Source organism: Amblyraja radiata, chromosome 18 (assembly GCF_010909765.2).
Source record: "Amblyraja radiata isolate CabotCenter1 chromosome 18, sAmbRad1.1.pri, whole genome shotgun sequence".
Classification (NCBI taxonomy): domain Eukaryota; kingdom Metazoa; phylum Chordata; class Chondrichthyes; order Rajiformes; family Rajidae; genus Amblyraja; species Amblyraja radiata.
In genome coordinates, this window is record NC_045973.1 from 33733782 (window position 1) to 33851605 (window position 117824).

The 117824-nt window shown below is 44.7% G+C and overlaps 1 protein-coding gene and 1 non-coding gene across 3 annotated transcripts; one reads left to right on the plus strand and one right to left on the minus strand.

The window, feature by feature from the left end:
- Positions 1 to 8187: 8187 nt before the first annotated feature.
- Positions 8188 to 115694, plus strand: slc38a3 (solute carrier family 38 member 3). 2 transcript variants are annotated; one of them, XM_033037085.1, is made up of 18 exons: positions 8188 to 8438; positions 11839 to 11848; positions 12014 to 12021; positions 33680 to 33826; positions 39967 to 40054; positions 40371 to 40486; positions 66294 to 66367; positions 68148 to 68240; positions 71568 to 71649; positions 88411 to 88493; positions 93020 to 93078; positions 94740 to 94907; positions 95591 to 95670; positions 96827 to 96927; positions 100304 to 100428; positions 101228 to 101372; positions 106310 to 106413; positions 110133 to 115694. In XM_033037085.1, exons 4-18 carry the CDS (start codon positions 33717 to 33719, stop codon positions 110235 to 110237), a joined length of 1533 nt encoding a protein of 510 aa, XP_032892976.1. In that variant the 5' UTR covers positions 8188 to 8438; positions 11839 to 11848; positions 12014 to 12021; positions 33680 to 33716; the 3' UTR covers positions 110238 to 115694. The 2 variants fall into 2 exon arrangements, with proteins under 2 accessions (XP_032892976.1, XP_032892977.1); XM_033037086.1 differs by lacking the exons at positions 8188 to 8438; positions 11839 to 11848; positions 12014 to 12021 and adding an exon at positions 26611 to 26704.
- Positions 29658 to 29729, minus strand: trnap-cgg. The gene has a single exon. It is a non-coding gene; the product is annotated as a tRNA-Pro (tRNA).
- Positions 115695 to 117824: the final 2130 nt, after the last annotated feature.

Below are 117824 nucleotides of genomic sequence, written 5' to 3' on the forward strand. Positions count from 1 at the left end.
TTCACCCAATCTATATGTAGATTGAAGTCACCCATTATAACTGTTTTACCTTTGTTGCACGCATTTCTAATTTCCTGTTTGATGCCATCCCCAACTCCACTACTACTGTTAGGTGGCCTGTACACAACTCCCACTAGCGATTTCTGCCCCTTAGTGTTTCGCAGCTCTACCCATATCGATTCCACATCCTCAAAGCTAATGTCCTTCCTTTCTATTGCATTAATCTGCTCTCTAACCAGCAACGCTACCCCACCTCCTTTCCCTTTCTGTCTACCCCTCCTGAATATTGAATATCCCTGGATGTTCAGCTCCCAGCCTTGGTCACCCTGGAGCCATGTCTCCGTGATCTCAACTATATCATAGTCATTAATAGCTATCTGCACATTCAACTCATCCACCTTATTACGAATGCTCCTTGCATTGAGACACAAAGCCTTCAGGCTTGTTTTTACAACACTCTTACCCCTTATACTATTATGCTGAAAAGTGGCCCTTTTTGATTTTTGCCCTGGATTTTCCGGCCTGCCACTTTTACTTTTCACCTTGCTACCTATTGCTTCTACCCTCATTTCACACCCCTCTGTCTCTACGCTCACACATTTAAGAAACCCTTTCCCTTTAACTCCATCCTCCACTATCCCATTCGACACCCCACCCCCCTTATTCAGTTTAAAACCACCCGTGTAGCAGTGCCAAACCTGCCTGCCAGAATGCTGGTCCCACACCTGTTAAGATGCAATCCGTCCCTTTTGTACAGTTCCCCCTTACGCCAAAACAGATCCCAGTGATCTAAGAATCTAAATCCCTGCCCCGTGCACCAGTTCCTCAGCCACACGTTCAGGTCCCGTATCTCCCTGTTCCTGCTCTCGCCAGCACGAGGAACTGGAAGCAAACCAGAGATAACAACCCTGGAGGTCCTGCTTTTCAGCATTTTTCCGAGCTCTCCAAAGTCACGCTGCAGAATATTCATCCCCTTCTTTCCGACATCGTTTGTGCCGACATGCACTACCACTTCCGGATGTTCACCTTCGCCCTTGAGGATTTTATGTACTCTGTCCGTGACATCCTGGATCCTGGCACCAGGAAGGCAGCACACCATCCTCGCATCCCGTCTGTTGCCGCAGAAACCCCTGTCCGTACCTCTCACAATGGAGTCTCCCACTACAATGGCTTTGCCTGCCTTAGGCCATTTTGGTTTTGGCTCAACAGCCCTATTCACATCGCAAGCCAGTCCTCCGCTCAGTGTAAACACGTCTTCTGTCCCGACAGCTTCTAAGTGGGTGAACCTGTTCACAAGAGGTACAACACCCGGGGACGTTGGCATTCCATGCTTCCCTCCCTTTCTCACTGTCTCCCACCTTCTCTCCTCCAGTACCTTAGGTGTAACAATCTTACTGTAGGACATGTCGAGGAACGACTCAGTTTCTCGGACGAACCGGAGGTCATCCACTTGCTTCTCCAGTTCCCCAACACGGTCCTTCAGGAGCTCTACCTGGATGCACTTCTCGCATTTGTAGCAGCCAGAGGCACCAGCGGTGTCCTTGACCTCCCACATACTGCAAGCATCGCACTGAATCAGCTTGCCTGACATCTCCTTCTTTCTTCTCTAACTCTCAAGCGTATTGCGTGGTCTCCTCTCCTCAGCCCCCTCGCCCCCAACAAGAAGTTCAATATATCAACACAAACAACACTATAGTGCAAAGACAAAAGCATTGCTCCAAGTCCCTAGAGCAATCATGACAGTTTGTCATTCGGCGTTTAATTGGAGGTCGTATTGTTCAATAGCCTGATGGGTGTTTTTGAAGGATAACCTTGGCTATGGACCAAGGGCTGGAGATTGCATCAATCTGTTCCCCTTCTGTGCAAGCTTGGTTGGATATATGCCTCAAACATGGGAAGGAATATAGCCCAACAGCCACGTGAGTGGCAAGGGTGTGTTACTTGAAGAGAGGTGCGAACACTACTGACTACGACAGTATTGAATATATTTAAATATATATTGTATGCCCAGCCCATTTTGAAATTTAAATAAATAAATAATGTATATATATATACACACACACATACATACATATATATATATATTTACACACACGCACACACATGCACATACACATGGGACAAGACAGCCCAACTCTTGTACTCAATGCACAGCTTCTGATTTGTGTATATATTTCTTACAATGAAGAAAGTTTTTTTTTTAATTTACAAAAAGTCTTTTCCAATTACAAGGCAAAACAAAAATAGATAGTCACAAAATGCTGCAGTAACTCAGTGGGTCCATGAGCATCTCTGGAGGGGGGGGGTGGGGTGGGTGGCGGGGTTGGCGTCGGCGGGGTGTGTGGGGGGTGTTTGGGGGGGGTTGGGTGGGTGGGGGGTGGGTTGGTCACTGGCCGTTCTCCACCGGGATCAGAGTCTCCGCTTTCCGACATTGGCGACATCTCCAACTGGGCTGGGTCTCCCACACTGGGCTGGGCTGGGCTGGGTCTCCAAAGCTGGGCTGCTGCTCGGGGCGGGGCTGCTGCTCGGGGCGGGGCTGCTGCTCGGGGCTGGGCTGCTTCGGGTCCCTCCGAAAGTCCGGTTGGAAACGTCCGCCGGCCATCCTCAGCTCCAGTAAAGACGCGATGGTGCAGGAAGTGGCGGACGGTCCTGGGGAGTGACAGGGGAAGAGACTAATCCGCGCGACGCTGACTGGCAGGAGAAGTGATCGATCTGCACACACTTGTTTTTTAAGATTTTTAAACCTCGCTAATTTTAACGACATTCAACCGATCGGAACGAAACTTGGTGCACTCGCAGCACAGGAGACCGGTGAGTGAACTGCCGAAAAATCGTAGCGCTATCGCGAACCGTTTTTACACAAATAGAAAGACCGGCAAACCGGAAGATAACAAGATAAGAGGTTTATAGATAGATAGATAGATAGATAGATAGATAGATAGATAGATAGATAGATAGATAGATAGATAGATAGATAGATAGATTAGAATATAGGATATATATATATATAGATGTGTGTGTGTGTGTGTGTGTGTGCGTGTGTGTGTGTGTGTGTGTGTGTGTGTGTGTGTGTGTGTGTGTGTGTGTGTATATATATATATATACGCATATATATAATATATATATATATATAAAGCAACACTGTGAATAAATGTTGCTGAAATTCTGCAAGGTTTTCTAAATTATGTGTACCTCTTAATTAGAAACAAAAGTGGTTCTGTTTAAGATTTCACTCAGCCAGCTGTTTATCATCTGTCCTGCCCCAGTCAAAAGGCTGGAATAGAGAACTTGCAGAATTCTTCCTGGAACTGGGGCCCTGACGTAACTTTCTGACAGAAAAAATTAGATTCTCTTCAACCAGCTTGTCTGCAATTGAAATGAAATGTAATGTGCCAAAGTAAATTTACGTAAAGGGAGGGAAATATACATGAATATAAATAGCATATATTTAACCACTGGATATATATTATTTATATATATATATATATTAACCCAATAGTAGACAGCCAACCAAACCATCTCTGGGTGCGCGCTCTACCACCCACCAAATGGAGCTCGGGTCCTGGCAGACATTGACACAGAGACAACAACCTGCCTGCTCAACACCCGGCTTGGGATCCAACTATTCCTTTGGTTTATGTTTAATTCGCAAGAAGAACCCAATATATTTTTATATAAGGACCATATAAATAAATTTTGCACACATATATTTATACACATTTCCAACCTCAACATAGACGGTCCTGAGGGATCTTGTCATCGTTGGTACAGAGAGAGCATGGAGAAACAAGGAACTGAAGACGCTGGTTCACGAAAATATACAGTGCCCTCCATAATGTTTGGGACAAAGACCCATCATTTATTTATTTGCCTCTGTACTCCACAATCTGAGATTTGCAATAGAAAAAAATCACATGTAGTTAAAGTGCACATTGTCAGATTTTAATAAAGGCCATTTTTATACATTTTGGTTTCACCATGTGGAAATTACAGCAGTGTTTATACATAGTCCCCCCCCCCACCTCACATAGCTTCACAGGCGTTTGTAATTGCTCAGGTGTGTTTAATTGCCTCCTTCATGCCAGTATAAGAGATCTCTCAGCACCTCGTCTTTCCTCCAGTCTTTCCATCACCTTTGGAAACTTTTATTGCTGTTTATCAACATGAGGACCAAAGTGGTGCCAATGAAAGTCAAAGTAGCCATTATGAGACTGAGAAACAAGAATAAAACTGTTAGAGACATCAGCCAAACCTTAGGCTTACCAAAATCAACTGTTTGGAACATCATTAAGTAGAAAGAGAGCACTGGTGAGCTTACTAATCATAAAGGGACTGGCAGGCCAAGGAAGACCTCCACAGCTGATGACAGAAGAATTCTCTCTATAATAAAGAAAACACCTGTCCAACAGATCAGAAACAATCTTCAGGAGTCAGGTGTGGATTTGTCAAAGACCACTGTCTGCAGAAGACTTCATGAACAAAAATACAGAGGCTACACTGCAAGATGCAAACCACTGGTTAGCTTCAAAAATAGAATGGCCAGGTTACAGTTTGCCAAGAAGTACTTAAAAGAGCAACCACTGTTCTAGGAAAAGGTCTTGTGGACAGATGAGATGAAGATTAACTTATATCAGAGTGATGGCAAGAGTAAAGTATGGAGAAGAGAAGGAACTGCCCAAGATCCAAAGCATACCACCTCATCTGTGAAACACGGTGATGAGGGTGTTATGGCCTGGGCATGTATGGCTGCTGAAGGTAAAAGGCAAATTTACTGGCCAAGGTACTGGCTCACTTATCTTCATTGATGATACAACTGCTGATGGTCGTAGCATAATGAATTCTGAAGTGTATAGACACATCCTATCTGCTCAATTTAAAAAAAACAAAAGCCTCAAAACACAATGATCCCAAACATACCGATAAAGCAACAAAGGAGATTTTCAATGCTAAAAAATTGTCATTTCTTGAGCTCCGTCAATCACCTGATCTGAACCCAATTGAGCATGCCTTTTATATGCTGAAGAGAAAACTGAAGGGAACTAGCCCCTAACTCAAGCATTAGCTAAAAATGGCCACAATACAGGCCTGGCAGAGCATCACCAGAGAAGACACCCAGCAACTGGTGATGTCCATGAATTGCAGACTTCAAGCAGTCAAATGATATGCAACATAATACTAAACATGACTACTTTCATTTACATGACATTGCTGTGTCCCAAACATTACAGTGCCCTGAAATGGGGGGACTATGTATAAACACTGCTGTAATTTCTACATGATGAAACCAAAATGTATAAAAATGGCCTTTATTAAAATCTGACAATGTGCACTTTAACCACATGTGATTTTTTTTCTATTACAAATCTCAAATTGTGGAGTACAGAGGCAAATTATTAAATAAAGGGTCTTTGTCCCAAGCATTATGGAAGGCACTGTATATACAATGTGCTGGAGTAACTCAGCAGGACAGGCAGCATCTCTGGGGAATATGGATAGGTGACGTGCAGAGGATGGATCCCTTTTGTGAGAATTTAAAACAGACCTTTTCAAAACAGGGGGTCGCCCACTTAAGACAGAGATGAGAGGATTTTTTCTTCCCCCAAATGGTCTTGAAAATTACACCACTCTCCTCAAAGGAAGATGAAAGCAGAATATTTGATTAATTCTAAAACAGAAGCAGACAGAAATCTTGCTAAGTAACCCAGTAAGATGTAGTCTGGTCGGCTATAATGCAAGAATTAAGACACAAGGAACTGCAGGTGCTGGAATCTTGAGCAAAACACAAAGTGCTGGAGAAACAAAGAACTGACAGAAGGTACACAAAAATGCTGGAGAATCTCAGCGGGTGCAGCAGCATCTATGGAGCGAAGGAAATAGGCAATGTTTCAGGCTGAAACCCTTCTTCAGGAAGCTGCTGCACCCGCTGAGTTTCTCCAGCATTTTTGTGTACCTTCGATTTTCCAGCATCTACAGTTCCTTCTTAAACAAAGAACTGACAGATGTTGGTTTATACCAAAGATAGACACAAAGCGCGGAGTAACTCAGTGGGTCAGGCAGCATCTCTGGAGAAAAACGGTGGGTGATGTTTCAGGTCGGGACCCTTCTTCGGACTCTGCAAACCGGGTTGGGTCGGAACTGGGAGGTGCAGAACCAAAGTTAGAACCACGAGGCCCAAGGTGGAGGTGTAGGCAAATGGCGAGTAAACCCATGTGGCAGGGGTAGCGAGTCCGGGTTAAAACATGGTCTAGGGTCAGAGAGCCGTGCGTCTCACAGAGGGGGAACAGCGAGAGAGGGTGTTGCAGAACTCCCATCGGAGAGAGGAGGAGAACTTCTTCAAAGTAGGCATACCAGGACTGTCTTATGAAGAAAGACTGGATAGACTTGGTTTATACTCTCTAGAATTTAGGAGATTGAGAGGGGATCTTATAGAAACTTACAAAATTCTTAAGGGGTTGGACAGGCTAGATGCAGGAAGATTGCTCCCGATGTTGGGGAAGTCCAGGACAAGGGGTCACAGCTTAAGGATAAGGGGGAAATCCTTTAAAACCGAGATGAGAAGAACTTTTTTCACACAGAGAGTGGTGAATCTCTGGAACTCCCTGCCACAGAGGGTAGTCGAGGCCAGTACATTGGCTATATTTAAGAGGGAGTTAGATGTGGCCCTTGTGGCTAAGGGGATCAGAGGGTATGGAGAGAAGGCAGGTACGGGATACTGAGTTGGATGATCAGCCATGATCATATTGAATGGCGGTGCAGGCTCGAAGGGCCGAATGGCCTACTCCTGCACCTAATTTCTATGTTTCTATGTTTCTATGTTGAGACAGGGGCGGTAAACCCGGGGGGGGGGGGCAGGGGGGACACGTCCCCCCTCTGTTGGAGAGGTGGGGGACATCCCCCCCAAGTTTTTGTAATCCGATCTTAAAACCCGGTGAAATCTCCGCTTTCCGCGAGACAGTGGGGGTGGGACTGCTGGTCGTGGGTGCCGATTGGACGAGAGAGACGTGGGTCAGCAGGCAATGGGGGTGGGACATGATGATTCAGCGCGATCATTGGAGGAGGGAGACGTGGCAAAACACTCTCGGCACAGACCTGCGCCTCATCGGCAGTCAGGATCAATCCCGGCACTCCGGCGCTGTCCCGTCCCCACCCGGGTGCCCCCACCCACCCACGCCCGGGGATGGCCAGAGACGTCGGGAGTCAGACGCGAGCTGTATCCCCAGGCCCACAGCCAGCGCAGAGAAGCAGCACTAAACCCAGCTCAACTCTGCCTGTCCCGCCAGGTGAACCTGCCTTGGCTTGCGGGAAATATGGCCAGCGCGGAGAAGCAGCGCCGGTGTCCAGGCAGTCCAGGCAGGACTATAGGTTAACCCGGCGAGACGGGCAGAGTTGAGCTGCATTTAACGCTGGATTGAGCCTCCGAAGCCTCGTGTGTGTGTGTGTGTGTGAGTGAGTGTGCGCATTCGCGCGGGGCCGACAAAAAATGGTGTTCCCCCTGTCCCCCGGTCCCCTCCATATTTTGATAGCAAGTTCCGTGCCTGCCTTGAGAAGACTTCACAGTGGAGCAGACAAAATGTAAAAACAAAGAACTGCAGATGCTGGTTTACACCAAAGATGGACACAAAAGTGGCAGAGGAACTCAGCGGGTCAAGCAGCATCTGCAGAGGGAAGTTCATACGTTTTATGAGCAGAATCAGGCCATTTGGCCCATCAAGTCAACTCTGCCATTCAATTATGGCTGATCTATCTTTCCCTCTCAACCCCATTCTCCTGCCTTCTCCCCACAACCCATGACATCGCACTAATCAAGGAATGAACTGGCGCATTTCGAGTGGGGTCCCTTTAGACGGGAATGGAGTTGGGAATGAGATCTGACAGCCTTTATTAAATGCTAGAATAGCCTTAAGGGGCCGAGTGGCCTACCCATGCGTATGCGTTTGTGTTTAGATAATATCGTTATATAAATAGTAATCACATTGTGAAAACACATATAATGATATATATATATTATATGAAGTGTAGATAAACGGTGCATTTGTATGCAATGACTTGCTACAGTGTTTCAGTAAGTGTGAGATTCCAGTGTGTAGTAATTGATTGGTGGGTGATGAATGATGTTACTGTGCTGTGGCTGGGCGTACGAAGAGGGGCTGGAGAGGGGATTGCCAGAGAGGGGGGCGTGACAGCCCACTGACAGGCATCGTGTGAAGGCTGGTGAACGCCGCTTCGCTCCTCACCCACTCTCTCTCTCACTCACTCACTCACTCCGCCGCTCAGACAGAGTCCGACTGCTCCCCTACACACACCAGCCGGGCTCCGGGAGACTCGCCCTCCACAGTCACACCGACCCTGACATCTGCAGAAGCAACAGCCCGACCATCCCTGGAGGTGGAACATAAAGAGACGAGGGAGAGATACAGAGAGACTCGGACAATCTCCAGTCCCGGTAAGAAACACATGTGGCAGCCACCAAACCTTGCATGCTTTTGTAGAGGGACGAGTGAGTTAAACGGAGGCGGTTTCTCGCCATGGACTGGAGAGGAGAGGAGAGGAGGGGAGAGTGTTTGCACACTGAAGCAGCTGGTGTTAAACTTTAGCCAGCTCCCCATGGTCTAGTTTCTCCTCGAGTTCTGCAACGTGAGCTGGTCTCGACAGCCTGCGAGCCACCGCCGGGCAGGGGGAGTGAGATGAACACTGAGCACCCGGCTGTGTCATCCGAAGGGGGGTTTGGTGACCATGGGGGGAACGGTGAGCTGTTTGCTCGCACCGTGGTCTCAGTCGTTAACTCTGGGCTGTGAGCAACTACTTGCATGCAGTGGCTGAAATCACAGCCAACCTGCGGTCCACTTGTCAAAGTGAACGGATGAAACTCAAACTGCAGATGCTGGTTTAAACCTAAGATTGACACAAAAAGCTGGAGGAACTCAACGGGTCAGGCAGCATCTCTGGAGAGAAGGAATGGGCGACGTTTCAGTTCGAGACCCTTCTTCAAACTCCAGTCTGAAGAAGGGTCTCGACCCGAAACGTCACCTATTCCTTCTCATCGGATATGCTGCCTGTCCCGCTGAGTTACTCCAGCATTTTGTGTCAATCTTGGCATAAAACGCAAATCTCCACACAACCCTTATCTCACCCTCGCTTTGTATCAGTGGACATTGTATGCATGTGTGTGTCCAAGTGCTGATATATGCATATATATATATATATATATATATATGCTTGTGTGTGTGTGTGTGCAGGTGTATTGCGTTATTGGTGTGTGTTGCATGGGACGTTCACCAGCCTTCGCACCGTGCCTGTCAGTGGGCTGTCACGCCCCCCTCTCTGGCAACCCCCTCTCCAGCCCCACTGCTCCTATGTGTGTCCATGTGTTTGTATGTGCACTGGTGTTCATGTGTGTCTCCACACATTGGTGTGCAGTGTGTGTTCCTCTGTTTTCTGTCCACATATAGACAGATTGCTATTTTTACTACGTGTTCATGTGTGATGTCACATGATTGTGTGTGTGCAAAATGTTGTGTGCGTTTCTGCCTCCATGTGTGTGCATGTGTCCATATGTTGTGTGTGTATCTGTCTGTGTTGTGTGTTTTTCACGTGTAGTGTGTGTGTCTACTTGTTGGGAGTGTGTTGTGTGTCTACATGTGTGTGTGTGTGAGGGTGTTTTGTATGGGTGTGTATGTGCGTGCATGTGAGTGAGTGTGTGTTTGTCCACATGTTGCATGTGTGCATGTGTGTGCATATCCACCTGTTGTGTATGTGTATCTGTACACATGTGTGAAAGTGTGGTCAGTCCATGTGTGTATGTGCACATATCAACCTGTTTGTGGGTGTGTGTCTGAGCACGTGTATGTTTCGGGTGTGTGTGTGTCGAGCTGTTGTGTGTGCGTGTGTTCACCTGTTTTGTGTGTGTACGTCCCTGCTAGTGTGTGCGTGTGTGTGTCCACCTTTTGTGAATGTGGGTGAAACTGGCCCCTCTCTCTTTTTTCTGTTCCCACCACGTGGCCACCACACGACACATGTTTGATCCCAGCTCCCCATCATGTTGTGTAACTGCTGCTCCATGAGATAGTCTGAAGCAGCAAAGCTCCCCGTCCCAGCCCTGGCACTGGTTGCAGGTTGACTCTGATATCTTCACCATACACGCTGTATTTTTAGTGTTGCTGCCATATTAAGATTTTTATTTGCTGTTTGTGCCAGCACCAAATGTGGAGTGTAAAATATGTCAGCCTGCCATTGCCAGTTTAATCTGGCCCACCGCAATGCTGATGAAATCTTCTCCATGAGATCTCTGCTGGAATTATTGGTGTAATTGTCAATTGTGTAAACATCACGCTGCTTGGCTGTCGTTAAAGTTGTCAATGCGAGATACTGTGCTACTCTTCGTTAGTTTAAAAGGGCAATAAAATATTTCCGAATAAGAAAAATGTACACAAGGGCGGCACAGTGGCGCAGCGGGTAGAGCTGCTGCCTCTCAGCGCCAGAGACCCGGGTTTAGTCCTGATCTCGGGTGTTGTCTGTGTGGAATTCCCTGTGACCGCGTGGGTTTCCTCCTGCATCCCAAAGACGTGGGGGTTTGTTGGTTAATTAGCCTCTGTAAAATTGCCCCTAATGTACAGGGAGTGGATGAGAAAGTGGGATAACATAGAAGTACGCCTCTACATTCTAATTTAGAAGCCAAACACTAATGAACACTCCAAGTGCACTTTAGATATATACGTGTGCAATATATAGCAAAGCTGCCCCTTTTTATTCTTGCGTTTTACTTTTACATTTTTAAATGATGTTATTTTTATTGAATGCAGTATATTGTGTTTTTACCACGTGCGAGCAAAGCACCGTCAAACTCCTTGTATGTGTACATACGTGGCCAATACATTGATTCTGGTTAAACTAATGTGGATGGATGATCGATGGTTGGCATGGACCAGGTTGAAGGGCCTGTTTCCCTGCTGTATCTCTAAACTTTCTGGGTATGCAGTAAAATTGGTTTGTAACTGTGCGTGAACACACTTAGATGTTTGTCAACCACCAGCGGTGGAAGCAGACAGTCTGAAAGAGCTCTGTTCTCATTGCGGGAGCTTTCCCAGTCAGATAGCTGCCATACGACCGCAGATTATCAATATATCTGTCAGCATGTTTAGCAGTCGTAGAGTCATACAGCGTGGAAACAGGCCCTTCGGCACAACTTGACCAACATTTCCCATCTACACTTATCCAGCCTGCCTGCATTTGACCCATATCCCTCTAAACCTTTTCTATCCATGTACCTGTCCAAACGTTTTATTAAACGTTGCGATAGTACTGCCTCAACTGCCTCCTCCAGCAGCTTGTTCCATACACCCACCACCCTTTGTGTTAAATAGTTACCCCTCAGATTCCTATAACATCTTTTCCTCCCTCACCGTAAACCTATTTTGACTGGTTCTCAATGTCCCTGCTCTGGGCTAGTGCGTCTACCTGATCTGTTCCTCTCATGATTTTGTGAGCCTTCCCTGCCTGTAGCTTCTCTCTCTATCTCTCATGGAACAGGCTCAGGGGCCAACTGGCCTGCTCCTGCTCCTGTTTCATTCCTCTTGAATCTCACAGAATCCATCACCCTGCCTCATTATCCTTTTCACCCAAGACTCTCTTCCTTCTAGTTGATTTTCTGATGCTTCTTTTCACAAGCACCTTCTCAGCTCATCCTCTCTGCTCCTTCATTAAGTCCTTTCACTGTCATTGTGATTTGAGGTCCTCTTGATTACCAGAAGAGCAATCGCACTTGTGGTGTAGAGTGGGCAATGGTAGAGTTGCTGCCTTATATCGCTAGAGACCCGGGTTTGATCCTGTCTCCGGGCCTTATCTGCACAGAGTTTGCACATTCTCCCCTTGACTGTGTGGGTTTTCTATGTGTACTCGGTTTCCTCCCACACTCCAAAGACGTACAGGTTTATAGGTCGCTTGGCTTCAGTAAAAATTGGAATTTGTCTCTAGTGTGTTCGATAGTGCATTTGTACGGGGTGATTGCTGGTTGGAGCAGACTCGGTGGGCTGAAGAGCTTGTTTCCACGCTGTATCTCTAAAGTAAAGAACAATCAATAACAGCGACTCTCCAAAATGCCTCGTTGATACTTACACACTTCCTCATCTCGTGTTTTTTGCTCTCTTCAAAGTAATGGGTTGCTTTCGAGTAGGTCAACTCTGGACTCATCCTGCCTACCTCTCACTCTGTCTGCTTTAAGTGAGTCATTTTCTCTATCTCAGCAAATTAGAAGCATCTTGTTGAAGCTCCTTCCATTGATATAGAAACGCATTCCCGTTAATTAAGTCACTTCACGTTTTTGCTTATTAATCTCGGTGGGTAGAAAATCAGCTCAAACAAGTAACAGATGATTATTAATCCAATATTTTGATTTAGGTGTCAGATTTACTGAGAATCTCCAGCATTGCCTATTTTTATACCAGTCAGTTTTTAACCATGTGATTGTATTTGTTTATAGAGATAAGCATGGACCACATAACTACACCATTGCTAAGAACGTATATTTCAACCCCTTAAGAAACACTTGTTCCTGCCTTAGTTCTGAACTTTTCCTCCATGTCTTTCTTACCCAAAATTTTAATTTAGGTATTGCACATGACATGCCTCCAACTTCTCATTTGTAACTCTATTCTCTCATGTCAGGTTTGACAAGTACATGGGTAGGGTAGGTTTAGAAGGATATGGGCCAAACGCGGGCAGGAGGGACTAGTGCAGATGGGGTATTTTGGTAAGCATGGGCAAGTTGGGCCAAAGGGCCTGTTTCCGTGCTGTATGACTCCATGAGCTAATTTCAATTAATTCATTAATTGCGTGTCCTTTCAATTATACTGGCTCGGTTAAATGGCGCCTTAGTGTTAAAAACCTTCTCATTTTCAAATCTCAAGGACTCAGCCCTCCATAGCTCTGTAATCTCCACACATTGCCATCTGGGGTATCTACATTTTCCATTCTTGGTCTCTCGTACACTGATATCTAACCTCCCCACCGTTGGTGGTCGTGCCTTCATCTGCCAAAAGCCCTGAGGTCTTCTCTTCCCTTCTTAAACTCCTCTCTTCATTCCTCATTTGACATCCCTGCAAAGCCCTTTGTCTAAGGCATATCCATTTGTAGCTTGGTGTCAAATGTCACGCGACCTACATCAGCGGCACTTTATAAATCCAAGTTGTCAGAACGCAGGAGGTTAAGGGGAGATTTAAGAAAGAATTTCACTGTCATGAAAGGTTTAGTTAGAGTAGTAATTGTTTTTATTGGCAGTGAGATTAGTAACTAGAGAGTAAAACCTTTACATAAATTGCCCAAAAAGCCGAGAGCATTGATGGGAAGAATATTATGTTGCTGATCTAGTTGAGGTAGTGTGGAATGTGCCACGTGAGAGTCGATGGAAACAGATACAAAACGCCTTACTAAAGCAAACATGTCACTTATTGATTGATTAAAATATGCAGTGGGGAAACCGGCTCTTCAGCCCACCAGGCCCAGGCCGACCATCAATGATCGTTCACACTACAGTGGCACAGCTGATAGAGTTGCTGCTGCCTCACAGCACCAGAGACCCAGGTTCAATCCTGACTTTGGCTGCTGACTTGTGTCCACGTGTGTGGAGTTTGCACGTTCTCCCTGTGACCTCATGGATTTCCTCTGTGTTTCTCCTCGCATCCCAAAGATGTGTGGGTTTGTAGGTTAATTGGTCTCTGTAAAATTCCCCCATGTGTGGATGAAAAAGTGGGTGAAAAAGTGGGATAACAAAGAACTAATGTGAACAGGTGATCGATGGTCAGCGCGGACTCAAGTGGGCCGAAGGGCCTGTTTCCATGCTGTATCTCTAAACTTTAGTCTGTGTTATTTAATAGCTTTATTCTATGTAATTTACACTAAATTCTATGTTATCCCACTTTCATATCCACTCCATACACGCTACGGAAACCTTATAGTGGCTAATTAGCCTCCAATCCCACACATGTTTGGGATGGTGGAGGAGTCCAGAGCACCCAGAGGAAACCTAAGTGGTCACAGGGAGAATGTGCAAACTCCACTCAGACAGAACCTGAGATCATGAGCAAACCAAGGTCTCGTGCTCTGTGAGGCAGCAGCTCTACCAGCTGTGCCACTGGAAAATAAGCTTATTTGGGGTGTCGGGAAGTGTGTTCAATGGATAGGTTTCGCATTGTCCTGCTCACAAGTGATGAGTTGAATTATTTCCTTCGTTGCCGACTGCCTCTGGTTTAAGTTTCTTCATCAATCTGGGATTGAGGTCCCACTATAAGGTGCACCCCGTTTTCCTCTGTAGTTACTGCTTGCTGACGATACCATGACTTTGAAGCATAGAAGGACAGAAATTCACCATTGACTGGATGATAAACCCATTCCATTTACACATTGTGCTTCTTGGACGATAGAGCAGTACAGCGCAGGAACAGGCCCTTCAGCTCATACTGTGCTGAACACGATGCTATGTTAAACCAATTTCCTTTGCCTGCCAGTGATCCATAACCCACCATTCCTTGCATATCCATTTGCTTAACTAACAGCATCACATCGGCCTCCACCACCAGCATATTCCTGGTACCCACCATAGTCTGTGTAAAAAAAACTTGCCCCACGCACCTCCTTTAAACTTTACCCCTTTCACCTTAAAGCTCTGCCCTCTAGTCTTTGACATTTCCATCCTGGGAGTAAAGGTTCTGACTGCCTAACTCTATTAATGCCTCTAATAAATGTATATACTTTTATCAAGTCTCCTCTCAACCTCCAGCGCTCCAGAGAAAACAATGGATCCAAAACTTGGTTCCGCTCACTTAAGTGTGCGGAGGACCTCTACCTGACAGCTTCAGTGGGTGCAACTTTAGTTGTGGCTAATAATGATGCTGGGTCTTCTCTCGCTTCTGCATCCGTCCCCTCAGGACTTGGTGTTTTCCCCTTTGGCCCTTTGCCCATTTCTATCTTTCTGAGCATAATCTTTCTCTCTCGCCATCCCTTCCATCTACATTCCTTCCTCTAGCTTCACAATTCACAACTACTCAGTCCTTTTGTCTCACACCTTCGGTCTTTTCATCTCTGGCCTTAGTCCAACCATCTGCCTTTTTGAAATCCCCCCCTCACCTGTATCAACGTATTAGCTTTCAGACTTTGGCCTGGAACTCCTCTCTCACAGCTATCTTCCCCACCTCCTACAGTCAGTCTGATGAAGGGTATCTTGACCCGAAACATAACCTATCCATGTTCTCCAGAGGTGCTGCTTGACCCGCTGAGTTACTCCAGAACCTTGTGTCTTCTCGTTGTCTCACTCTCTGTGTCTCCGATCCAACTCTCCTGATTTCTGCTTCTCCACCTTTGACTTTGGCATTTGTTGCCACTGGGTGGTATTTTCTGGCTTGCCTGTAACTTTGGAGTTGCAGGCAAGGACAGAGAGTTTGTTGGCCTGCCTGAAACTTCAGTTAAAGAGTAACAGAAGCGACAGGCACCTCACGATTTCACATTCGTTTTCCTGGGGCCTCTGTGACCTGGTAACAAGGATGTAAAACGAGTGGAGAACCAGCAGAAATTTGCCCCATGCTGCCTGTTTGTTTGTCTTCCCCAAGTCTAGCACTATCTTAATAACATTGTCCACCTTTGAATCTTTGTTTGTCCAACCTTGTTCCATCCTTGCCACATCAACTTCCATTTCTGAATTTGCAATAAACCTCAGAAGAAGAGCGGGAGAGTTCTCCTTGCTATTCAGACTTTATCCCCTAACCAATACCAATGAAATATCTTGGGTCAAAATCACATCAGTCTTTGTCCATAATTTGGCTGCTGCTTTTCACACATGACAATGGTCGCACCTCTTCAGAAGTATATCATTGATATGAAACACTTTGTGAAACCATGACATTATTAGTAGCATCGAGTGGAGTCGGCAGCACGGTGGTGCAGCGATAGAGTTGCTGCCTAATGCCCCTGTCCCACTTAGGAAACATGAACAGAAACCTCTGGAGACTTTGCGCCCCACCCAAGGTTTCCGTGCGGTTCCCGGAGGTCGCAGGTGGTTGCCGGAGGTTGCAGGTAGGGAGACTGACAAAAACCTCCGGAAACCTCCGGGAACCTTGGGTGGGGCGCAAAGTCTCCAGAGGTTTCCGTTCATGTTTCCTAAGTGGGACAGGGGCATTATACTGCCAGAGACCCGGCTTTGATCCTGACTACAGAAGCTGTCTGCACAAAGTTTGTATTTTCTTCCTGTGACCGCATGGGTTTTCTCCGGCTGCTCCGGATTCCTCCCACACTCCAAAGATGTACAGGTTTGTAGATTAATTGGCTTTGGTAAAAAATGTAAAATGTTCCTAGTGTGTAGTGTGTACTAGTGTACTGAGATCACTGGTTGGTGAGGACTCGATGGGCCGTGCTGTATCTCTAAACTAAAATATAGGTCAAGATGTCTCTTTGCTTTCTTTTAAATTGCCTCCAATAAGAAGGAGCTAAACTTTTAAACTTGCACTGAACTCTTTTGGCTGCTTAAATTGTCCCCTGTTTTTTTCGAAGTGCTTTGAGTCATACACTCCACTTTCCTTCCAAATCCTGGCTGTACCTGTCCCCTTTGGTCTGGTCCTTAATCACTGGAGCATTTCCATACGCCAAATGCAAGGATTCATGACCCTTTTCATGGGCTCTGGGCATTCACTTCGACAAATCAATAAGCATATAAATCCCAAACATTTCCATTTTGAGACTTAAATTAGAAACTTAAATGTCAGACCTAATCATTTGATAAAATCTTTGATGAGTCAAGCACTTGGAAATCCACTGAGGTTTTGTTCTTTTTCATTGCTGTTTGAACAGCGAGTGAAAGTTGTGTACTGTTTCGAGAGCGACTTGCATGTGACCATGTGGGTGATGTAGCACTTCTGGGAAATAGATTTGGGACAAAAGTTCATCTAAGGACCTTAATCCATTGGCGATATGTCTATAATCTATTGATAAACCCGTCTGATCTATTGGAGATTTAATTAAAGCACCATAGTAAGAAAGTAGTGATCACAATGGCCTTCTTTTTACACAAATGTGGAATGTCCTAAGTTTTGCATACACAGTGTACTTGTCATACAAAGTGTACATAACTGGATAATGCAAATCAGCAAGGGTTCAAATTGAGACGGAGCTTGTAAATTTATTTAAAATAAAACAAAGATAGGGTCAGACCCTCAGTCTATCTTTAATCGGGCTTTTCTGTTTTTTATCTTGTACTAAACATTATTCCCTTTATCATGTATCTGTACACTCTGGATGCCGCCTTTGCTCGGTGGCTCAATTGTAATCATGTATAGTCTTTCCGCTGACTGGTTAGCACGCAATAAAAAGCTTTTCACTGTACCTCGGTACATGTTGACAATGAACTAAAGTAAACAATACTTGCAGAGGGACAATAGGTTAATAAGCGTATAAAGAGTAAAATGGCCAGATTGTACATATGATGCAGAGTGGGTTGTTATGGTGATTGCAACACCAAAGGTTCTCATCTTTTACATAACTTTGCATTGAATCTTCAGAAAGCCGCAGATGCAAGGCTGCATTCAATGTGGTTCTCTTTCTCTGTGAATTAATTATAATTATAAATTTAGCTTATAAATGTCATGCTAAATACCAAGCACAAACATACTTACTTCTGCATCTGCAAATGTCCAACACATCTTTAAAGATATTCTGGTTTGTGGAATGGAGAGAAGTTACAGGACGGGACATTCTGTCCTTTCCTGATTACCACAGAACGGAGCAGTTTACCAGGGTATTTTCGAGAATAGTTAAATGTCCAACACATCGATGGGTCTGGAGTTGCTCAATAGTACAGATGAGATAACAAAAAGGCAGGTTTCCTTCACTAAAATACATAGATTTTATAACCCATTCAGGAGTTTTACAGTCACCATTTTTGATTTGAGCTTGTTTTGAATTTAAATTCTCCAGTTGCCTGATGCGATTTCAAATCACACCTCTAGATTAGTTATCTGTCCCTCTGGATACTAATCCATGAACGAACCTCTATGCTGCCGAGCTTCTTTGGGACTGCTTCTCTTTGTGAAGTTTTTAATCCTCCACAAATCTCCTTCATGTTACTGAAGTACTGGACAGTTGCTGTCCTGTTCAGCAATTTCCTCTACAAACTCTCACGATCTCCTACTCGGGGAACTCCAAGTGGATCAAGGGGACAGAAACAAACGGGACATTAGCTCAAAGATAGACACAAAAAACTGGTGTAACTCAGTGGGACAGGCAGCATCTGAGGAGAGAAGGAATGGGTGACGTTTCGGGTCGAGACCCTTCTTCAGCTTCAACTCAGTTGTTCAGGAGCACGAGGCAAGCAGCTATAAATCTAAAGAGGTCGGGAAGCTAAAGGTGTTACAGGTACCATTAAATATAGATCTTTTAATCTTGTTCATTTGAATATGAATGTCATAATTTCGGGTGGAACGGTGGCGCAGCGGTAGAGTTGCTGCCTTACAGCGCCAGAGACCCGGGTGTGATCCTGACTACAGGTGCTGTCTGTACGAAGTTTGTATGTTCTTCCTGTGACCGCCTGGGTTTGCCCCGGGTGCTCCGGTTTCCTCCCACACTCCAAAGACGTGCAGGTTTGTAGGTTAATTGGCTTAGTTCAAATTGTAAAATGTCCCTAGGGTGTCGGATAGTGTTAGTGTATGGGGATCACTGGTTGGCGTGGACCCAGTGGGCCAAAGGGCCTGTTTCTGTGCTGTATCTCTTCAGTCTAAATTCTAGTCTAAGTATCATTGGGACAGCACAGTGGTGCAGCTGGAAAAGCTGCTGTCCCACGGCACTAGAGACCCGGCTTTGATCCTGACTTCGGGTGTGGAGTTTGCACGTTTTCCCTGAGACCCAGTGTTTCCTCTGGGTGATCCGGTTTCCTCCCCCGTCACAAACATGTGCGGGTTTGTAGGTTAATTGACCTCTGTAAGGTGCCCTTAGTGTGCAGGGAGCAGATGAGAAAGTTGGATAACATTGGGACGACAGATGGCACAATGGGCTAAGTGTTCGGCTGGCAACCGGAAGGTGGCCGGTTCGAATCCCGCTTGGAGTGCATACTGTCGTTGTGTCCTTGGGCAAGACACTTCACCCACCTTTGCCTGTGTGTGAATGTGTGTGAATGTGTGTGAGTGATTGGTGGTGGTCGGAGGGGCCGTAGGCGCAGAATGGCAGCCACGCTTCCGTCAGTCTGCCCCAGGGCAGCTGTGGCTACAGAAGTAGCTTACCACCACCGAGTGTGACTGAGGAGTGAATGAATAATGCGATGTAAAGCGCCTTGAGTATTAGAAAGGCGCTATATAAATCCCATCCATTATACTGTTATCTAAGGTGAATAGGTGATCGATGGTCAGCGTGGACTGGGTAGGTGTTTCCATGTTGTATCTCTAATCTAATCTAACAACAATTGTATAAATCTACCATTTAATGAGTTGTGAGCTCTGCAAACAGAGTCTGCGATTACAAGCCTTGACTTTTTTGCAGAACAAGAACGGAAGGGGAATACTAAGATGGAATCCAGAGAAACCAAGAGCAAACAAACAAATGGGGCCACAGTGCAAAATCATGTGAAAGGAACTAAGAATGTTTAAAGCCAAACCTAAAAGCTGCGAGTTGTAATGTATAGAGCAAATTCATTAAAGTAGATTAATTAATTGTGCAAAAAGATGTAAACAGGTATGGTTTACTGGGCATTATGTCGACATGGCTGCAGGGAGACCAAGGAGTGGAATTGCAAATCGTGGTATATTCAATATTCAGGAGGGATAGGCAAAAAGGAAAATGAAGTGTGCAGCATTGCTGCTTAAGGAAGAGATGAATGCAACAATGGGGAAGGGTATTAGGTTAGATGATGTGGAATCTATATGGGTGGAATTAAGAAGTGCCAAGTTAAGGTTGTGGTAGTGGAAGTTGTTTACCGATCCCCAAACAGTGACAATGATGGTGGGAATGGCAATAAACATGCAAGGTGCATGCATTAAGGGTACAACTTAGAGACACATGCAATAAGGATACAATTTAGAGATGCATCCTCTAATTGTACAACTTAGAGATGCATGCAATAAGGGTATAACTGTAATCACAGGTGACTTGAATCTGTGTCCAGGTTGGCTTGTGCAATTAGTAACAGGTAGATACCAGGAACTGCGTGCGGGTGCTGGTTTACGAAATAAAGACACAAAGTGCCAGAGTAACTCAGTGGGTCAGGTAGCATCGCTGGAGAAGATGGAATAGTGATGCTTTGGTTGGGACCCTTCTTCAGACTGAACGTGGGTGTGGGGAGGAGGGGGGGCGACAGGAGGAGGAGTTTCAGGAGTACATCAGGGATGCTGAGGAACTAACTGGAGAGTTGGCCATTCTAGACTGGGGGATTTCCAACCACCAGGGCAGAAGAGGCAGGTGATGTTTGTGGAATCAGGATAAACCCCATCTGTGGAACATCATAACCAGAGATCAGCATATCTCTGCTCACCTAACTGGGGAAGCATTTCATCAATGAAGAGCAGAGGAAAAAGATGAACAAATCCTATTCACCTATTTTGGCTGAACTTGCTTGTGTGCGAGCACATTTTAAAGTTTGTGTTGCTGCTGGAATAACTACTATCTTGAAAGCAGCCTCCACTATTGACAGCACTGCGACGATGATGTTCCGAGAATTATTGCTTTAAGGGATTAAAAGGAGGATTTCTCCCGGTTTGTATTACTGGCGCAGCCTTTACTTTGAAAGAACATCAAACTGAGCAGATTAGAGCTACAGCGCATCTGCTTATAGGTTGACCCAGTTTCACAGGCACGTCGACAGGAGAACAGCTCATTGGCACGACTGCTACTGGGTGTGTGAGGAGACGGCATGTTGTGGAAGGAAACAGACACTTCAGTTGACAGGGACAAATGAACCATAACCCGTTAGGCAGAGTTTAACTCTTCTTTCACAGGGTGCACTTAACATCAGATATATAACACGTGTTATGTGTTATTTTACTCCTGCAATAACAACATTAAAAAGACATTTACACAATACACAATACACACAATACAATTTATTTGTCACTTGAACCTCATAGAGGCTCAAATGAAATGTTGTTTCTACAGTGATACACACAAGAAAAAAAGACCCAAGACACAACACAATTTACACAGACATCCATCACAGCGCATCTCCTCCTCGCTGTGATGGAAGGCAAAAAAACGTATCTCTCCCCTGCACTCCTCAGTCCCCTCCCGATGTCAGAGTCAAAGCCCCCGGCGGGCGATGGCAATTGTCCCGCGGCCATTAACGCCGCGCCGGGCGATGCAAGGCCGCGCTCCGGGTCTTGGTGTTGGAGCCCCCGGCGGGCGCTAGCAAAGTCCCGCAGCCGTTGAAGCCGCGCCGGGCGATGTCAGGCCCCGCTCCAGGTACTCTTCGACCCCGCGACTCGGGCGGGAGTATTTGGACACATACATGGATAGGAAAAGTTTAGGAGATATGAGCATTTTCTTTCTTTCTTTTAAAATCTTTTTATTGGGTTTTTTTTCAAAGAAAACATAAATAAAACATAAAGAACAGAGCAAAAAGAATAATGATAAACATAACAATGATATTGATACATAGGGATCAGGATTACATTAATAACAGGTATAACCTAATATGAGACCAGTGTCAAAATACACATTGAATATAGACCTCCCGGTCTCTATGTAAATATAGTTAAATCTTTAAAAGGAAACTTATAAATGCAGAAAAAAACACAAAGATAAAAAGACAAAAAGAAAAGGAAAAAACCAAACCCCCCTAAACTAAAGAAAAATAAATAAATAAATAAACGAGATGAAAATAAAAATTAAATAAATTAAAAAACAAAGCAAAGCAAAACAGAATCTGAACTGAGAATTTCAACAATTTAAGCATTTTCACATTTACTTTCACATTGTTCTCCCTGTGACCGCATGGGTTTCCTCTGAGTGCTCCATTCCAAAGACGTGCAGGTTTGTAGGTTAATTGGTTTCCGTAAATGATCCATGGAATGTAGGATTGAACTAGTGTAGGGGTGATTGTTGGTCGGCGCGGACTCGGTGGGCCAAAGGACCAGTTTCCACGCAGTACATCCAAACTAAATTAAAAATGAAACTTCATTTTCTGGTCAATTCCTCACAGGAGTTGCGAGTGTCTATAGTACCTGGTCTCTCTAGAAGTTCATCATAGTTAGTACTAGTAAAGAGTCTCGTGGTTTCTCTACCAGAAGAAAATGTAACTGGGTTGATGAAAGCAACTGGGAGGTTAAGGAACCAATTCATCCCAATCAAAGGGCAAACATCACCAACAACTTGTCCTGAATCATCCATATTGAAGCAATGGCCAAGATATTACACCAATGCCTCTACTTCCTTAGCAGGCTTAGGAAGCTCGGCAAGTCCCCAACAACTCTCACCAACTTCTTCAGTTGCACCATGGAAAGCATTTTATTGGGATATATCACAGCTTGGTTTGGGAACAGCTCCATCCAAGTCCGCAGGAAATTGCAGAGAATTGTGGACACAGCCCAGACCATCACACACGCCAACCTGCCTTCTTTGACTCCATTTATATCTCACGCTGCCTTGGCAAGGCCACCAGCATAATCAAGGACTTGTCGCACCCTGGTACAGAGTGTGAAAACACACACCTCCAGATTTAGGGACAGTATCTTCCCAGCTGTTATCAGGCTGCTGAACCATCCTACCAACAACTAGAGAGCAGTGCTGAGTTACCATCGACAGCCCTCAGAACATCTATGATCAGACTTTACTGAACTTTATCTTGCACTAAACGTTATTCAGGTTATTCCCTTAATCTTGTATCTGTACACTGTGGATAGCCAGATTGTAATCATGTATGGTCTTTCCGCTGACTGGTTAGCTCGCAACAAAAGCTTTTCACTGTAGCTCGGTACACGTGACAATATACTAAACTCAAACTCATTCCTGGACTGGAAACATCAGGGAAAGAAGCAGATACAGAGGCAACTGAAGGCCAAGGTCCAACAAAAACATCACCTAAAGTAGAGATGTAGAGAGCAGAACCAACCAATGTATATGGTATTTATTGACCTCACTGAAGCCTCCTATTTGGTCAACGGTGAGGGATTATGGAACATCCTTCTCAAATTTGAAAGTCCTCAGAAATTCAAAATGTCTACTACATGACCACATGCAAGCCATGATCTTAACCAAAAGGTCCACCACAGTGTTCCAAGCATGAGAATATAAACTAAAAGAATACTTGACATTGGTGTTTCTGACTCCTGTCATGTTATAAGCAGAGACCCCAAGGAAATACAGCGAGAGTGATGCACTAATGTGTAAACTCTTGGATGAAATGTTAAGCCGAGGCTGGGTTTGTCCTTTGAAGTGTTCCTGAAAAGTGCCAAGACACCAGTTCAAAGTACTGACGGGAAATATTCCCCTGCATCTGGGTCAATATTTATCCCGCATTCAGTTTAACCAAAAGAAATGACACAACCATGACAATGCTGTTTATAGGATCTAGCTGTGTGTAAAATTGGTTGCCACAACAGTGACCATACTTCACTGAAGCTGTGAAAATAGCTGAATGAATACAAAAGGGATCGTTTATCAATCTGCAATCCACAGCAGCCAATGCACATTTCCTAGTATCAATGTTATGAAGTAGTTCGGGCAGCGTATTACTAATTGGGTCTTCCACTAGAAATTAGTGTAGAATTACAAAGAAGAAATGTGTTTGTAAAATCTTTCATTGTAATGTAATGGAAACTGTCCTTTTCCCAATTTGGATATTTCTATGAAGGCTTCTCCAAGGAATTGAACCTGCCGAAATACTCACTGGTGCTGCAGTGTTAATCAGTGCTCATCGCGTTTTTTTTGTATATCACAGGTTATACTTTGTCATTTTCTAATGGTGGTTATCATGATTATTTTTCCAGCTCTATATGTCATGGCAGAAAAGGGAAAGGAAAATAGCATGTATCTTGAAAGACAAATACAGATCTTTAGTCCTGTGCAACAGGGCATTGAAGTTTATGAATAGTGCCCACTATTCAAGGGCTACAGATTAAATGCAGCTCTTTCATGCTGTTGCTCCATTTTAAATACTTCCATTGTTTTTACTGGAGCCTTAAAATCATTAGTAATCACTCCATCCTCCCAACCTGTTCCGTTCAACCCAGTGAAGGGCATATTTGCAGAGAGACCGAGAATTTATTTTATAAGAAAAAAAAAATTCTGTGCCTGGGCCAACTTTAGCTCGTGCTGTGTAGGACGTTCTTAGTCAGGGCACGGACACATGATGATCAGTTAGGCCTCTCGCCATTGCGTGGAGCCTTTATGTGTCACGTCAAGGAATTCCCACCACCCATCGCCTCTTCTCTGCCCTCATCAGGTCAATCAGAGTAACCCAGCAGGTTGCCTCTACTGACATCCGTGAGACTCTAGCCAAGAGGTGCTGTGTAGAATTATTTTAAAAACAAAGCCCCTAGTCTGTATAAATATCACCGTCTCCGGAGTCTGGCAATCGTTTCCTGATTCTCTTTTCCGTCCACCTTTCATCAGAAGCCTCCTCAAAGCTAACTCTGTGTCCCATCACCTTCCCAAAGATGCGACCTACTCCCCCCAGCTGAGTTCCCATCACTATGCTGGTGGAGTGTCTCAGGAAGCCTTGCTGTGTGTTAAAGGTGCTGCACAACTGTCAAGTTGCTTTTGTTGACCAGCTGGGCCTTAATGGAAGACTTGTGGGAAGACATTTCAGGAGGAAACAAAGCTAAATATGCCATTGTGAGTGTGCATCCGCTGAGAGTTGGCAGTGTGAGCCTAGTGTTATTGGCAATTAGAAGCCGCAACAATAAACACTTGTATAATGGCTGGTTGACCACCCACCGACAGTGTGCAAGCAACAATTACACATGAGTTTCTTCGCCATTGTGCGGGTTTACTGAGAGCAGAGTGGCAGCTCTTTTTCCTCTCTCAACAAAGAGTTCTAGCAACTTAACAAGTCGCAAGTAAGACTTTGGGGTGAAGACAAAGAAGAGATGTTGAGGCCAGCCAGGCCTTGCTCTTCCCACAAAACAGTAATGGAGCTCACCTAGACAGACACAAAGTGCTGGAGTAACTGAGCGGGTCAGGCAGCATCTCTGGAGTAAAGGGACAAGTGACTTTTCCGGTTGGGTCCCTTCTTCAGACTCGCCTATTAGTGGGTTATAATTAATACTGAAATAATGGAATGTAATTAATACTAATGGACAGTAATTAGTTTAGAGATACATCGCAGAAACAGGCTCTTCGGCCCATCGAGTCCATCCTGACCAGTGACCCCCGCACACTAGCACTATCCTACACACTAGGGACAATGTACAATTTTACCGAAGCCAATTAACCTACAAACCTGTACGTCTTTGGAGTGTGGGTGGAAACTGGAGCACCTGAAGAAAACCCACGCGGTCACAGGGAGAATGGACAAACTCCGTATAGACAGTAAGTATAGTCAGGATTGAACTCTGGTGCTGTAAGGCAGCAACTCTACTGCTGTGCCACTGTGCCACCCGTTTTCACTCCAATACTTTGACAGGCAGTGCATTCCATATGCCCACCGCCATCTGCGGAGAAGGTTGTCTTTCATGTTGAACTGAGGGACAACTTCGAACTGAGGGACTGTCATTGTTGAACTGAGTGAAGCAACAGACTGAGAAGAGTGAATGAGCGAATGACTTCTTGACTTCCCACAGGGAGTAACAGATCTCTGAAAGTCCACAGTGAATGCTGACAAGCCTCAACTTGCAGAGACGCTGTGGGTGGCACAGTGGCGCAGCGGCAGAGCTGCTGCCGTAGAGTGCGAGAGACTCTGGTTCGATCCTGACTACAGATGCTGTTTGTACGAAGTTTGTACATTCTTCCTGTGACCGCATGTGTTTTTTTTTCCCGTTGCTCTGATTTCCTCCGACATTCCAAAGACGTGCAGGTTTGTTGGTTAATTGGCTTCTGTAAATTGTCCCTAGTGTGGAGGATAGAACTGGGTGATCGCTGGTCAGCGTGGACTCGGTGGGGCGAAGGGCCTGTCTCAATGCTGTTGTCTCTAAACTAACCTAAACTAAAAAAGAGGAAGCATATAAGAAGTTTCTTTCTGACTATCTCCCCAAATCAAAAGGAACAGGGTAGGAACATACGAAGCCATAGTCACATAAAATGCAAATTCGGAATGAATCCACTTGGAGTTTGAATACACAGTTTTATTAAAATAAATTGACAGGCATAAACCAAGACAAACTTAGCTGCAGAAAGATATTTTTTTTATCTTTATGAATGCGCAGAGCTTGAGAAATCTCGGAAACTCTATCGTGTTCCGAATAAGAAAAATAAATTGTAGGTTAAAAAAATGCATTGCAGCATTAATGGAAAGTAGATTCATGATGATTAGATGCTTGAGGTTGCATAGGAGGTCAAGGCCCATGCTGACATTGGTAGGCAAAAGCCATTTTGTGTTTAACGTATTTTTGAAAGAAAGTAAACAAACAGCTTCAGGCAAAGGCTGATAAGTGAGCGCCAATACTGCCCAGCGCTGGCGTCCGCTGGAATTCCAGCGCAGAGCAAGGAGATGGTCGCATCAGCACTTTGCCTTCGAAATATTCAGCTGCACACAGCGGTCTCTGTTCCCATGGCTTAACTCTGCAGAGAAGTATAATGGACACGCGGGAGTGTGAGTCACGGGGTTGAGATTTAATTGAGGGGTTCACTTGGGAAGTGGAGCAATGGCATTCTCCCAGCAGTGGCGTTGACATGACAGGGCGTCATGGTCGGAGATGGAGCTGCTGATTTGCTATCTGATGGTTTGGCCACAAGCATCTCCTCATTCAGCGCTGAGGGAGTACAACACAGGAAGTATAGTCATCCTGACTCCACTGAGGAAGTACCACATGGAAACAGGCCATTTGTCCCATCTGGTCTGTGCTGGTTCCCAGTTTCTGCACAAGCTGTATCCAATCTACTACTTTTCACAATGTTCTTCCAATTCTTCTATCAATTCTTCTTGTTTAGATTCACCATAAATGATTCACCATAAATGCATCAATTGGATTCATGTGACAATTGTGCCTAGAGAAAAACTACAAATTTTGTTTTTCCTGGAAGTGAAAACATATCGGGTTGTTGTCATATGATAACATATCAGCTTCTCACCTTTCTTTTCTAGCTTTCTCCTCCCAACTCCAATCAGTCTGAAGAAGTGTCCCGACCCAAATTGTCACCTGTCCATTCCCTCCCCAGATGCTGCCTGAGCCACTGAGTTCCTCCAGCACTTTGTGTTTTGCTTAAGATTCCACCATCTTTGTATCTTGATTTGTTCTCCGTTGCCTTGTAGTTGCTTCCCTTTCACATATTATTACTATTCTTTCCTGAATCACACAGTGAATCTGTCACCTATCTAGATCATAGCCACAAACAATTAGCTCCACATCACCTCGAGCACACATTGCAGACAAATGCTAGGCACCGGTTTCAAGTCTACTATCCTGTGAAGGCTAAAATTTACAATCAGAAAATACCTCCACATCTCTTAATCTAAGTGTGGTCCTTGTAATATTTTATTTTCAGTGTCCATATTCGTTTGGGGGAATAATGGTAGGAAAACTTTTGTGTGGGATATTAACTGTAATTAAACTAAACTTGTTAAAATTAAGACAATCTAACTTTGGAAAAAATACCTGTGAATGACTTAATTTCATAGAGTTGTGTATTGATGTTGTGTAATTATGCATTGTATAATGATATACGAGAACAGATTAAGAATCGGAGTAATAGAGTCATAGATCTAACACAGAAACAGGCCCTTCAGCCCTCCTTGTCCATGCCGGCCATGTTGGTAGACTAGCTGAGTCCCATTTGCCTGTATTTGACCACATCCTCTAAACCGATCCTATCCACATATCTGTCCAAATGTCTTTTAAAAGTCGTAATTGTAGCCACGTAGGTCATAATTGTAAACTTATTCTAAGGTATGGATGACTAGATTTAGAATGCAGAACATAGAAAAAAACAGCACAGACCTTGCCAAGCATAATAAACCACTCTGATCTTCCTTCACATGATCCATTTCCCTCCTTTCCCTGCATATCCACGTGCTCATCTAAAAACCACTTAAACACCATGATTGTATCTGCCTCCACTACCACACCTGGCAGACCCTTCCAAACCCCAATACCCTCTGTGTAAAATAACTTGCCCCACATATCTCGTAGTCATAGAGTCATAGAGCATGGAAACATGCCCTTTGGTTCAACTTGCCCATGCTGATTAACTTTCCCCATCTACACTAGTCCCACCTGCCTGCATTTGTCCCATATCCTTCTAAACCTTTCCTATCCATGTACCTATCCAAATGTATTTTAAATGTTGTGATAGTACCTGCCTTAACTACCTCTTTGATCCATACCCTCACCCCACTCTGTGTGGACAAAGTTGCATCTCAGGTTCCTATTGAATCGTTCCCCTCTCACCTTAAGCTTATGTCCTCTAATTCCTTTAAACTTTGCACCTCTCACCTTAAGGCTTTCTGTACAAAGAGGTAATATAGTCTCAAAGGGCTGAATGGTCTCTTTCAGTGTTGCGATGGTGCTGATTTTACATGTGATCCAAAGTAGCATACAAGCATTCAGGGTCATGACTCTCAATGGCCCATTGTTAATATTCCATGGTTCAGGAATTCATCGTCTATGGAATTGAAGTCCTTCCTTTCCTGCTCTCCCACCACATTCTCATCAGTTTCACAATTTGTATGTACAAATACTCTCCCATAAATTAAGCAAAAGAATGAAACAAAAGTGGTCTTTGAATGAAAGAAACTTCGACCTAAGCTAATTTTTCATTGTTAATTATTTGGTCCTGGAATGAGGTCTTGCTAGTTGATGTTTTCAGTAGTGGGAGAGGGCACAGAGGGCACAGCCTCGGAATAAAAGGACTTACCTTTAGAATGGAGACGGGGAGGAATTTCTTTAGCCAGAGGGTGGTGAATCTGAGGAATTCATTGCCACGGACGGCTGTGGAGGCCAAGTCATTGAGTATTTTTAAGGCGGAGATTGACAGGTTCTTGAATAGTAAGGGTGCCAAAGGTTACGGGGAGAAGGCAGGAGAATGTGGCTAAGATGGAAAACTAAGTCAGCCATGATTGAATGGTGGAGTAGACTCGATGGTCCAAAAATCCTAATTCTGCTCCTATGTCTCATGAACTTAGATGTGAGGGTTTTGACAACTTTATTACAAATGCTACAGACTTGCTGGGATCATGGTCCACATCTTTATATTGAGTCCTTCACTTTTCATTCGCCTCCATTTCCAGCTCCCAGCTGGTAAATTCTGCTCTCAATGCTGTAGGAATCTTTCACCCAATATGTACACACCAAACGCACACCCATAGCAATAAGATAATGACTGCATAATCTGTGTGGATTGATCGACTGAATGATACAGCACAGAAACAGGCCCTTCGGCCCACCAAGTCCATGCGACCATCGATCACCCGATCACACTAGTTCCACCTGAGCATCCACTCCCGTCACACCAGGAAACTGGAGCCACTCAGAGGAAACTCATGCGGTCACAGGGAGAACGTACCAACTCCACATGGACAAGACCCAAGGGTCGAACTCTTAAAATGTGGGCTCGTCCGGGATTTGAACCCGGGACCTCTTGCACCCGAAGCGAGAATCATACCTCTAGACCAACGAGCCACTTTAATCAATGGGTGTTGATTGAGGGATGAGTACTCGGGGTAATTTTCCTGTTTTTCTGGAATCATTAATATCTTCCACAGAAGTCAGAATGTTGATTTAAAAGATTCTGTCAGAAGATTGCACTTCAATCAATACAACATTCCTTTGGTAAAGGATTCCAATCACAGCTCAACTAGATTCATGACAACTCAGACGGCACAGTGGCACAGCAGTAGAGTTGCTGCCTTACAGTGCCAGAGACACAGATTTGAACCTGACTGTGGGTACCATCTGTACGGAGTTTGTACGTTCTCGCTGTGACCGCGTGGATTTTCTCCGGGTGCTCCTATTTCCTCCCACTTTCCAAAGACGAGCATGTGTGTAGGATAATTGACTTCTTCAAAAAACATTGTCCCTAGTGTATAGGGGGTACTAATGTACTAGTGTATGGGGGTAATTCTTGGATGTCGTGGACTCGGTGGGCTGTAGTTCATGTTTCCACACTATATCTCTAAACTATACTATACTAAACTAAACTCAGAGGGTCCTGAATTGACAAATTTCTGTCACAGAAACGGGCCCTACAACCCACCAAGTCCATGCCGCCAAATAGACCACTTTATTAAGATGAGACCTGGACCATTTGCTTTTTTCTCGGGAGCAACCTTCCAATGAAGGCAGATACTAATCATTCCATTTCTACCGTGAAGCAGATGTAAGATGGAGATGAATTTGTGCAGGTAAGCCTGTGGAGAGCGCTCCACAGACACTCCTAGTTGATAAGGTCAACGGGTTCAGTGAGGTTGAGAAAGACACTGGTTGTTGCTGCTCTTGCGTTTCACTTGAAGTTGTCACAGGTCCATTGTGCTTCTAGATGTATGGAATCCTTCAGCAATTTTGCAAGCAGCACTTTGGACAATGGGAGGAGGGAGTTGATAATAATAATAATAATACATTTTATTTAATGGGCGCCTTTCAGACATCTCAAGGACACATTACATAGTAATCGGAATAAAAACATATAATCGGAATAGAACAGGTAAAAAATACATCACAGAGACACAAATTAAAAACAGAATTCAATCCAAAAACAGAAAATCATAAACACAGTGTGATAGGACTCTGGCCATGGCTTTCCCTGTGGCTGCCTTCCATCTCACCAAGAATGAATGAGAAGTGGTATGGTAGGGATGTTAACAGTGAGCATTCTCACTTGCAGGCAGCATGTCAGTGAGGAGAAGAGAAGTTGTCAGAAAATGGATGGTTGTGTGGGAAGGAACTGCAGATGCTGATTTATTCCAAAGAGAGACACAAAGTACTGGAGTAACTCAGCGGGTCAGGCAGCATCTCTGGAGAAAAAGGATGGATTACGTTTTGGGTTGGAACCCTTGTTCAGACTTTGTGTCTATCCTACCCTAATAGATTTATGGAGATTTGTTTGTATTCTTCACCACCACACAATCATTAATTTTTATGTATGTAGTTCTTTGCTTCGGGTGACCGCACTCTTAGTCGAAGGTTTGTTAGTTCAATTCCCGCTCCAGAGACTTGATCCCAATAATCTAGTTGAATGGATTCAATAAAAGACCATTTTAATGTGACTTTTAACTCTACCTCATCTCCTACATTATCAAACAAAAGATTGGACTCCAAGAACATAAATCAGAAATGCCTGCCTTTCCGGCATTTTCTAATTTTGGTTTTCAACTAACAGTGGTCCAACCTCAAAATTGTGTTGCAAATCTCTATGATTGTGAGGTCTTAAAATATTGTGGCCTGTGATGGCAGGCAAGGAGCTGAGAATTCCTGATGTTCAGATTGTAAACCAAGCCCAAGTTGGCCTACTTCAACATACCTTAGCAACAGTAGACCAAGTACATGTTCTCCAGAGATGCTGCCTGATCCTCTGAGTTACTCCAGCATTTTGTGTCTATCTCAAGTACATCATATCAAGCTATGGGACCAATTGTTAGCACTCCAACTCTGAAGTGGTGGCACCATGAAAAGGTTGTGTCGTTTATTGTTTTAATCTACAAAGCGGCGCAATTTTTAGTTTATTAATTTCCCAGGCATTGCAGTTCCTTCCAATGTTCTACATGTAGTTGAGTTGAACATTTGTTGAATGAGATTTGAATGTATAATCCAACCAGGTAATCTGTTCTCCGCTCATAGTCATTGTGATGATTTGGTTTTGACAACTGTATTTATGCTATGAATTTCCTTAATTATACAGTCTATCGGGAGTAGTTTTCATAGACTGAAGACGAATGTAAGAAAAGATAAACTTTGAATAACAGGCAAGTGCAGATGTAAACACCCATCTTCCTTCAGGTTATTCTGCAAGTGAGGTTACCAGATACCAAACCTAAGCCCATCTACATGGTACACATTTATGACAAGTCAAGAACCTGAGGACATTGGTTTAAGATGAGGGGGGGAAAGATTTAATAGGATCCCGAGGGGCAACTTATTTACAAGAACGGTGGTAGGTACACGGAATGAGTTGCCGGAGGAGATGGTCGAGGCTGGTGCTATCACGATTTTTACTAAACATTTGGACAAGTACATGGATAGGATAGGTTTAGAAGGATAAGGGCCAAACACAGGCAGGTGGGACTAATGTAGATGGGGTCTGTTGGTCGACATGGCCAAGTTGGGCTGAAGGGCCAGTTTAGAGGCCGTATGACTTTATGACTCTATAACATGGATCTATCTGTGCACGCATTCTGAATCTCCTTCACTCACTTTAAAAGCACTGAAATTCTTCTCTAATGCGTGTAGTACATCTGAAGAGGCCAAGAAGTTTGTTGACTATAATTTTCAATAATGGTAAGAATGTAAGTGGAGGGGGAGGGAAAACGGGTGAAAACGGGTGCAGAAAGGTCACCGTTGCTTTACCTGCTCCCTGGTATTCAGATCCCCAGTGGAGGACACCAGACTGTTCACTCTTCCAACCACAGCTCTTGATTGAAAGTCACAGTATGGAAACAGGCCTTTGTCCTACCAAGCGCATGCTGACCATTGACCATCCGTTCACACTGGGTCTATTTTATCCAACTTTCACGTTCTTGGAGTCCAATACATTAGGGAAAATTTTACAGAAGCCAATTAACGCATGGGTTTCGCTGAACACCTCCACTCAGTCCGCCTAAATCTACCTGATCTACTGGTTGCAAAACGCTAACTCCCCCTCCCATTCCCACACTGACCTTTCTGTCCTGGGCCTCCTCCATTGTCAGAGTGAGGCCCAGCACTAATTGGAGGAACAACACCTCATATTTCGCTTGGGAGGCTTAAACCCCAGCGGTATGCATTTTGACTTCTCTAACTTCAAGTAACTCTTGCCTTCCCTCGCTCTCCATCCTTCCCCCATTCCCAGTTCTCCGAGTAGTCTGACTGTCCTCGTTTACATTTTATCTCCGTTTGCTTTGTTGTTGCCGTCTCCTAGCTAGCAATAACCTTCTACATTTCCCTTGAGCTCCGTTCCCCTTTGTCTTGTTTTCACATCTTACACTTCCTTATCTCTGTATCTCCCTCTCCCCTGACTCAGTCTGAAGAAGGGTCTCGACCCGAAATGTCACCCATTCCTTCTATCCAGAGGTGCTGCCTGTCCCGCTGAGTTACTCCAGCATTTTGTGTCCATCTTCGGTTTACACCCGCATCTGCAGTTCCTTCCTATAACCTATAAGCCTGTGCCTCTTTGGAGTATAGGAGGTAGCCAGAGCACCCGGAGGAATCCCACGCGGTCCCAGGGAGAACACGCAAACTCCGTATAGACAGTACTCATAGTCAGGATTGAACCTGGGTCTGTGACACTGTGAGGCACGGCTCTACCACTGTGCTGCCTTTTTCCTAGTGCAGACGTCACAGTGCGAGCGGGTGACGAGGACTGCTCCCGTTGTCTACGTATCATAGTCGTGAAACTGAGATCAATACTTTTCTTCAATATTTTATCTTTTTATTTGCAGTAACATCTACACCCTTTTTGACAAGAAGTGAGACAACATGGAGTGCGTACAAGTAAATAAAGAGGCGGAAATGGTGGAGATTATTCCAAATGGGAATCATGTGGAAGATCTGACGGTGCCGATTAAAACCTCCACAGAGGAGGACAGGTGGGTGAATGCTGATTTCTATCCTCATTGAACATGGTCAGGGGTTCTAAGTTTCTATGAAGAGTAATGGGTCACCAACCTGACACAATGGGCTCCATTGCTCAATGCCAGGAGTAACACACATTGGGATATATATGCTGTGCACTTTCTCTACTTCTTTCCATGGTACGCATCAGCGTCTGAGGGTAGAGATAGCACAGTCACAGGAAATATGTGGTGACTTGAGCAGAGAGGGCAATAATGCCAAGGGCTGCCCCTCCTTCAGTCTCGTCTCTTCTGCAGGAGATAGCAGAGTGATGCCTGGAGATCAAACAGAGGCCAAGTTACATCAAGCTAGTTGGAAAACAGAGCAGGCGCACAAAATGCTGTGGCGGGAATCTGAAACGGAGAAAGATTATGCTAGAACTCAGCGGTACAGGAGGGAGTAAGAGTTGATATCGTTAAAAGACCACAAAATGCTGAACTAACTCAATGGGTCAGGCAGCATCTCTGGAGAACATGGATAGGTGACTTCTCAGGGCAGTACCCTTCTTCAGACTCAGTCTGACCAAGGGTCCCAGCCCGAAATATCACCTATACCTGTTCTCCAGAGATGCTGCCTGACCCGCTGAGTTACTCCAGGACTTTGTGTCCTTTTGTGTAAACCAGCATCTGCAGTTCCACATTTCCTCTTTCTCCCCTCTACCATCGGGCAAAAGTTACAGAAGTGTGAAACACACATATCTCCAGTTTCTTCCCAGCTGTTACCAGGCAACTGAACCATCCTACCAACAATTAAAGAGTGGGCCTGAGCTACTATCTACCTTATTGGAGACCCTTGGACTATGTTTCATCCAGCTTTACTGGACTTTATCTTGCACTAAACATTATTCACGTCATTCCCTTTATCAACTATCTGTACACTGTGGACGGCTTGTTGTAATCATGTTTTGCCTTTCCATTGACTGGTTGAAAGAAGCTTTTCACTGTACCTCAGTACATGTTGACAATAAACTAAATTAAACAACTTAATATCAAGTCAAGAGAGTTTATTGTCATGTGTCGCAGACAGGACAATGAAATTCTTGCTTTGCTGCAGCACAACAGAATATTGTAAGCATAAATACAGTACAGTTCATTGTGTCTATATACCATAGACCATATATATACACATAAATAAGCAGATAAAGTGCAATAGGCTGTTATAGTTCAGAGTTTGTTTGATGGCGAATTTAATAGCCTGACGGCTGTGGGGAAGAAGCTGTTCCTGAACCTGGATGTACCAGATTTCAGGCTCCTGTACCTTCTACCTGATGGCAGTGGAGAGATGAGTGTGTGGCCAGGATGGTGTGGGTCCTTGATGATGTTGGCAACCTTTTCGAGGTAGCGACTGCGATAGATCCCTAGGTCAGAGCCGATGATGGACTGGGCAGTGGTCACAACTTTCTGCATTCTTTTCCGCTCCTGGGCGCTCAAGTTGCCGAACCAAGCCACGCTGCAACCAGTCAGCATGCTCTCTACGGTGCACCTGTAGAAGTTCGAGGGAGTCCTCTTTGACATACCGACTAATCTTCTCATGGATTACTTCACGTCACAACTCAGACGTCATTCCACCAGACATAAATCAACCTTGCGATGCATCTAAAGTGCATTTGGTAGAGCAGGTCTGTGCTGTGGTAGTCAGCATGGTTCAGAAGACATGCATGTTGCTTTCTTTAGTATGCAAAGTCACAGGATACAAGGATGGGCAGGTCATGCTAAAACTCTGTTTATTGGGGGCCATTGTTAGATTGTGGAGATTTTTGTCAGCATTTACAGGAGAAATGCGATTGGACAAGAGAGGTATAAAAGAGATTTATGAGGACGTTTCCAGAACTGGAACATTTTATCAATGAGGAATATTAAATAATCAGGGTTATTTTCTTTGGAATAGAAGTTTATGAGGGATCTAACATTATGAGGAGCCTCAATTGAGGAAATAGAAAGAGCCTACTTCCCGTAGTTATATCAAAAACATGGGGCATGGGTTTAGCGGGAAGAGTTATAGAGCTGCATAGCATGAAAACTGGCCCTTTAGCCCAACAGGTCATGCTGGTCATATTGGCATTCTGGGCTAGTCCCGTTTATTTGTGTTTGCCCCAAATCCCTCTGAACTGTTCCTATCCAATGTCTTTTAAATGTTGAAATTGTTAAATGTCATAGATGCGGACTAACCTTTGAGTTAAAAATTGCCTCTGAGGACTGTTAAATTTCTCTTCACTCACATTACGCCTATGGCCTCTAGTTTTAGAGTACCCTGGGAAAAAGACAGTAAGCGATCACGATTTTGCAGGAGGAAAGAGTGTTTTCACCTGCAGTTATTTGATGCTCGCTGTTTTAAAGGGCAGAAGTCCTCGACCTTTAGGAAGTATCCGGAGGTATACTTGAAGAGCAGTGACCACAGGACCACAGATCAAGTGTCGGGCGGTGGGATTGAGTGGATATTTCTCAACTAGCACAGAGACAGTGGGCCAAATGGACTCCTCCATCTTGGTGTGACTCAGTGGCCTTTCCATTGTCAACTCCATGCTTGGAGGATCTTTCCTCGGAGATCCAGAGATTTATTTCTTAGATGAGAACGACTTGCTCAGGGTAGGGGAATCGAGAACCAGAGGACATGGGTTTAAGGTGAGGGGGGAATATTTAATAGAACCTGAGGGGTAACTTTTTCACACAAAGGTTGGTGGGTGGGTGTTTGGAACGAGAAGCCGGAGGAGGTAGTCGAGGCAGGTACTATCGCAACATTTAAGAAACATTTAGACAGGTCGATGGATAGGGCAAGTTTAGAGGGATGGATATGGGCCAAACGCAGGCAGGTGGAACTAGTGTAGATGGATATGTTGATCGGCGTGGGAAGTTGGGCTGAAGAGCCTGTTTCCATAATCTATGACTCAATAACTCTCTGACTTTCAATTGGACCAGTCCATTTTGGAAACCTTGGACTGCAGCTGAAATTGTGCTTCAATCACTTAGTGCTATATCTTTCTCGCGTATATTGTATTGTATTGTATTGTATTGTATTCAAATTTATTGTCATTGTCTCAGTTAGAGACAACGAAATGAATTTCCCTTACAGGCAGTATCATAAAAATAAAAATAAAAATAAATAAATAATAATAAATAATAAAACATATTAAAAATAAAATAGAATTTAAAAATCCAGCACATAACTGTTTTAGGCATTACAAGTGTGCTCTGCAGAGCCCTCCATCCCAGCTACACTGAGATATAAGGCGTTCTTCACTTCTATTCAATTAGTTTGGAAACAATTCACTCTGACATCATTTAGTGACAGTGGAACACACCAGCCCTTTTCATTTCTTTCATTAGAATTACACTTTCCTTGCATCTGCTCCAGAAAACCACTCGGACTATTTATTTTGGAAAGTATTATCAAAAATAGTGTCAATGAGCCAAAGTTAAAATTGACATTTTAAAGGATTTTTCTGCTCTATTTTAAAGTTCCTAACATAAATATTTATTCCTGCCCTTCAAAGAGTCACTTATGTAGAAATGTCGTATTTGAATAAATTTCCTTTTAAAAGCAAATGATTCTTTAAACTTTAGACTTTAGCGATACAGCACAGAAACAGGCCCTTGCGGCCCACCAACCTGCGCCAACCAGCGATCCCCATACGCTAGCACTGTCCTACACACTAGGGACAATTTACAATTTTACTGAAGCCAATTAACCAACAAGCCTGTGTGTCTTTGGAATGTGGGAGGAAACTGGAACACCCGGAGGAAACCCACGCGGTCACAGGGAGAATGTACAAAGTCCGTACAGACAGCACCTGTAGTCAGGATCAAACACGGGTGTCTGGCGCTGTAAGACAGCAACTCTACCGCTGTGCCACTGTGTTGTCCGTCCACTTGTTCTGTGAGTTTTCCCCTTGATTCAAACTCGAAGAATGTTCGTAACGGGTCCGTAGGAGGCTGTCGGAGTCCTCAGATATATCGTAGCGGCTCGTTATATCAGCCGTAGGTACTCGGGGCATTAAATGTTGCTTTTTTTTTGCCTCCTGACTATCTTTTTACTCGTGGACATTTTTTGTCATGCTGGAAAAAACGTCCTGACTTACCTGATGCCCTGAGTACCTACGGCTGACATAACGAGCAGCTACGATATATCTACAGACTCCTACGGACCCGTTACGAACATTCTCCGGGTTTGAATCAAGGGTAAAACTCGGGAGAATTTGTGAGCAGCTCGGGAAAGTGGGACATGCCCTTAAGTGTCTAGGGATTGTTTTTCAACTGCTTGTGCTGTTCTCCTAATGAAGAATATATCACTGTGTGATTAGGAACTCTCAGTTCCTTCCAGGCTTCATGATAGCACACTAGTTTCTGAAGTGGAAGGTTGTGGGTTCATGTCTTGGTTCCATCGGCTGGAACAAAGATTCCCAGCTGACATTCCCAGTGCAGTGTTGTGGGAGTGCTACAGTGTCACAGATGCAGCCAATTGGATGAGAGTCAAGCGTGTTTAATTATATGTACTGTCAACAGAACAATGAAATTCTTACTTGCAGCAGCTTAATAGGTCCATCAACCTAATACACACAGATAATATATATAATTATTACAAAACGTTCAATAAGTTAATAGCTGTAAAACTGGTGCAAAAAACGAAGTTGTTAGTACAACCAAAGACAGTCGATAGTAGATCATAGATAGAGACAAAATGGTGGAGTAACTCAGCGGGTCAGGCAGCTTCTCTGGAGAAAACAAATAGGTGATGGTTCGAATTGAAACCTTTCTTCACACTGAGTCGGGGGAAGGAAACCAGAGGTATGAAAAGGTTCAGAACAAATCAGAACCAGCACCTACGAACAAGGAAAGATGGAGCCCACAATGGGTCTATTGTTGGCTGCGGAAGAGGTGATACCGAAGAGATATATGGATGCGAACAGTGGAACTGGCTAGGGCGGGGGAGGGGTGGCGATAGAACATCACAGTTGCTGAGGTTAGTGTGGTGTCCTGTTCAACAGCCTGATGGTTGTTGGGAAGAAGCTTTTCTTGAGCCAGTTGGTCACTGTTTTCAGGCTCTCTACCTTATTCCTGATGGTAGGAGCGTGGCCAGGGTGGTGTGGCTTTGATGATATTGGCTGCCTTTTGCCTACAGATCCCTTTGGTGGTGAGGACAGTACATGTGATGGCCCAGCGTGTGTCTACCAATTTCTGTAATCTCCTCTGTTTCTGGAGTTGATCTCTTAAATTCCTTTGAAGGAGAATTTTCCCTGAAATCCTGGCCAATACTTACCCTTGTCCAATAGACTCAAAGGAGGTTAGCTACAAGGCTGCATCACATGTTGGGGAGCTTAGAATTGGAACAGGTAATAGTAATGACTCTGAAATCCCAGCTTGACCCGTGGAGAAATTAAATTCAAATAATTAAATAAAGTTTGAATAAAAAGCTGGAATCACTGGAGATGTAGCACATGAACAGGCCCTTCGGCCACCGAGTCTGTACTGACCATTAACTACCTATTTTTGCATTATTCTTAGATTAACTATACTAAATTTGAATAGTTGAATAAAGTAAGAATAAAAAGTTGGAAGCACCAGAGATATAGCACAGAAACAGGCCCTCAGCCAACTGAGTCTGCTGACTATCAACTACAGTATGTAGGAAGAAACTGCAGATGCTGGTTTAAATCGAAGATAGGCACAAAATGCTGGAGTAATTTAGCAGGGCAGGCAGACTGAAGTCTGAAGAAGGGTCTCAATCTGAAGCGACACCCATTGCTTTTCTTCAGAGATGCTGTTTGTCCCGCTGAGTTACTCCAGCGTTTTGTGTCTATCTTGTGACTATCGGCTACTATTTAGCTATTGTTACATTAATTCATGTAATTTATTCATGTTTTTCAGAGAAGAAAATTTGTCATCATTATGAAGTCTGGTCATGACGTGACTTTAGACCCAAACAAAATGGTTACTTAAAATAGTCGACACTCTGAAGTCTGAGATGACACTCTGATATGGCCAAACACATTGTTAATTTCAGATACAATTAGAAATAGTATCTTCCTAGCTTTCTCCTAATCCCACAAGATTGGAGGTTGACAGAAAAAAAACTAGTTTATAGACCTTTTAATATATTTACTCATTGTGCGACCCGACAGGTATGAAGAAAATGAAGGTCATTCAGCCGAGTGTGATGAATTTCTGCCTCACTTGAATACTGAGAAGAAGCCAACTCGATTTACAGATGTAAGTTTCATTGGTGTTTGTCAAGAGAGCTGTGTTCCTTCCTGATTGTTGATTAGTACGGGTGTCAGGGTTAATGGGGAGAAGACAGGAGAATGGGGTTGAGAGGGAAAGATAGATCTGCCATGAATGAATGGCGGAGTAGACTCTAAGGGCCGGATGGCTTAATTCTGCTCCTGGAACTTATGGAAGTGCTGATGTGGTCAGTTGGATCGAAGCAGATCTTTGGTAAAAGATTGCCTCTTGGTAGAAGATTATCAATCAGTAGATTTGCTTTCCCTTTTGGTTCTCCATGCTTACGACACTTCTTCCATTGCAGTTTGAAGGAAAAACCTCCATTGGAATGTCAGTGTTCAACTTGAGTAATGCCATCATGGGTAGTGGTATCCTGGGACTGGCGTATGCGATGGCCAACACGGGCATTGTCCTCTTCCTGTAAGTACACCGTTCATCTATTTTAATATTTTTGCATGCTCGGGGTCACGTGCCGCCCATGCTAACGAGAATAGGCTGTTCTCCACTGTTTTGTGTATTGACTGTTCCAAGAACATTGTTATGTTTCCAACAATATGCTGTTGTAAAGTGTTCTTCTCTAAAGAGTAACTCTTCCTCTTTTCCTCTTCTTCCTGTGTGGAGAAACCTCACTACTTTCCACCAAAGTCAACAGCTCTATCCCCTGTCAGCCATAGGTCAGTGCTGCATCAATGCCAAACATAATATTTTGAAGACTCAAGGAATTGCAGATGCTGGTTTTACAAAAAAGACACAAAGTACTGGAGTAACTCAGCAGGCCAGGCAGCATCTCCAGAGAACACAGATAGATGGTGTTTCAGGTCTTCTTCAGACTGAAAATGGGTCCTAACCCGAAATGTCACTCCAGAGATGCTGCCTCACCCATTGAGTTATCCAGCGCTTGTCTTCTGATATTTTGGGAGATTTTCTTAAAAAATGCAATGAATAATTGAACTGGATCTTTCAAGTTCACAAGTGAATCTAAAGCTTAATATAATAACAAGGAACTGCAGAAGCTGATTTATAACAAAGATGGACACAAGGTGCTGGTGCAACTCAGCGGGTCAGACAGCATCTCTGGAGAACATGGATAGGTGATATTTCAGGTCGGAACCCTTAACTGCCACTATCATATCTTCCTCTGTCACCACCCCTTAACATTGCCCCTCTCAACTTAAAGCTATGCTCTCTAGTCTTTGAAATGTCCACACTGGGTAAAGTGTTCTGACTATCTAACCTCGTGTTCTCAATACGATTCTTAAGGGGACCTTGTATCAGAAGATACAAAATGTTGGAACAGAAAGGTCTATCCCCTTGTATTTTGTGCAAGCAATGCTTAGCCTGCCTCAGCGCTCTGTGTGTGTGTGTGTGCCTATGCCTTGCATTCGGACAACTGGAATGCAATGCAGCAAACCGCATGATCACAGATTCAATTATATTAAATAAAGTCACAATACAGGGCGGCCACAATGGTGCAGTGGTAGAGTTGCTGCCTGACAGTGCTTGCAGCGCCGGAGACCCGGGTTCGATCCCGACTATGGGTGCTGTCTGTACGTAGTCTGTACGTTCTCCCCGTGACCGCGTGGTTTTTCACCGAGATCGGTTTCCTCCCACACTCCAAAGACGTACAGGTTTGTAGGTGAATTGGCTTGGTAAATGTAAAAATTGTCCCTAGTGTGTGTAGGATAGTGTTCATATGCGGGGATCGCTGGTTGGCGTGGACTCAGTGGGTCGAAGGGTCTGTTTCCGTATCTGTATCTTGAAACCAAACAAAACTAATCTAAACATGCAAGACTCTCTTGGCGTTTAATTTTGATGTTGAATGTCTGCTCCTATAGCAGTACACACAGCGTCAGTTTTGAATTCAGTGGCAGCATTTCAAACATTTGCTGTATTCTAAAAATGGGTCAGTCTCTAGTCTTGGAATGGATACAGTGTCAGATCGCCAGTTTGTCACAGTCAGCAGGGAATCTCTTCCCGAGTTGAAGTTGCAGTCACGCTGAGAGTGTCCCTAATGCAGAGGGAACAGTTGGCTTTTGCTTGGGTATCTTGGGAGGAGAGTCAGAGTAAGAAGTTAACCAATAACAGATAGTGTCCTGTCCCATTGCAAGCCACCTGATTTACATCACAGTCTTTGAAGTATTATTGAGGTGCTTTAAGGACGAGTATACTTTAGTTTGGAGATACAGCGTGGAAACTGGTCCTTCAGCTCACTGAATCCACACTGCCTAGTGATCATTGTACATTAGCACTATCCTACACACAAGAGACAATTTACAATTTTTACTCAAGCCAATTAACCTACAAAACCTGTACGTCTTTGGAATGTGGGAGGAAACCGGAGCGCCTGGGGAAAAACCTTGCGGTAACAGGGAGAATGTACAAACTCTGTACAGACAGCACCCGTAGTCAGGATTGAACCCGTGACTCTGGCACTGGAAGGCAGCAACTCTACGTCTGTGCCTCCGTGCCTCTTCCAACAAAGACACCATGTAACTACAGAGGGAGAAATAAAGATACGATTCATTAAGAGCTGGTGCAACTTCTGTAAATCATATTTATTCTCCGGCTTAGTTTATACAGGGCTGTACTTAAAAAAACAGTACAGTGATCTGACAAACAGAAAAATACCAATTTACAATGGTACAATGGTGTTTTATTTCAAGTTCGTTCAAGTTCGAGTTCACATTTATTGTCACATGCACAAGTTGGTACAGTGAAATTTGAGTTACCATCCAGCCATATGAATAAAAAGAACACAATACACAATATAATTTAACATAAACATCCACCACCGTGGAATCAACATTTCTAACTGTGATGGAAGGCAATACCATTCAGTCACTCTTCCTCCTTTGTTCACCGTGGTCGGGGGCCTTGAATCCTCCGCAGTCGCCGCTACGGATGGCCCAAAGTACAAGCCCTCTCGTCGGGATGATCGAAACTCCGATGTTGGGACAGATCGGAACACACTCTGCAGCTTGGAGTTCCCTAATCGGCCGCTTCTTACCGGAGACCGCGGCTTCGGATGTCCACAGGCCCCGCTGGATGGAGCTCCAACACTGGCGATCCTCGGCAAAAGATCCCAGGCTCCGCGATGTTAAAGTCAGCACCGCACCCGCGGCTAGAAGCTCTGCACATCGCAGCCCCATGTACCAAGCTACAGTGAAATTCATTTTTTTATACGGTTCAGCACGAGTATCACTATACATAAGCACTTAGTTACATCTTAGATACGCATCTCAGATACAGTACAAGTATATAGCAGTAGTACACTGAGACAGTATACAGAGTCACCAGATTTGGCACCAATATCAAGACCCCTCACATCTTAATTTAGTTCAGAGATACAGCGCAGAAACAGGCCCTTCGCCCCTCCAAGTCCACGCCAACCTGCGATCTCCGTACACTAGCACTATCCTACACACTAGGGGCAATTTACAATTTTTACTGAAGCCAATCAACAAATCTGTACGTCTTTGGAGTGTGGGAAGACACGGAGCACCCAGGGAAAACCCACGCAGTCACTGGGAGCACATACAAACTCCGTACGGGCAGCACCCGTAGTCGGGATCAAACCTGAGTCGCTGGTGCTGTAAGGCAGCAACTCTACTGCTGCGCCACCGTGCCGTCACATATATCTCCACATAGGTGTGTGCTGATTTAAATTGGGAACAAAAGATTTCGAAGCAGCTGTCTAGATTCTGAAATGTATTAAATGCAACAAACTGTCACCCATGAAAAATAGCAGGCAAAGTGTAATGTGCAGTGAAATGAAACCAGGTGCTTGGTTTTGTTCGAATCCCATTTGAAGTATGTTTGAATTGATGATACTCTAGCAAGAACGAAATTGGGTAAATGCGATTAGTGTCAGGGGGTAAAATAGTCAGCATAAATGTTCATAAGTTATAGAAGAAGAATAAGGCCATTCGGCCCATCATGGCTGATCTATCATTCCCTCTAAACTTTTCATTCTCCTGCCTTCGCCCTATAGATCCTGACAACCATACTAATCAACAATCTATCAATCTCTGCCTTAAATATATCCATTGGCTTGGCCTCCAGAGCAGTCTGTGGCAATGAATTCCTCAGATTCACCACCCTCTGACTAAATGGCCTCTGGTCCTAGACTCTCCCACAATGTGTTGGACTGAAGGCCCCATGTCTCTGCCGTACAGAACTGTGACTGTGACGCTACGAAGGTCTTTGAGTTCAAACCACGGACGATCATGTGATTCCAATCCAATTCCCATACAGAGATTCCAGTTTTAACACCATTTATACTGGTTCATGGTGCTGACACCTATAACAGTGCAACACAGAATAGAATAGGTCCTGTAAATAAGTTGTCATCAGAGAAGTCAGCAGCTGCTCTCCACATGAAACCTCTTTAGGACAGAAAGGATATGAATTAGTTCTGCCACAGAAACTATGATGCCTTTCAGTATAATTGCACTTAGTATTTTTTGTTTGCAGCTGAAGACAAGCCATTCTATGAGAGGAGGATCAAAGGGATTACATTCCTGTCAAGTCCCAAGACTAAATAATTGGATTAGGGAAAATCTAAAGTCATTTTTGTTGTGTGCGTCAGTGTGATTTTCGGCTTGTTTTACACACATTTCACACAATGGGAAGTCCCATTAACAGATCAGTTTAGTTTAGTTTATTGTCACGTGCACTGAGGTACAGCGAACAGCTTCTTTGTTGTGTGCTATCAGTCAGCGGAAAAACAATACGATTACAATCGAGCTGTCCACACTGTACAGATACAGGATGAAGGGAATAACGTGTAATGCCTGATAACATCCGATTAAAGATAATCTGAAGGTCTCCAATGAGGTAGATGGTCGCTCAGGACCGCTCTCTATTTGGTGATAGGATGGTTCAGTAGCCTGATAGCAGCTGGGAGGAAACTGTCCCCGAATCTGGAGGTGTGCAGGTATTTCACACATCTGTACCTCAGAATGACGGGGGTGAGACTGGTCCTTGGTTATGCTGGTGCCTTTGATGAGGCAGCATGAAGTGTGGATGGAGTAAATGGAAGAGAGGTTGGTTTTCGTGTGATGGTCTGGGCTGCGTCCACAATTCTTGTAATTTCTTGCGCTCTCGTGTGATGCTGTTGTCAAACCATGCTGATTGCACTGAACACTTTGTGTGATCCACGCCACTCCTAATATCATCCTTGACGTTTGTTTCACACCATCATTGGTGTGTACAGTCCATATTATTTACCAAACAGCAAAAGCTGGGTGAAAAGGTCTGGTCTACAGTTAGCGTTTTAACAGAGTTCATGTGAGTTTAGTTTAGAGATACAGTGCGGAAACAGGCCCTTTGGCCCACCAAGGCCGCACCGATCAACGATCCCCGTACACTAACACTATCCTACACATACTAGGGACAATTTACAATTATTACCAAAGCCAATTAGCCTAGAGACCTGCACGTCTTTGGAGTGTGGGAGGAAACCCACGCAGGTCACGGGGAGAACGTACAAACTCCACACAGACTGCACCCATAGTCAGGATCAAATCCGGGTCTCTGTCGCTGTGAGGCAGCAACTCTACCGCTGCGCCACCGTGCCGCCCAGCAAGAGAACATCGGGCTTAAAATAGTGAAACCTGTGTGACTTTGTCCCCGTGACATTGTTTTCATGTGTTCATCTTGTGATCGGCATGTGCGTGATTTTTATTTTCATACAGGTCCATTGCTGGCAGCCACCAGTATTGGTCAAGGCATCTATGCACTGATTAGAGCTGTTAGTAGACCCCTTGAACTGACGCTGATTGTCAGGGTCTCGGGACCACCCACAGATTTGCTGCATGCATCTACGACATATGTGCTATCATCCAGCTACTGTGTCCCCTCTGCCTGTATTTTTCTACATCTCCACCCCCCCCCCTCCCCCCCTCCCCCCCCCACTCCCATTTGACCTCATCTCCACGGCACTCCGAGGCTGCTATGGGGAAGTTAATTTAAATTTGCCAACCCGTTTCTCATGGGCCAGCGTGTGAATGATTTTGCTTCTGCCTGTTTACTATGCAGAAGTCTGTGTAAAACTTGCCAGTCACGTTTTAACCGGACAAAGCAGGCAAGCCATGAAAACGCTTTTTTAAAGGAAGGACGTCACAATATTGTAGCTTAAAGTCACAGTGCCATAGGGTACAGAAAGATGCCCTTGGCCCAACTTGTCCTGCCAATCAAGCTGCCCATCTACATCAGCCCCATTGACATGATGGCGCAGTGGTAGAGTTGCTGCCTTACAGCGCCAGAGACCCAGGTTCTGTCTTGACTACGGGCGCTGTCTGTGTGGAGTTTGTACATTCTCCCCAAGACCTGCGTGGGATTTCTCTGGGTGCTCTGGTTTGAAGTTGACATAATGGGAAGAATAAAGAGCATCAATGAGTTAAATGGGTTTAAAATCCTCTTTATGTTTCAATGGTTCTGTTATTATCACGTGTGCCAAGCTACAGTTTTTGCATACAGATCAGTAAGAATATTACCATACATAAGTACAATTCCCAATTAAATACCGTATGCATAGAAACAGCCGACTATTCGTAAGAATCATCAGGATTTTGGCGCCATTTTCACACCCCCAGCTGCGGCTGGCCATAAAGGCCCATTGCAGCCGTCACCTCCATCTGGATCGTCCGTGAACCGTTGTCCCTCTCCTTGCCCGGCCACCTTCAGCATTCGTGCCCCACGGACGCCGCCCGCAGCCGACCTTGAAGGCGCGGAAGGTAAGACCCCCAGTTCTCACTGGACCAGGGTCCACTGCCATTGCCGACTCTCTCCACCCCCTGGTTCCCGGTAGTGGGGGTCAAGCAGGAGATTGTCATAAGTGATAGGAGTAGAATTAGGCCATTCAGCCCATCATGCCAACTCCACCATTCAATCATGGCTGATCTATCTCTCCATCCTAACCCCATTCTTCTGACTTCTCCCCATTGCGCCTTTTGGGAGCCCTTCGTATGTGATGTATAGAAAAGGAGAGATTCTGAGGTAGACACAAAATGCTGGAGAAACTCAGCGGGTGAGGCAGCATCTATGGAGAGAAGGAATTGGTGACATTTCAGGTCAAGACCCTTCTTTCGACTGATGTCAGGGGAGGGGGTGGAACAAAGAAAGAAAGTGGGCGGAGACAGTGGGACTAGTGGGAGGACTGGGAAGGGGGAGGGGAAGGAGAGAGAGAGCAAGGGCTACCTGAAGTTAGAGACTCAACGTTCATACCGCTGGGGTGTAAACTACCCAAGTGAAATATGAGGTGCTGTTCCTCCAGTTTGCGGTGGGCCTCACTCTGACAATGGAGGAGGCCCAGGACAGAAAGGTCAGATTGGGAATGGGAGGGAGAGTTGAAGTGCTGAGCCACCGGGAGATCAGCTTGGATAAGGCGGACTGAGCGGAGGTGTTCAGCGAAACGATCGCCGAGCCTGTGCTTGGTCTCGCCGATGTAGAGAAGCTTCTGAGCGTTGATTTCAATGAGTGATTAGGTCTGATGAGTTTGGGCAGATTATTTAACGTCACCAAGCAAAGTAATATGTGTCACTGAATGTGAGGCTATTTAATTACCCAGTAGATCCCAACCTAATGGTGAAAAGAAAGGACATAAAGTGCTGAAGTAACTCAGTGGGTCAGGCAGCATCTCTGGAGAACAGTGACAGGTAACGTTTCGTGTCGAGACCCTCTTCACAAAAGGTGTCATTTGAAATTAAAGCCAAGGATATCTTTCCTGGGAGAAAGAAAACAAAAGATAGACACAAAATGCTGGAGTAACTCAGCGGGACTTGCAGCATCTCTGGAGAGAAGGAATGGGTAACGTTTAGTCCATTGAACTAAATTCTAGTCGTTGAAACTTCCAAACTAATTATGATTAATGGTGTGAGGCAAGTGAAAAAGCAAAACCTGTCAACGTTGTAGTAAAGGTTGAATTTGAGAAATGGCCAAATTGAGAAGATAGGCACACAATGCTGGAGTAACCCATTCCTTCTCTCCAGAGATGCTGCCTGACCAGCTGAGGTACTCCAGCGTTTTGTGTCTATCTTCGGTGTAAACCAGCAACTGCAGTTCCTTCCTACATGGCCAAATATAGAAGTTGCTTGTGGCTGTCGACATATCTTGACAAAGAGTGATCATGTAGAAATGATCCACACCAGGGAGGCAGAGTGGTGCAGCTGGACAAGTTGCTGCTCACAATGACAGAGATCCAGGTTCGATCCTGATCTTTAGTTTAGTTTAGTTTATCGTCACATGTACTGAGGTACTTTGTTGCTAACCAGTCAGTGAAAAGACTAGGGACACAAAAATGCTGGAGAAACTCAGCTGGAGAAACTCAGCGGGTGCAGCAGCATCTATGGAGCGAAGGAAATAGGTAACGTTTCGGGCCGAAACCCTTCTTCAGACCCTTCTTTCAGTGAAAAGACTAGTTTTGATTTGGACAAATCAGTGTAAAGGGAAGAATATTCATTGCAAGATAAAGTCCAGAAAAGTCTGATTAAAGATAGTCCCAGGGTCTCCAATGAGGTAGATAATAGCCCAGGACTGATTGTTGATAGGATCTAGAGTGCTGTCTGTGTGGAGTTTGCACGTTCTCCCTGTGACCACGTGGGTTTCCTCCAGGTGCTTTGGTTTCCTCCCACATCCCAAAGTCATGGGTTTTAGTAGGTTAATTGGCTGCTGTAAATTCCCCTTGGGAGAATGAATGAGAAAGTTGGGCAATGTAGAATTCACCTAAACGGGAGATCAATGTTTGGCACGGACTCGATGGGCAGTAGAGCCTGTTTGCATATTGTATCTTTCAATGAGTCAGGGATTTTCAGAAGGGGTTTAATTGGTGCCAATAATCAGGTATAAACAGTACCAATTAGACTGCAAATTTCCTGATCTTTGTCAATAGAAGGCTCATACAAATTAAGCTTTGATCAATTATGCACAGAACCTTATTTGTGACCTGTTGACTATCTTAACTAATTTCTCATTATTTAGTTTAGTTTAGTTTTGTTTTGTTTAGTTTATAGATACAGGGTGGAAACAGGCCCTTCGTCCCACCGAGTCCGCGCTGACCAGTGATCCCCGTACACTAGCACTATCCTACACACTAAGGACAATTGATAAATTTACAGAAGCCAATTGACCTACAAACCTGTACATCTTTAAAATGTGGGAGGAAATTGGAGCACCTGGGGAAAACCCACGCAGCCACGGGGAGAACATGCAAACTCCGTACAGACTGCACCCGTAGTCAGGATCAAAACCGGGTCTCTGGTGTTGCAAGGCAACAACTCTACCACTGCACCACCATGCCGCATCTCATTTCTTTCCTACAATCTTTGAGGAAATGTTTTTAAAAATGGGGTGTAGGAGCACCAGCTGGATCAGGGCCAGTGCAGTATCAAAAATGGAGCCGAGTATCATGTTTCTCTTTGCAGTATTAGAAGCAACTTGAATCAGTAGAAGACATTTATCAATAATAATGCATCCCTAGCAATATCAAACAAAATTTGACACCAAACCAAATAAAGAGATTCGGGTGTAAAAAGGGACTGCAGATGCTGGTTTCTATTGAAGATAGACACAAAGTGCTGAAGTAACTGCAATATCTCTGGAGAAAAAGGATGGGTGATATTTCGGATTAGCACCCTTCTTCAGATTCAAAACGGTCACAGGGAGAATGTACAAACTGCACACGGACAGCACCCGAAGTCAGGATTGTACCAGACACTCCCGCTGTGCCACCATGCTGCCCAGTTCCTCCAGTTTTGCTGTAGTTACGCCTATTATTTGGACTCAGATCTCGACCTGTCACATCTTTTGAAATCAATAGGTGTCATTGAACCATCTTCTCCAATATTGCCATCTGTTACTAAATCTGACAGCTGTTTTGAGGAAAAGAATTCAAAAGACAATTCTCTGGTGGGGGAAATAATTGACTTAATCTCTGCACTTCCTGTTAAACCTTTATTTTAATGCAGTGCTTCTCCAGCTAGATTCTATAGGAAGGGTTTAGGGCTAAGTCGCTAAGGGCCAAATGCAGGCGAAAGGGACTAGGATATGTTCTGGTGGACTCAGAATTCATTCCTCAAATCTTAAGCATTTGAACAGGGCAAAGATTGTTCGTACTTATGGGCTACGTGCATAGAACCTCGTCGTTAGCAGTGACGGCATTGCTGTACAACTCAACAACACTTCTTTATGTAAAGCTACCTGTTCCAAGTCAGAGCAGACCCATGTTCAATATTAACCTGATTTAGAGGCATAGCGTCGTAGAGCTGTACAGCACAGAAACTGGCCCACCTCGTCTACGCCAACCACGTCAGGACCCTTCTTCAGACTGTAGCTGTCCCGACCCGAAACATCACCTGTCCTTTTTCTCCAGAGATGCTGCCTGATCCGCTGAGTTACTCCACCACTTTGTGTATCTACAGCACCAAGTATCGTCTGAAGAAGGGTCCCGACCCAAAACGTCACCTATCCACATTTTCCAGCGATGCTGCCAGACCTGCTCAGATACTCCAGCACTTTGTGCCTGATTCTAAATCTAGGGTAACATTTTCCTCTTCTACATTTCATGGAATCATTAACTTTTATTAGGATTGTGCAACCGAGAATCAAATTTACAATGAAGCACTCCCGACTCCATTTGAAGCGTTGCCGTAGAACTTGTCCCGTGTTGTTCAGAGGCAACCACCACCATAATGTCCCAGAATATCCCATCAAATTATCAGCATTTGAATGAATGGCTCAGTGGAATAACCGGTCAACACCACTGTAGAATATAATGTGGTTAAAATTTAAAAAGAACTGCAGATGCTGGAAATCTGAACGATGTGTGTGTGTCTACAGCTTCAGCTTTGAAATGGAGAAAGTGAATGGAGTTGAAGTTGGGCGGCGCAGGGCGCAGTGCGTAGCAGTAGAGTTGCAGCTGACGGAGGATTTGTTCATTCCACACGAGTGACCCTGTGCATTCAGTACCTGCCCCTGTCATTCTCCATGCCACCTCCACTCTGACCTACGGCTTTTACCCTCCCACGCTGTTACAATGAAGTTTGGGGCCCGATCCTTACAAGGTTAATTCCCTGGATGGCGGGACTGTCATATGTTGAGAGAATGGAGCGGCTGGGCTTGTACACTCTGGAGTTTAGAAGGATGAGAGGCTATCTTATTGAAACATATAAGATTATTAAGGGTTTGGACATGCTAGGGGCAAGGGGCCACTGTTTAAGATTAAGGGGTAAGCCATTTAGAACGGAGATGAGGATACGCTTTTTCACACAGAGAGTTGTGAGTCTGTGGAATCCTCTGCCTCAGAGGGTGGTGGAGGCCGGTTCTCTGGATACTTTCAAGAGGGAGCTAGATAGAGCTCTTAAAGATAGCGGAGTCAGGGGATATAGTAGCTCTGGCATTTTCTGTTTTTATTAAGCATATTTTATTCTTCTCATTGATGTTGGTGGAAACTCGTGTACAAATTGTACCCATCACATTGTCTGGATGGCGTCAATGACTAAACTGAGAAGTGCATCTTAAAGGGAATCTCATGAACAATAATTTTTCATGTAAAATTACAGCACATTCTTGACCAGCCAGGCACGTGGGCAGAGGAGCGGCAAAAGGTGTTTAATGCAAATAGGTGCGATGTGTTGCATTTTGGGAAGTCAGACCATATAAGGGCAGGACTTTCACAGTGAATGGCAGGCCTTGGGGTGTATTGTAGAGCAGAGATATCTAGGAGTACAAAAAGCTGGGGTAACTCAGCGGGTCAGGCAGCGTCTCTGGGGAGCAGGAATGGGTGACGTTTCGGGTCAAGACCCTTTTTCAGATCTAGGAGTACAAGTACATAGTTCCCTGGAAGTGGTGCCACGGGTAGATAAGGTCAAGAAAGATTGAGTATAGAAGTTGGATGTCATGTTACAGTTGTACAAACCTGAGCCAATATGCAGATGGATGACTTAAATCAGAACTGGCCAATTTTCATACAGAGAAAACAACTTAGCTTATGCCATTAAGCTGGAAACGGTTCAGAGAAAATTTACGAGGATGTTGCCAGAGCCCGAGGCCCTGAACTATAGGGAGAGGTTGAGCAGGCTGGGACACTAATTTTTGGAGCCCAAGGGGGTTGAGGCGAGAACTTGTAGAAGTGTACGTCATGAGAGGAATAGATAAGGTAGACGCACAGTCTCTTGATCAGATTAGGGCAATTGAGAACAAGAGGACATAGGTTTAAGGTGAGGGGGGGAAGATTTAATATGAACCTGAGGGATAACCGTTTTGCTTAAAGGATGGTGGGTATATAGAATGAGCTGCCAGAGGAGGTAGTTGACGCAGGTATCATTGTTAAGTTTAAGAGACATTTGGACAGGTATATGGATACGACAGGTTTAGAAACATAGAAACATAGAAATTAGGTGCAGGAGTAGGCCATTCGGCCCTTCGAGCCTGCACCGCCATTCAATATGATCATGGCTGATCATCCAACTCAGTACCCCGTACCTGCCTTCTCTCCATACCCTCTGATCCCCTTAGCCACAAGGGCCACATCTAACTCCCTCTTAAATACAGCCAATGAACTGGCCTCGACTACCCTCTGTGGCAGAGAGTTCCAGAGATTCACCACTCTCTGTGTGAAAAAAGTTCTTCTCATCTCGGTTTTAAAGGATTTCCCCCTTATCCTTAAGCTGTGACCCCTTGTCCTGGACTTCCCCAACATCGGGAGCAATCTTCCTGCATCTAGCCTGTCCAACCCCTTAAGAATTTTATAAGTTTCTATAAGATATCCTCTCAATCTCCAAAATTCTAGAGAGTATAAACCAAGTCTATCCAGTCTTTCTTCATAAGACAGTCCTGACATCCCAGGAATCAGTCTGGTGAACCTTCTCTGCACTCCCTCTAGGGCAATAATGTCCTTCCTCAGATTTGGAGACCAAAACTGTACGCAATACTCCAGGTGTGGTCTCACCAAGACCCTGTACAACTGCAGTAGAACCTCCCTGCTCCTATACTCAAATCCTTTTGCTATGAAAGCTAACATACCATTCACTTTCTTCACTGCCTGCTGCACCTGCATGCCTACTTTCAAGTCTGAAGAAGGGTTTCGGCCCGAAACGTCGCCTATTTCCTTCGCTCCATAGATGCTGCTGCACCCGCTGAGTTTCCCCAGCAATTTTGTGTACCTTTGCCTACTTTCAATGACTGTTGTACCATGACACCCAGGTCTCGCTGCATCTCCCCTTTTCCTAGTCGGCCACCATTTAGATAATAGTCTGCTTTCCTGTTTTTGCCACCAAAATGGATAACCTCACATTTATCCACATTATACTGCATCTGCCAAATATTTGCCCACTCACCCAGCCTATCCAAGTCACCTTGCAGTCTCCTAGCATCCTCCTCACAGCTAACATTGCCCGCCAGCTTAGTGTCATCCGCAAACTTGGAGATATTGCCTTCAATTCCCTCATCCTGATCATTAATATAGAAGGTTATGGGTCAAGCGCGGGCAGGTGGGAGTAGTGTAGATGGGGGATGTTGGCTGGCGCGGGCTAGTTGGGCCGAAAGGCCTCTGTCCATGCTGTATGACTATGACTCTAATAAGAGATATATATACATGGATGTACGTCAAACTGCCAGTGCGATGGGCAAGGTGACAGGATGCTAATTTAAGACCATGACTACACGAAAGGTTCCTGTACCCTGTGATGCTGTTGGATGGGACAACCACAGTTCAGGCCAGCTGCTGAGCCACAGGGTGCAGAAGAAGCACGAGGCCAGGCCATTTTAGGCAGTGACAATATAACCTTGGCATGGGTCTGGTGGGGGTGTGGTGGGGACAGATAGGTCATCTGTGTCCCATTGGCTTGGCCCACAGATGGTGACTGAAGGGGGAAAATAATGACCTTCAAAAATAAAAAGCGACAGTCCATTTGCATGTGCCTTGTCAGGCCTTCATAAAGTGCGGCATGACCATGTTCAGGCAGGTGAGACCTCCTTGCCAGGAGAGCGGTGACACGGTAGTGCAGCGGTAGAGTTGCTGCCTCACAGCGCCAGAGACCCGGGTTTGATCCTGACTACTGGTGCTTGTCTGTATGGAGTTTGTATGTTCTCTCTGTGGTTGCGTGGGTTTTTCCTGGGTTCTCCGGTTTCCTCCCACACTCCAGGTTTGTAGGCTAATTGGCTTCTGTAAATTGTAAATTGTCCCTAGTGTGTAGGACAGTGGTTGTGTATGGGGTGATCACTGGTGGCGTGGACTTGGTGGGCCGAATGGCCTGTTTTCGCTTTGTATCTCTAAACAGTACTCTTTCCTGTGGTTATCTTTGAATTTATTTAATTAGATCTAAAGCTCTCTTCCATACTGCAGAGGCTGCGAATGCATCTGTGCTAATTACTTGGAGATATAGTGTGGAAACAGGCCCTTCGGCCCACCAATTCCATGCCGATCACCTGTACACTCATTCTATGTTATCCCACTTTCTCATCTGCTCCCTACACACCAGGGGAAATTTACAGAGGCTAATTAACCTACAGGCCCACATTCCTTTGGGATGTGGTAGGAAACGGAAGCACCCGGAGGAAACCCATGCAGTCACAAGAAGAATGTGCAAACTCCACACTGACAGCATCCGAGGTCAGGATCAAACCCAGGTCTCTGGCGTGGTGAGTCAGCAGCTCAACCAGCTGCCCCACCGTCTGTACATCTGTGTCTCTGTACTGGCCTGACAGGACACGTGAATCAACTGTTCTTTCACAAATTATTGACTGGTCAAAGGTAGTGGGCTACACCAATGTTTGCCCAACATCCTGCAAGATTCTGCAGGTAAATTAGGGGCGAGGAAAGAAGCCAGGCCTCCCTTGCAAGGCAGACCACTGAAGAGGATATATAATATTTCTTATCTGGGTGCGTCAATGGCAATGACCCACGGGTGCACGGAGAGAAGACAGAAGTTGTTTACCTCCACAAGCTGATCCTCATACTTTTAAGCCGTGTCTACGTGCTTGGCTGATGTGTGTGTCTGCAAGAGGAATGGGCAGGGATTCAAATCTGCACTGACGTCCTCCACCAGTCACCAGGTACAGTGCAGCCCTCTTTAGGTAATTGCATTAGCTAATCAGCTGAAATTAGCTGGAAGAAGAAGGGATTGACATCAGTCTAATGGTTCTTCGAAGGATTGCTTCAGAAACTTTACCCCTTCATTTGTGAAGACTCTTGCTGTCCTTTTCCTTCTCAGACTAATTCAATATGCAATATACACAAAGGTATCTTACTATTTACTGTTATTATTGGTTGACTTTAGACTTTAGAGATACAGCGTGGAAACAGGCCCTTCGGCCCACCGAGTTCATGCTGACCAACAATTACCCCGCACACTAGCACTATCCTACACATTAAAGACAATTTACAATTTATAGAAGATAGACACAAAAAGCTGGACTAACTCAACGGGCCAGGCAGCATCTCTGGAGAGAAAGAATGGGTGACGTTTCAGGTCGAGACCCTTCTTCAGACAAAGACAATTAACCTACAAACCTGTACGTCGTTGGACTGTGGGACGAAACCGGAGATCCCGGAGAAAACCCACACGGTTACAGGGAGAACAGACAAACTGTGTACAGACAGCACCCATAGCCAGGATCAAGGCCGGGTCTCTGGCGCTGTGAGGCAACAACTCTACCGCTGCGCTACTCTGCAACCCTTTTTTATTTTTACACACTAGGGAATTTTTTTAACCGTTTGAATTGAAAGATACAACATGGAAAAAGGCCCTTTGGCCCACTGAGTCCATGCCAATCACTTTCCCATACACTCCCGACACACTCGGGGCAATTCACAGAGGCCAATCAATCTACAAATGCACTCGTCTTTACAATGTGAAGGAAACTGGAGAACCCTGAGGAAACCCACGCAGTCACAGGGAGAATGTAGAAACTCCACACAGACAGCATCTGAGGTCAGGATTGAACCTGGGTCTCTGGTGCTATGAGGGAGCGGCTATACAAGCTGCATCACTCTGCCGCCTCTTACAGCAGCAGCGTGATGGTGAGCTATATGATACAATGATACAATGATACAATTTATTTGTTGTCCTCATTGAGGTTCAAACGGAATTTGGTTTCTGCAGTCATACACACAAGAAAAAGAGCCAAGACACAACACAATTTACACAAACATCCATCACAGTGAATCTCCTCCTCGCTGTGATGGAAGGCAAAGTCTTATCTCTCCCCTGCACTCCTCATTCTCCTCCCGATGTCAGAGTCAAAGCCCCCGGCAGGCGATGGTAAGTGTCCCGCAGCCATTAAAGCCGCGCCGGGCGATGCAAGGCCGCGCTCCGGGTCTTGGAGTTGGAGCCCCCGGCGGGCGCTAGCAAGCCCCGCGTCCATTTAAAGCCGCTTTGGGCGATGTAATGCCCTGCTCCAGGTACTTTTCAACCCCGCAACTCGGGCGGGAGAAGTCGCCGTTGCAGAAGCCCCGAAAAGCGGTCTCCCACCAGGGACCCGCGGGCTCCCGGTGTCACTGTCCACCAGACCTGCGGCTGGAGCCTCCGAATCTCCGGGGTCGGGTCGCAGCCGCGCGCCACCGCAGCTCCACCCGCCCTGAACTCGGCCAGCTCCGCGATGGTGGGTAAGTCCGCAGGCTCCGCGACTGGAGCCCAGGTCGTTCCGGTTGGAGGCCGCTCCACGGTGCTCGGCCCCAACGACAACGGAGACCCGGCAGAGAAAAGGTCGGGTTCTCTGTACAGGGAAAAGATTTTAAAAGTTCCCCCCCCCCCCCCCACACACATACCCAGTTAAAAAAACACACTAAAAACTACATTCAAACGAGACAAAAAATAAAAAAAGACAGACGGACTGCAGAGGCCGCTGCGACGTGCGTCGCGTCGCGCCGCCCACCCATGTTCTTGAATGACCACATTTCCCTGGTGAAGATACTCTTTCTGCTTTTGGGTAAGGAGTTCAAAGAATTAAATCCAGTGATGATGAAGGACTGATATACAGTATACATTTCAAAATCAAATTAGGGCCCCACAGTGGCGCAAAGGTAGAGTTGCTGCCTTACAGCACCAGGGTTCGATCCTGACCACGGGTGCTGTCTGTGCAGAGTTTGGACGTTCTCCCCATGACCGCGTGGGTTTTCGAATGCTCCAAAGACATACACTTTTGTAGGTTAATTGGCTTCGGTAAAAATTGTAAAATTGCCACTAGTGTGTAGGATGGTGCTGGTGCACAGGGTGGTCGCTGGTCGGCGCAAAACCGGTGGGCCAAAGGGCCGTTTTCAGCACTGTATCTCTAAAGACTACAGTAAAGTAAATCAGGATGGTGTACAACACGGAGGAACACCTCCAGGTGGTGGTGTGTCGAAGCACTTGCCACTTTTGTCCTGGATGGCGATCAAGATGACTGGTTTATGAGATGCTGTTATAGTGGATTTGTCTGTGGTAGGGCCATTATCATTTGGGCACCGGCCACCAGATATTTATGAGGGTTGACTGGGCTCGGATCAACTTTGTCATGTCCAGGTTTAGAGCCAAGGTTGATTTTCGGCGGTCTGCCCAGTTTTATTTCTTCATTTCTTTGAGAACATAGTGGCACTGGTACAATGAGTGAGTTGCCAGGTTATTTCAGACAGATGTGTCGATCTCATCGTGTGGGTCTGGAATTACATTTAGACCAGACAGGTTAGGGATGGCAAATGTTCTCCCTGGAAGAACATGATTGAACTTGATGGGGTTTTTTTGAATGAAAATCAGGTTATTTTTTGTGGTCATAATTACTGACTAGTTGTCTCTTATTTTTTTCAAATTCTGCAATATTAACCTGTAATTAAATTCCTGCAGAAAAGGGCAGAGAAAAGGCAGATGGAGTTTAAGCCAGGCAGATGTAAGGTGTTGCACTTTGGGAGGTTGAATGTAATGGGAGACTGCAGTTAATGGCAAGACCCTTAACAGCGTTGGTGTGCGGATCGACCTTGAAGTCCAAGTTCATAGCTCAATAAAGGTAGCATCACAAGTAGATAGGGTGGTAATGAAGGCATATGATATCATTGCTAGGAGCATTGGATATAAGAGATATAAGAGTCAAGAAGTCCTGACGCAGCTCGATAGTACCTTGGTGAGACCCCATTACTGGAAGACCGTGGAGGCTTTGGAGAGGGTACAGACAGAGGACTTTAACCAGAACGCTGCCTGGATTAGAGGGAGTCAGCTACAGGTTGGATAGACTATGATTGTTTTTTCTGGAACGTCAGACGATAAAATTGTATTAAATTATGAGAATCATAGATAGGGTAGACAGCTATTACCCAGGGTGGAAATGTCCAACAGTGGGGAGCACAGCTATATGGTGAGAGGGGGAAGGTTTAATGGAGATGTGTGGGGGCGAGCATTTTATATTGAGGGTAGTGGAGGCCTGGACTGCGTGTGTGTAGATGCTCGTTTATACCGAAGATAGACACAAAGTGCTCGAGTAACTCAGCGGGTCAGGCAGCATCTCTGGAGAAAAAGGAATGGGTGCCTTTTCAGATCGGGACCCTTCTTCAGACTGAATGTAGAGGGGAGGGAACTGGAGGTAAGAACAGGCCAGAACCCCTTTAATGCTTGGCATGGGTGTGGTGGAGGCAGATACAATAGTGGTGTTTAAGAGGCTTTTAGATAGGCACATGAAAGTGCAGGGTATAGAGGTTTGTGGATCATAAACAGACAGATGGGATCAATTTACATTTGGCATCATGTTCACCGCAAATATTGTGGGCCAAAAGGCCCGTCCCTGTGCTGTACTGCTTTCTGTTCTATGTCATAGTTGCCATGGTGGGATTTCAACTCGGGTCTCTGGATTACAAGTTCAGTAATTTACCTCTGTATCACTGCCAGGTGTAATTGCATCATATGGACATCTTTGTGTTTCGATAATAGAAGAACACCAGAAACAGAAGCAGGAATAGACCATACGTCATTCTGACTCATAGCCGATTTGAAGTGTACTTTCTCGTAGAGCTATATAGCATAGAAACAGGCCCTTTGGCCCAACTTGTCCATGCCGACCAAGTTGGCATTCTGAGCTGGTCCCATTTGCTTGCATTTGGCCCATATCCCTCTAAATCCTTTCTATCCATATACTAGTACAAATGTATTTTGAAAGCCAGAATCATCTAATTTCTCTGTCCCTTGAGCACCCAAGCATCTGTCTCTCTCATCCCTAAGTATTCTCAATGGCTGAGAATCTCTGACTAGATATACACAAATTACGTTGACAGCCTCTGCTGCCCATTGATAGTTGCTCCAGGATTAAGCAGACATGCATGTAAGTGATACATCTGCATTATTAAATGTTGCCCTGCTGTCTGAACCCTACTGAAATCAAGGTGCATTTGGGACTCAGACTCGAGAGTACCACACTGCCCAAGCTATTGACCTGAAACAATTCAGAATTAGGACAACAGAATGGACGAGTTACATAAAAACATTAAATACAGAGCAGGTTAGAAACTAAATGTACACGTTTTCAACTACTTTGCAATTTGCTTTTGTGATTTGGATTTAAGACATCTTTGCAATCCCGGGCTAATCAAAATATTTGCCAGATCAAAGGAATCGGAGACTATTACTTCCAATTTTGAAATATCTGGTTTTATTTGACGGTGGGAGAATAGAATATTTACATATTACCATAATAATAAATGTAAATTTCTCCAATGCAGAGATAGGTCTGACTAGCTCAAATGTCGGCTTACCATAGTGGTAAGGAGCAGCTTTATACAGGATCTAGATGCAAGAAATAATCAAACAAGCTACTGTTGCACTCGGCATGAAATCTTTTCCTGTGTCTCTAGCTGTTTTACAGGGTGAAGTGGAGATTTGCTATTTAAAGGCTGATGGGATTTAAATCCTCATTTTAGCTTTGAGTAAAGAGGGAGGATTTAATGATTATTTTCTCCTTCACTAATCCACGTCATTAATTCTCCCAGATGTTTCAGTCAGCCCAGTCTGTGATACACTGTGCTCAGTCCTTGCAGTATGTGAGTTGAGTTTATTGAATCGTTGAGTTTATTGATATGTGCAAATGTAAAGGTGAGGTACAGGTACGATGCCAATCTTGCTTGCAGCAATGTCACAGCCATTGGCACAGACAAACATGTTACACAAGACAGTGAAAAAGACTCTGGGCAGCACAGTGGCGCAGAGGTGGAGCTGCTGCCTCACAGTGCCAGAGACCCGGGTTCACTCCTCACCTCGGGTGCTGTCTGTGTGGAGTTTGCACGTTCTCTCTGTAACCGCGGGGGTTTCCTCCAGGTGCTCTGGTTTCCTCCCGTATTCCAAAGACGTACAGGTTTGTAGGTTAATTGGCTTCGGTAAATTGCCCCTAGTGTGCGGAATGCAAAAGTGGGATAACATGGAACTGGTGTATGGGTCAGCGTGGACTTGGGTGGTTGAAGGGTCTGTTTCAGCTAAACTGTGCAAAACAAGATAGTGCAAAAACACATTTAGAAATCAAGTCCAAGAGGTGGTCCATGATATTCCAGTGCCGAGGTGGGATTAGGGTTATGCAGGTCAATTCAAGAACCTGATAGTTGTAGGAATGTAGATGGTCCTGGACCTGGTGGTGTGTGACTTCAGGCTTCTGTACCTCCTGCCTGATGGTAGCATCATGAAGAGGTAACCAAACATATGGGATCAGGTTCGATGTGGCAACAGGATATGTTTCTAACAGTCAGCTTAGAAAAGTGTATACATAACACCTTAATAAATGGTTAAAAACATCTTGCGTCGTCTTAATGTCACAGTTGAAGATTAAAACGTTGAGACAAATTTAGGAACAAAAAAGTTCACTAGGATTAGGCTGGTAAAATATGAAGAAACACATATTGACGTAATATTTTCACAGCATTGCACAGCTTTTCACAGCCATTACAGTAGTCACTGTTCTATTCCAGGAAAAGTGGCAGCCAAACCTGTAGACAGCAAACACCCACATGCAGCAATGGAATAATGACTGGATGGGTTTATTTCAGTGACGTTTGTTCAGATATAAATATGTTTTAGACAGGATATCTGGGATAACTCCCCAACTATTAGGCGAAATAGTGCTGTGAGACTTTCTTTTAGATATGTGTGAGAGAAACTCATTAGGAAGGCAAGATTGTCTCACCATCAAAACTGCCTCACAAACCTCAGGAATACAAACCTTGATTGTTGTGCTTCATGGAATGGTACTTGCCTGCCTTCTGACTGTAGAAAGATCAGAATGCGTCCCAGTCGCTGTGCATGGGCCTATGCCTGTCTCCCTTCGTTGAACCCCTCCCCACCTCTTTCTGTGGGAGCTAGCTGTGTATGGAAGATAGACATAAAATGCTGGAGTAACTCAGCGGGTCAGGCAGCATCTCTGGAGAAAAGGTGATGTTTCGGGTCGAGACCGTTCTTCAGACTGAGAGTCATGGGCGAGGGAAACTAACGTATGAAAATGTACAGAGCAAATCAGAGCCGGCACCGATGACTCAGCTGTGCTCGAGTTGTACCTCTTACCTTATCTATAACCGTATAACAATTACAGCACGGAAACAGGCCATCTCGGCCCTACAAGTCCGTGCCGAACAATTATTTTCCCTTAGTCCCATCTGCCTGCACTCATACCATAACCCTCCATTCCCTTCTCATCCATATACCTATCCAATTTATTTTTAAATGATACCAACGAACCTGCCTCCACCACATCCACTGGAAGCTCACTACCACTCTCTGAGTAAAGAAGTTCCCCCTCATGTTACCCTTAAACTTCTGTCCCTTAATTCTGAAGTCATGTCCTCTTGTTTGAATCTTCCCTATTCTCAAAGGGAAAAGCTTGTCCACATCAACTCTGTCTATCCCTCTCATCATTTTAAAGACCTCTATCAAGTTATCTAGAAGCAGGGCTATGAATCTGAAAGCATCCCGTTCCCTTGTCCGACATAGACAAAAGATGATCAGAATTAATATTTCACCCAGATCACTAAAGAAAAACCGCGACTGGAATGTGCTGATGTCTGAAATTATTATGAATTATGTTCCTACACTGCTGCTTTGTTTTACTGTGAGAAGGGACCTTTTATCAATAGAACCTTGTTGACAATCAGGCTGGCACCACAGTAACCTGGGTTCGATCCTGATCTCTGGTACTGACTGTGCGGAGTATGCATGTTATCCCCGTGAAAGCAGGATGTTTAGTTTAGTTTAGAGATGCATCGTGGAAACAGGCCCTGTGGCTCACCGAGCCGACCATCGATCCCCCACACACTAGTTCTATGTTATGCCACTTTCACATGCTACACACTGGCGGCAATTTACAGAAGCCAATTACCTGCATGTCTTTGGAATGTGGGAGGAAATCGGAGTACCCGGAGAAAACCCACATGGTCACAGGGAGAACGTACAGGGGTGTGTGTAGCGCTTCGCTTCCTGAAGTGACACACAATCTCCTTTGTCTTGCTGACATTGAGAGAACCACTCCAGCCTTACACCCACACGTCTTAATTTATTGACCAAAGATTCAGTGAAACAGGAAGTGGATAATGAAAGGAATTAAAATTAAGGAAATAAAATTTGTTTTTCTGGAATTGGATTTGGTACAACATTCAAGAGCGGATTGGATGAATGTTTTCAGGTGAAGATATGTTAGGGCTTGGATTAGAATACAGGGGGGTGCAGCTAATTTGGTCACTTTTTCATAGAGCCAATAGAAGCGTAATAGGACAAATGACTTTCTCCTGATGGATTTCACACCTACACCCCCACACCTATCAATCTCCCACCCTGTCTGAGATAATTAGAGAGGGTTCCTGTGTCACTAGGGCAGTATGAACCCACGAGTACAGCAGACTAAATGTGTAGGAAGGAACTGCAAATGCTGGTGTCCACCCAAGATACACGTAAAATGCTGGGGTAACTCAGCGGGTCAGGCAGCATCTCTAGAGAAAAGGAACAGGCGACATTTCGGGTCGAGACCCTTCTTCGGGCTGAGATTCGGGGGGAGAGGGAAACTAGAGGTACGAAGATGTACAAAGAAGAAACAACTGACCATTGGTGGTGGGAGAGAGACCAAAGTGGAATGGTGATCAGTAGACACGCTTTTGGATAGATCAGAGCTCAATTGACTCCACAGCCTCCATGACCTTCCTGTAATGGGGCGAACCAGAACTGTATGAAATACTCCAAATGGGGTCTAGCCAAAGTATACGTCAATCTGTCCAGTTTTATCCACTAATCTGTCCGGCCTTTTTTTTTCGCTGGTCCGGAGTTATCCGTGGATCTTATGACAGCAGTATTCCGCATGCTTCAAAACACATGGGGCAAGTGGTTCCAATTCAGAGAGCATTCCAGTGTCATCACAGCACAAACAGCTGGTTACAGACCACGCGGAAACATTACTCATGCTGGGGAATTCCTGCGATTAAGGGGCAATTCACAGATGTTATCTCCGAAACAGAATCCGCTCTGCTTCCCGATCTCACAGCTGTGCTCTTCGCGCCTCGAGCAGGCGGAGGAGGTGAAATTATTTCACTGAGGTTGAAAGTTAATTTCATTTGCTTAACAAGGGAACAACCTGACTTTGATGTGATGCTTCTGCTTCCTTAGAAGGCTTAGGAGGTTCCTCACCAACTTCTACAGATGCGCCTTAGAAACCATGTCAGGGTCCATCACAGCCTGGCATGGGAACAGCTCAAAGGAGTTGTGAAGCAGCTCAGACCATCACGCAAACCAACTTCCCTTCCACTGGCTCCATCTACACTTCACGCTGCCTCGGCATATCAAGGACCAGCCTCACCCCAGTCACTCCCTCTTCTCCCCTCTCCTATCAGGCAAGAGGTAGAGAAATTTGTAAATGCATACCTCTAGATTCAGCGACAGTTTCTTCCCGGCTGTCATCAGCCAATTGAACTGTCCTCTCATCAGCTAGAGTGCAGTCCTGACTCCCCATCTACCTCATTGGATACCTTTGAATTATGTTTAGTAGAACTTTCTCTGACTTTTTCTTGTACTAAATGGTGCACACTTTATCTGTTATCTGTGCACTGTCAGCTTGATTGTAGTCATGTAGGTAGTCTTTTCTTTTACTGGATAGCACACAAACAATAGTTTTCACTGTACCTCGGTAATAAACTAAACTAAGCTAAACTCAGTAATACAGGAAAGACAGACATGTGGTGATTCAAAGGAAACTTCCAGGCTGTTATTACCAATCAACTGAGCTGAATAAGTTCATGTTCATTTCACAGACTGAATGGCCTAATTCTTCTCCTATCAAGTCTACTCCAACATTCAATCATGGCTCAACTGTCTTTCCCTCTCAACACCATTCTCCTGCCCTCTCGCTATGACTCTTGACACCTTTACTAATCAAGTATCAGTCAATCTCTGCCTTAAATATACTTAATGACTTGGCTTCCACAGCCGTTTGTGGCAATGAATTCCACAGCTTCACCACCCTCTGACTAAAGAAATTCCTTCTTATTTCCTTTCTAAAGATACAACCTTTTATTCTGAGGTTATGACCTCCAGGTTCACATTCTATACAGGCCTTTCACTATTCGGTAAGTTTCAATGAAGCCCCTCCTTATTCTTCTAAACTCCAGCGAGTACAGACCCAATGCCCAGTGCCATCAAACGCTCATCATATGTTGATCAACGTCACCCATTCCTTCTCTCCAGAGATGCTGCCTGTCCCGCTGAGTTACTCCAGCTTTTTGTGTCTATCTCATCGTATGTTAACCAACTCATCCCCGGGATCATTCTCGTAAACCTCTTCTGGACCCTCCCCCTACACCAGCACATCCTTCCTCAGATATGGGGCCCAAAACTGCTCACAATACTCGAGATGAGGTCTGAACAGGGCCTGAAAGCCTTAGCATTACATCCATGTTTTTTTATAATCTAGCCCTCTCAAAACAAATGCTAATATTGCATTTGCCTTCCTTACTGCCGATTCAACTTGCAAATTAACTTTTTGGAACCTGCACCAGCATTCCCAACTCCATTTGCGCATCCTCTCCCCATTTAGAAAATAGGCAACGCCTTTATTCCTACTACCGAAATACATGATGACTGCATGAATGGTGTTTTACGTGAGGTGGGTCCTGCTAGATTGTGTGAGAAAATGGGAAATTGAAAGAAGTAATTAATTAATGGCATGTTCTTACACTTTCAAATGGCCAGACCCAATACTCTGCTCAGACAACAACCTTGACAGGCATTCTGACGAAAGTGACTTGGTTGCCCACTTGGGTGTGAGGGGGCCAATAAACAAAGGACAGAACATTGACTCAGTGCTGTACAGCATTGATGAATAGTGTTGCAGATGGTCGGTCATGTCGCCAACTAACTGCAGCAAAGCAGAGTGCACATTGGAATTTGAGTCTACTGAGCTTCATCATCCTCAATGATACCCTTACAGAAACTTATAATTCAGTGTGAGGGATACAATTCCAAAAATATTGGAAGATGGAACATCCGGAAATGGAAGATAGACACAAAATGCTGGAGTAACTCAGCGGGACAGGCAGCATCTCTGGAGAGAAGTAATGGGTGATATTTTGGGTTGAGACCCTTCTTCAGACTAGTCAGGAGAATGCGAAACGAGAGATACAGACAGTGATAGAACAAATCAATGAAAAATATGCAAAAAAGTAACGATGATAAAGGAACAGGCCATTGTTAGCTGTTTGCTAGGTGAGAATGGGAACCTGGTGTGACTTGGGTGGGGGAGGGATGGGGAGAAAGGGAGTCCAGGGGTTGGAGAAATCAATATCATACCACTGGGTTGTAAGCTGCCCAAGTAAAATATGAGATGCTGTTCCTCCGATTTGCGATTAGCCTCACTGACGATGGAGGAGGCCTAGGACAGAAAGGTCAGTGTGGGAATGGGAAGGGGAATTAAAGTGTTTGGCAACTGGGAGATCAGGTTGGTCCAGGCGGACTGAGCGAAGGTGTTCAGCGGAAAATCAGAAAATGAAACTTGAAAATGCAACTTAATTGGGCACCTATTATGATTTCTGAAGGATATCCTCAAAAGGGACATGTTTCCAAAATCACCTTCTATTCTAGGCAAATTTCATGCTGCAGTGTGATTCCGTCAATTGTTATTTGAAATGTTAAGTCTCAAAAACTCCTAATGAAGCCAGGAGTTAGTAATTTAACACAATTGCTTAAACTTTCAACTGATCGGTTAAATTGATGATTTGTTGTTGAAGCTAATCATCTGCCTTTATCTTCTTTTGTTTCAGCTTTCTATTGTCAGCTGTGGCCCTCCTTTCCACCTATTCCATTCACTTGCTTCTGAAAGCCTCTGGAGTGGTTGGTAAGTGAAGTGGTTTCAGTACATTGTCCTTTCTGTGCTTTGCCTTGAACCATCTGTGCTTAGAGGGAATTCACTGAACAAATTCATTACTTTAATGCTTTGGGCATGGTCATGCTGAAATTTTCTGCTCTAGATATGCTAAAATCAAACACGTACATTGGAGATTGATGTTCCAGTCATGTTGAAAATGTTAAGACACCAGGATCAAAGGAAAATGACAAACCAAATTGATGGACATGGAAGACCAACCTGACCATCAAGCCTTCCCCTCACTGAGAGAGAGAGGAACTGAGATGGAGGGTGCTCAGAAGCTAGAGGGTATAGTGTCAAGATAAGGTGTCAGGGAGATAGGTAGGACTGGGAGGAGGGGGCATTTATTTGCATTATGTGTTGTCAACTTTTGCCATTCTCTGTCTTGGATGGTTTTGGATCCTTAGTTATTGCTTGTTGAAGGCTGAGGTTGGCAGATTTCTAGAACTGAGGGTGACGGTGAGATGACACAAAAGGAGACATGAGATGGGTAGTCTTATTGAAAGTTGTAGTGGGTTTGAGGAGCTGTATGGCCAATTCTTGTTTTTGGTATGATGGACTGATCATCTTGGCAAAAACATTCATTATTAGTGTCCATTTTGGCTATCTTTGTGATTCGTACGGGATTAAACAGGCTCTTCAGTCCACCATGTAGGTACTGGACTAAAGTGCTTATTGTCGGCATTGGCGTGACAGATCGAGAACAATTTTCACCCTCATTGCGAAGAGTACAGCACAGTAATAGGTCCGTTGACCCACAATGAATGTGCTGAACAGTGCAAAGATAACCTAATCTCCTCTGACTGCAAGTGATCCAAATCCCTTCATTCCCGGTCTATCCAAAAGCCTCTTAAACACCACTATCCTATATGCATCCACCACCACCCCTGGCAGCGCGTTCCAGGCACCCACCAACCTCTGTGTTAAAAAAAACGTTGCCCCTTTCACCTTAAAGCCATGCCCTCTAGTCTTTGACATTTCCAACCTGTGAAAAAAAGTTATCTCTCACAATCTCTTTGAAACCCAGCGCTTTGTCCAATCTATTCATCAATGGCCCTACTATAACATCATGCACTGCAAAGTAAACTTCTGTTTGTTGGCACTTCTGTAAAGCATGTTGGTGTGCCTCTGCTACGTTAAAGGTGACACTGAGCTGGTCCTGGTTGTTGTTAGTGTTTATTGGTCTTTAGTTTAGTGTATTGTCACGTGTACTGAGGTACACTGAAAAGCTTTTATTGCGAGCTAACCAGTCAGCGGAAAGACAATACATGATTACAATTGGGCCATCCGCAGTGTGCAGATACAGGATAATGTGTAGTGCAAGATAAAGTCCGATTAAAGATAGTCCGAGGGTCTTCAGCATGGTAGATAGTAGCTCAGGACCACTCTGATAGGATATTTCAGTTGCCTGATAACAACTGGGAAGAAACTATCCCTGAATCTGGTGGTGCGTGTTTTCACACTACTGTATCTCTTACCTGATGGGAGAAGGGAGAAGAGGAAGTGACCGGGATGAGACGTCCTTGATTATGCTGGTGGCCTCGCTGAGGCAGTGTGAAGTGTAGATGGAGTCAATGGAAGGGAGGTTGGTTTGTGTGATGGTCTGGGCTGCGTCTACAATTCTCTGCTGTTTCTTGTGGTCTTGGATGGAGCTGTTGTTAATGGACGCTTTTAAGGTATCCAAATATTAAACGTGAAAAATCTGGGCTTCAACTCTAGTGACTGATATCTCCCTTTTCCCAACTCCCAGGAATCCGCGCTTATGAACAGCTCGGCTATAGGGCATTTGGAACCCCTGGGAAATTAGCAGCTGCTATGGCAATCACCCTGCAGAATATTGGAGGTAAGAAGTCAAACTGAAGATATGAAAACTGTTGTTTTTTTTAATGAAGTATTTACCTTTGATGGTGTTTGTTCTGGCACGGGCACTGTCCTTGAAGAGATGTGGGGAATACTGAAGGGATATAGTTCTGCAATGACAGCATTAAAACTAGCTCACTTCAATTGTACCATTGTACACTGGGGATCCCTATAAACAGAAAGACAGGGTTCTGCCCGAGTCGACTGCCTGCCCCTTTTCCAGGGTTACGTCCAGGCCCGATGTCCCTTGAAAAATAACACACGGTGTCCACTGGCACTATGCGGGAGCTCATGGACCGCTGTGCACTGCGATAGACTGACTGAATCCTATAGTAATTTGAAATTTAGTTAGATATTTGGCAGTCTGATGTTATATTGGTAGGTGTTTTGTTATAGTACAATGTGTAAGTACTTCTATAAATAACTGAATAAATTCAATTTTGTTTATAAAAAATGCACAGAAAGCCAGTCCTAGGTAAACGGTACAATGCAAGAAAACCATTTTAATGTCGTCAGTGCAAAATGCCACTTTTCCCCAAAGTGAACTGAGACCAGAAATCTATGAAAGTCTCTACTTCAGACGACTAATGGATCTCTAGTTACTGGGTTTACTCAAGACAAAGATTTTCAAGAACAGAGGATGTCAAGAGTAGAAACAAGGAATTGCAGATGCTGGTTTACACAAATTTTCACAGAGTGCTGGAGTAACTCAGCGGGTCAGGCAGCATCTCTGGAGACCATGGCCAGGTGATGTTTTGGGTTGGGACCATTCAAGTTTACTTTAGTTTACTTTAGAGATACAGCATGGAAACAGGCCTGTACACTAACCTACACACTAGGGACAATTTATCATTTACAGAAGCCAATTAACCTACAAACCTGTGCGTCTTTGGAGTGTGGGAGGAAACCAGAGCATCCGGAGAAAACGCACGTAGTCATGGGGAGAATGCACAAGCTCCGTACAGACAGAACCCTGTAATCTGTAAGGCAGGAGCTCTACCCCTGTGCCACCGTGCCACCCTAAGTGTGATAGAAATTGGGAAGAATGTGATGTTCAGCTATGAATGAGACTCAGCATAAAGGCCACCAAGCCCTATTTCTTACTCCTAATATGGGCTCTTGTTCTATTTATCCTTGTACCATTAAGGCATCATTGAAATTAAATCCCTGTCTCACGTTCCCGCTACGTTAATTCTACGTGATTACCACGAGTTTGATTTGTTTTAAACTCGGGATCACTCGTGGGTGGACTCGCACCGTGAGACAGGGCCATTAGCAAGATTAAAATGACTTTTGTTGAGAACACAATTTAAGGCAAACTTTTCCCAGGCTACTAAGCACAGGCACAAGAAAAAAATAACTTTGTTTAATTAAAGGGACTATATTCTCAGTTCATAGAACCATTTATTTTCCTCATATGGAGTTTAAAACACAAGTCACCATGTCTTCCTTTATAACTATTATAACTTTGTAAGGAAGCGTTTCCTGGCATGAAATCCTGGTTTCCATGAAAAAATGCTCTATAATTGTTGATTTCCGTACGTATTTCTTTGATTTTGTTAAGCTATCAGGCATTCCAGAGAGGAAAAAAAACATCACCTTGTTTTTTTTTTAAATGTGTGGGATTTGGACCTTTCTTCCCCCTGTGCAAAACTGTTCTTCCATCCTGTGATGCGCAAAATGTCTGTATAATCCCTGCCAGGGTATAACTGCATTGTTCCTGATGCAGTATAACGCCTGCACCCACTACGTGCCCAGTCATTACTTTCAAGGTACCTAAAGCTGACAAACATCTGCTCATTAGTGATTCATCGCATTTAATGCTTCCTCATTGGTGTGAGCCAACATCACATTGCATCTGTGGCTTTCAAACATGAGTATAATTAATCTCAGTCTGATCACTGAATACCTATGTCCCTACCACATATTGGGGAGTCAAGGTGGCATGCTGGTAGAGTTGCTGCCTTACAACGCCAGTGACCCAGGTTCGATCCTGACCACGTGGACTTTCTCTGGAAGCTCCGGTTTCCTCCTACATTTCAGACGTACAGGTTTGTAGGTTAATTGGCTTTGGTAAAAATAGTATATTGTCCCTAGTGTGCAGGATAGTACCGGTGTACGGGGATCGCTGGTTGGCAGGGACTCGGTGGGCCGAATGGTCTGTTTCCGCGCTGTATCTCTAAACTAAATTAAACTACATCCATTATAATTTTGTTTTGTTTACTCTCCCAACCATGCATCATTAACAATGAACGTATTTAAGAATGCCAATGTTATCTTTAGACTCAGATTTGTGGGTGGCACAGGGACAGAGCTGGTGGAGCTGGAACCTAACTGCTCCATCATCCGTGGTTCAATCTGGACCTCTGGTGCTGCCTGTGTGGAGTTTGCAAGTTCTTAGAATCATCGCGTCATACAATATGAAAACAGGCCCATCTTGCCCACCATGCCCCATTTACTCTAGCCCCACCTGCCCCTCTAAACCTATCCTACCCACGTACCTGTCCAAATGTCTCTTAAATTTTATGATAGTTCCTGCCTCAACTAACTCCTCCGGCAGCTCATTTCATATACCCACAACCCTTTGTGTAAAAAAGTTACCCCGCAGGTGCCTATTACATTTTTTTCCCCCCTCACCATCTTCTGTGTTGGTTTCCCCAGAGTCCTCTGTTTTCCTCCTGCACCTCAACGATGCACAGATTGGCCATTGTAAATTGTCCCTAGTGTGCAGGTGAGTGGAGGAATCGTGAGCTGGGAGTAGGGAGGTTGGTGGAAATGTGAGGGAATCAAATAGGACGCTTGTGGGCTGAATGTGCTTCATTATCCAAGACTGTTTGTTGTAACCATCCACAGAAAGGATGTGTCAATGATATATAATACTGTTGGATATTTCTAAATTAATAGAAAAAAAAAGAAAGATTTGCATTCATAAAATATCTTTCACAACCTCAGAGCGTCACAGTAGCAAAATATTGGAATAGGGAATACTCAGTAGGAAATAATCAATTCTGATGATGCTCAATGACCTGAAACATTGATTTCTCCCTCCACAGATGCTACCTGGCCTGCCGAGTATTTCCAACTATTCCTGTTCTATTTCAGGATTTTCTAAAGCACTTAACAAATAAGTATACACGTCTGTCTGGCTTATTGTGACAGTTGTAATACAGGGACTAATGTTCCCAGAAATGTTTTGATATGGAACAATGTATTTGAAATGACCGAGGAACCAGTCTCCACTCGAAGTTTCCAGATTGAAGATTTGTCCATTGTTGGGGTTGAATCTTTAATGATCCTCTTCTCCTTTCAGCCATGTCCAGTTACCTTTATATCGTGAAGTATGAATTCCCACTGGTGATACAAGCCTTCCTCAACGTCGAGGAGAAATCTGGGTGAGTTGGAGCTCCTGTAAAGCAGAGAGGGTCCAATATTTGATATTGGGGAAGAGGTGGATCGAAATGCACAGAGCCTTTCCTCTTGATATTACTTTGGCTTGGTGGTCACCCATTCATCCATTGGACCCAGCTAATCAACCACCAGCAATAATGGACATGCTCTCCGAGCATTTCTGGCCCCTGAATGCTCAAGTTAAGGCATTAAATGTTGGTTACGCCAAGGGATATGTGATGGTATTTTCAAAACTCTCACCATTTTGGTCGCAAACTACACTAACACTGGCAATAGATGAAGTTTTAGAATCTTATTAGCAGCTTAACTGACTTAACCATACTGTATTTTGGACATACATAGATAGAAGACTGGAGGTAGAATTACCATGCGGTAATATCCAATGTCCCCAATTTAATTTAGGTGGAATTAATAAAACTTGGACAAATTGCATGGGTCGGGGTAGGTGATCAGTGAATTTACTTTCATAGGAAGAAAAGGCAGAAATTTGTCAACTATTTTTTTGTATGTTTATTTTTGAGATATGGGTGTTGTAGAGCCAGTATATATTGTCCATCCCTAATGATCTTGAATAGGTAGTGGTGAGATACATTCTTGAACTACTGCCGGCCTTGCGATCACTAACCCATTGATGAACAAAGCTACTGGGTGGGGAATTCCACCACTTACATTCAGCAACAACGAAACCGTCAATACTTTGCAAAATAAAGTACCCAGTACAACACACAATAGGTGCTGGAGGAGGCCATTTGGCCCTTTGAGCCAGCACCGCCATTCACTGTTATCATAGCTGATCATCCACAATCAGTACCCAGTACCAGCCTTCTCCCCATATCCGTTGACTCCGCCATCTTTAAGAGCTCTATCTAACTCTCTCTTGAAAGCATCCAGAGAATCGGCCTCCAGTGCCTTCTGAGGCAGAAAATTCCACATTCACAACTTTCTGTGTGAAAAAGGTTTTCCTCATCTCCTTTCTAAATGGCTTATCCACTCAGAGAGTGGTAGCGGTGTGGAATGAGCTTCCAGTGGAAGTGGTGGCGGCAGGTTCGTTGGTATCATTTAAGAATAAATTGGATAGGCATATGGATGAGAAGGGAATGGAGGGTTATGGTATGAGTGCAGGCAGGTGGGACTAAGGGAAAAAAATTGTTCGGCGCGGACTTGTAGGGCCGAGATGGCCTGTTTCCGTGCTGTAATTGTTATCCCTTATTCTTAAACTGTGACCCCTGGTTCTACACTCCCCCAACATTGGGAACATCTAGCATGTCCAATCCCTTAATAATCTTATATGTTTCAATATGATACCCTCTCATCCTTCTAAATTCCAGTGCATACATGGCCAGTCGCTCCATTCTTTTAACGTATGACAGTCCAGCCATCCCGAGAATTAACCTCGTGAACCTGCGCTGCACTCCCTCAATAGCAAGAATGTCCTTCCTCAAATTTGGAGACCAAAACTGCACACAATACTCCAGGTGTGGTCTCACCAGGGCCCTGTACAACTTGCAGAAGGACCTCTTTGCTCCTATATTCAACTCCTCTTGTCATGAAGGCCAACATGCCATTAGCTTTCTTCACTGCCTGTTATACCTTCATGCTTACTTTCAGTGACTGATGTACAGGGACACCCAGATCTCGTTGTACCTCCCCTTTTCCTAACTTGACAAAGTACTTTTCCAGTATTGGGAGAGTCTCGGACCAGAGGGCACAGCCTAAAAATAAAAGGACAACCCTTTAGAATGGAGATGAGGGGGAATTTCTTTAGGCGTAGGGTGGTGAACCTGTGGAATTTATTGCCACAGATGCCTGTCATGAGTACTTTTAAAGCAGAAATTTATAGTTTTTGTTTTGTAAGAGCTTCAAAGGTTATGTAGAGAAGGCAGGAGAATGGGGCTGAGGAAAAATAGAGGTACATGTTGTTCGGTGTGGGCAAGTTGGAAAGAAGGGCCTGTTTCCACGTTGTACAACATGACTCCATGATTCTATGTAGACATTCTTCTCAGAGAAAATGGTAGGGAAATTAAACTTGACTTCTGAATGAGTGAAATTTTCACGGAGTGAGGATTGTGCATAGCTTTTGTCCAGCGGATTGAGGGTTAGGCAATAATGCAATAGCTGGGAGCTGCTGTTGATTATCCAGGAGTGGGGTTATGCACTTTGCGACTGTGTTGATTTTGTGCGTGTTTAGCAGGTTGAGGGTCATGCACAGTTTATCCTTGTAGAACTTTTGCTTATTCACCAGAATGGAAATTAACTCAAGTATGGGTGAGGTTATGCAATTTTTCAAATGCAGATCCCTTGTTCTTTCAGCACTTTAACAGTTAAAGGAGAGTTACCGACGGTGGATGTGTCTTGGAGTTCCTGCAAGGGTTAGGAAAATTAAATATCAATCCCAGAGGGAGGCTCGGGGCTCCCCTTCATACATTTGTGAATGCAAGAAGAAACAGTGCCGCTCCTAAACATTTGTCAGTTGACCAGATGTACATAGAAGTTGCGCAATTGGCAGCAGGGCCTTGACAGTGAGGGGAAGAGGACAGCTGCAGGGATATAGAGACCAGTCTATTTGCAGATGCTTCTGGCTGGAACTGGCTCAGGTACTTGGAAGCTTTCTGTTACAGCAAGGGTCTCCATTGGTGGACAATTACCGATCCCCATTGGTAGTTTCAGCCCGTCTGATTATATCAGAGGAACAAATATAGAACCCAGGAGTAACTCTTAATAAAGATTGCGTCGGGAAAGGGAGCGAAGTGCTACTCACAGCGTCTGTGCTATAGGTCATAATGCTAACAAGACTTTGTCCATTTGAATCCACTTCCTTAGGGATACACACTAGTATTTATTAAACGGTTGGAGCTGAACCGCTGTATGGTTAGAAGCTCACAATTAGAGCAAAATTATTTTTATTTAATTTTTGTTCATTTTGTTCAAAATGAATGCACAGTGGCGCAGCGGTAAAGTTGCAGCCTTACAGCGCCAGAAACTCGGGTTCGATCCTGAATACGGGTGCTGTCTTGTACGAAGTTTGTACCTTCTCACTGTGACTACATGGGTTTTCTCCAGGTGCTCTGGTTTCCTCCCACACTCCAAAGGCGTAGAGGTTTGGAGGTTAATTGAGTTGAGTAAGAGTTGTAAATTGCCCTTGGTCTGTAGGATAGTGTTAGTGTACGTGGATCACCCGTCAGCACAGACCCGAAGGGCGTTTCCGCACTGCATCTCTGAACTAAACTAACATTTGGTTAAAGAATGGTATCAGCACAATATATAGAAGATCTTTCCAGAAATGGGGGAAATCAATCAGGAGAAAGACCAAAATAATGTTTAGTTTTAGTTTATTACTAGACTAAGTGGGACTCGTTGGGTCCCAGTCACTGGCCTGGTCCCCCAACGCAACCCATTCCCCAATGCAGTATTCCACCACTCACCTGTTCCCCAACAGCGGAAGCGTTCTGTAGCTGAGGGACGGGGACAGCTTCAGGTGGGGCCAGGGGTGTGGGGGAGGGGGATGTGGGGGAGGGGGCTGTGGGGGAGGGGGGAGGGGAGATGTGTAGGGGAGGGACATGTGGGGGAGAGGGGGTGTGTGGGGGAGAGGGGGTGTGGGGGAGGGGGCAGTGGGGGAGGTGGCTGTATGGGGGAGGTGGCTGTATGGGGAGGGGGGGGCTGTATGGGGGAGGGGGGGGCTGTATGGGGGAGGGGGCTGTATGGGGGAGAGGTGTGTGTGGGGGAGGTAGTGTGGGGGAGAGGGGGTGTGGGGGAGGGGGCTGTATGGGGGAGAGGTGTGTGTGGGGGAGGTAGTGTGTGGGAGAGGGGGTGTGGAGGAGGCGGGTGTGTGGGCTCACCGGATCCCGGCCCCAGCTCCGACCGCACTCACCGGCTCCAGGATCCGGCTCCGTACTCACTCAGCTGCTCCCGTCCCCAGCACCTTGGTGCGCTTGGAGCAGAGGAGAACGGTGAGTAAGGTGGCAAAAATCCTAGCGATATAACGTACAGTTTTTGCTGAAATTTTAAAATAACACAAACTGGAAGAGGACAAGATGAGAGTTTTAGTAATAGTATAGATTGTCACCTGTACTGAGACAATGAAAAACTTTTGTTCGTGTGCTATCCAGTCAAAGAGAAGGCTATACATGATTACATTAAGCTGTCCACAGTATACAGCTAAAGGATAAAGGGTACAACATTTAGTACAAGATAAAGTCCAATTAAAGATAGCCAAACATCTCCAATTGGGTATATTTAGTTTTAATTTTAGAGATACACTAGACCAAGTGCAGACCCGTTGGGTCTGATCGCGCAACGTTCCCTCCCCGTAGCCCCCACGGGAGGCGTGGTCCTCCAACTCAAGCCGTTTCCGAACGTAAGATTTCAGCACTCCCCTTGCCTTCCTCGGCAGTGATTTAAAAATGTTTTCCAATTGCACCTTCCCTGCATGTTGCAATAGCAATTCACCCTCCTCCTGCTATTCGAGCCATTGTGACATCATCATTTGAAGCTGGCCGGTTTGAAATTCAAGGTAATTAATCAGTAATAAGTCGAGAAATAAAGCATAAAATGTTCGGTGAAAATGATCTCTGCCTCGAGGGAAAACGTGTGAATCAGATTCAGAAAATCTTGGTAAATTGGCATTTTTTAAGTTTTAATCTCGAATAACGTTTCAAATATAGGATGAATTCCTCACTGAGGCTCAGCACTGCTAGCTGAGCCATTGTGATGTAATCATTTGAAGCTGATGAATTTAATTTCAAAGTCTTTTGACTTTTCCAGTAATCAGTCGAGACTAAATCGAGAAATAAAGCATGAAATGTTCAGATAAGGTGATCCCGGCCTCGACGGGATAAAGTCTACCGGAATATGTAAAAATGTAATCGTTACCGCATAGTGTGTTTGCAAAGATGTAAAGACAACCACATATACATATATACACACTAACAAGATCAGAGTTTTAATAAGTATATGATGGATGCATGGAAACAGGCCCTTCGGCCCACTGAATCCATGCCGATGAACGATCCTCATATACTAGCACTATCCTGCATACTAGGGACAATTTACAATATTTACTGAAGCCAATTAACCTACAAACCTGCGCGTCTTTGGAATGTGCGAGGAAACCGGAGCACCCGGACAAAACCCACGCAGTCACACCACCCATGCAAACTCCGTAAGTCAGGATCAAACCTGGGTCTCTGGCGCTGTAAGGCAACAACTCTACCGCTGTCCCACCGTGCCGCAGGGTGATGGAAGGCCAGTACTGCACTCTAGCTGATGAGGAGGTCAGGAACGCACTAGCTGCATTTAATCTGATTTTAGCCTATTCAAAATTTTTTAAGATTTTTGACAGCGAGAAAATCTTCCATATCAGAGGGCAAAAATTCAGGAGTTTGGGTTATGCTGACCACAATGAACTAGGAATATATGCCTTAAACTTCTCCTCTTTCAGCATCTGCAATGGATTGTAGGCAACAATGAGTTAATCAAGCAAACCAAACAATTACATGGAAGTCACAGACCACCTATCACCGATCAGTTTTTAACGTGTTTTTTAAAAACATTTTGCGTATGCAAAATCAAGATTCCAATGTGCACAAGAGCCTAAGGTAGAAGCTCAACAAATGACAAGAAAATAAGATGATTTTTTTAAATGTTAAACTCACAGAATTTTTGAAATATCATAGAGAATGACGCGTAAAATTGGTATTTTAAGAACAGGGAGTAAATCTAATTAAAAGCTCACTTATACCACATGCAACAGTGTTACGCTATCAGGATGTTTTTACTACAACATTAGTTTGCAACAGCCAGCCGTTTCTGCCAGTTCAATAATATATAAAAGTTAAATGCGAGAAAGTTTCAAATCTGTTCACCCTGTGGCAGTATAGAGCACCTTCAGAATGGAGATCAGTTTGGCTTCATTGCAGCTGGAAAGAAAAGCCAAGTGGAGAAGATAACAAATATTTTAAACAACTCTGTAATAGTGCACTGCTTAAAAGAGATTTGACAAATGGACTGAGAATTCATTCAATTGTAATTTTCATTTTTTTTAAATAGATGCATTTTGATAGGAAATGACAGTCTGTCGATTATTGCATATGGACTCAGTGGGCTGTGTTCATGCATGGGGTACTTAATCGGGGATTGTCTTTATGTATGGTAATAAGCGCACAGATCTATATGCAAAAAATGTACTTCACTGTACTTATGGTACACGGACAATGGAAGAAGCATTGAACATTTTTCAGTATTTCGAGAAATAAGCAGGGAAGAAGTAATTAGTTGACTGCTTGTTTAGAAAACCAATCCGGGCACAGTGGGCAATTGGCCTCGTTTTGCGGTGATAAAAACATTAATGGAGGAAATTACTATTGACACTAAAATAATCCTTAATCCTTGCCTATGTTTCAACGAGACATAATATTAAAAAATAAACTTAGACAACTACATACACACAAGCACACACACAATATTTTCCCCCTACGTTCCTTCCTCGAGCTCCACAGTTTGTAACTCATCAATCCTTTTGTCTCACACCTTATATCTTTTCATCTCTGATTTTGTCCAACCATTTGCCAATCAACCCCCCCCCCCCTCTCACCTTTTACAACCTGATTATATGTCAGGCCCCTCCTCTCCTCCAGCTTTCTGTCTCCCTCCCTGCAATCAGCCTTGAGAATGGTCCTGATCCATGTCCTCCAGAGATGCTGTCTGACCCGCTTAGTTTTATGTCCTTTGTTGTATTTACACACACATCTCCCTGATGAATTAACTAACTTGCACGTCTTTGGGCTGTGGGAGGAAACCGGAGCACCCAGAGAAAACCAATGTGGTGACGGGGAGAGTGTGCAAACTCCACACAGACAGCACCCAAGGTCAGGATCGAACCCAAGGTCAGGATTGAACCCGGTTTTCTGGCGCTGCGGGGCAGCAGCCCTACTAGCTGCGCCACTGTGCAGCCCGGTAACGGCCCAGTTATGGCAGCCTATGCAGGGGAAATTACCAAACGGATTCCACTCTCATGTGGTAAAGTTTTGGACTTAAAAAATGACCAAAACCACTGTATGTCAAATGATCATGATGCAGCTCATGTTAAAATTAGACAACAGGAAGCAGAGAGATGTGCAGGAAGGAGCTGTGCATGCTGGTTTAAACCGAAGATAGACACAACATGCTGGAGTAACTCAGCGGGACAGGTAGCATCTCTGGAGAGAAGGACTGGGTGACGTTTCGGGTCGAGACCCTTCTTCAGACTGATGTCAGGGGAGAGGGGGATATATAGATAAGGACATGTAAGGTGTGAAAACAGGACAAAGGGAATAGAGATCTAGGAACATGTAGAATAGATCATTGTTAGCTGGGGGAAAGTAACAACAAAGCAAACAGAGATAAAATGGTCAGAGAAATGGGAAGAGTTAGGGATGGAGAGAGAGGGAAATCAAGGGTTACTTGAAGTTAGAGGTAAATTTTCATACCGCTGGGGTGTAATGTTGAACATGTATTCCTAATCCCACCCAGACCCTTTCTCATGTCTTCTGCTGCTGATGCAGCCTCAGTGTTTGCCTTTTACTGGAGTGTGATCCTGCTGCATTTATATGGTGGTGTGACTCCCATAAGCAAGTTAAGATGCAGATATTTTACTGGGAACTGCAGTGTCATTTAAACTGCCTTCATATCTTTAAAAATAATTTCTTTCCTATCTTCCCCACTCAACCTTTTGGGTTTTGAATATCTAAGTCAGGGGTCGGCAACCTACGGCCCCCGGGCCTAAACCGAAATAATCCGGCCTACCAAGCGCCCTGAGCAGCGGCCGAGCTCTGTCTGTACCGCATCCTGCGCAAAGCCGCCGGCACGGCCGCGCATCTTCTGTGAACACGTTTAAGAAAGAACTGCAGATGCTGGAAAAATCGAATGTAGACAGAAATGCTGGAGAAACTCAGCGGGTGAGACATGCAAGGATTGCATGAGGCTGCCTCACCCGCTGAGTTACTCCAGCATTTTTGTCTACCTTCTGTGAACACGTGATTTGATGCCTGCCATCCGGGGTGGGAAGGGGGCGGGATCCATGTGTACACGTGAAAGATGTGGCCCGCCATCCGCTCACAGACATGCGTCCCGGCCCCTAAGCAGAACAAGGTTGTCGACCCCTGATCTAAGTAGAAGGAGATAGAGGGATTGGAACTTGCTTGAAAAGAGGAGTGCGCCCATATGCCTTACTGAAGTGGTTCACTAAGGACTGCACTAAGTCTTAGACCTAAAACGGACATTTAAAGAGGTCACAATGTAAGTGGAGTTTAGCTTAGTTTAGTTTTGAGATACAGCATTGAAACAGGCCCTTCGGCCCAATGTCCACGCCGACCATCGATCACACGTTCACATTAGTTCTACCTTAACCCACTTTCTCATCCACCTCCTATGAGAAATGAACCAATTAACATAATTGAGGCCAATTAACCCATAAACCTGTACATCTTTGGGCGTGAGAGGAAACCAGAGCGCCCGGAGGAAACCCATGCGGTCACCGGGAGAACGTGCAAACTCCACAGAGACAGCAAATGAGGTGTGGATCAAACTGGGGTCTCTGGCACTGTCCGGCAACAGCTTTACCAGCTGCGCCACTGTGCCGCTCTGAATACCTCCTGTATTTATAGTGAAACCATATGTCTGTTTTATACAAAAGAACCTTTAGTTCTAGTACACTGAAAATGTTCCACTGGAATCTCAAAAATCCAAGAAATGAACACGGCGCTTGGTGGAAACGATGGGTTTAAGGAATGAGCTGAGCGTGGCCGCAGACTGCCGTTACAGGCTCCATTCGAAGGTGTTGCAGATGCTGGCAACAGCAGCATCCATTCAGGGCCTGAGTCATAAAACTGAGCATCTGTAACAGGATCACGACGGCCAGTCCAAAGACTGCCACCGTCAGAGCCAGAGGGAATACTGAGTTCTTTCAGCCACGAAGATACTGAGAATGATTGCACAGTGGCGCATCGGTAGAGCTGTTTCCTAACAGCACCAGAGACCTGGGTTCGATGCTAAGTGCTGGGTGCTGTCCGTACAGAGTTTGTACGTTCTCCCCACGATGGTGAGGTTTTTTCTGGGTGCCCCCGAATCCCCCCACATTCCAAAGACGGGGTTAATTGCCTTTTATTAATTGTCCCTAGTGTGTGGAATAGAACTAATGTACGTGTGATCGTTGGTTGACGCGGACCCGTTGGGCTGTAGGGCCTGTTTCCACGCTATATTTCTAAAACAAAAAAAAGCAAACATTGGTGCCTCGATTCTTCCCTTGACCCCGAACAAGTCCTGCTTACCCTTCTTGGAGAGCGGCACAGTGTGCAGCAATAGAGATGTAGCCTCACAGCCTCAGAGACCCGGGTTCAATCCAAGGTGCACTCAGTACACAGTTTGTACGTTCTCCCTGTGTCGGTAAGGTTTTTTCTGGGTGTTCCTGTTTCCTCCCACATTCCAAAGATGTGCCGGTTTGCAGGTTAATTGCCTTCTGTAAATTGATCCTAGTGTGTAGAATGCGAAACTGGGAAAACATAGAACTAGTGTACAAGTGATCGTTGGTCGGTGCAGACCAGGTGGGCTGAAGGGCCTGTTTCCATGCTGTATCTCCAAACTAAACTAAACTAAACTAAATCCATGCAGTCACAGGGAGAACGTGGAAACTCCACACAGACAGCACCCGAGGTCTCTGACAATGTGAGGCAGCAGCTCACAAACGTCGTAAAAATCCATTATTAAGTTTGTAGACATCAATGGCAAGATCAACGTTTACCGTCCATCCCGGGTTGACCCAGAGCAGTAATTGAACTTCTTCTGGAACTGCTGTAGCATAGAGATGTAGTTCGTTGTAGACAATAGACAATAGGTGCAGGACTAGGCCATTTGGCCCTTCAAGCCAGCACCACCATTCACTGTGATCATGGCTGATCATCCACACTCAGTACCCCGTTCCTGCCTTTTCCCCATATCCCCTGACTCCGCTATTTTTAAGAGCGCTATCCAACTCTATCTAGATCTGAAGGTACACAAAAATGCTGGAGAAACTCAGCGGGTGCAGCAGCATCTATGGAGCGAAGGAGATAGGCAACGTTTCGGCCAAAACGTTGCCTATTTCCTTCGCTCCATAGATGCTGCTGCACCCGCTGAGTTTCTCCAGCATTTTTGTGTACCTTCGATTTTCCAGCATCTGCAGTTCCTTCTTAAACACTTTGTCTCTCTAGATCTGGGCAACTTCAGAGAGCAGTGAGGGACTCATCAGATACAGGTTTGGAATAGTATCACATGAAGCTCTGCTGGGGTAAGGCTAATAAGTTGCTTCCATTAAACAGACAGATTTATACAACAGTACATAACAAGGTATCCATTTTACACGGCAGAATGAAATCTATCCAACTGACCGATCATTCCAATACCTGACTCAATGGTAGTTTATTGTCACGTGTTCCTAGGTACTATGAAATTGTTTTTATATATACAAAATATATCCAAAAATTATTTTTGGATATGTTTCAGTAAAATCAGTAATATCTTCAGTAAAATCTTCATTAAAAACAGGTTCAATGATAGCCGTGTAAAGAGGGTAAGATTCGTAGTTTACGCTGAGGCAGTACACAAGAGTCGACACGTTTCCGATGCCATCTTGTGTCCTTCAAGTTTTAAAGTTCGTAAAAATGTAGAATGTTAAATTGGCCTCAGAGGCCCGTTGTCCTGGCTGACACTGGGTCGGAGTTGCAGGGGTCGTCCAGGCCTGGCGAGGATGTCGGTGCCCTCCACCATCTCGTCGTGTTGCTATAGGCCATGTCCGATACGCCTGCTCGCCTGACCTCTGCGGGGCCTCCAATGATCCCCTGGCTGCTGTTGGAACCTCCAGCAGGTCCTCTCCATGGACGCAGCGACCCGCGAACACGCCATCCCTCAGCTCCCGCGGCCATCGCTCCTTCTCCATGCCCCAGGGCATCTCCCACAGCCGACCTCAGAACCCCCGGTGCATCTCCAAGGCCTTGTGTACTGATTCACTGGCACAACACTAGGCGGGCAACGGTGTGGGTGCTGCCTTTGTGATTCTATTCATTGCTATGTTTCAGCAGAAGTGATTTATATTTGCTCCATCAAGCATCCTATCTACGATCATGCATCATTTAGTCTGTTAGAGGGGCAGTGAAAGGCAGACGAGTGCACATGTTAGCACAGACACACACACACACACACACACACACACACACACACACACACACACACACACACATGCATCTGATGTTGCAAGTGTGCTTATCTGTAATTCTATTCAAACAAGGCAGGCAATTAAAAATACATCATAAAAATACAAGAGTAAATATTAATTTGTGTAATGTTCTGTGCTAACTAATCGGTGTGCTCATATAACGTCACTACAAAGCTTGTTTGGTTTCCTCCACTTTCAGTCAAAAAGTCATCTCCATGAAAATATTAATAAATTGTTTAATTGACATTTCTGCTGTAATTTATAATTTCCCTCAGTTCTTTACAATCGGATTTAAGCCGCTTTATCTAGTTCACCCTGCTTAGATGTGTTTAGGTTCACATGCTGATTATCACCTAGTTACTAGGAGACAGAAGGAAGTAAGCTACTAAGGACTCTCGTATCAATGTATTTGTTTTAACTGTGTCTGGTTAACTGTGGCTGTTGCTAAGACCATCTATGGTCAGTGAGGTTTGGATGCTGTGTATCAGAACTTCTTTGGTGCTAGGAGAAATGTATTAAATAAGTAGTGAATTATATGCCAACACATGCTTTGAAAAATCTATTGTACATGGGACTCGACATGTTGTTTAGTTTAGTTTAGAGATACAGCGTGCAAGCAGGCCTTTCGGCCCACCGAGTCTGAGCCCACCAGCGATCACCTGTACACTAGTTCTATCCTAAACACTAGGGACAATTTACAGAAGCCAATTAACCTACAGACCTGCACATCTTTGGAAGGATAGTGGAGCACACGGAGAAAATCCTCGCAGTCACACACAAACGTGCAAACTCCACACAGACAGCACCCAGTAGTCAGGATTGAACCTGGGTGTCTGGCACTGTAAGGCAGCAACTCTACCGCCGTGCCACTGTGTCAACCTGAAGACGAGACAACAATTCAGGACGTGCACATTTAATCACTCTCCTGTTCGTCTATGGCACCTCCATCAGCAATTGTAACATCTGTCCCTACAACTTCTCCCTCACTAGATCTAAACACTCCTCCAGGTGAAACAGGAGTTCATCTGGACCTCTTCCACCATGGTCTATTGCATCTGGTGCTCGCAATATGGCCTCCTCGACCGGTATCCTTTGTCTTCTTGCACATTTAATGCTCAGAGATCTACTTTCTGCTCTGAAACCCACCACAGGTTGAACTGAGGAAGACAAATACACTCAGTGTGGTGGTGGAGTGCGGGATTTGTGGTTGGAATTGATCCGTGCAGAGATAAAGATCAATGCTGAGACTATATTTAAAAGACACTTGGATGGATACTTGGATAGGGGAGGTTTAGAGGGATATGGACCAAATGCAGGCAAATGGGTTGTCATGGATGAGTTGGGCCGAAGGGCCTATTTCCGTGCTGTGTGACTCTATGACTCTATAAAGGAGGTGAGGGGCCAAGGATGGGTAAAATTCATACTGTCCACTCACTGACATTTCAACACCGTGTAGATGCAGAGATGAATAGAACAATGGGTTGGAGTTTGTGGAAGAACCGCTCTGCTCTTAGGACTCTACCCAGTGTTGTTGGCTTGAGCTTGCCAAGCTTTGGCCCTGAGCCAGGAACTTGTGGTTAGATTTCCAGTCCTGGATCTGCAGATGTAATCTAAGCATAGGGCAAGACCTTAAATCACAGGTTTGTCTATTCTTGTATTTCCATTGCATGTTAAATATCTCTAGACAACACCAGCAGGAAATAGGTCAACTACTGGTTTGGCCGAAATGATTCCATGTTTCCTTATAGCATTGAAGGAAGCCATTTCATCTCATCATCAAGTCTATGCCAGTTCACGGCACGATCTTACTCTCCACTAATTTCTCCTCTAATTTATTCTCCCCATATTTCCCATAACTTCCCCTCAGAATCTACTGCTCACCTGCATGTTAGAGACAATTTACATTGACCAATTAACCTACCAACTCATAATGCTTGGGATGCAAGGGACTTTAGACTTTAGAGTTACACCGCGGAAACAGGCCCTTCGGCCCACCAAGTCCGCGCCGACCAGCGATCACCTATACTCTCGCACATACCAGGGACAATTTTACAACTTTACCCAAGCCAATTAACCTACAAACTTGGACGTCCTTGGGATGTGGGTGGAAACCAGAGCACCTGGAGAAAACCCACATGGTCACGGTGAGAATGTGCAATCTCTGTACAGACAGCACCTGCAGTCAGGATCGAACCCAGGTCTCTGGCGCTCTGAGGCTGCAACTCTACCGCTGTGCTGCCGTGCCGCCCTGAAGAGTAAACTGGGCTGCCGAGGAAAACTCACAAGGTCACGGGGAGAACATGCAAACTCATGAAAGACATCACTGGAGGTCAGAATTGAACGGGGTGCCTGGAGCTGTGGAAGCAACTCTGCTAGCTGCATCACAGTGCCGATGTAGGAAAGATTCTAGAACATTGATTGATTGAAGGATATAATTAATGAAGGCACAAGGAATTCACTGATTATGAAGTCCTCCGAGATATTTTTACATGTTACAGAAAACGGATAAATTATTTCTCAGACTGAATGTTGAAGCTCAAAAGTGTGCACCACCAGACTCAGGAACAGCCTCTTCCCCTTGAATGGTCCTTCCATAAGCTAGGTACTGTCCAATTCACCACCACCTCTTTGCAGGCATTGGACTTTGTCTATGGAACTGATGCTGAGACTGATATTCTGCACTCTGTATCTCCGCCCTTTGCTCTATTGCACCTGATCTATGATCTGATAGGATAGGATGCAAAACAAAGCTGTTCATTGTACCTCGGTACACATGACAACAATAAACCTAAACCTATTCGCATTGTGCCAAATGTCAATCGCTATTGTGTTGCACTGTTTCATTTATTTACAAGTGTTGTACAACCAACCTTAGCTTTTTGTGAACGACCAAAGTCCAATGCATCAGATCCCAGCAGGTTCCAATGCAAGGGTTCGATCATCTCTTTGCCTCCGCAGATGCTGCTGGACCTTCTGAGTACCTCCAGCAGTTTGTTTTAAGCGCAGACCAAACCTTGTGTGAAAAAGGTATAGAGGTGTACAAAATCTAGAGAGGACTAGATTGGGTAAACACACAGAGTCTTCTGCCCAGAGTTGGGGAATTGAGAACCAGAGGACATAGGTTTAAGAATGTAATAGATTTTATTAGCCAAATATGAGAACAAAACAAGTATGTAAATCATACAAGGAAGTTGATTTGCCATATAGTCATACCAAAAAAGCAACAAAACACGCAACCACATAAACATTTATCATAACCATCCATCACAGCGGCTTCTCCACATTCCTCACTGTGATGGAAGGAAGTAAAGTCTTATCTTCTTTCCTCCTTTTTCTCCCGTGGTCGGGGGAGTCGAACCATCCGCAGTTGGGGCGATTGAAGCTCCCGCAGCCGGAGATCGGGGCGATCGAAGCTCCTATGATTGGGGTGGTCGAAGCTCCTGCGGCTTGAAGCTCCTGAAGCCAGTCCCTAACAAAGGAATCGCGAGTTCCATGATGTTAAGTCCGCAGGGTCCTGCGGTTGGAGCTTCCGAGGTCGATCCCCGGCAAAGGGACCGCCAGCTCCGAGGTGTTTAATCCACAGGCTCTTGCAGTTGGAGCTCCCAAGGTCGATCCCCAGCAAGAGGCCGCCAGCTCCACGATGTGAGGCCACATTGCAGACGGAGATACGATAAGGATAAAGTCACATCTCTGTCGAGGAAAGAGATAAAGAACGTTCCCCACCCACTCCACCCCCCACATAATACAAAACTAAAAATACACTAATTTTGGGGGGATGAAGATAGGGAGGGGGAGACTTAATAGGAACCCGAGGGGTAACTTTTTTACACAAAGCGTGTTGGGTGCATGGAACGAGCTGCCGGAGGAGATAGTTGAGGCAAGTACTATCACAATGTTAAAGAAGCATATAGATGGATAGAATAGGTTTAGAGGGATATGGGCCAAGTGCAGGCAGGGGAGACTAATGCTGATGGGACAAGTCAGTCGGCGTCAGCAAGTTGTGCCTTAGGGCCTGTTTCCACACACTATGATTCTGAGTCCAAAACAGTAAATCACCCGTTCTTTAGGTTTAGATTTGCACTGAGGTACAATGTAAAGCCTTGTTTTGTTTGCAATCCAAAGAGATCAGATAAGACTATATCCAAATACAATAAGTAGAGCAAGGGAAAAGATAATATAGCATTCTCAGCATTATAGCGCATCAATTCCACAGACAAAGTCCAATGTCTGCAATGGGGTAGAGGTGACTTGGGCAATGCCCCAGCTTATGGTAGGACCATTCAGTCACCTGATAACAGAGGGGATGAAGTTGTTCCTGAGTTCTGTTACCAAATGCTCTTCATTTTGTAGTAGAGTACTTCCTTGAATACAGAACAACCAGCCAACGTAGCCATAGGCTGACTACAGAAGACTGTGTCTCCAGACAAGAACAGCCAAAATATTTTCAAAGTTACTCACCTCTTGGCAAAGAGAACAGGCTTTCTGACCAGAACATGCCCAGAATAACATTTTATTGCTGCTGTAACAAAGTACTTTTCAAAAAAACTTGATACGCAAGCTCAAATTTCCACTACACACCGATCAAATCAGTTCGTAAGATAGGTTTGAATGAGGGAGTGATTTTCATTTAATACTGATTTTCAGCAAAAAAGCAACACTCGGAGTGAGGAGCAAGATTGGGTTTGTGGACCGTCTTACATGACATTCCAAAGTGCATAACAACCAACTAAGTGCTGTTTGAAGTGCAGTCACGGTTTTAATGTGGGAAATAATTTGCACAGAGCCTGCTCCCTCAAGCGGCAACCTGTTAATGGAGCAGATAATCAGCCTTAGTGATGACTGAAAGAGAAACATGGGCTTTGACACAGTCCCTCCAATAGCGCTGTGAAATCTTTGAGCAAGAACCGCTCAGTTTGCAGTGGGATCTATTGTGAGCACGTTGAATGCTTCAGTAAGATGATGAAACCATTTAGAGACCTGGAAAACGTCACCATTCGGTTAAAATCTAGTGGCAACCTTGCTTTCAATTCACTTTATGGCTGGACCCCGAACTCCTGGTCAGAACAGGAAGATATTTAAACAGTTTCGCTAAACACGTGCACATGGTCCAGCAAGCCCTACTGGATCTCCTGGTTGCCAACCATTTTAACTCCCTATAAGACTTCATGATCTTTTAGAGGTGTACAAAATCGGGAGAGGAGGAGACTGGGTAGAGTAGGATCGAGGACCAGAGGACGTAGGTTTAAGATGAGGGAGGAATGATTTAATAGGAACCCGAGGGGTAACCTTTTTTACAGAAAGGGTGATGGGTGTATGGAACAAGTTGCCAGAGGAGGTAGGAAAGAACTGCAGATGCTGGTTTAAATCAAAGGTGGTCACAAAATGCTGGAGTAACTTTTCTGTTACAGGACATACGCCAATAAAACATTCTTGGCTCTTTTGACTCTTGAGTCTTGTGTCTTGATTGTTAATTTCCCACTGGAGTTTCCATGTTAACTTTTACTTGAATTCTATTTTATTTCAGAGAATGGTACCTGAATGGAAACTACCTGGTGATCATCACCTCTGCCACTGTCGTGTTGCCTCTGGCCCTGATGAAACAACTCGGTTAGTTTTGGACACATTGTGATATTTCTGTGATAGAATGTGAGAAAATTCACTTTTGTTGACTCGGGTTGATGCACCACTTTGTGATGCTGGAGGGGTAGGAATTGCCACTCCAGCAGTGATATTAGAGTTCAGGATCTGTGCAATATCCTTATGTTGCTCGTGCCATTTTTAGAGCATGAAATCGACTATTTAAAAACATGTAATGGAATGTTGAAAGGTCTCAAGAACAAAAATCGGAAAAGAGGGTGGTTCTTCTTTTTTCTTTTCGTGTCCATCTTGTTACAAATGTTGACATCGCTGTCATCGTCCGTCCTGAAAAGGACGCAAGCTTCCAGCGACAATCAGTGGAAGCCATCACTTGTCACAGTAGCTGATGGTGGTAGCAGAATTAGCTCAGGATACTTCCAGTTCCCAGCCCCGTGACGTGGACGCTTCTGCTATGGGGCCACGAGAGTGGTGAGGATATGGAACAAGGTGCCAGAGGACAGATACAAAATGCTGGAGTAACTCCGCAGGACAGACTGAAGGGTCCCGACCCAAAATGTCACCCATTCCTTCTCACCAGAGATGCTGCCTGTCCCGCTGAGTTACTCCAGCAATTTGTGTCTATCTTCCGTGTAAACCAGCTTCAGCACTTCTATCCTACACATTTTGAGCTGCCGGAGGAGGTAGTTGGGGCAGGTATTATAACAACATTGAAAAGACATTTGGACAGGTTCATGATCAGCCATGATCATATTGAATGGCGGTGCAGGCTCGAAGGGCCAAATGGCCTACTCCTACACCTGTTTTCTATGTTTCTATGATAGGAAAGGTTTAGAGGGACCAAATCCAGACAGGTAGATATAATGTGGATGGGGCATCTTGATCGGCACGGTAAAGTTGGTCCTAAGGCCATGTTCTTGTGCTGTATGACCATGACTCTAGATGGGCTGGTCTCCGTGGCAAAGGGTTTAGGGAACAAATAGACTCAATCTACTAGTTAGCAAGTGAAAAGCGGGAGAAAAGCACACAAAGCAGTCATGTAAACTGTGGAAACTGTTGATCTCAATCCTGTGCTTTTAGCTGGATACCTAGCCTTAGCATAGAGACATTCTGGATAGCGTGGACCAAAACCAAAAACACTGTCATATGTAGAAACTCCACACAGACAGCACCCGGGGTCAGAATTGAGCCTGGGTCCCTGGCGCTGTGAGGCAGCTGCATCACCACACCGCCCCTGCCAATGGCACAGTGATGGTGAGCTATATTCTTGAATGACCATACTTCCCTGGTGAAGATTCTCTCAGTGCTGTTGGGTGAGGAGTTCAAGGATTTAAATCCAGTGATGATGAAAGGACTGATATATACATTTCAGGATCAAATTAGGGTGGACAGTGGCGGTATACCCAATGACTTGGGCTCCACAGCCATCTTGGCAATTAATCCCACAGATTCTCCACCCTCTGACAAAAAGAAAATCCTCCTCATGTCCTTTCCAAAGGTACATTCTTTTATTCTGAAGCTGTGCCCTCTGGTCTTAGAATCCCCCACTAACAGAAACATCCTCCCCACATCCGCTCTATCCAGGCCTTTCACTATTCAGTAAATTTCAATGCGGTCCCCCCTCATCTTGCGAAACTCCAATGAGTACAGGCCCAGTGCCGTCAAACTCTCATCATGTATTATGGTTATATATCTGCAAACCATACGGAAATCAATTGCAATTATCCTAAATAAACTCAGAAACCACCTTATAACCATCTTCTTATGATCATTAGTTTAGTTTAGAGATACAGCATGGAAACAGGCCCTTCAGTCCACCATGTCTGCGTCGACCATCGATCCCCGTACACTCGCACTATCCTACACACTAGAGACAATTTACAATACTTACTGAAGCCAATTAACCTACAAATCTTTGGAGTGTGGGTGAATACCGGAGCAATCGGAGAAAACTCAAGTGGTCACGGGGAGAACGTACGAACTCCGTACAGACAGCGCCCGTAGCCAGAATCGAACCAGGGTCTCTGCCGCAGTAAAGTAGCAATTCTACCGCTGCACCACCTTGCCTTGGTATCATAAGCCCGTGAGTTGCCAACTTGTTGAGTAAGCACCCTGTGCCCCTCCCTTCCCCCAACACCCATGCACGTCAAAACTCACTTTCAAAATCTTTGTGAGAAGCGACATTGGCTGCCCACTCTAAAGCCCTGGCATCAAGTTTGAAATAGAAACTTGTAGCCGCGGGAAAGGTAATTGCCTCACAGCGAACAGTCCGAGCTTTGTCTGTCAGAACAAATGCTTGTTAATTATTGACGTATGGTGGACATGTGAAAGGTTGAATCAGGTTCAGTTTAAATTGCTAGTAATGAGAGGGACCAAAGAAATAGGTCATCGTCTTCTTTCTCATGGGTATTTGAAACCGTTATTAAGATAATCGCTCTTTATTTCTTGAGTTGTGAGTTCTGTGGATCGAATGTTGTAATGATTTTGCATCTGCACGTAATGATGTTTGATCTGATGTCCACAGCGTAGCAATTAGAAGGTGAAAATAATGTGAACTAGGTCAGTAAATTAGCACTCGTGTTTGTTGACGTCTCTATCACCCACCGCACGAGGGTATTCAACTGGTAGCCAGGTTTATAGGTGACACAAGGAACTGCAGATGATGAAATCTTGGGTTGAACACAAAGTGCTGGAGTAACTCAGCGAGTCAGGCAGCATCCCTGGATGGAATGGACAGGCCACGTTTCAGGTCAGGATCAGTTCTTCAGTGGGGGAGAAAGATGGAAAAGAGCAAGCTTCATGAGCTTGCTTCTTCCGCCTCCCCTCAACTACGAGGTTGCATCAAGCTCGGTGGGCCGAAGGGCCTGTTTCCACGCTGTATCTCTAAACTAAACTAAACTAAACTAAGCAATGTCAGCCAGAGCCACAGGTGTCCGATATCAGAAACCAATGAATCAATTAATCTGGTGGAACTTGCCTTTCTAATTTATTATTTTTCAAGACTTTAGCATTATGGGCTCCCTCCCCTCCTCCCTCTCCTCCCCTTTTATCCTTTGGTCCATGAAGACCTGAGACTTGATGTGAGTGCAACTCAGTGACGTAAGGGCCTGTCCCACCTGGCCATCATTTGCACGCCATTTACGCGACCTGGTAGCGTGTGGATAGCGCGGGACGGGCGCATGGAGTGGCGTGGAGGAGTGTGGAGTTGCACGCGGTATTGCGCAGCACTCCAGGATTTCGTTCTGCACGAAATCTTTGCGCGCCACCGGCCTGTCGCGTAAATGATGGCTAAGTACGACACACCAACGCAACGTCTCACCTCCAACAGCAGCAGAAGCAGGCAAGCGATCGCCTAGCTCGGCCTGGGGCTCACGGCCATTGCGGATGCGGATCCTGATCCGCCCCCACTCCTACTCCCAGAGCGGGGCCAAGACGATTGGAGATAGACACAAAATGCAGGAGTAACTCAGCGGGACCGGCAGCCTCTCTGGAGAGAAGCAATGGCTGACGTTTCGGGTCAAGACCCTTCTTCAGACTGAAGAAGAGTCTCGACCCGAAACATCATCCATTCCTTCTCTCCAGAGATGCTGCCGGTCCCGCTGAGTTACTCCTGCATTTTGTGTCTATCTTCAAATGACGTCATGCGCTCCAGACGGCTGTGCGGACGCACGATGACGCTCGCCACCGTCGTGCGTCAGTCACTACCGGCCTGTGGCGTATATGACGGCCAAGTGGGACAGGCCCTTCACTTACCATTTACTGCTCAGAAACATTTTGAAAAGTCTTGCTAAGCATGGGTTTGGGACGGGTATTACGGACGGTGGATATGGGCGGCGCAATTGCAGGACAGTTTGGCGATTCCATTGCACTGTTGACTGACCTGATCGGATCTGACATTCAAGTCTAATGGGAAAGTGAGAAGGTGATGTATGTTGAAGGCAGAATGATGCATGGACCTTCCATATCCTGTGGCTTTAAGTATTAGAGTTGCCTGAAAGAAGTATGGATTTTCAGACCTTCCTCTTCGTGGTTTACCTCAGTTATTGAAAGGACGATGCTGTCCAACTATTGAGTGAAGACCTAAATAAGACAGAACCAACATATAATGATGTAATAACAAGGAACTGGGGGTGCTGGTTTACACCAAAGATAGACATTAAACGTTGGAGTAACTCAGTGGGTCAGGCAGCATCTCTGGAGACAATGAGTAAAGATAAATGTCCGAAGAAGGGTCCCAACCCGAAAAACATCACCTATCCATTTTCACCAGAGATGCTGCCTGAACCGCTGAGTTACTCCAGCACTTTGTGTCTATCAGCAGAATAAAGGGTTGGCCATTCATTGGCAAAAGGCAGAGACTACGGATAAGGATATTAGAGTACACAAAATCTGGCTGGTTTATCTGACATGATTTTCTAAAAGAATGCTTCAGCCATGATTGCAATTCCTCTGCTTTAACTTCACAAGGTTGGAGTTCTAATATACAATTTTTGCACCTTTCAGCAAAGTAATCCTTTCTCTCCATATTTTAATTGTAGGTTACCTGGGCTACACAAGTGGTTTCTCTCTCAGCTGCATGGTTTTCTTCCTAATTGCGGTAAGTGTAGTAACATTAGCTGTTAGCTCTGCAGTCTGTTTTGGTGCAGAATTAGGCCATTCGGCCCATCAAGTCTGACTTGCCATTTGATAATGGCTGATCTATTTTTTCCTCAACCTCATTTCCCTGTCTTCTCCCCATAAACCCTGACACCCTTACCAATCAAGAACCTACCACTTTAAAAATACCCAATGACTTGGCCTCCTTACAGCCGTCTGTGGCAATGTCCTGTTCCAGCACAATGTTTCTCATTTCACAATCATTGTTTTTCATTATTGTATTAAATGTATTGGGTGGCGTGATTGAGCCAGTTAGTGTTGCTGCTTCACAGATCCAGAGAACTGGGTTGATTTTGATCTTGGGTGCTGTCTATGTGGAGTTTGCATGTTCTGCCTGAGACTGTATGGGTTTTTGTCATGTGCTACAGTTTCTTCAGAGATTGGTTGGAAAATAGGCTATTGTAAATGACCCATTACTGCAGTCAAGTGGCAAAATAATCAAAGGGGTATATATTGGTGGGCATGTGAGAGAGAATAAGATGGCATGGTACAGGGAGATAAGGAAAGAGGAAATAAGACTGATAGAATTGTTATTTTGTGAGTTAGCATGGATTTCATGGGCCCGAAGGACTCTTCCTTTACCATAGGAAGTAAGATTCCTACACCAGTATATAGTAGTAAATTATCCAACAAGATTCATTTTGTTCAGATTTTTTTTTTAATGACAAAGTATATTCTGTCATCAATGGTTACTCTTTAGGAAGGATGTGTAGGTTCTGGAGAGAGTAGTGAAGAGATTTACGAGAATGTTTCCAAAGCTGGTACGTTCCCCCTGTGACCTTGTTGGTTTTCTCGGGGTGCTCCGGTTTCCTCCCATATTCCAACGATGTACAGGTTTGCAGGTTAATTAGCTTCTGTAAATTGGCCCTGGTGTGTAGCATAGAACTGGTGTGCAGGTGTGTAGCATAGAACTGGTGTGCAGGTGTGCAGCATAGAACTGGTGTGCAGGTGTGCAGCATAGAACTGGTGTGCAGGTGTGCAGCATAGAACTGGTGTGCAGGTGTGTAGCATAGAACTGGTGTGCAGGTGTGTAGCATAGAACTGGTGTGCAGGTGTGCAAGTGATCGCTGGTTGGCATGGACTCGGTGGGCCCACGGGCCTGGTTCCATGCTCTGTCTCCAAAGCGAAAACTAAAGCTAAAAGACAGGGTTATCGGCTATAAGGTCAGACTGGGGACTTTGGGATTGTTCTTCTTGGGGCAAGGAAGGTTGAGAAGACGTTTGATGGGTGGTGGTTGTGCAAGATCATGATTTGCCTACACAGAGAGCAAATTAAGAGGAGCTCTCTCGTGAGATGAAGGTTCACGGACTTGTGGGCAAGATTTGAAGTGAGGGGCGAATGTGAGAAAAAAAAATTTATACAGAGAATGGTGGGGCTGGGGGGGGGGGGGGGGCTAGTTGGAACGCTGTTGGAACCAGGTTTAATCAGGATAAAATTGGGGGCAGGCAATTGGGAAAGAAATGGAACTGGGAATGAATTTGCATGAAGCTGGCATAGATTTGATGGGCTGAATGGCCATTCTGTCATAAGTTTGTGATTCTATGAACTTTCTTAGTGCTCACGTGTTGATATGCTGATTTCAAGCCGTACGTGTATTTCCAGGTGATCTACAAGAAGTTCCAGATTCCCTGCCCATTTACCAACATGCATGCAAACAGCTCCTTTGCTGACAGCATTAACTATGAGAATAATACCTACAACAGCAGCAATGACATTCACACGGACACTGATGATCACTGCAGCCCGAGGTTGTTTACCCTGAATTCACAGGTAAAAACATGAGCAGAGGCATTGAGGGGCATGTTCTGTACAGATAAAGAAACCGTAACACAAATGTTCGGTTGATGTGGAAGGCATGTCAGCATTTGGTTTTCAGCATATTTGAGATCCTGATTAAAATGGACTTTATGATTGCATCAGGCTTTTTTTAGTTTCATTTAATTTAGTTTATTGCCACGTGCAGTGAAAAGCTTTTTTCTTGCATGCTCTCCAGTCAGCGGGAAGACTATACATGATTACAATCAAGCCATCCACTGTGAACAGATAAAGGATAAAGGGAATAACATTTAGTACAAGATAAAGTCCAGTAAAGTCTGATTAAAGATAGTCCAAGGATCTCCAGTGGGTTAGATGGTAGCTCAGGACCACTCTCAATTTGGTGAAAGGATGGTTCAGTTGCCTGATGACAGCTGGGAAGATAACTGTCCCTGTATCTGGAGGTGTGCGTTTTCACATTTCTGAACCTCTTGTCGAATGGGAGAGGGGCGACACAGCAGTGATGAGACTGGTCCTTGATTATGCTGGTGGCCTTGTTGAGGCAGCGTAACATGTAAATGGAGTCAAGGGAAGGGAGGTTGGTTTGCTGCGTCCACAATTCTTTGCCATTTCTTGTGGTCTTGGATAGAGCCGTATATTTCAATTAGAGTTCAATTTTCTGACTCTCTCATTCACAGACTGCATACACCATTCCCATCCTGGCTTTTGCCTTTGTCTGTCATCCAGAAGTTCTTCCCATCTACACAGAGCTGAAAAAGTATGTATGAGTATCATTTTTAGTTGGGGTTCCTTGCTTTGGAGCTGACCTACCGGGGGATAATGTGTCTTGAGTTCTGAGGACATTGTAAATGCCGCAAGGCCGCTTTGTTCCTTGGGTTACAACACTGTATATACTCAGATGCGATTTTGTAATTCAATGAAAGTTATGTGTTTCTCAGCTTAACCATGCTTAAAATACGAATTCACAAATAGGTTATCGAGTCATTGAGGCAATCATTTAATAGGAACCTGATGGTCAATTCTTTCATACGGAGGCTGGTGAGTGTGCGGAATGGGTTCTCAGAGGAGGTAGTTGAGGCAAGTACTATAACAACATTTAAAGACATTTGAACAGGTACATGGATAAGAATGTTTTAGAGGGATATAGACCAAATACAGGCAGGTGGGACTAGTGGAGATGGGGCATCTTGATCGGCATGGGAAAGTTAGGCTGAAGGGCCTATTTCCTTGCTGCTTCACTCTCTACTAAAGTAGAGTCCACTCTATGACTCTATTAATCCAACCTTCTTGACTTTATTTTATTATTCTGAATGTTAATCGACTTCATTCGCTCTAAAGGGAACACCCTGGCTTGTCAGGGTGTCAGTGGTCATGGGGAGAAGGCAGGAGAATGGGGTCTTCTTCTTGCGTATGGCGTGCACAGCCTAAAGTTGTAGGCCAACTTGTTCTATTTGATCTTACTTGATTGTGCACGCCAGGTTGATTGCATTCGTCGAAACAGGGCGGACAACGTGAAGGTTGCAATCTCCCACCCCGACAATGGGGTTAGGAGGGAGAGATAGATCAGCCATGATTGAATGGTGGAGTAAACATGATGGGCCAAATGGCCTAATTCTACTCCTATTTCTTATGATCTTGTCCAACCTAACCCTTGTAACTAGAACCCTTCAATGCCATTAAATATCCTCTGCACTCTCTCAATGACTCTTACTTCTATCTTAATCTGTGATTTGAGTATTGGAAGCAACATAATCAGACCACTTTATCATCACATATCTGGTATCATTGGTAGACCAGTATTTGTAATCGCCATTCTTCAGTGTATGTAGTGGTATAGTGTAAGTTTTATTTCTTGATGACGACTCTTGATGCTGTTCAGTGTTTTATATTAAAATATATACCTTCCATTCCAGCCCAACCAAGAAGAAAATGCAACACGTGTCTAACATCTCAATCGCGGTTATGTACGTCATGTATTTCCTCGCCGCTTTATTTGGATATTTGACATTTTATGGTGAGTTCAAAGAACGTATGTGTCACCATTTTTTTTGTGAATGATATTGGGAAAACTGGAAAGACTGTTAGTATCTCACCCATCCTGTTAGTCTGAGCTAGATATAAGGCCCATAGGAACTCTCTCACACGGTGGCACTAACCTCATACTTTCCTGATGAAAGAACCATTTCATTGGAGACCACCAATTTAATTTAACTCAGCTGGCAGAATTGGTCACTGAATCTTTCCCCATCCTCTTCCCCAATTTTCTTTCACGTCTCTAAATAACTCGTTGGTTTGTTACACTTTTGGGGCCACTTCTGAACTCTGTGTGTCTTTTAGCAAATATTCTGGCCAAGACAAATCAGTACCCTTGCCAATATCTTACAAAGATTCACCACAGCCTAGTTAACCCCTATTCTTGTGATCATCATGCCTCTTAACATTTAATGTTAAAAATTGTGCTAGCTGTTCTATACTGGCTGGCTATGTATCCCATTGTGTGCTCTTATATTCTTTTGCTAATGTTTCATAGAAGCATTGTGTTACCATAAACTTCACAATATTAAACATATCATAAGCCCCACCTAAGGTTCTGTGGACTTCAGGTTATACTGAACTTCCTTCCTCAGAATTTTCCAATGTCTGATAAACGACAGTGAGAAAACATAGTTGGCCAGTTTTGAATGTGTTCACAACCACGGGTTCAATGTTGACTTCTTGTGCTGTGTTGGGTAAATGGAAATGTTTGGTCATTATGTCACTGCGGGAGACTTGCTAGGTAGATCATAGCAGTTCCTATCTTCCTCAAATCCTGGATAACATCAGCTTGGTAAGCAGCTCTTTATTTAAGCAGCCAAGCTGTAGATGTACAGGTAAACAAAGAAAGATTTTATAGGAACCTGAGGGGTAACCTTTTCACACAAAGGCTCCGGGTGTATGAAACGAGCTGCCGAGGAGGTAGTCGAGGCAGCTACTAACGCAATGTTTAAGAAACATCTGGACAGGTACATGGATAGGGCCGGTTTGGAGGGATATGGGCCAAACGCAGGCAGGTGGGACTAGTGTAGATGGGACATGTTGGTCGGAGTTGGTTTAAGTTGAGCAAGTTGGGCTGAAGGGCCTGTTTCCACGCTGTACGACTCTATAACAAGGGACAAGGTGCAGGGGTTTTGCAAATTTTGGAACATTGGAATAGTACACAAGTAGGCAATCGATGTTGCGGCAAACAGAGGAATGCAAAAAAAGGGGCCTTCCACTGAAAGGAAATCCCCACATATCAGCTGGTGGTGAAATTTGAAACACGTGACAAAAACAAGTTTGAAAACATTGGTAGAGTTGTTGGATGCCTTGCTGTCTCCTACATTAAGATGTCTTATTTTTGTGCCATTCCCAAGGTAGTTGTTTGTCTCCTTCTCTTTATTCAATTTGAGTTGTTCCTCTTTCAACATTTGCCCCGTTCACTCCCAGTAACACAGGCATTATTTGGTGTTCCTCTCATGGAGCTATAGTGTCATACACATGGCAACTGGCCCTCGGCCCAACTTGCCCACTCCAACCAACAGGCCCCATCTACACTAGTCCCACCTGCCCATATTTGGGCCATATCCTCAAAATCTTTCCTATCCATATACCTGTCCAAATGTCTTTTAACTATGATTATTGTACCTGCCTATTACTCCCTCTGGCAGCTCATTCCACGTGCCCACCACCTTCTGTGTGAAAATGTTGCCCCTAAAGTTCCTATTAAATTTTTCCCTTCTCTCCTTAATCCACTAATCCTATTTGCCTGCACTGGGACCATATCCTGCTATGCCTTCCCTATTTAAATGCCTGCCTAAATGCGTCATAAATATAGAAATCCCACCACTATCTCTGGCAGCGTTTTCCTGGCATCAACCACAACGGTCGTTTGATGCTTGGCATTTGCCCGCAGGCTGATATCCCTGGCGTTTAGAAGAGAATAAAGCAACTGGACTGAAACACAAAATCCTGTGGAGTCTTGACATGGGTGAAGAGGATGTTTCCTCTTGTAAGATAGAGATGAGGTGATTTTATTTTCTCATACAAGATCATAGAACTCCCTCCCTCAAAGGGCAGTGGAAGCAGATTCTTTGACATTTTGTAAGGAATAAGTGGGTAGATTCTTAATTAAGGGAAGGGATGAAAAGTTACATTGAGTAGGCAGGAACATGGCGTATTATTAGTTTAATTGAGAGGCACAGTGAGGAAACAGGCCCTTCGGCCCACTGAGTCCATGCCAACCAGCGATCACCTATACACTAGTTCTATCCTAAACACTAGAAACAATTTACAGAAGACAATTGACCTACAAATCTGCACATCTTTTGGAAGGTGGGAGGAAATAGCACCCAGAGAAAATCCACGTGGTTACAGGGAGAATGTACAAACTCTGTACAGACAGGACCCATAGTCAGAATCGAACCTGGGTCTCTGGCACTGTAAGGCAGCAATTCTACCGCTGCGCCACTGTACCGCCCTTTGCGCCACTGTTCCGCCCTTCGTTTTGTCGCCTGTTCTCACTGATTGTGGTCTATGGATCAAAAAGTCAGGGCTAAAGTGGCAGAGGGGGTTGCTGACTCCTAGGTCTAGGAGTTTTGAGCTGGACTTTGTACGGGTTGTGGGCAGATAGTCCGATTGAAGGCGTAACCCAGACCAATGAGCCGACAGTCTCACTGAGGGAATGCTGCACATGGGACATTGAACCAAAACTCTGTTTCCTTTCTCAGGTCGGGGAAAGTGATCTTGTAGCATAATTTGTTTTTTTTTTTTTAATTTTAATTAGAAGTAGTGTACATTACAGTGATATAAGCCAAAAATAACATCATATTTTTAAAATAACATAACATATTTTGCCCTGCCTGAAGTACTCGTGTAAGAGTTTAATTTGCCAGGAACAATAGACAATAGACAGGAGTAGGCCATTCGGCCCTTCGAGCCAGCACCGCCATTCAATGTGATCATGGCTGATCATCCCCAATCAGTATCCCGTAAACACACGTAAAACAAAGTATCTCAATACACGTGACAATAATAAACCAACCAGATTACCACAGTTATCTGGCCCTTTGCTATATATATATGTGGTATCTGACTCTGCATAAGCTAGATACATCCTTATTTACATTTCAATAGTATTTCATGGAGCGTAAAGCATGTTGGAATGCCCGGAGGTTGTTAAAGGCATTACATAAGTTTTCTTTTCTTTTCCCTCCAATTAAGAGTAGGAATTTTAATGAGCCTCATAAGCTCATTCAGAAGCCAGGGCCAGCTGTCCCCTTTCTGCTTCCATTGACACGGTGTTCATTGTTAGCATGGGCATGCAATGTGTATTCCTGAACCTGAAGGCATGAGATTGTGTTTATCCGTTGCAGGAAGAGTTGAACCGGAGATGCTGCACACATATAGTAAGATTGACCCTTTCGACACTTTGATTCTGTGTGTCCGTGTAGCCGTGCTGATCGCAGTAACCCTCACCGTGCCCATCGTACTGTTCCCGGTAAGTCCATGGGCCTGTGATGCCCCTGCAGCAGTGTTGAACAGCTGATACTATTTTCTCTGCCTTGTACTTTCCATTTATTTCATACATCCTTAGGATAATAACGGAGGCCATTCACTCCTTCGAGTCCATGCCATCGTCTGCATTCAATATATAGTAACAAGATCACTATTAAAGAAGAATTAGGCCAAAGGTCGTGACCTGAAAAGTCATTTATGCTGCCTGACCCGCTGTGTTATTCCAGCACCCTATGTCGTTTTTTTGTAAACCAACATCTGGAGTTCCTTGTACCTTCCTCTCTGGCACTTCTACGCTGAGATCCTCTCTTTTGCATTAAAATAAGAACAAATCTTTCCAACATTGTAATGTTACAGTTGTTGTAATAATGCCCCGGTGCAGACGGGCACTAAACTGGCTATTTCTAATGCATTAGCAGAAAATAATCCCAGCTAGCATAAATTTAGTTGAAGATAGACACAAAACGTCACCCATTCCTCTCCAGAGATGCTGTCTGTCCCGCTGAGTTACTCCAGCATTTTGTGCCTATCTTCGGTGTAAACCAGCATCTGCAGTTCCTTCCTGCTATAAATCTAGTTGATGTTATTTGCTTTGTACTTGGCGATGATCAGAATAATACCATAGCTTTTACTGTTGCACCACCACAACTGGTTGGGATGAATGAATAATAGAGGGAGCGATGGACAGGGAGGTGGTTCAACCTCAGAGGGTGAAGAGATAAGGGGTACAAGGAGTGCATTGGAGTGAAACCAATCTTTCCCATACTTTTGTTTGGATGCAGGTGCGTCGTGCTATCCAGCAGATGCTGTTCCAGAACAAACCCTTTAGTTGGCTCAGACACACCATCATTGCCATCATTCTTCTATCTGGCATCAACTTACTGGTTATCTTTGCACCCAACATACTTGACATCTTTGGAATTATCGGTAAGTAGGACGGAGCTCATTAGAAGGATTAGCCAACAGAGGGTGATGAAGTCTAGCGGTTTAAATGATAACCAATTCTAAGGTGATATGCTCCTTTCATTTAAGCAGTGCTAAACTCATGTTGTAAACCATAGAGGCCGCTATCAAATATGAACATTACCAAATTACTTTAGACATTGTGCCACGTAAAGTACGTTGATTACTTTCTTAATCATGAAGAAATTGTCTGAAACACAGTTCTAACAATGTTATTTCATAGAAAAGTTGTTGATACCCTTAATGATGACAATAAAACTATCCACCAACTTGTGGCACAGTGGTAGAGATGGTGCCTTGCAGTGCTAGGGACCCGGGTTCGATCCTGACTATAGGTGCTGCCTGTATGGAGTTTATACGTTCTCCCTGTGACCTTGTGGGTTTTTCTCAGGCATTTCACACAAGAGGACGAGGACATATAACCCAGTTCGTGAAGCAGTTTTTAATATTTGATTGGAATATATGTCCGCGTCCTCTTGTGTGAAATGCCTGAAGCTTTCCGTGGGGACGGGATGAGGACATAACAGCTTTAAGACGGCTCCACTCTAGCCCGCCAACCCCCTGTGAACTCGTGTGCTGTGACCTTGACCGGGATAACATGTGTTTGATGTCACGGGTTGTGTGTGATCCCGTGTCAGCATGTTTATTATTAGGAAAAGTCGATGTAGCCAATCCATGTTCCTGGACCCGAGGGCGGTGATCACAATCAAGATCAACTTACGTTCTGTGGCTGTGTGACTTGTTATATTTATTTACGCTGCCTCCCTTCTCCCCGAGCTCTCTGTGATTCATGTTAAAGTCAAACTAAATATTTGGAATGCCTTCTGATTAAGGCACCAGGCACGGATATGAAATCCTGGCACTGTTGTCAAACTGTCAAAATAAAACTCCTTCGCTAAAAAGTGGCAGATTTACAGAATAATCCAGACTTTCTGACTTAACGGTGGCCTAACAGACAGCTCTATCTTCACTTCAAGAAACAGGTCATCAACACTGCCCTACGTCATATACCAGGCAGTGCCTGAACAGTCAAGGCCAGAAATATCACCTGATAAAGAAATCCCTTCAAGATTGTGCCAGCGACACTGAGCTGCTATCCCAATATTGAACAGTATGGTGTACGATCTTGTCCCAACCCACCCGGGTCAGGGGTCAGAGGCAAAGATCATAGAGCGGAGCTATCTTTGGTCAGAGGTATCATAGAATCATTGAGTCATACAGCATGGAAACAGGCCCTGTGGCCAAACTTGCCCATGCTGATCTAAATGCTCCATCTGCGCTTGTCCTACTTGCCCGTGTTTGGCCCATATCCCTCTAGACTAGACCTTTCCTGTCCATGTGCCTGTCAAAATGGCATTTAAATGTTGTTATAGTATCTGCTCAACTACCTCCTCTGTCAGCTCATTCCACACACCCACCATCCTCTGTGTGAAAAAGTCGCCCCTCAGGTTCCTATTAAATCCTTACCCGCTCACCTGAATCCTATGCTCTCTGGTTCTTGATTCCCCTACTCTGTTTAGTTTAGTTTAGTTTAGTTTAGTTTAGAGATACAGTGCGGAAACAGGCCCTTTGACCCAACGAGTCTGCACCGACCAGCGATCCTCGCACATTAACATTATCCTACACACATGATGGAACAATTTACACATACATCAAGCCAATTAACCTACAAACCTGTACGTCTTCGAAGTGTGGGAGGAAACCGAAGATGTCGGAGAAAACTCGCGTAGTCACGGGGAGAACGTACAAACTCCGTACAAGCAGCACCTGTAGTCAGGATCGAACCCGGGTCTCTGGCGCTGCAAGCGCTGTAAGGCAGCAACTCTACTGCTGCGCCAACGAGCCAGGTAAAAGACTGTGTGTCTACCTTATCCATTCCCCTCATGATCTTATACACCTCTGTATGATCACCCCTCATCCTCTAGTGCTCCAAGGAATAAAGTCCGAGCCTGCTCAACCTCTCCCTATAGTTCAGACCCAAGAATGCTGTAGTAAGGAGGAGCCACGATCATTTCTCCATTCACTGAATACTACATTTGGAACAGAAGGACATCAGTAAGAAGCCACATCTGGATTATATTAGCGTGCGATTGTTTAATGGTCTAGTGAGAAGGATCAGTTTAGGTCATATACTGGATCGGCTATGCAACATCAAGGAATTCATTTCAGTTTTGAGAAAGGCTTAGTAAACCAGAGATACACGCAACCTGGGCCTCTGAAGACATTACCTCAGCCTTTCCACAATGCGACCTGCTGTATTGCCTAGACTGGGTGGTGATGCTTTGGTCACAGCGGGGAAACAGGCCCCTCAGCCCGCCAAGTCTGCGCCGACCAGCGATCCCTGCACGCTAACACTATCCTCCACACTAGGGACAATTTGTCGTTCTACTGAAGCCAATTAACCTACAAACCTGTACTTCTTTGGAGTGGGTGGAAACCAGAGCTCCTGGAGAAAACCCGCGCAGGTCACGGGGAGAACATATAAACTCCATACAGACAGCACCTGCAGTCAGGATCGAACCCGGGTCTCTGGCGCTGTAAGGCAGGCAACTCTGTTGCTGCATCACCGTGCTGCCCTGTGATTGCGATGCTGTCATCAATGTGCTGAACCCACTGAGGCCTGTTAATGCTACTGTGGTGGTGATGCAGACGTCAGCCCAGGGCATGAATGTACTGACATTTCAGCTAGGTTGGCATTAGCTCTCCCAACTGAGCTATTTCGGCAGACATTAGTGCAGCTCTGCTTCCTATTGCGTTTACAAATTATTCTCAGCCTGTTTCTCTGACTGAGGTTTAATCAAGCTCTAAGCGAAAATAACCAGAGCCTCGAACAGAAGTTTATTGGTTGCTGTACAATCCAACAAAAAAGGACAACACCTAAAAGACAAAGATGGGTCGATGTATGTTAGTGGGATCTTAGTTGGATAAACGACAAACACAAATGTGATGCGGTGATGTTGGTACAGTGTGGAGATGTATGGCCTTGTGGTGGCTTAGTGTGATCTAGTTAGGATATTCTGGTGTGGTAACGGATAAGGGTGTACATTGTAACGCAGTGACTTATGGTAAAGAATGGTGCTTATGGGTGGCCTGGTACGGTGATGTGGGAGATGATGTCCAATGTAGTGACATATGGTCTCGTGAGGCAAGGCAGGGTCTGCTGTGGTGCTGCATGTCTTAGTGTGGGGATGTATGCTCTAATGTGGGGATGCTTTTTCTAGAATGGTCATAAAATAATATCGTAAGTGATAGGAGCAGAATTAGGCCATTCAGCCCATCAAGTCTACCCATGGCTGATCTATCTCTCCCTCCTAACCCCATTCTCCTGCCTTCTCCCCATAACCTCTGACACCCGTACTAATCAACCCGTACATCAGTGGTGATGTAGAATTAGAGGATTTAATGCTCGTGCCATTAGGTCGGAAGCCACCCAGGCAGAATATGAGGGGCCGTTCCTCCAGTTCATGTGTGGTCTCACTCTGGCAATGGAGGAAGCCCAGGACTCGAAGGCTGTTATGGGCTAATCATCATTTAAAGAAAGACCACAAAGTGCTCAGAGTAATTCAGCGGGTCAGGCAGCACCACTGGAGAACAAGGATAGATGACGTTTCGGGTCGGGATCCTTCTTCAGAGTGATTGTATGGGGGGGGGGCTGGAACGAAAGCCGGGAGAACGGAGGGGCAGGATCGAGCATGGCTGATAATAGGTGAACATAGGTGGGGGGGGGGGGGGGAGATAAACAGATTGTAGGACAAAGACCATATTCCATCTTGACAATCGGCATCTTCCACGTCCCCTACAGCAGTGCAGACGCTGGATACAGGGCACATTTTTAGCCAGTATTTGTATATATTTACATACATTTGACTTTTTATTTCCCACATCTTGAGGAAATGGTGCTGTTTGGCATAGAATTCCAATAAGTTGCTCAGTCTAGAGTTGGGGAAGTCAGGTCAGTAAACAGTTGGTGCAGGGCTTGGACATTACAGCTGTTATCAACAGCCCGGGACCACAGTGGGTGGCAGTCTGCTCAGGCAGTTTCTTCGGGGTATTGGCAGTGAGTCAATAATAATATTATAATAATTTGTTTATAGGGACAGTGCATATTAATGAACATTTGCATGTAAATATGCGAGATTGTAGCCAATCAGTAGCTAATTTCCGTCTCTAGTCCCAGGCAAAGGTAGGTGAAATGTCTTGCCCAAGGACACAACGACAGTACACACTCCAAGCAGGATTCGAACCGGCCACCTTCAGGTTGCCAGCCAAACACTTAGCCCATTGTGCCATCTGTCGTCCTCCCTTGCCGATTGTCAAGATGGAATATGGTCTTTGTCCTACAATCTCCCTTGGTACTTCCTCCTTGTGCCGCCCAGTCAGAAACTGCACCCCCCTCCTGAAGTAATGTTGAAGGAACCTGAAGTTGGTACATTTGGGCAGCTCGGTGGCACGACGGTAGAGTTTCTGCCTTACAGCACCACAGACCCGGGTTCGATCCTGTCTACGGGTGCTGTCAGTATGGAGTTTGTACGTGCTCCATGTGACCACATGGGTTTCTCCGAGTGCTCCGGTTTCCACCCACACTCCAAAGACGTACAGGTTTGTAGGTTAATTGGCTTCAGTAAAATTGTAAAATGTCCCTAGTGTGTTAGTTTGCAGGGATTGCTGATCCGCACAGATCCGCTGGGCCAAAGGGTCCGTTTACCACGATGTATCTCTGAAAACTTTTTTAAAATTCTCATTCCTTAAAGTTGCCACTTGTTTATAAAGTCCTTGTTTTTTTTTTAAAAACACAACAAAATGTGGACTTTGGTGAAATAAAAAGCATGTGAGAGAAAGGGTATTTTGTGCATCTCAAGCCCAGGTTGTGTGCTAATGCTCATTGGTTTCTCTTCCACCAGGTGCTACCTCCGCTCCGTGTTTAATTTTCATCTTTCCAGCTGTGTTCTACATCCGGATAATGCCAAATGAAGAGGAGCCCATGTGCACGCTTCCAAAAATCCTGGTGCGTCTCGTCACATTTAAGTGTAAATTTAAGTATAAATCTCCCAACTCTGTTGCCTGGGGAAGGATGTAATCCCCTCCATTGCTATGTTAACAACACTTAACATGCCAACATATTAAGCCAACATTATGGAGAGTGGCAGAGATTCCAACAGCATCATTGTCAAGGTAGAAATGCAGTCAATATTGTGCACCATGTGTGAATTATCCAACGGATCCAACGCTGGAGGTCAGTTGAGGCTGGGGTGTAGTTCTAGTGTCAGTCCACAATCCCATTGCCGGGTTGGGACCAATTAACATTAACAGTGAAGGGGGGTTTTGCAGGCAAACTGAGGCAGCACAGTAGCACAGCGGTTGCATTGCTGCCTTACAGCGCCAGAGTCCCAGGTTTGATCCTGACTAAGGGTACTGTCTGTATGGAGTCTGTATGTTCTCTCTATGGCTATGTTCCCTCCCACATTCCAAAGCGGTGCAGGTTTGTAGATCAATTTGCTTCTGTAAATTATCCTCAGTGTATAGGATAGGACTAGTGCATGGGTGATAGACACAAAATGCTGGAGTAACTCAGCAGGTCAGGCAGCATCTCTGGGGAAAAGGAATAGGTGATGTTTCGCATCAGTTTAAAGAAGGGTGGTGACCTGAAACATCACCTATTCACCTGCCTGACCCACTGAGTTACTCCAGCATTTCTTGTCTATCCGGTGAAACCAGCAGCTGCAATTCCTTCCTACACATAGTGTACGGGTGATCGTTGGTCAGCGCAGACTCAGTGGGTCGAAGGGCCTGTTTCTGCACTGTATCTCTAAACTAAGCTAAATTAATAGAGGGTGCATAACACTGTCACAAGCATAAATGGGTGGCGCTGCAATGGGAAGCCTGAGACAATGATAAGGGAAGGGGGAGCTAATGTTAAAGCGGTGATTTCAACCCTTTTGAAATTTTTAATCAATGGGCTCCACACTTTGGAGTGAAATACACCAAATAATCCACAACTCAGGAGTCAAGAGTGTTTTGTCATATGTTCCAAAGTGGAGCAATGAAACTCTCACTTGCAGCAGCACAACTGGTATGTAAATATAGTACTCAGTGGATGCCATAATTAACACGAAACACAAAAAAATAAAATTTAAAAAACAATATAACGCAATATCAAAAAGAAAGCTCAAATGTCCCTAATGCAATTGAGGCAGGTCATAGTTCATTGTTTGTAGATTAGTTGGCGTTTGTAGCGTTCAATAAGCTGATGGTTATTGGGAATATGGTCTTACACCATATAAGGGAATTGAGCCCTTTAACCATACAACAATTACAGCACGGAAACAGGCCATCTCGACCCCTCTAGTCCGTGCCGAAGAAGTTTCATTTAAAATTATGATTTAACTGTGCACAGGATGAGCTACAGTGCTTCTTAACCAAGGATGGCGTTGAGCTGCTGCCTCAGTTACGTAGGTAGCTAGCATCATAAATGTGGTGCAGGGACTGGAATATAGAGTTGCTTTGTCGTCTCAGGCAGGAACACACTGCTGCCTTATCCTCAGAGCTGTGTGTGTACACAGGGTTTTACACTGAGCACAAAGTTGCAATTCAGTCCCAGTACCAGAAAACTAGGTTATTCGCCCAACCTTTAACTGGAATATGTAATGTCCATGAGCCAAACATGCCCTGGTGCATTATTATCATCAATGTCTCACCTCTTAAAGATGGCACAGTGGCGAAGCAGAAGAGTTGCTGTCTTACAGTGCAAGAGACCCGGGTCCGATCTTAACTACGGGTGCTGTCTGTGTGGAGTTTGTACGTTCTCCCTGTGACCACGTGTGTGTTCCCACGGGTGCCCCGGTTTCCTCCCACATTCCAAGGTTTGCAGGTTAATTGGCTTCAGTGAAAATGGTGAATTGTCCCTAGTGTGTAGTGCCAGTGCTGGTCGGCGCGGACTCGGTGGGCCAAAGGGCCTGTTTCCACGCTGTATCTCGAAACTCAACATTCTTAGTGTGTGTGCAATAGCAACATCAGAAAGAGATGCATTAAGATAGGCTTGATGGAACCAAATTGGATTTTAATCCTAGGAACCTGGAGGGAAAATATGTTTATAACTGGACTCCAGGCCAAGATGTGGTGATGGTACCAGCCCTGCTGGAATGACTGGAAGCCAGTCAGTCATCACCCCAAGGAAAGAGTAAACATTTGTTATTTTCTGTACACCGATAAACAGTATGAACAGAGCACAACTTATTCACTGGTGTGACTGTCCACATACGGTACAGACACCCATCTCCGATAGGCAGGGTACATTTATGGTCCCCTGTTCCTTCCTCTCGCTCGAAATGCAACACACGCTGTTATTACTGATGGGCTCCTGTTCCTTCGAGCTTCAGAAGAGATTCACTATTTTTTAAATGTTGTCACTTCACAAAGTGGAGGAGGGAAGATGAAATTATCTCCATGCTGATCTGGAATTCACTGCCTGAAAAGATGGTGGGAAAGGATTTGCTGGCAGCTTTCAAAAAAGTTACCAATTCTCTGCTTATAGAGGAATAATATGTATAGGCCCAGATGGGTGGAGCAGGTAAGAGGTCTAACTAAGGTACAAGGGACTCAAAGACAATAGTTTAGTTTAGATACAGTTTAGATAGACAATAGATACAGCCCGGAAACAGGGTCTTTGGCCCACCGAGTCCACACCGACCAGCAATCACCCGTAGTCACTAGTTCCATGTTATTTCACTTTGGCATCCACTCCCTGCACGCTATGGGCAAATTACAAAGCCAATTAACCTACAAACTTGCACGTATTTGGAACATGGGAGAAAACCAGAAACCCATGCAGTCACAGGGAGAACGTGCAAACTCCGTACAGACAGCACCCGAGGTCAAGAACGAACCGGGGTTTCTGGCACTGTGAGGCAGCAGCTGCACCACTGTGCCACCCTGAATTAGTCAAGTCAAGAGTGTTTAATTGTCATACGTACTGCAATAGCCCCACTTCCCTCGGGTGCCTCTCTGATCCCTGTCACTGGCTGACTGGCCAAGAGAGGCCAATCCCCATCATCAGTAGGTCCAATTAACTGGCATCGGATTGACCCACCTAAACATCGTCAACCTACTGCTTAGTAATCCAGGCATTCTAGCCAGAGGGGAAGAAAGGAGGAAATGATGGAAAGGAGGGAAGAAGGAGAGAAGGAGGGCAGGAGGGAAAGAGATAAAGTGGGGGGAGCTACCTGCTAGTTGTTTACCCCTGTCGCAGGGTTGAGGAAGACCGAACAAACCCGAGACGGATAATGCCACCTTGTGGTCAGGATTAAGTTGCCGGGAAGAAACCCAGCGCTCTACTGAGGCCACGATTGAGGGGCTGGGGCAAGCCTGAGATGCCGATGCCTCTTCCTCCCCATGGACAACCAGGGACTGTGTCCACACACAGAGGCAAAGGCTGAACCACCAGAATAGCCCAAGCCCCTTTTTCAAGCCCAAAGCCGAGCTGCCAGGTAAACCCTGAGACCGCCAGCGCCTCCTCTCGAGGCAAGGGTGAACTGCAGGGATAGAGTCCTAGCCTACCCAACCTCTCCCTTTAGCTCAGACCCTCAACTCCTGGCAACATCCTCACATGTCTTCTCCGTGCTCTTTCCAGCTTAAATGCCTAAACATAGGAAAGCAGTTTCCATTAGATGAGGAGGTGGAGGATGATCTTTCCCCGTCTCAACCTGTTCTTCTGTTTTCTTTCCACAGGCTGCTTGTTTTGCAGGCCTGGGCTTTCTCTTCATGACCATGAGTCTGAGCTTCATCATCATCAGCTGGTCCACAGGAGGTGGCAACATAAACGGAGGCCACTAGATAAGGGAGTGCCTCGTCCGCTGAGAGCCAAGTGCCCCCCTCACCCTCAAGGAGCAAGACCATTGCTGAAGAAAGTGGCTGATAAACCCAGAGCCCATGCTGAACCCTCCGATAATGAGACATGTAAAACAGACACACACATATATATATAGTTTATGCACACCTGCAATTTTTATACCGTGTTACTGTGTACTAAGGAGTCGATGCAAACACTTTGCACCAAATTTTATAAAACCACACCATTTCTAAGTTATTTTGTATAGAGCTAGGACATTCTCAGTGTTAACGCCTGTGAAATAGCACAGGGGCATCTGTGTTCGACTGACTGGGTTCTGAACTGAGGATTTGAGTTTTACTAGGAGAGGGGGTGTGGAGGGCTCTTGTTTTTTTATATGTATTTTATACTGAGCTCCTTTGGCACAATTGAACGCTAAATGACCGCATTGTTAAAGGTGGTTCAGAAGAATACAAACAAACAAAAAAGATTTCAAACTACCATACACTATTTCCACCTCCAAACTCCTGCTGAGTGATGCGGGCACTTATCATAGTTCGGTTGTAGATAGCAGGGTCGTGCTGCATTTTGTTTCCTGAACAAATAATATTTCTTTGTTGTTAAAATAAAGCCAGATATTTCAGAACGCTAAATGCATTACATGTTGTAGAGCCATACGTGCTGTTTGCAATTCCCATTCTGGGCTAAGGGAGCTGGGTGGGTGGGAGTTGGTTTACTTGGGGAGGGAAGAGATTAAAGCCAGCCAGGGCTCCACTACCTAGAGTTCTCCAACTCGAAGAGCAAGTATTGTAACAGTGGGCACAGGAGCTACTGTTTGGCCTCCCTGTTCCTGACTCATTGATAGTCCCAAATTAAGACCAGCCAAATTAGCCGAGATCAACTATCGAACCCCAATACGCCACAAATGTATATATTCTGTAGTAGATTCAGAGATAGAGCTGATCAGGTAGAGCACTTTGGTTGATGCACGGTTTTGTACAGACTGTCCCTTGAGAAGATAAATGTCCTGTTTTGAGCCCCAGAGCTACATTCTCCTCCTTCACCTCGCAAGCATTCTGAGCTCAGTAATGTTTGGCCATGACAATCTTACAAAGCACTAGTTCCACTGTAACGTTAGTGAAACAAATGATTATTTTTCTGCTTGCCATTTTAACTGCAAGTGAAAGTTGCTCACCATCCAAGCCATTAGCTTCCAGGTTGCTGCTTTATTTAATTTGTAAAAACTTGCCCATAACCTGTCTCTGTGAAGCTTGGAAAGAGACTGCACTGTGCTCTTGTTTGGGAGACCAGGGTAGGAATCCTAGCGACTGCTTCTACAAGGTGAGTCATTTGAGCAACATACACTGGATTGTTTGCGCCACGTCTCGAGCTGAGACCGCAAGTATTTTCACCCATGGCCTTCCCCCCCCCATCAACTCTGCTTCAACGCAGTATACCTTGCACAGTACCCAACAAAGAATGGATCTCAGCGTGGGGTAAAACAAAACAGATGGAACCTATGTCCATTCAAAGCAGGAGGAGGAAGCACCTTGATGACTTCCCACTGCAACTGTGTTCCTTCCTTCTGGCGGGACTGATCACACCGGTTGGTCAACAACGGGGAGGACAACCCAAGCCAGAGGGAAGGATTGTGAAGGCAGGGGACTGCTGGAAACTGCAAACGCATTCCTACCCCTGGGGGTGGGACCCATCACAGTAGCAATCCAGGCCGCAGGGAAGGTGGATCATTGTATTAAATCCATCAGGCAGGTTACCCAGTCCATCGGGAAAGGCCAACTCAACAGGAATGCAGGGTATCCCATGCACCTTCCCAGAGGTGGATTAACATCTGTTTCCAGGGTGCACTGATCAGGGGGAAGAGGATGGATTCAACAAAGTTAAAAAAAAAACATTTATATGAATGAAGATTTATTTTTACTAAACTAAAAAAAAATTCAAAAGAGTGGGAAGAAGTCATCTACTAATGACTTTAATGATTTAATTCTATGTCTGTGTTTTAATTATTAAATATAATGTCCTTTCTCATGAGGAACATAATACTGCCAATGGGGCCATGGGGCCACCCAGTGGAACTTGCCAACCTTGAACGTTGGTTTATTAACAGCACAGAGCATTTATAAAATAATAATTCTGGGGACAATGAATAGAAATGGTTTATTTGATGAAAGCAATATTTACAGCTTTGTTTAAATAAAATGTGCATTTTATTTTTGTCTTGTATTATAATATACAACATTGATCTGTTTTATTAGATTGCGCTACCATGTTTTAGAAATGAAGCTTCTCAGATTCCGACACACAATATTTATATTTTATTAAATGTATAATTAAATTTTAATTTAATAGAAAATAAAAATCATAAAAGATTTTTAATATTTAATGTTCTGCTTGGCAGTGGAAAAAGCCTTATAGATCTGATCGGGGTGTGTAAGTAAAACCTTCTGTATGACTGCTACATCGCCCGAGGTATTTGTGTCATGTATTAATCCTGTCTTACATTGTAAGCCGTAACATAAAGTCTGCCTGATTGTGTGGTGACTCACATAAGATGTGTGTCACTGGGTACATTGAAGGGGGCACTAAAATAGGGCAGGGCCCGCATCAATATGTTTCACTCACATGAGTTAGGGCCTTGTTTAACATTTGCCAGAGAGCAGCTCAGTAGCTGATAGAAACCCCTTCAACCACTGTTTCTGATGCATTGGTGTATAAAATCCACAATCTTCAATCTTCCAATGTGTTGGGACATTTGCTGCCAATCCATTAATGTCCCTCCTGCTTTCTAGTCTCTGACTCATGAGTGTATCTCTCCGCTTCAACTATTCAGTATGCCGATGTTTAATTATATTGTTTTCTCCTCTTGCTTCTCAACATGTTCTTCCTTGGGTATTGATTCAGCCTTGCCTCATACCTCTGAATCAGGAAGGTTCAAGTCTACCACTGTAGATATCGGGCTTGTACCATGCACTGTTGAGGGAACTGAAGAGCCATTGCTGCACCAAGGTCTGGGCTGACGTAAATATAGGATCTCATGACACTACCTTCAAAGCTCTGTGCCGATTGCCAATATTTATTCTTCAGCCAGCATCACTAATAAAAAAACAATGTGGTTGTTATCACATTGCTGAGCATGGAATCTCACCATGTGTTAGAATGACAGGCAAGGTTCCTCGATTACAACAGTAACAATAATGCACCTGCTGGTGGACTGCTGAGAAAGTGCAGGATCTGCACAAATATATTTCATTTATTCCTCCAGGGTAGAATTGTCCAGCACTGGAGGCCAGAGCCATAAGATGACAAGGGGATAGTTTAATGGAGATGTGCGGGGCAAGTTTTTTTACACAGAGAGTAGTGGGGGCTTGGAACACAATGCCAGGGGTGTGGTGGAGGTAGATGCAATAGTGGTGTTTAAGAGGTTTTTAGACAGGCACATGGAATAGAGGGATATGGATCATGTACAGGCAGATGGGATCAGTTTAAATTGGCATCATGTTCGGCACCAACATTGTGGGCCGAGTGGCCTGTTCCTATGTTCCTATGTTTTATATCCTAATGGTGTGCATCTCAGCTACAAATCTAAAGAAAGCTTTATCATCCACATGGCAAGCCTCTAGTCATTACAGTCATACAGCACGGAAACTGGCCCCTCAGCCCAACTTGGCTAAGATGCCCCATCTACGTTAGTCCCACGTGCCTGCGTTTGGCCCATAGCCCTCTAAACCTTCCCTATCCATGTATCAGTCCAAATGTCTTTTAAAATCTGTTATAGTAGCTGCCTCAACTACTTCCCCTGCAACTCGTTTCAAATATCCACCTCGATTCAATGCTTAGTGCCGCCACCTTTTGCTATTTGTTGTCAGATGTCAATTTCCAATACATTATTTGACAATTAGAGCAAGTTCCCTATGTTGTCAAGTAACTTTTTATCCTATTTTCAAATCACTTTCAATTCAAATACCCTATTTTCAAATCACAAATCATTTTCAAAGGATGTAGTTCAATGAACATTTTTCGTTTTGTTTGGGGATATATTCTCTAACGTCATTTGATACCCTCAGTGTTTGCAGCAGCCCTGCTCTACAATTCCCAGCCATTCATCTGCTCTAGTGATTATGTGCTTCTTGCACCTGAGGTTGAAACCATCCACATTTTTACTTCATTCTTGAGGCATTTGCATTTATAAGATCAAATTACTTTAGAGCTTGAGAAGTGGAGTCACTATTAAAATGTTGGAAACACATCAGTCAGTTTGCATTTGATTTACCGATGTAGATCAAGGGATATATATTGCACGTTCTCCCTGTGACCACGTGGGTTTTCTCCGAGTGCTCCGGTTTCCTCCCAATATCCCAAAGCCGCGCGTGTTTGTAGGTTAATTGGCCTCTGTAAATTGTAAATTTACAGTGTGCAGGTCGTGGATGAAAAAGTGGGGTAACATAGTGTGAACGGGTGATCGATGACCAGCATGGACTCGGTCGGCCTGTTTCCATGTTGTATCTCTGAAAAATAAAAAATAAAAAATTCTGGGGATAATTCCCATTCACTCCAGAAGACAGCAATGGCATCTATTATCTCATCCCAGGAGAGCAGGTAGGACTTTGGCCTAATATCTCCTCCAAAAGACATGGCCTTCATTAAGTAGTCCACCACTCCCTCCCTCAGTGTTGCACTGGACAGCCAGCTTACGTTTTTTTCCCTCAAGGTACTGGAGTGGGACTTGAAATCTTTTGATTCTTTTTTTGGGTGGTACAGTTGTATAGCAGCTACACAGATCAAATAACCCGGGCTCAATCTGGATCACTTTCTCTCTATGATCTTGTGGGTTTCTTCTGGGTAGTCCGATTTCTTCCCACATCCCTGGGATGTGGCGGGAGGTTAATATAGGTACTACTATAAGTAGCCATTCGAGTGATTGGTTGGCAAGGGAAGGGGAGGCAGTTCAAGGACATGGGAGAGGGAATAGATGACAGGAAACGTGTGGTGAAGGGAACTGATGGCAAAGCCAGTATAAACCCAATGAGCTGAATGGCCTCCCTCTATGTTGTAACATGACACTGTTTGAACTCTAATCCCTCCTAATGGATGTATGTACAACACACAGCTGCAGGCTGCTGGGGTGGGAGGCAAAATGTAAGTGGAAACAAGCAGTTGTGTGTTGATTTGTGACTGTGTACAAAATGAAGAGTTTATTTTAAAAAGTTAATTTCCTTGCCTGTTTGAGGTAATATTGATTTGTGTATTTAATCAAAGGGCAATCCTTTGATGGATTAAGTGGAGAAGGAAACATCTTTAAAAAAAAATACTTTATTGCCTCCAAGTCTAGAGATTTGGTTCAGTCTGTTTGTGTAAGACCTCAGCATTCTGTAACTATTAAAGTCGAGTGGATCTGTAATATGTATGAACAAGAAATCATAAATATTAAACAATTTAAAACCTGATATGCGTCATCTCAATGACTAGATAAAGCCAATGTGTTCAGAAACCAGGGGCACACGAGACTGCAGATGTGCACTAATCCATCCTCCTTTCCTAGATCCATCTATTACTTGTTGGCTCTTGGCCCCAATCCTTTCCCCTCACTTCATTCTATCAACTATCTCCCCACCACTCCATCAGTCTAAGGAAGGGTCCCGACCTGAAATGTCGTCTTGTCCATTTTCCCTCTACATATGCTGCCTGTCCCACTGAGTTTCTTGAACTGTTTCTGTGTTGAGAGATTATGTCTACCCTGCTGCGTTAGTGTTAACGTTGATCTCATGGAAAAGTCGTAAAGAACCAATCGGGTAAATCACCAAGGGATGTCACAGATGAAGCGTACAATTCAGGGTTAATTTGCAAAGTTTGCACTGAGGAAATGAGCAGTTGGATAAATCAGGTGATTATCACCTTGATGCATGTACGCATAAGGAAGCTTGGTCCCTGGTGACTTACAGGTTGTGGTGAAACAAAAACAGGCACGTGAAGAGTGAAAAGCCCAAAGCCATCTTTACACCCACATTTAAAAGGGAGAGTTAAAACCATTGTAATTCTGAACCCCAGAATATATTCAGTACATTGAAGGGAGAGAAAAATAACTTTATGGACACAGATGATCAAAGACTGCCTCACAGCGGAAAAGACCCGGGTTCGATCCTGATCCTGGGTGCTGTCTGTGTGAAGTTTGCACATTCTCTCTGTAACCACGTGTGGTTTCCTCCGAGTGCTCCAGTGTCCTCCCACATCCCAAAGACGTGTAGGTTTATAGGTTAATTGGTTGCTGTAAATTCCCCTTTGTGTGTAGCGAGTTGATGTAAAAATGGGATAACATAGGTACAGTGAAAAGCTTTGGTTGCGTGTTAACCAGTCTGCGGAAAGACTGTACATCATTACAATCGAGCCATCCACAGTGTACAGATACATGATAAAGGTAATCATTTTTAGAGCAAGAGAAAGTCCAGTAAAGTCTGATTAAAGATAGTCCGAGGTTCTCCAATTAGGCAGATTGGAGGCTCTGGACTGCTCTCTGGTTGTTGATAGGATGCTTCAGTTGACTGAGAACAGTTGGGAGGAAACTGTCCCAGACTCTGGAACGGGCATGTACCTGGTGGGCCGAAGGGCTTTAAAAAAAAAAGTAACAGGTGGTAAAACAGGAAACCACGATCTAATTGAGTGGCAAAAGATGGTTGAGGGGCTGAACCCCTCTTCCTGCTGTTACTTCCTGAGTTTTGGGTGCGATTCTGTACTAGCTCTAGTCCGCAGCCTCCTTGAGTGCTTTTAGAGTCATACAGCACAGAAAAAGGGCCTTTGGCCCAACATGTCCACTCATCCAACATGCTGTCCCATCTAAGCTTGTGTCCCATTTTCCCGTGTTTGGCCCATATCCCTCTAAACCTTTCCTGTCCAAGTGTCTTTAAAACATTGTTATTGGACATACCTCAATCACTGTCTCTGGCATCTTGTTCTATATATGTAGCACCTGCCGTGTGGATAGAAATATTCCCTTCAGGCTCCTATTAAATTTCTCCATTCTTAAAACCTATAACCTCTAATTCTTGATTTATCTGGAAAAAAGACTGTATTCTCCCTATCTATTCATATGATTTTACACACTTCTTCTATAAGACCATCCCTCAGCCTCCATGCACTAAGGAATAAAGTCCTAGCCTGTCCATCCTCTCCCTATAACTCATTCACTCAAGTTCTGACAATATCTTCGTAAATCCTTTCTGCACTCTTTCCAGCTTAAATGCTGCATCTTTCTTGTAGCAGTGTGACCAAAACCGAGGACAATACTTCCAATGCCCCCTCACCAATGTCTTGATAAGTTGCAACTGGACTGGAGGACGGCAGCTTCGGCCTGGATCGATCGCCTCAGCGCAGAGGGAGAACAAGGAGGGAAGAGACGGAGACTAAGACTTTGCCTCCATCACAGTGAGGATGTGCTTGGTGAACTCACTGTGGTGGATGTTTAATTTGTGTTTATTGTATGTTTTGTTATTATTGATTCTGTGTATGACTGCAGGCAACATAATTTCGTTCAGACCGAATGGTCTGAATGACAATAAAGGAATCTAATTCTAATTCTAATT

Excerpts from the sequence above, each read along its gene's own strand:
- slc38a3 (XM_033037085.1), top strand. The coding sequence starts at position 33,717 with ATGGAGTGCGTACAAGTAAATAAAGAGGCGGAAATGGTGGAGATTATT. Across the intron at positions 40,055-40,370 it reads AGCCAACTCGATTTACAGAT|TTTGAAGGAAAAACCTCCAT; the intron begins GTAAGTTTCATT and ends CTTCCATTGCAG. Across the intron at positions 101,373-106,309 it reads TGACATCTTTGGAATTATCG|GTGCTACCTCCGCTCCGTGT; the intron begins GTAAGTAGGACG and ends CTCTTCCACCAG.